Consider the following 129,298-nt stretch of genomic DNA (forward strand, 5'->3'; position numbering starts at 1 on the left):
TATATAGTCTTTCAAATCAGGGTTTCTCCTTGGTCACAAAGCAAACAATATTCACCGTTAGATGAAAATTTGATTTAGATTCAAGATAATATTTCTCAACCATTAGATGGAAAACTTAGCTTGTTATACACAAATGAAATGCATGCTTCTAGGTTTGTTAACCGTACCCAAACGTGTACATTGTTGGTTCAAAAATAGTTAACCAAAAGGTTAGCCATATGAGCATTTCATACCAACCATATTCTTCTTCACCATAACTAGTTCAAATGACTCAAATGAACTAGTTAGAGATTTGTTCAATTGCAAGTAAATATGTACTACACAAGACACAATTGAAGCAAAGATGATTTGATTCACTCGAATCGGTTCATGAACTTTATAGCCACGGTTTGCAAATTGCATTCCTTAGTCTTTATAAGTTTAAGTTCAGAAATCATCTTCAGATATATAACCTTCTTAAGTTCGCACACTAGGTTCGCGGACTTAAGCAACCGGGCAGAGTTTACAAACTCCAACCGAAAATCTCGGCAAAGACTTTCCGCCGGTTCGCGGACTGGTACTCACGTAACAAGATTGTCAACTCCAGCTGAATTTTTTGGGATGAGAAGTTCGGAAGTTCGCGGACTGAGTTCGCGGACTTGGAAACAAGCCATTCTTCCGGTTTCTCTTGATCAACAAAGTTCACAAACTTTGGTTCAAGGGATAAGACTTATGCACATATGTGTTTCCACAACAATACTTATTTCCATCATTGGTTATGTAATCTAAACTCTCATTCCAACCATTGAAACATTCTTCGAGGATGTTATATAGTTGTTACACCATTTCTCGTCAAAGCAATTTTCAAAGTGATTGAAACATATCATGACTTTCGTCACTAGGTAAAGATAAACATGGTCGAAGCAAAACGCTTACCAACACATATTTCGAGATATAGATAGGCGAGGTATACTCGGCTCGAAATACCAAATGTGTATAATCTAAGTTTATATATAGCATACGACTTTTTGTCTCAAGAAGTAGGAGATAGAGTAGATAGACTTTTGAGTGACAGATAAGTTCAAGTCTTCACATACCTTTTCGTCGAGAAGTTCCACCGGTTCCTTGAGTAGTCCTTCTTCTTGTAGGATGAATCTCCATGAAGTCCTTGAGCTCAACTACACTTTCTATCCTAGTCCGAGACTTAGCTACAGTAGACTAGAAATCAAGACTTATAGCTTTGATCACTAACATTGACAAACATACTTGAGATAGCAACACATGCGAGTTCGACCGAGCAATGCTCTAACACCACATACTACTTTTTAACTCATTGTTACTCGTGCTCGTGGTGCTGATCAGTAGCTTTAATTAGTAGTCCTCTTACTCTTGTTCTTAGTCTTGGCATTATCATTATGTTGATGATCATAAGCTAGTTTCAGTATCTGTAGCAAGCAAGGGATTTAGGATATAAATTATATACAAAATATAATATGTCTAACCATATAAATAAAAAAATACAACTTCAATTGATTTTTATTTCAACCAACTGTTCATTGAGGGGAAAAGGATTCAATAAATACACTAAAATTAACATATTGATTGCTTAATAGTTAATCCAACTCAATCTCACTTCAACCGATAAACTTTGCCATAAAAATTCATACTTGCTTGTGCAATTGTGTATTTTCTATCCAAGAACCGTATTTGTCAATACTAATAAAACCTAAACAAGCACAATATGAGTTTTTAAAGCAAAAGAATTAAGAAACCTAAAGATCTTTTAAAACATCAAAATAGATTATGAACCTTGATATGAACAAAAAATAAAAAATCAAATACATCAGGGAAAACCTATCAACCTTGTAGTCCTTGAATCAAAAGAGGGAAGCAGCATCAAAAGATTCAAAGTGCTGCTCTTGCGCCTTTAATGATAATAAGATTTTTTACCGGAGTAAACCTGCGATAAAATGCTTCAGGGTTATTGATATTGAGAGATAATGTATGTTGAGTATGATTCATTTGATAACATGTTAGAAGATGGAATATGAAACCTCTAACTAGTATTGTTTACCTATGATATTCGTATTAGTTTACTTCTAATAGTCACAAGCAAAAACCACATAAATTGACAATCCATATATCTTCCTGAGGAACGAACTTGTTCTTACTACTAAACTTTGATATTATGAAGTAAAGAACTTAAGAATAATTTTGCTTGACTGGCAATCGACAATATATGTATCGATTGAATTGTCTTTAATATTGTTGGTTACAACAATTACCATTGAGCAAGTATTTTCACCTATTTATATACAAGAATTTTTCGTATCGTATTGGTAATGAGTTAGTGAATATTGTTTACTAACATACATTGAACGAGAACTTTTTCGTAATATTAGCAATGACAAGATTAGTACACGATTTCAAGGTATGCCAACACGCCTCGGTCATTGTAGAATATTGTACGAGTTGTTTTTTTTTTTTGGGAAAGCATACATGACGTTTTTTTGGGTAAAATACTCCATATGCACGATCTCAAGGTATGCCAACACGCCTCGGTCCTTGTAGAATATTGTACGAGTTTTTTTTTTAGGAAAGCATACATGACGTTTTTTGGGTAAAATACTGCATATATGGAAATCTATACAGCTTTTTGTGGATATTTGAAATGTTTCCACACTATGCATATAACCATAAAATTGAATACCAAAAAAAAATTAACATAAAATTAAAGAACAATGCGTGATCAAAGAACTATTGGTTAACGATGTCTTGTGTTGTATATTTTGTTATTAATTAAATGCTATTGTGTTTGACAATTTGTTGTCGTTATTAATTAAGTACTATTAACTATTAAAACATCATTTTTCATGTGTTGTTATATATGTGTAATTATGTTAAGCATATATCTAGGGTAAAACTCATTTATTACTGGGATGTCCATGTGTCTATCCCTATAAATAGAGGATCTAATATTTATATATTGTACTAATGAATAAGATTCCTCCCTTCTTATTTCCCTCTACTTTGTGTCTCCCTTCTCTATTTTAAAGTTTCACAAGACGTTATCACGCACGTAGCTCTACCAGCTAAACAACAATTTATTTTTGTTTTTCACAAAACTCAATTAGATTGGATCTATTTTTCTTTCACATAATCGTTTGTGTTTTTACACCTGATGTACTCTATTGATTTGGTTCCATTATAATCAAATCATAAGTATACTAGTGAATATTTTTCTCATTTTTTTTCTTCTTCTGTATATTCGATCTAAATATGTTATCCTTCAAATATTAGTAGTATTATTTTATTTTATTTTATTTTTTGATAGGCTAAAGTCGGACTCAGGCTCCTACCCAAATCCATACAGTTGGACTAGCCTCACTGCTAGACCCAACCCCACCAAACTCCTATATACAACTAATTTAAATACAAATTTCTACGTTGGGGATTAAACCCCTAACTTCCTCCTTACTGGAGTTGATGGGATACCACTGAGTTATGCCTTTGGACCCAAATATTTGTAGTATAGTTGATGTATAGTGACTTAATGAGAGATAAATCAGTAAGACCGGGTCTTATGGAGATGCCCAAGCTCTTCCAAAATTCCTTTACACATCAGCATGGGAAAAACCTAGCTTCAGTGGTAATTCCCGGTAAACAAGGGACGGTTAATGGTTACCCGTTCTCTTCAAAAACCAGATACTCATCAACCGTTTAAAAAAAAAAAAGATAATCATTGCCCGTTTATTCATCTTGACTGGTCAACAAACAAGACCCATGGATGCAACCCACCTTGGCTTCCAAATCCTCTCGATCCATTGTATACCACCTCCGACCCTTGGCTAGTCTGATAAAATTAAGAGGGTGGTTCAAGAGTTTCATCAAGATTCTTGTGTGTGTGAAGCAGGTAACTCAGGCATACCCATTTTTGATGTTGCGTGAGCTCTATTTTTACCTGCAATTTTGAATTGGAGAGAAATCCATTCTGGATTGGCGAAAAAGACCAAACCATATAGTCCATCCTTACAAATCATATTTGTTGACAGTTTCTAGTTTTGATTCTTATCCGATTATAAGTGAGATTAAGCACGATCAATTTACTACTCCAAAGAATCAGATTGTCATTTAAATCTCTGTATAGTCCATCCTTACTTTCGGTATGGTTTCTTTATGAATGCAAGACCGACGGTCATTGTCGGCATTGTTTTGTGGATGAATCCAATGCCGACAGTCTTAACCGGTATGGTTTATTTAAATACAATGCCGACTCAAATTTCGTTATTTGGGAATACCAACACTAATAAATAAAATCAAAATCGAAAATTTAATCTTAACACACTTGGAGAATACTTAAGGGTAATTTATTCATTGTTAGAGCACTGCTCGGTCGAACTCGCAAATTTGTTTGTCAAGTTTAGTTGATCAAAATTATATACTTGATTTCTAGTATACTTATAGTTATGTCTCGGATTAGGAAAAAAGTGTGTAGTTGAGCATTAGACTTCACGCGTTCACCAATTGAAGAAGAAGATCCACTGAAGAACTTGGAGGAACTTCATCAACAAAAGTTATGTGGAGCCTAAAACTTATCTATCACTTAAAAGTCTATTCTATTCTATCTTCTAGTGATACTAAGTCGTATAGCTATATAGACTTTTACATTATACACATTTGATATTTTGAACGGAGCTTATCTAGCTTATCTATTTCTTAAAATATGTGTTGAAAGCTTTTAACTTTAGCTAAGTTCATCGTATTCTTGACGAGTTTAGTGATAAACAATTTATTTGTTGAAAACTAAATATTAAGTCAAATATGATCATGTGAAAATTACCTTGAACATCTTACATGATTTGTGTGAGACAATCATTTGATGTCAACTTGGGAAGTTTCGTATTGATCGATTAATCATTTGAAAATTACTTGAAGCTAGTGTATGTGTAAGATTACCATTGTTGTCTTCCAAGGATGTTTCAATCATTAAATGATAGTTTTAGAACGACTACCATGACTGGATATAATACATGTTATATACTTTATATGCTAACTGTGTAAGTCTAGTTCAGGTCCGGAACTATTGTTTGCGAACTAGTTTCCCTGAAAAGGTCTGGAGATTTTGTTCGCGTACCTTGTTTGCGAACGGCTGGACAAAGCCTAAGTCCGGAACTCTTGTTCACGTACTCAGTTTTCTAACATGGTGGTCAAGTTCTAATTAGCGCAATGTTGTTTTACCAACTCTTATTACCGTTGCAAAAAATTAAGCGCAAAGTTTATAAGCGCCAAAAAATGGTTGTTTTGGTGTAGTATAAAATCGACAAGTATGTATTTTCATACTCATGAACTCAGGTTTGTTTGCAAACTAATGCCCCTGAAACTTTAATGTAATAAGGTATGTGAACTAGTTTTACAAACCGTGGCATTATGTTCATGAATTGGTTCTTGTATAAGTACTTTGTACAAGTACAAACCAAACCGATTTTGTTTCAAATAGTTCATATATATAATTCTATGAGATTATGAATATTTGAACAACTCTCTTGAAACACATATAGATTCATTTGATTATCTATCATGATTGATTGATCATCATATTTGATTTAGAAGTGTTAGATGAATATTGTTATAAGTGTTAGTATAGTTAACTTCGGTTAACTATTATTGAGCCAACAAGGTAGACACGTTTGGGTACGGTTCATCCATATATAAATATAGATATATTTCATTTGTGTGTATCAAGCTAATATCATCTAAAGGTGGAGATTTATTGCTTAGTTTTTAAGCAGACTTAGCTTGAATCTTAAATCAGGAGTTCATCTAACGGTGAATATCAATTGCTTTGTTACTAAGTTATCTTAGCTTTGATTATAAGCAAACCTGATTTGAAAGAGAACTCTAGCATATGGGAAACCTAATCCTGACACTTTCATGTGTCCTAGGTTCAAACTAGAGTCGATTCTCCTTTAACCTAAGGTTTTCCAATACCATTATTAGGCTAACGACTTGAAGACTTCATTTGAGATTCATGAAGCCAGATCCAATTATTTTCTCTGTAGTTGCGTATTCTGATCTTACTTGTTATATCGTATTGAGTTTTATCTTCTCTAAGATTTACTCAAAATTTATCTCCGATAGGGAAGATGTAAAAATTAATCACAACAGTTCTTCGTCTCAGACTCTTGTCATTCCGCAATAACTTCTTCTGTTAATCAGTTAGGTTATAGTGAGGCGACTGGTATTTCTAGGATGCTCTTTGGGAATATAAGTCTGGGGTATAAGTTGAGTTTCCTATACACCTTGATCTTTATCTTAAGACGGAAACAGAACCGGAATAAACAATCTGTGAGAGACAAATTTGTTTATAAGTCTTCGACTTTGGGTCGTAACAACTTTTAGTTGTGGGTGAGATCAGCTAAGGAAATCATGTGCGCAGGGTCCTACTAGGATTTAAGAGGCGTAAGGAACGCGACTCTACATTAATTGGTGTGAGACTTGGTCAGGGCTCAACTACATTCTAGTCCGAAGTTAACTTGTAGTAGGCTAGAGTCTGTAGCGGCTTAATAAAGTGTGGTGTTCAAATATGGACTAGGTCCCGGGATTTTTCTGCATTTTCAGTTTCCTCGTTAACAAAATCTCTAGTGCATGTGTTATTTCTTTTTCGCATTATATTAGTTTATATAATTGAAATATCACAGGTTGTGCGTAGTTCAATCACAATTGATAAATCCGACCTTGTTTGTTGGATAAAATTTGATTGACACTTGGGCATTGGTATTTGGTACCGTCAAAATTATTCTTATATCAATCATGCTCACGGATTTCTATTTGTTCAATTTGCTGATTGTATTAAGGAAGAGATAAAGCTCTTTAATATGTTTCTTGATTGATATCTCTTTTAAGGTTTTGCTCTCGGAATTATATTGGAGTTCAGTCCATACAGATTGCCGAACGAAATATTGGGTGCGCTTGTTATACCCCCGCGTTTTCAATTGCTGTTAGAGTAGGAAAATACACTAAGACCTCATAAGTCTGTGTTTGTATCAATCTGACTTTATGGACAGAAGTACTATTTCTAACGTCACATCAACAGTCCAAAATCATTCAGATTTGTCTCATAGCTCGGATTCTCGTGAGAAAACTCTCACTTCTTTATCATTGTCGGAAACTGTGACTAACTGGGAATCACGCCTGGAAGAAAAGTTGGATGAACTTTCAGATGAAAGTGATTCAGATGTTGATAAATAGGTTGATGAGGAGGTCTCACTATATATCAAGATGTTTGACCATCTTATAAAGAAAAAGAAGTCAACATCATGTCTGACTGATTTTTTAACTCATATTTGTCAAGAAAACAAGAAGATGAGAAAAATCTTTAAGGGTTATGATTGTGGATATAATCTTTTACAGTCTCTTTTTAAAGATCGAGAAAAAGATGTGCGTTCAAAAAATTCTGAATGTGAAGATCTTTGTCGAAATCTCTTTGTGTTGAGAGAAAAACTTGCAGAATCTGATGCAAGTTGTAACTCTCAACAAAGTAGTTTCAAAGACAGAGAAAGCAGTTTTTTCGCTCGATAAAAACAACTAGAGGCTGACATAACAGATGCTCGTGATAAGGTTAAACTGTTAGAAGAAAACTTGAAAAAGTTTAGTACCAGCTCCACAAAATTATCCACTATGCTAGGAGCATGTAAAAATCATCGTGATATGCGAGAATTGGGCTATAAAGGAATAGGTGCTCTGAGCATTAGTAAGAGTAGTTTTGTTAAAGCTAATAGCAATTTCCAACAGAAGAATCTCACCAATGGCATTTCTGTAATTCTACCACCAGCAGTCGAAGTTCAAAAGAATAAGGTTCGTCAACCTTCAAAACCATCTCACATGAATACATGTAATTTTTTACATTCAATTGCTATTATTGAGGGAAAAAAGGTCACCTTGAAAGGAGATGTCTTTTTCGTTTGCATAATGAGAAACTTCATAACATCCTTGTTTGGGTGTCTAAAGAAGTGATCAAACATGTATCACACTCTACTGGTCTTGATTGTCCAACTTTTAGACAAAAGAAGTGCTGTGATGAGCCAATTCTTGTTTTTAAAAGTAATACAAAACCTTTTCACAATTGCAACAATTGTCTAAAGGATAATGTTGTAAGGACATGAAGTTGTTTAGAAGCTCCAGTGAGAAGAAAATATAATCTGCAAAAAGATAGTCATTCCAAATCTTCTTCTAAGTCTGGAGAAAACTTAGGAAAGAAAGGTTAAATTGTTCCTGATCACATTCACATCAACAAACGTGTGTCGGAACTCAAGGCCAGTATCAGCAAACTCAAACACGGTATTTGGAAGGAAAAGCAGATGACAACATCAAGTAATTCTTGTTTGTTTCTCATTAATTCTTTTGAGACTAATCTTACTAATGTGTCTCTTGTTTCCAAAGAATGTAAGGGAAAGAAAGTCAACACTAGCGATGAGAAACTTGCTCATCTACATACAACCTCACCACATTTGTTTTTGCCTCCTTCTTTTTGAGACCATGTGAGGATGCACAATACTTTCAATAATTTTTTTTTCTTGACAAAGTGGTCTATGGTGTACATATGTTATTTAAAATGAATATGATCACCTTTCTGTTGAGCATTGCTCCAGTTAATATTTACACGTGTTATGTGAATAATAATTAACTTTTTAAAAAATATATTCTTTGATGCGATAAGAAGCTTCAATAGGTCTTTTCTTCGAGCTATTTTTTCTAAGGACAGTGACCTGTTGTGTCAATCAATAAAACTCTTGTGCTCTAAAATTATTTGTTGAGCTAAGATGTTATGTTTAAGGATAAAAATATGTTTTTGATAATCTTTTCAAAAACATGTTTCTGGTCTAGGCACCATTGGTTCGTTGATACTAAATATTTTTTATTCACGTCTACAAACAGCCCATGTACTTGGTCCATGATCGGACGTATGGTTCCAACACCGTCTAGGTTGGAAAAGGAACTATAAAACATGTTTCCAGTCTAGGCACCATTGGTTCGTTGATACTAAATATTTTTATTCACGTCTGCAAACGGCCCATGTATGTAAAGACCCGCAAGCTTCTCAACGCTATTAGACCGGTCAAGTGCCGAATTAGCCGATAATAACTGGATTAGTTTAACACGAACGATAATTAATAGGAATTAATCTAACAACGATCTAGATACCAAACTATTACCATCGGTTAGATCTCGAAAAGTTATGCGAAATGGACTACTCACAGGCGTCATTCAGACACTGGGTGAATAAGATTTATCAATTTGGTTTCGGAGGGTAAATTGATAATTTTGGGATATTACCATTGTGGCTCCACGTGTCAATGAGAGTGGGTGTCTCAGCAAATTCTGGCCGGCCTTATCCCCAACCCATTCGAAGAGAAAATTCATTCTCTTATCTTTCTTCTTCTTTTCTTCTGCTTTTGTTCATCGCCTCCGGCGATTTTGTGTGATGATTCTGAGGTCGAAATCAAAGAGAACTTAGGGGAAACTTTAGGAATTGATAACTGGTGCTGATGTTGTTGTTAATTGAGTTCGGGAGAAGAAAGAGGGGATGCTGCTGTAAGATTGAATTAGGGTTTGAGATTATTTGAGAATTGATAAGTTAAACGAGGTGTTAACAGATGAAGAAAGCTTGGGTTGCTGTTTAATTGAAGTTGCAGAGTTGTTCTAGTGATTGAATCCAAAGTTGGGTTCATGTGTTCTTCCCCGAATTAGAATTAGGGTTTGTAAGAAGTTCAAAGAAGAATTTAAAGATGAAATTGAGAGTTTAAAGAGAATATTTGATATGGGTATTGATTGATTGGACGAATTGGGGTTAGAGAAGAAGAGTATTTCAAGTTTGATGAAGTTAAGGTTTTGAACTGATTGTGAAGCTAGGCTTTGCTTCTGTTGATAAAGAAATGATGGAGATATCTTTGGTGATGAACAAATTGATGTTTGAGCAAATCTGAGTTGAGGTAAGTCTCTTCTTAATAACTTACTAAAGCTATTGATTTCAGTTAATGAGTTTATGAGTTCATTGATGATGATGAATATACTATGAAACTGTATGTTGAGATGGTATAGTGTGGAATGGTTTTGTGGCTGTAACTTGGGGTTGGATGTGAATTGCATGAAGAGAAAAGATGGTGTTGCCACTGTTTTAGAAGGATTAAGGTTTATATGAATGAATTATGTCAAGGTATGGAACTGTTGCAGATGATGAATAAGAGCTAAAGGGTGGTTCTGTATAAGTTGAGAATTGAAAGTGAAATGATGAGTATGCAGTGGTGTTGTGTACATGGTTTAGGTTGTGTTTGATTTACAGGAAGAGGGTATGTTTTGCGATGAATGCAGGGAAGAAATGAAATAGGGTATTGATATTGTTGTGTATGAATGGATAGTGAAGAGATTTTTTTTGAGGCAAGACTGATTGTTATTTGAAACTGGGATTGAAGGTGATATGGTAACACAATTAAGAGTTGGAGTGTATGAAGTGGGTTTATGGGATTTTGGTTATGATTGAGTTACAAAAGACATGGATAAATCTAGAGGTTCAGTTGAACTGGTAGTGTTGGTTGTGTTGAGATAGAGATGAGTTGGTGCAGGTGGAATGGGAAAGACAAGATGTGGTTGGTTAATTGGTGGGTATATGTTGAGTTGCAGATATAGCTAATGTGAGTTTAGGTATGTAAACTGAATCTAGTGGATGATAATGTTGATGTTGAAGTTCAGATTGAGTTACAGGAAGGTAAGTTGTAGCTAAGGTTAGTGGTAGTGTTGTATGGGATTCTCTGATGAAGTCTGGTGATGGTTTGTTAGTTAGAGAAGTGTTTTTGGATGTAATAATATGGCTTGAGGACAGTCTCTACAAAGGCTTGTCACTGCAATTGCAGGTAAGCTGATTTGTGATTAAGAATGTACTTGTGAATTTATTTGTATTCAATGTATTGTTATTTGAAATTATAGTTGAGAGTTTTGGGGTTGCACAATGTTTGTGCATTAGTGTTCTTTGGCCTGAAAAATGGCTCTGGCCTGTGTAAGAAATTTTGGCTTGTCTTATGGCCTAGCTTTACCATTAGGCATCCTAGTCAGCTGACTCAGTTAATCTGACTGAGTCACATGTGTACCTGAATCAGTCTTATTGACCCGGACCGATTCTTGTTTGACTCATTGACTGAGTTAGACTTTAACCTTGAACTCTGACCATTGACTTAGACTTAGACCTTGACTGTCTGTTGACCTGCGACCGTTAATTTGACTGTTAGTTGACCCTGATGGACTGGGCCTTAGATTAATGGGTTGGGTTCGTGGACTTGGGCTTAGAGTTAGTTTTCTTAGTTGATGAATTGGACCACTTATGGTCCGAATTAGAATTTGTTTCCTTCTACAAAGTTGTAGATGTTCATAAGACTTAGACAATGGACTATAGAACCAATCCAATTGAATTAGTAAACCTTGGCTATGCTAAAGACAATGAATGAAAAGGTGTAAAGTCATAGATGGACCTAGAACCATTAGATAGATTTGTGTAATTCTTATGTGAGCCTTTTTGGCTAGATTCTTAGACTTCTTGTGTGATTAACAGTTAGTCTATATTAACATCGATCGATTCAAAGGATGAACCAGTGGATCGTGGATCTAGAGGTAGGCGTGGCTTTTCATCAAAAGAGGTGGGAATACATTTGACTCTTTGGTAACCATTATTATTTTCCTTTACAACAGTTTATGTTTAACAAACTCATGTATTTCTGTTGGTGCGTTCTATGCATGGTTTAACTTGTTTACGATGATTTTATTGATTCTGTTAATCTTTCCATGGTTTGGAAAGGACCTGTAATGTGTTGTGGTCAATATGAATTATTATGGGAAATAAGAATTTCCACGTGTGGTATATAAGATATGCCCCTTCACATTTATATCTACATGAATACAACTTTTATGCTTATATCGGTCGATAGTTTGCGAGTTCGGAATTGTCGACATCCATATTTACGATTAGGTGTGGATTTGCGAGTTCGGAATTGCACAACCATAGTATACATTGTTTGAAGAAGGAGTTTGTCCATATACATGTTTGTCTACTCTGTGAGGATATGCTCTTTCACATTTATATCTACATGAATTCAGCTTTTATGCTTATATCGGTCGATAGTTTGCGAGTTCGGAATTTTCGACATCCATATTAACGATTAGGTGTGGATTTGCGAGTTCGAAATTGCACAACCATAGTATACATTGTTTGAAGAAAGAGCTTGTCCATATTCGTGTTTGTGTATCTCAGTGACTTGGTCACTATTTAATGTCTGAGAAAACATTATTGTTTTTCTTAATCTTGTTTATGATTAATTAGAAGTTAAATGTTAATTATTCCCACTTTCAGTTTTCAGAGACATATCAGAGTTGCGCAGCGAAAGCCACAAGTGTTGACTCCGTTAATTAGTTAACTTCCGCTATGTTTATTATGTTGTTTATTGTATCTGTAAACCAATTGACTATTATATATGTATCATTTGAGAGAAGTTCATGTACATATGTTCTGAGCGGGGTTAGTTTTGGGATAAATTTTGTAGCAGATTTCTTAATTGAATGTTTAAGTATTTGAATTAGATTCGTAGTGCCTCTTTATTTAGTTAATCACTTGGATCAGTCAGCTGCTAGCTTAGGGGGCGCTACAGTGTTGGTATCAGAGCTCACTATTAGATCTTACATGGGTGAGAATAAGAATAGCCAGTGCCAGTTAGTGAACTAGATTAGTTTAGAACTGGGTTGGGTTATGAGATAAATCTTAATCACTAAAAGCTACCAATAATTAAAGGAATTATTTGATTGATTGATTTGTTTGTTTGTAATGAAGTAAAAAATTGTAGGGTACATCAATAGATTTAGTTGATATGGATTTGAGAATAATTGATCTAAATAGTATGAACACGTAGACAATTTAATACGATAAAAACAGTGAGATGAGTATTATTGTAAATTACATAGAAACTTACTGAACACATTGACTTATATTAAAAGTAAACAAATTATAATTACATAAATGTTAATATTTTGGGATTTGATAATATTGTAACAGTAATTAGAATAATAGTTAAACCGTCGATGTCATAATAAAAATATTATAATAGTAATTATAGATGATAATAATAATAATAATAACTCTTTTTAATAGTAATTATAGGTGTGGGAGCACAACTTGTTGCTCGACTCCCTGCCAAATCTTTGTAATTAACTCTTTTTTCTTCAATATAGCCTTAGTGACATCTTTTATAATAATAATAATAATAATAATTTTAATAAAGTAAGGTTAACATATGTCAATTAGTATCATATTGCACTTGACTAAAATTCCAATAAAGATATATAGTGACAAAAGATAAAATAAATTATGATTAAATAATTATGGAAAATGAATAATGCTTGTGTACGATGAAGTTTTGTAAATTACACTAATTACAAATTAGAGATATATGTTTTTTCGTCTAAAGTAGATAATTAATATAATGCTTATTAGGCGTTAGACTTGAGAAATGGAGGAGATAATATATAAAATAAAAATAAAATGACTCAACTTGTTTATAATCTTATACCTAAAATTATCTTTAGGCTAACAAATGATCCAGTAAATCTTTAAAATGAAATAAATATATAAAATAGTAACAATAACATTCGGATATTTAGTGTACTATTAGAATTGAAAAAAATAGATTCATATATAGTTAGGATCCTTCTTCGTAAATAGATTCGATCATTTTGAAATGGAAAATTAGTATGATGAAGTTAAACTGTTAGAATTTAAATTAGTATTAAATGGAGCATAACTTAAATTAAGATATCATTAACAAATATATTTCAATAAAACAATGATTAGGATTAAATAGTTACTGAAAATTATTATGCTTATCCACGATTAAGTTTTGCAAAGTTAATTAAAAAAAAGACTAATTAAAATTAGAATTATATGTTTTGCGTTTAAACCATATAGTTAATACAAGATTTATTCGTTGGGATTAAAAGATGAGGTTATATAATGCATAAAATAGACTAAACTTGTTAACGATCTTATACCCAGATTATCTTTAGTCCAGTAAACGATTCACTAAAACACTAAATTATACACATAAAGTGATATTTATAGTATTTGAATGCTTAGAACAATATTAGACTTAAAAGGACAATAAATTTGCCTATGAATAAGATACTTATTAATAATATCAAAATCTAAGACAAGTTAAAATTTATATCGACCCAAATATAAATCATATTAAATTACCAACGCCAATATTTAACAAGATATACAAATTCAATCTGAATAAATAAAATCAATTATATCAATCTTTACGTGGAAATAAAATTATATGTACAAGATTAGGGCTTAATAAAATTAAACAAACTATCATTACTATATAGTTATTCTGGACATATTTTAATTATGCTAGTAACCAAATAGGAAAAATTGATAAAAGAATAATGAAAATGGTAATATAATTAAGACAATAACTTTTGATAAAATAAAAAATGATAATACTATATAATACTAATTATTATAGAATTTAGAGTTATTGCAAATATCATTTGGATAATAATTATAGGATAGTAATAGCAAACCGAATCTAGTATATCTTGGACAAGTAAATGATAATACTATGTAATTTTTATTAAGAGTACAACTTATGGATTATTTAGCAATAAATAAAATTTTAGGAAATGAAGTTAGATCAAACCGAATCTAATATTAATAATAAAATTAAACATGACATGACATTATGATTAATTACGATTAACTTTTATCGGCCTAAGAAATAAGAAATAAATGTAATAACAATGATAAAATATTAATACCAGACGACTATGAAAATTATTAGCGGCTATTTACTTATATCAAGTCACATAATGAAATAAACAAATAGATACGTTGAAAATAACATGAAGTAAAATTTTTAAGTCAAATCAGTTACAATAAAATTTGGAAATTATTTAGTCATAATAAGTTAGTACTTAGTTAATCCCCAGTGTTGAATGATGAAGGTTGTGTTTTCTCCATTCGTGGGAAGGCATTGTTGGGATTGGCCAACCTTGACAGGGCAACTGCATTCAGAGAGGACCGATTATAGAAGTTTAGTATAATTATTTTAGAAACCAATAGATGATTGATCATAGAAGCTTGGTACAATTCCTTAGGAAACCGATAGATATAAATTCACTTAGAAATAAATTCGTAGGAATCTCCTTTGTAATTAGAGACAAGTATTTTATAAGATAGAAATTGGTGTAAGAAACTTAGACTTCCGTATTTGATAGTACTTAAAATCAACATAGTGAACCTAGAGCTACAAATTTTAGATTTTAATTGGAGTCATATAGGTTTGTTCTTTGTTTTATGTTGTTTGCGCTTGGACAAGAAAGGATTATTCTATAAGGTGGGGAGTTTTTGAAGACCAGAAGAATGGTTTGATTTTCGAGGACGAAAATAAACAAGGTGGGGAGAATGTAAAGACCCGCAAGCTTGTCAACGCTATTAGGCGGTCAAATGCCGAATTAGCCGATAATAACTGGATAAGTTTAACACGAACGATAATTAATAGGAATTAGTCTAACAACAATCTAGATACGAAACTATTACCATCGGTTAGATCTCAAAAAGTTATGCGAAATGGACTACTCCCACGCGTCATTCGGACACTGGGTGAAGAAGATTTATCAATTTGTTTTCGAAGGGTAAAATGGTAATTTTGGGATATTACCCTTGTGGCTGCACGTGTCAATGAGAGTGGGTGCCTCAGCAAATTCTGGCCGGCCTTATCCCCAACCCATTCGAAGAGAAAATTCATTCTCTTATCTTTCTTCTTCTTTTCTTCTGCTTCTGTTCATCGCCTCCGGCGATTTTGTGTGATGATTCTGAGGTCGAAATCAAAGAGAACTTAGGGGAAACTTTAGGAATTGATAACTGGTGCTGATGTTGTTGTTAATTGAGTTCGGGAGAAGAAAGAGGGGATGCTGCTGTAAGATTTGAATTAGGGTTTGAGATTATTTGAGAATTGATAAGTTAAACGAGGTGTTAACAGATGAAGAAAGCTTGGGTTGATGTTTAATTGAAGTTGCAGAGTTTTTCTAGTGATTGAATCCAAAGTTGGGTTCATGTGTTCTTCCCCGAATTAGAATTAGGGTTTGTAAGAAGTTCAAAGAATAATTTAAAGATGAAATTGAGAGTTTAAAGAGAAGATTTGATATGGGTATTGATTGATTGGACGAATTGGGGTTAGAGAAGAAGAGTATTTCAATTTTGATGAAGTTAAGGTTTTGAACTGATTGTGAAGCTAGGCTTTGCTTCTGTTGATAAAGAAATGATGGAGGTATCTTTGGTGATGAACAAATTGATGTTTGAGCAAATCTGAGTTGAGGTAATTCTCTTCTTAATAACTTACTAAAGCGATTGATTTCAGTTAATGAGTTTATGAGTTCATTGATGATGATGAATATACTATGAAACTGTATGTTGAGATGGTATAGTGTGGAATGGTTCTGTGGCTGTAACTTGGGGTTGGATGTGAATTGCATGAAGAGAAAAGATGGTGTTGCCACTGTTTTAGAAGGACTAAGGTTTAGATGAATGAATTATGTCAAGGTATGGAACTGTTGCAGATGATGAAAAAGAGCTAAAGGGTGGTTCTGTATAAGTTGAGAATTGAAAGTGAAATGATGAGTATGCAGTGGTGTTGTGTACATGGTTTAGGTTGTGTTTGATTTACAGGAAGAGGGTATGTTTTGCGATGAATGCAGGGAAGAAATGAAATAGGGTATTAATATTGTTGTGTATGAATGGATAGTGAAGAGAGTTTTTTTGAGGCAAGACTGATTGTTATTTGAAACTGGGATTGAAGGTGATATGGTAACACAATTAAGAGTTGGAGTGTATGAAGTGGGTTTATGGGATTTTGGTTATGATTGAGTTACAGAAGACATGGATAAATCTAGAGGTTCAGTTGAACTGGTAGTGTTGGTTGTGTTGAGATAGAGATGAGTTGGTGCAGGTGGAATGGGAAAGACAAGATGTGGTTGGTTAATTGGTGGGTATATGTTGAGTTGCAGATATAGCTAATGTGAGTTTAGGTATGTAAACTGAATCTAGTGGATGATAATGTTGATGTTGAAGTTCAGATTGAGTTACATGAAGGTAAGTTGTAGCTAAGGTTAGTGGTAGTGTTGTATGGGATTCTCTGATGAAATCTGGTGATGGTTTGTTAGTTAGAGAAGTGTTTTTGGATGTAATAATATGGCTTGAGGACAGTCTCTACAAAGGCTTGTCACTGCAATTGCAGGTAAGCTGATTTGTGATTAAGAATGTACTTGTGAATTTATTTGTATTCAATGTATTGTTATTTGAAATTATAGTTAAGAGTTTTGGGGTTGCACAATGTTTGTGCATTAGTGTTCTTTGGCCTGAACAATGGCTCTGGCGTGTGTAAGAACTTTTGGCCTGTATTATGGCCTAGCTTTACCATTAGGCATCCTAGTCAGCTGACTCAGTTAATCTGATTGAGTCACATGTGTACCTGAATCAGTCTTATTAACCCGGACCGATTCTTGTTTGACTCATTGACCGAGTTAGACTTTAACCTTGAACTCTGACCATTGACTTAGACTTAGACGTTGAGTGTCTGTTGACCTGCGCGTTAGTTTGACTGTTAGTTGACCCTGATGGACTGGGCCTTAGATTAATGGGTTGGGTTCGTGGACTTGGGCTTAGATTTAGTTTTCTTAGTTGATGAATTGGACCACTTATGGTCCAAATTAGCATTTGTTTCCTTCTACAAAGTTGTAGATGTTCATAAGACTTAGACAATGGACTATAGAACCAACCCAATTGAATTAGTAAACCTTGACTATGCTAAAGACAATGAATGAAAAGGTGTAAAGTCATAGATGGACCTAGAACCATTAGATAGATTTGTGTAATTCTTGTGTGAGCCTTTTTGGCTAGATTCTTAGACTTCTTGTGTGATTAACAGTTAGTCTATATTAACATCGATCGATTCAAAGGATGAACCAGTGGATCGTGGATCTCGAGGTAGGCGTGGCTTTTCATCAAAATAGGTGGGAATGCATTTGACTCTTTGGTAACCATTATTGTTTTCCTTTACAACAGTTTATGTTTAACAAACTCATGTATTTCTGTTTGTGCGTTATATGCATGGTTTAACTTGTTTTACGATGATTTTGTTGATTCTGTTATTCTTTCCATGGTTTGGAAAGGACCTGTAATGTGTTGTGGTCAATATGAATTGTTATGGGAAACAAGAATTTCCACGTGTAGTATATAGGATATGCCCCTTCACATTTATATCTACAAGAATTCAGCTTTTATGCTTATATTGGTCGATAGTTTGCGAGTTCGGAATTTTTGACATCCATATTTACGATTAGGTGTGGATTTGCGAGTTTGGAATTGCACAACCATAGTATACATTGTTTGAAGAAGGAGTTTGTCCATATACATGTTTGTCTACTATGTGAGGATATGCTCTTTCGCATTTATATCTACATGAATTCAGCCTTTTATGCTTATATCGGTCGATAGTTTGCGAGTTCGGAATTGTCAACATCCATATTTACGATTAGGTGTGGATTTGCGAGTTCGGAATTGCACAACCATAGTATACATTGTTTGAAGAAAGAGCTTGTCCATATTCGTGTTTGTGTATCTCAGTGACTTGGTCACTATTTAATGTCTGAGAAAACATTATTGTTTTTTTCTTAATCTTGTTTATGATTACTTAGAAGTTAAATGTTAATTATTCCCACTTTCAGTTTTCAGAGACATATCAGAGTTGCGCAGCGAAAGCCACAAGTGTTGACTCTGTTAATTAGTTAACTTCCGCTATGTTTATTATGTTGTTTATTGTATCTGTAAACCAATTGACTATTATATATGTATCATTTGAGAGAAGTTCATGTATATATGTTCTGAGCGGGGTTAGTTTTGGGATAAATTTTGTAGCAGATTTCTTAATTGAATGTTTAAGTATTTGAATTAGATTCGTAGTGCCTCTTTATTTAGTTAATCTCTTGGATTAGTCAGCTGCTAGCTTAGGGGGCGCTACAATGTACTTGGTCCATGGCCGGACGTATGGTTCCAACACCGTCCAGGTTGGAAAAGGAACTATATGTGACCCTAGGGTTTTTACTCCTAAGAATACATATATATATATAAGACTGAATTCCTGATCTCTTAGACATATGTATGTTTCGTAACCTCAAGAAACCTTCTTGTGATACCATGAACTGCCTATGAATTGAAGCAAAAAGGAAGACGAAATTGAAGATGGTAAGGTTATTGGGTTTCATGAGAACCCTCTCATCATAACCTGTTACTATGCATATGCGATCATGAAGACGATAGACTCGTTCAGATGTCATCTGATTTGGTTGGAAATCTTCTCCGAAACTTTACCGTTGTACGTGATCAACTTGCAATCGCAACAAAGAACCTTGATTTTCTAAAGACTGAACTGAGTAAAGCAACTTATGATTTTGCTCTTGTTCGATCCCTAATTGCTGACTATGGCTGAGTCTATCAGTATGTTTTTAGTTTGTTTTTTTTTTCGAGGAAACTTCTTATGAGAATTTATTATTATTTTTAAGAAGGATAACTAGGGTTTGGTATATCAATTATTGTGATTACAAATAGCTATTTCCAACGATTTTCATCTTGCAATGTTTTTAGATTTATTTATTTAAATTCTAAGTTATTGGAAGATGGTTTTGCAGTATTTAATCTTATTGGTTTAATATATTGCAAAATTTTTATGAGATTTTTATAAGTTTACGGTCGTGAACTATGTTATTATCTCATATATGCTCAAAAGTTAAGTCTATTATGTCTTTAGGAAAATATTGATAAAAGGTAGAATGAACTTGTTGAGAAAATTCCGCAGTATTGATCTTTTCCTAATCCACTATTATGTGAAAGTATTGTATTTACTCTGTAAGTTTTCTTATGTTGAGTGATTTCCGGGTAAAAATCAATAAGATCCTCTTGTGATTAATGTATTCGATTTTACTGCATGCAAATCCATGTGATTTGTTAACGTCCAAAGAAATCCTTCTTTTCTCGTAAAAGTACGGTCGCTCATATTGTTATCTTGGGAATGACATCTGACAGGGGAGAGTTCTTAAATGAACTTGTGCTTGATTTCCATATCTTTGTGGGGAGAGAGGTTGTGGAATTTTATAGGAGTTATGTTGTATCTTTATAAACTCCTTGATGAATACGCTAAGTTTCGACCATGTGAAATCATCGAAACAAATTTGATATGTTCTCTTTTAGTCATGAATTATATTTTGAGAATTTATTATGATCCCGTAGTTTTCGTACCTTTGCCAATTTATATTGACAAAAAGGGGGAGAATTATTTAGTAGTTCACACTACATACATATGGTTTACGGATCATTATGTAAAGGGGTGGTTTTAATTATAAGATGGAAGTATTGACTAAGGAGGAGTGATATATATCACCATAGTATTATTTCAAAGTTGTGATGCAATTGGAATTTGATTCTATAAAATAATACTATGTCACTTAATAACAATGATTGAGAACTTTCATTTTCATATTGTTATGGCTATGAATCTTCAACAACACTGATGCTGAGCTGAACACATTCAGAATCGATGGGGAACTTGAAGTAACGAAGAATTCAAGGAATTTGAAGAGCCAAGGAAATCAAGCATGATGGATCACAAGCGACGAAGTTTATTTATTTTGTAATCCATATGTATTGATAGTTTTGTCACTAAAATGGACAAAGGGAGAGATTGTTAAAGCACTACTCGGTTGAACTCGCAAGCGCTGCTATCTCAAGATTTTTTGTCAAGTTTAGTTGATCAAAACTATATACTTGATTTCTAGTCTACTTATAGATATGTCTCGGATTGTGATAGAAGTTTGTAGTTGAGCATTAGATTTCACAACGTTCACCAATTGAAGAAGAAGATCTACTGAAGAGCTTGGAGGAACTTCATCAACAAAAGGTATATGGAGACTAAAACTTATTTATCACTCAGAAATATATTATATCCTATCTTATTATGAGACTAAGTCTTATAGCTATATATACTTTTACATTATACACATTTGATATTTCGAGCCGAATTTATCTCGTTTGTCTATTTCTCGAAATATGTGTTGGAATCTTTTATATTTAGCTAAGTTCATCGTATTCTTGACGAGTTTAGTGATAAATAATTTATTTGTTGGAAACTAAATATTAAGTCAAAGATGATCATGTGAAAATTAACTTGAACATCTTACATGATTTGTGTGAGACAATCATTTGATGTCAACTTGGGAAGCTTCGTGTTGATCGATTAATCACTTGAAAATTACTTGAAGCTAGTGGTATGTGTAAGATTACCATTGTTGTCTTCCAAGGATGTTTCAATGATTAAATGAGATTTTTAGAACGACTACCATAACTGGATATAATACAGGTTGTATACTTTGTATCCTAACCGTGTAAGTCTAGTTCGGGTCCGGAACTATTGTTTGTGAACACTGTTTGCGAACTGGTTTTCCTGAAAAAGGTCAGGAGTTGTTGTTCACGTACCTTACTTGATAACGGTTGGACAAAGCCTAAGTCCGGAACTCTTGTTCACGTACTCGGTCATTGAACATGGTGGTCAAGTTCTAAAATCAGCAAGTATGGATTTTCATACTCATGAACTCAGGTTCGTTTGCGAACTAAAGTCCCTGAAAATTTAATGTAATAAGGTATGTGAACTAGTTTTACAGACCGTGGCGTTATGTTCATGTATTAGTTCTTATATAAGTACTTTGTACAATTACAAACCAAACCGATTTTGTTTCAAATGGTTCATATATATATTTCTATGAGATGATGAACATTTGAACATCTCTCTTGAAACACATTTAGATTCATTTGATTATCTATCATGATTGATTGATCATCATATTTGATCTAGAAGTGTTATATGAATATGGCTAAGTTATAAGTGTTAACATGGCTAACTTCGGTTAACTATTATTGAGCCAACAAGGTATACACGTTTGGGTACGGTTCATCCATATCTAAATATAGGTATGTTTCATTTGTGTGTATCAAGATAATACCATCTAGCGGTAGAGATTGATTGCTTAGTTTCTAAGCAGACTTAGCTTGAATCTTAAATCAAGAGTTCATCTAACGGTGAATCAATTGCTTTGTTACTAAGCTATCTTAGCTTTGATTGTAAGCAACCCTGATTTGAAAGACTATATAAGGTATAACTCTAGCATCTGGGAAAGCTAATCCCGACACTTCCGTCTGTCCTAATTGCAAATTAGAATCGATTCTCCTTTAACCTAGGGTTTTCCAAAAGCATTATTAGGTTAACAACATGAAGACTTCATTTGGGATTCGTGAAGCCAAATCTAACTATTTTATCTGTAGTTATGTATTCTGATCTTACTCGTTCCAGCGTATTGAGTTTTATCTTCTCTAATATTTACTCGAGATTCATCTCCGATAGGTAAGATATAAAAAGTAATCACAACATTTTTTCGTCTCATACTCTTGTGATTTCGCAATAAATTTTTATGTTAATCAGTTAGGTTACTGTGAGGTGACTGATATTTCTAGGCTGCTATTCCGGAGTATAAGTATGGTGTATTAGTTGAGTTTCCTGTACACCTTGATCTTTATCTTAAGACGTAAACAAAACCAGAATATACCTATCTGCGAGAGACAAATTTGTTTATAAGTCTTCGACTTTGGGTTTTAGCAACTCTCTTAGTTGTGGGTGAGATCAGCTAAGGGAATCACGTGAGCAGAGTCCTATTGGGATTCAAGAGGCGTAAGGAACGTGATTGTACCTTAATCAGTGTGAGACTTGGTTAGGACTCAACTACATTCTAGTCCGAAGTTAACTTGTAGTAGGCTAGAGTCTGTAGCGGCTTAAAACAGTGTGATGTTCAAAACAGTGTGATGTTCAAAACTTGGTTAGGTCTCGAGGTTTTTCTCCATTTCCGGTTTCCTCGTTAACAAAATCCCTAGTGTCTGTACTATTTCTTTTTCGCATTATATTTATTTATATAATTGAAATATCACAGGTTGTGCGTAGTTCAATCACAGTTGATAAATCCGGCCTTGTTTGTTGGAAAGAATTTGATTGACACTTGGGCATTGGTCTTTGGTATGGTCCAAGTTATTCTCACATCAATCAGGCTCGCGGATTTCTATCTGTTTGATTTGATGATTGTATTGAGAAAGAGATAAAGTTCTTTAATATCTTTCTTAATTGAGTTCGCTTTTAAGTTGGTGCTCTCGAAATTATATTGGAGTTCAGTCCGTACAGATTGCTGAACAAATATTGAGTGTGGTTGTTATACCCTCGCGTTTTTAGTCGTTACCAAAAAAAAATTGGATAAGAAGTCCTTCAAATTACTTCATAATATTTTAAATGTTTTTTTCTTGAATATTCCCCAATTTGTGGTGGTATCCCCAATTATGGGTTCAAAAAAAATTCTATACATTTTTGTCGATATTTTTTAATGTTTTTTTTTTTTTTTTTGCATCCTCTCTTTCAATAAAGTATCAAGGATTCAAGGGATGAATTTTGAAAGAATAATATATTATCAAGTAACTCCCTTCTTCAATTCTAATCATCAAGTCAACTCCTTTTATGTCTACTTAACGAGTAATTTATGTGTATTGTGTTTAGATACATGTTTTAGATCTTTTAAATGAGTAGTTCTCTCCCAAACAAGTAAACGGCAACTCTTCGTGTGAGGCTATTGGCAATGGGGACCAATTCTATCCGTACCATCCAATTCGAAGTATATTGGAGTCTTAATGCTTGACATCTAGCTATCAATGTATAAATAGCGAATGCTTCGAATGTTGGACGTGTTTTAAGAATCGCATCTTGAGCTTGTCTTCTAGTCCAGTTTGGACCATGTTAAGTTAAAGCCGAAGCAACAAAAGAAATCTGGTCACTAATGTGGAGTTCACCCAGAAATAGTCAGATATTAGAGACATATCTTACTATCTCTATCTTGAAGAGCGTTGGTTATAATCTTTATCGCATCAACATGATCTTTTAGATTAAATATCGATACATGGTAAATTTGCTCGGTTGTTCTCCTAACTTGCATTTATGTAACGTCATTCAATCGTCCCTCCAGAACCAAAGGTGTCCGTTGCAAGCCTAATTCGCTTGAAGATAGCCTAGGTATTCTAGGATTGAAACTGGCACAAGCAATATATTTCTTTTTTGGATGTACGACTATTATAGTATATATATCACATATATACAAGGTAGCCGAGGTTATCATGTAGAAGGACCGAGGCAACCGTATAATCAAGGTATAGTCAAGGAAGCGTACACAAGAAGCCGAGGAGTAGTAAAGGTCCGAGGTAGCCGTAGCGCGAAGTGAGGACCAAGTCAAGTGACCGTGCAACCAAGGAACGTGAAGTGAAGGACAAGTTAAATAAATTACCTAAAATAACAACCTTCCTAGTTTAGTTTAATCTAACTCTATAAATTAGAGTTCTCCATGTAATTGTAAATCATCCCAGTATCATCTAATACTGGAGATCAATAATATTCACCTAAGGGATTTCGTCGGTGGACGTAGGTCTAGATGACTGAACCACGTTAAACATCGTCTTCCTTTATAGTTTGGTATGTAGATTTATTTTTTCTTTATCGTTCTTTTATCATTGATTTATCTTATTGTTTTCAATCATGATCAATGATATCCATCTTAGTTTTGATGTACATATCAAAATTTAAGAACGAGTAATCAAAGCAAGAAAGATCACAAGAGCAGACTTTGCAATAGAAGGTGCAACTGCACTCCAGTGGTCGTTTACAAACAATTCTCTCAGCAAACAAGTTGAAGAGTTCATGAGGCATCTTTGTCTATCTGCTCCAACCATCACGAGTGCAGGAAGAAGCTTCGTCATGCAATTTTCTTGGTGGAGGAATTTGAAAGCAGAGACTACTATCCTTCTCCCTTAAAGAGTATACACATTATTGAGGTGATGGATACTCTCGTGCCTAAAGTAGTTGAATCCATCAAAAATTCTGTAATTAGATTGATCCATGCTTGTGCCACAAACGTCATGGTTCATGGAACTTTACCTTTTGGATGCCAGCAAAATTACTTGCAGAAGTTACATAGCTAAGATTCAATGAGCGAGGATCACTCGTGCATGTGTTTGAATAAATTCAACTTGCTTTCTGAGCGTCATAATAGCCATCTAATCCAGGCACTAGTGGAGCTGAGAAGCCAGCACCCTCACGTTCAGATAGTATTTGGTGATTACTTTAAGGCGTATATAGCCCTCCTCAAGAGTCTCAGAAAACATTATGGTGGAAATAAAGGTGGTGATGTTACTGTTAAAGCATTGCTCGGTCGAACTCGCATGCGTTTCTATCTCAAGCATGTTTGTCAATGTTAGTTATCAAAACTAAAAGTCTTGGTTTCTAGCATATTTATAAATGTCTCGGACTAGAACATAGATAGTGTAGTTGAGCTTAGATCTCTCAGCGTTCATCATTTGAAGACGAAGAACCACTAAGGGGAGCTTGTGTAACTTCATCAACAAAATGTATGTGTAGACTTAAACTCATCTATCACTTGGAAAGTCTATTTCTTCTCTATCTCCTATATTGAGACATAAGTCGTGTTACGATATAGTTTTCTATCATGCACATTTGAGATTTCAAGTTGAGTTTATCTCGCTTATATATTTCTCGAAATATGTGTTGGCAAGCTTTCGCTTTAGCCATGTTCATCTTACATTCGTGACGAAAGCCCGAATAAGATCATATGAAAATTGCCGAGTTACATCTAACATGGTTTGTGTGATACAATCATTTGGTGTTGCCTTGGAATGTTTCATTATGCTAATTTCAATAACTTGAAAATCACTTTGATGAAAAATAGTTTGTGAAAAACAACTATATAACGTCCTCTAAGAAAGTTTCAATGATTGAAATTAAGAGTTGATGATATGACCATCTTTGGATATAAGCATGTATAGTATGTTCGCACATTAGTGTATAAATCCATAATCTGGGAACCAAGTGTATGCATATATGTGTATACAAAAAATTGGTGAAGGAGACAGCATAAGTATGCGTACCCTACGCATACTCGTAGAAGTTTCGAACCGAAAATATCTGTTGTGTTTAGAAATTACAAACTCCTAAACTAGTCACCTTAAGTATGCGTACCCGTATGCATATTAGAGGAAGTTTTCGAACCGAAAATATCTGCTGAGTTTGAGAATTACAAACTCCTAAACTAGTTACCTTAAGTATGCGTACCCGTACGCATACTGGCGGAAGTCTTCGAACCGAGAATTTCTGATTTTTGGAAACTTAACAAACTCAAATCCGGTTGCTTAAGTATGCATACCCGTACGCATACTTAAGCTAGTTATTTTGTCAAATCGGTCTGTTCATGAACTTAAACATTTAAATCTTAAGGAATGCAATCTTTGCAAACCGCGGCTATAATGTTCATGATTGATTCGAGTGAATCAAACCGATTTGGTTTCAATTGTGTCTTCTATGCAATTGAACAACTCTTTAACTAGTTTCTTTTGAATCATTTGAACTAGTTATGGATAAGATGAATAAGGTTAATATGAGAAACATATGTTTAACCTCGGTTAAATATTTGATCCAACATGAGTGTACACGTTTGGGTACGGTTACATAAACCTAAATGAGGGTACATTTCATTTGTGTGTAACAAGCTAAGTTCGAACTAACGGTTAAAAGATATTAGCTTGGTTGAATCAGGTTTTTCATCTAACGTTGATTATTGAATGCTTTGTTACCAAGGTAACTTGGATTGCACCCTGATTTGAAAACTATATAAAGGAAAACTCTAACAACTGGGAAACCTAATCTCCACACCTCCTGTGTGATACTAGTTGTATTTCTATAGTCGATTCTCCTTTAACCATAAGTTTCTTCTCGAGACCCTGTAGGTTAACGACTTGAAGACTTCATTGGGATTGTGAATCCAGACTGATACTACTTCTCTTGTAGTTGTGTGATCTGATCTTGTTTTTTCCATCGTACGAGTATAATTGTAAAATTGGCTTGAGATTTATTTCTCCGATAGGCAAGATAGAAAAGTAGTCACAAACAATCTTCGTCTCATCGTTTGTGATTCCACAATATCTAGTTTCACCATCATACGATTTAGATTATTGTGAGGTGATTGATAATACTAGGTTGTTCTTCGGAAATATAACTCCACTTTATCAATTGGTTCCTGTTCACCTTGATTTGTCAAAAGACGGAACAAAAACTCTTGGGTATTTCTGTGGGAGACAGATTTATTCATTCTTATAGACTTTTTTGTGTGAGACATATTTGTTTATCAAGTCTTCGACTTTGGGTCATAGCAACTCTTGGTTGTGGATGAGATCAGCTAAGGGAATCAAGTGTGTAGTATCCTGCTGGGATCATAAACGTAAGGAGCGCAACTGTACCTTGAATCAGTCTAAGATTGATTAGGGTTCAACTATAGTCCAGTCCTAAATTAATTGGTAGTAGGCTAGTGTCTGTAGCGACTTAGTATAATGTGGTGTTCAAACTGGACTAGGTCCCGAGGTTTTTCTGCATTTGCAGTTTCCTCATTAACAAAATTCTGGTGTCTGTGTTATTTATTTTTCGCATTATATTTTGTTATATAATTGAAATATCACAGGTTATGCGTTGTATCCATCAATTAGGAAATCCAACCTTTGGTTGTTGATTGAGATTGGTTGATCCTTGAACATCGGTCTTTGGTACCGTTCAAGTTTACTTCTCTTATATTCAATCGGGCTCGCAGATTTCTATTTGCTGACTGTGGATTGAATTAAGAGTTAGAGATATTAAACTATGATATACTTTATTCTAGATTGAGTCTGACTGTCTAGTTGATTCTCTAGAAAATGTATTGGAGTAAGTCCTCTCAGATTTCCAAATGAATTGTTGGGTGTGGTTTTTAGACCCCCGTATTTTCAATTGGTATCATAGCAAGCAAACACATTAAATACCTTATAAGTCTGTGTTTGTAGCGATCTGATATGGACAAGGGTGATATCTCTATCAACGTACCACCAGTCTTCGATGGATCTAATTACTTATGGTGGAAAATTGCTATGCGAGCTTTTCTTCAATCGCGTGATTTTCAATCATGGGTTTATGTAGTTAATGGCTATGATGCTCCCGTTGTGGCAATTGGAAATGCAACTGTTCCAAAGAATATTGGTGCGTATGATGCTGCCGAGATACTTGTTGCAAAGCAAAACTCCGACGGGTTGAATTCCATCATTCATGCCGTTACCCCAGATCTTCAGCATCATGTGTCTACATGCACTCGATCTAAATATGCTTGGGATATCTTAGAAACAGTATTTGAAGGTAATACCAGTAAGAAGAAAGCTAGGCTTCAAAAACTTAATTCCGATTGGAAAAACCTTCGTATGGCATATGAAGATTCATTTGATGAGTTTGATCACAAAGTGTCTGAAATTGTTAATGCATCTTTTTCATTGGGTATGACTATTCCTAAAAAGGACACTGTGATGAAAATTCTTAGATCGCTGCCATCTAGATATGATTCTAAGATCCATGCCATCGTTGAAGGAAATAACCTTGATACGCTCTCCAGAAATACGTTGGTTGGAAAGCTAAAAATCTTTGATCATGAGCATACATCCAAAACCGGAAAGGATGTTGCCTTCAAAGCACAAAAAAATACTAAATTACTTGACAAAAGTAAAAGTGTTTGCGTCTCTGAGGATGATCTTTCTGAGACTGATTCATCAGTTGAAGATCTTGACAAATCAGTCTCGATGATCACAAGACAGTTTAGAGATCTCTTATTAAAGAGAAGTAAACGGTTTTCCAGAGACAAACCGAGGTCACCAGTTAAACCTCATAATCGCATTCCTCCTAAAAACAGGGATGCTGACGAGGCTGATGACGAGGATATGCCACAGTGCTTTAAGTGTAAGGGGTTTGGTCATTTTTCCAATGAGTGTCCAAACCGTAGAAAATACACTGGGAACAAAGGTCTTGCTGCAACCCTTGATGAAATATCTGATCACTATGATTCTGATAAAGACGGAAAATCAAGTGTTGCACTTCTCTGTGAAGATATTGATTTTGATAATTGTAGCAATACATACATCAATCTTGATATCCTTCCAGAAGATTCAACCAATCTGGAAGAAAAAATTAACCCTTCTTTTGGAAACTCTTTGTCTGATTTTTCAGGTACCAATCTGTGTTTAGCCGCTTGCACATCTCGGGGATCTGAATCATCTTATCCATTGACATTCTCTTATTGTTAACTCAAAGGCCATGAACTTTCTAAGTGTTTCAAGTACAAACACAAGATGAGATATGTCAATAAACTTCAACGAAGAGCAAATCGCCTGGCAGACAAGCTTAAACTTGTACAAAAAACCGCTAGGTATGTGAAATTTTATCGTCTTCAAAGAAGTTGATTTCCAAAGATAGGTCAAGACCACTAGAGAAAAGAGTATGGTCTAAACATGTTGATAGACAGGGGTCTATAAATTCCTCTCAAAAAGGGTATGGTGGAAAAATTGTTATTCACCACATCACAACTTGATTGTGTTGTTTTTTTGCATCTTGTCTCATGCGCCTGATTAAAAGAGACAAGATTGTGCACACCTCAGGCTTAAAGAGAAATACATGTTTTTGTTTTTCTTATTTTTTTTTGAGATTGGGATTCTTTCATGTTGGAAGGGACTTCCCTGTTGAATCAATAAAAGATGGTTATTCTCGACAATTCTACTCTTTTTAGGGTTGTGATTGGGTGTGGGTGAACCTGTGTGGATAAAGTTTTCGTAACCCTACATTCCTTTTCCTTCTCTGAAACTCCTTTCATCTTAAGATTGCTTGTTGAGTTTAAATTGTGATTTCCTCTCACAAACCCATACACGTATGGATACTCCAAGCATCATGTCTTCTGATGGAAAAAAATGTTAATATGATTGTTAAGCCATCATCATGAAGTAAAAAATAAAAATCTCCATTGCCTCCAACTTTGAAAAGAAAAAGAAGGAATGTGAGGAAGCCAAGAGTTGTTCCTTCAAATTTTCAGAAGTTTTCCGGTGTTCTTGAAGAGTTGAAGGAAACAAGGAAGGAGATTCAGAAAATAAAGGCTCTTGTTATGAGAGCTCTTGAAATTCAGAAGGCCCTGGTTCGACATCATCAGTCTGGAAGGTTTGTTGGAATTGACTCCTTTCACCACGAACCTTATGTTCCCATGGTTGTTGACGACAAGGAGTTCGGGGATGATAAATAATTCTTCAGAGGTATCAATGTCTAGTAAATCTTCTTATGAGAATTTTTATTCTTGTTTTTGTTTAGAAGAATAACTAGGGTTTGGAATAGCCATTATTTTGATTACACATTGGTAGTTCCAAACATTTTTCATCTTCATTTTTTTAGATTTATTAATTTAATTGGAAGATGATGTTTGCAATTTTAATCCTTATGGTTTCATATATTGAAAATTGTTATGGGATATGGTATTTGCGTCCGTGAACTATGATTGTCCCATACTTGTTCAAAAGCTATTTGTATTATGTTGATATGAATGTATTGATAAAGGATAGAATGAACTTTTGACAAACAAAAGTTAAATCCTTTTATGTCACTAGTTTGATAAGAGAAAGGATAGAACTTTTGTTCAGAAGGATTAAGTCTGTTATATGTCATTATGCAAATAGTGATGAAAGATATAATGAATCCTTGTATATTCCGAAGTATTGGTCGATCTCCAATCCACATTTTTGTGTATATACTGTGTTGCTTCATAAGTTTTCTTATGTTTGAGCATAATAAATTGAATTGATCATCTTCATAATTTGTTTAGTTGTGTTGTTCCGTAAGTTCTCTTATGTCAAGCATGACCAATTGAATTGATCACACTCTTGTAGTAATTTAGTTGTGTATTCCGACTGAATTAATCATAGGTTCTCTTGTGATTAATTTAAATGTGTATTTTGGATACAAATTCATGTTTTCATGTGATTTGGTTATATCCAAAGAAATCCTTCTTTTCTTGTAAAAGCAAGGTCGCTCTTGTTGTTCTTTCGGGAATGACATTTTATGGGGGAGAGTTATTTTGAACTTGTGCTTAATCGCCATATATTTGTGGGGAGTGCGGTTGTGGAACATTTTAGGGGTTAACTTGTATCTTTATAAACTCCTTGATAAATGCATTTAGCTTCGGCTTTATGATTGCATCTAAATTTGTTGGTATGTTAATACACCTTTGTTCTTGACGTATCTCAGTGGAAATTTCATTAGGATCCCACTAATTTTCGTACCTTTGCCAATTTTATTGACAAAAAAGGGTAGAATTAATGTGTAGTTCATACTACTAATACATATGGTTTGCGGATCATTATGTAAGAGGGGGTGGTTTTCATGTTGAGATAAAGTATTGACTAAGGGGGAGTGATATATATCACCATAGTATTGTTGTCAAAGTTGTGATACAATTGAACTTTGATGTTGTGTAATAATACTATGGCACTATATAACAATGATTGAGAGCATTTGTTTTCTCATTGTTATAGCTACGGATCTTCAAAACCTATGAGACTAAACTTACAACCTTTGGAATCATGGAGTACTTGGAAGTGATGAAGATTTCGAGTCATGTTGAAGATGCCAAGGAGATCAAGCATGTGGATGAAGCTTCAATTTTTTATTTATTTTGTAATCCATATGTATTGATAGTTTTGTCACTAAAATTGACAAAGGGGGAGATTGTTAGAGCATTTCTCGGTCGAACTCGCATGCGTTGCTATCTCAAGCATGTTTGTCAATGTTAGTGATCAACTATAAGTCTTGATTTCTAGCCTATTTATAGATGTCTCGGACTAGGGCATAGATAGTGTAGTTGAGCTTAGATCTCTCAGCGTTCATCATTTGAAGACGAATAACTATTAAGGGTAGCTTGTGGAACTTCATCAACAAAAGGTATGTGGAGACTTAAACTCATCTATCACTTGGAAAGTCTATTTCTTCTCTATATCCTATATTGAGACATAAGTCGTGTTACTATATAGTTTTCTATTATGCACATTTGAGATTTCGAGCTGAGTTTATCTCGCTTATATATTTCTCGAAATATGTGTTGGCAAGCTTTCGCTTTAGCCATGTTCATCTTACATTCATGAAGAAAGTCCGAATAAGATTATATAAAAATTTTCGAGTTACATCTAACATAGTTTGTGTGATACAATCATTTGGTGTTGCCTTGGAATGTTTCATTATGATAATTTCAATAACTTGAAAATCGCTTTGTCGAAAAATAGTTTGTGAACAACAACTATATAACATCCTCTAAGAGAGTTTCAATGATTGAAATTAAGAGTTGATGATATAACCATCTTTGGATATACGCATATATAGTGTGTTCGCACATTATTGTATAAATCCATAAACCCAGAACCAAGTGTATGCATATGTGTGTATACAAAATTGGTGAAGGAGACAACATTTTCGAACCGAAAATATCTGTTATGTTTAGGAATTACAAACTCCTAAACTAGTCACCTTAAGTATTCGTACACGTGCGCATATTAGAGGAAGTTTTTGAACCGGAAATATCTGCTGAGTTTGGGAATTACAAACTCCTAAACTAGTCACCTTAAGTATGCGTACCCGTACGCATACTGGCGGAAGTTTTCGAACCGAGAATTTCTGCTGAGTTTGGAAACTTAACAAACTCAAATCTGGTTGCTTAAATACGCATACCCGTGCGCATACTTAAGATGGTTATTTTGTCAAATCGGTCTATTCATGAACTTAAACATTTAAATCTTAAGGAATGCAATCTCTGCAAACCGTGGCTATAATGTTCATGATTGATTCGAGTGAATCAAACCGATATGGTTTCAATTATGTCTATGCAATTGAACAACTCTTTAACTAGTTTCATTTGAGTCGTTTGAACTAGTTATGGATAAGATGAATAAGGTTAATCTGAGAGTAAACATATGGCTAACCTCGGTCAAATATTTGAGCCAACATGAGTGTATACGTTTGGGTACGGTTACATAAACCTAAGTGAGGGTACATTTCATTTGTGTGTAACAATCTAAGTTCGATCTAACGGTTGAAAGATATTAGCTTGGTTGAATCATGTTTTTCATCTAACGGTGATTATTGAATGCTTTTTACCAAGGTAACTTGGATTGCAAACCCTGATTTGATAACTATATAAAGGAGAACTCTAACAACTGGGAAACCTAATCCCCACACCTCCTGTGTGATATTAGTTGTATTGCTAGAGTTGATTCTCCTTTAACCTTAGGTTTCTTCTCGAGACCTTGTAGGTTAACGACTTGAAGACTTCATTGGGATTGTGAAGCCAGACCGATATGACTTCTCTTGTATTTGTGTGATATGATCTTGTTGTTTATATCGTACGAGTACAATTATAAAATTGGCTTGAGATTTATTTGTCCGATAGGCAAGATAGAAAAGTACTCACAAACAATCTTCATCTCATCATTTGTGATTCCACGATATCTAGTTTCGCCATCATACGATTTAGATTATTGTGAGGTGCTTGATAATACTAGGTTGTTCTTCGAAATACAAGTCCGGTTTATCAATTGGTTCATGTTCACCTTGATTTATCAAAAGACAGAAGAAAAAATCTTGGGTATTTCTATGGGAGACAGATTTATTCAATCCTATAGACTTTTCTGTGTGAGACAGATTTGTTTATCAAGTCTTCGACTTTGGGTCGTAGCAACTCTTGGTTGTGGGTGAGATCAGCTAACAGAATCAAGTGTGTAGTATCCTGCTGGGATCAGAGACGTAAGGAGCGCAACTGTACCTTGAATCAATGTGAGATTGATTAGGGTTCAACTACAGTCCAGTCCGAAGTTAATTGGTAGTAGGATAGTGTCTGTAGCGGCTTAATACAGTGTGGTGTTCAAACTGGACTAGGTCCCGGGGTTTTTCTGCATTTGCGGTTTTCTCGTTAACAAAATTCTGGTGTCTGTGTTATTTCCTTTCCGCATTATATTTTGTTATATAATTGAAATATCACAGGTTGTGCGTTGTATCGATCAATTAGGAAATCCAACCTTTGGTTGTTGATTGAGATTGATTGATCCTTGAACATTGGTCTTTGGTACCGTTCAAGTTTACTCCTCTTATATTCAATCGGGCTCGCAGATTTCTATTTGCTGATTGCGGATTGAATTAAGAGTTAGAGATACTAAACTCTTTGATATACTTTATTCTAGATTGAGTCTGACTGTCTAGTTGATTCTATAGAAAGTGTATTGGAGTAAGTCCTCTCAGATTGCCAAACGATTTTTTGGGTGTGGTTGTTAGACCCCCGCATTTTCAGCTACTGCAGTTCGTTCTGATTCTAAAATATACATTCACTTGGATGAGAATCATCTGTCGCAAGAGGCTAACAAATTTATGGTAGAACTGATCATCAATGAAGATTTTGTCTATCTGAAACTCAATCTACCTGGCAGATTACATTGTTTGATGTAGTCAAGTCTCAATACATGTTGTGCAATAACAGACAACAAGTGAAATATGACTGAAGGGTGTTTGGAGTCCAAGTGGTATTGATGTTCCTTGTAATTCTTATGTCAGTAAATGATACTCGGTTAATGAATACTTAAACATCATTCTTTGTGATGTGATTTTCTCTTACTCATTAATACAGTGGTATTTATTCATTACGATCATGGGATAGTATTGAATTCTTATTGTAACGGTGTTTTTATTCATTACGCTTATATATGGGATAATATTGAATTCTTATTCCCAAATGTTAACAATTGTCAGGCACGGATCTATTAAGAGTCTAGTGGGGACAGTTGTGCCCACTGAATTTTGTGATTTTAGCTATATAGGTTTAGTAGTTAGCTAATTTTAGTACACATGGGAACAAATTTATGGGGAAATAACGGAAAATTGGTAAAAAGAAAAATAGAAATCTATTATAGGGGCTCCAAACATTGGGTTTTGAGGGCTCACAAAATCGGGTTATGAAATAGTAATCAACAAAACCCCATATCCAGCTATTTTTTGTAATGGCTAAAATACCCTCCATGAATTATAAAATTAAATTTATCATTTTCTCCTTCTCTTTTTATTCATAAATCATGATGAAGATGATGATCATAATTTCATCATGATGAAACTATGATCATATAAAAATAATCAAATCTATTATCTTCTCCTTTCATTCATAAATCATGATGAAGATGATGATCATAAAAAAAAAACCTATCATTCTTCTTTCTCTCTTCTTCTTCTCCCTCGCAATGAAGATGACGATCATAAAAAGAAAAAATTAAGAAAACCCATCACTTATTTTTGCTTTTAAAAACCCCCAAATTCGAACCGTAAGCTAACCTACGGTGAGGAAACTCCAATCGAACCAACCGTAGGTAGAAGTTACGGTATGGAAGTATGATTTTTTCAAACTGTATTTTGTGATTTTAGCTATATAGGTTTAGTAGTTAACTAATTTTAGTACACATGGGAACAAATTTATGGGGAAATAACGGAAAATTGGTAAAAAGAAAAATAGAAATCTATTATAGGGGCTCCAAACATTGGGTTTTGAGGGCTCACAAAATCGGGTTATGAAATAGTAATCAACAAAACCCCATATCCAGCTATTTTTTGTAATGGCTAAAATACCCTCCATGAATTATAAAATTAAATTTATCATTTTCTCCTTCTCTATTTATTCATAAATCATGATGAAGATGATGATCATAATTTCATCATGATGAAACTATGATCATATAAAAATAACCAAATCTATTATCTTCTCCTTTCATTCATAAATCATGATGAAGATGATGATCATAAAAAAAAAACTATCATTCTTCTTTCTCTCTTCTTCTTCTCCCTCGCGATGAAGATCACGATCATAAAAAGAAAAAATTAAGAAAACCCATCACTTATTTTTGCTTTTGAAAACCCCCAAATTCGAACCGTAAGCTAACCTACGGTGAGGAAACTCCAATCGAACCAACCGTAGGTAGAAGTTACGGTATGGAAGTATGATTTTTTCAAACTGTAGGATTTTTGAACCCAGAATATACGCTTTGGAAGTTAAGAACTCTAAACCGTAGATGACCTACGGTGGGGAAATCAAACCGTAGGCACTGTCTACGGTTGGTAAACCAAACCATAGGTATTGTCTATGGTTGGAAAAATTCATACTTCCAAACCGTATAAAGTCCTGAAACTATTTTTTCAAAAATTAATTCGATCAATTCCGCCTATCCATGCATTAAAACCAATGAAAAGATATGGGTTTTTTTGATTTTTACCTTATTAAAGTCACTGCGGGTGGGTTAAGTGGTGTTAATCCATAATGAATTATTTAAGAATTGACAATTAATCAAAGAAATAGGCGATGGAGGTGATGGGGAAGAAGAAAATTGAAGAGTTAAAAGGAGAGAAATGAAAAAAAAAAAGTTTTAGGTTTCAATATTTAATAGGTTAAGGGTATTTTAGTATTTTTATCTTATGAATTGGGTCTCCTTATCTTATTGTAGGATATTTGAATCCTTATGAGCCCTCAAAACTCTTTTCTTGGAGCCCCTACAATAAGTTTCAAAAAATATATGATTTAGTATTTTTCTCTTAATTATGGGTAGGTTTTCTGTATAATAAAGAATGAAGAAGATTAAACGGGTAAAAAGCTCCATGTATTACTAGAAAATTCAAGTATATGATCTAATTCAAAAAATATAAAAAAAGAAGAGAAAGTGACCCTCCGATAGCATGTTTGTTATACAATGCAGTAATGAAGTTTTCGCAAATTCATATATTTATGGTTTTAAATGCAAAACATGTTAAAATTGAACAAGTATTTCAACGTGTTCACAACTTAAAATATACTTAAGGAAAGGTAAAAAAAAATTGAGACCTTCGGCCACCTAGCCAAATTTAGATCATGACAGTCAACATATAAATTTGTCCCCCTAACCAAAACTTCTGACCCTGTCCCTGACGACTGTTACGAATCTTCAAAACGTTTTTTACACTAATCTGGCATAGGGGACCGACTCTGTATGTACTCAGTTGATTATGACATGAATATCGTCGACCAAATGTAAGCATAGTGTTTCCATTTTTCTGTTATTCGGATGCGGAAATAACTGTTGCAGGATTAAGTCCTATTTAAAAGGGATGGGGTATCTTCTTTTGCTTTTACATCTAGTACTCCGATGATTGCATGATTATTAGGCTCACTTGTGCCGAAAAAGAGCTTGTTGTTACAGGGATCAGCTTAGATGGGGTATTTAAGATGTTTTTGTGGAGTTTGTTGCTTGATTTCGCCTGCAGAAATTCTGATACTTGAGATGTTGTAGCAGTGTTTCATCATTTTCTCTAATGCTTGCAAATTTTGTGGGATTTAGCCGGTGGTTGAGAATTGGAGTTTTGGTTAAACTCTACCTTGCATAAACTTGTTCCTAAAGTTTAGGTATTTGGGGGTCAAGTTAGGAAAACTTGTTTCCAAAGTAAAGTTTTCCTTAACGGGCAAGTTTGTGTCTCTATATATAGGACTAGAATTCTAGGTTTGTTAAAATCCAACCTAGAAGAGTGGTAGATCCTTGTGCTTAGGATTTTCGTCTCTTTGGTAGGGAGGGTCGTGTGCTACCGTGAAGGTCAATATCGGTGTGAGAGAAAAACTTGTAGAGAGAGGATTTTGGTGTTCTAGGGTTTGGGGTTTGGGGCTTTGTCCGAAACCAGGTTTCTAGTGTTTCCATGTTTCTCCTCTGTTACTAGCGTCTGTGAAGACGGTGTAGAAGAGAAGACACTAGGACTGTTTGGCGAATGTTAGAGAGTTGGTTTCTATGGTTTCTTCAATGGTGTTCTCGGGTATGTCTTGTTAAGTCTTTGGTTCTTGTCTTGGGGTTGCGGAAAGAGCATATAATGGTCTTTGATGTTAATGGAAGTTTTTCTGGTGGTGTTGGCCGTGGATGTAGCCTGTAAAGGTGAACCATGTATATCTTGTGTATGTGTTTCTTTATCTTCTGTCTCTCTCTTATTATCTCTTCCATATTTGGTTCAAATCACCAACTGTCCTTTGTGATTTTGTGATTCCGCTGCGGCCGGGATACCAATTTTCCCAACAAATTTTGCAGGCGGGTTATGAGTCGAGGAGGAGATTCTGGTTAACTGAATCGTGGAGGTACAAGGTACAGTGTTGATACAGGCTCCTTTCAAGTCAGACCCTACATAGAAGCACCAATGAAAGATGAATAGTCCCACATGGAGGAAGAAGCAATACTCTACTCGAAATGCTTTTTAAACAATACTTCTGCGTCAACTTCAGATTCACGGAGCCGTTCGGTAAGCACGGAGCGAACTATTCTTTCGCCTTTTACTAAAGAATACCGTGTGCTTGCCGCTCATAAGCGGCATACGCCTATTTTTGAAGGGATTTCTCTTTTCTAAGAGAAACCTAACGTAACTTAAAACCAAATGTTTTCTGTTCTGAGTAATCTTTTTCTCAGCCTAAAGATGATGCTGCTGGAGCGTCTCTAATAGTGGAAACTATACTTAGTCCTATGCAATTTCGATAGTCTGATGTTTATTTATTTGGGATTTCATTGTTTATGAGGTATCCTCCTTGAGTTTGCTTTATGGTTTAATTTAGAAAAAGGACTCTTAACAAAAACTGCAGTTGCTAATCGTAGATGCAGATCAAGTGCCACCGCTTTTTTTTGCCTTTATAGAGTATTTGGACTTGCATACATAATTGTATAGTAAGGAAAATAACAACACGAATTGTGAACTGTAGATGTAGATCAAATGCAGCTGTTTTTTTAACCTACCGACTTAGATAAAAGTGTATGGAAAGGAATAAACGGATGATTCATATGTAATACACAACTGTATATATGTCTACCAGTTAGCATGATTTTGGACGTGTTTAAAGAATTAGCATTATATATAATAAAGAAGTTCTCTTTATGCAGAAACTGGGTTTAGACCCTACAAAAGAAACCATTATTCACACTGCAACAGCAAAATACGGAGAGTTCTTGTTAGCGACTGCATCTGGTGATATACAAGTTCATGAAATTCCAATACATCAGTCAAAAATTCCTGCTTATACTCTTGGTGCTATGATGCCAAGCCTGAGACTCTATGCCGTTCATAGTAAGGCGGTGCGAGAACTTGGTACTCCTCATGGTAGTTCTCACGCACGTAGCAAGTGGATCAAAGAATATACTTATGAAAATTTCAAGGTGTGTTGATCATTAGTCACTGATCTTTTTCCTTGATTCACCTTTCAAACACTTCTCAAGATTTTAAGAATCATTGAATAAGGAGCTTATGACCTTTTTTTACATTTCACTACAGATATCATTTCTGCATGCTGAGGTATTGCTTGATAAGCTATGCAACTCTTTGGCCCAGGAAGAGATTGAAGTCGTAAAAAGGCTTTATCGTCCTGCTATGAGACTTAAAATGGACTTCTTTAATTCTCGACAGTCTGCCCTGATCATCCCAGTATATACAAAGCTTGATCCTAAGGAACATCTGATGCTATTTGCTGATTTTGACTTTACATGTACTGATCTGGGTTCTTTGGGAATTTTAAAAAACATTGCAATAGTGACTGCTCAAAAAGCCGATCAGCTACTGCAGGGTCAGGATAGAGACAAACCTTCTCATATTACATCAACAGATTTGAAGAATACTTGGGAGCTTCTTTCCCAGCAGTCTACTCTCGAGTATGATAAGTGTATAAAGAAAATTATGCTCGGTGAAAAAGGTATGATCAGACATTTTAATCTTGGATTTACATGTTAAAGTTATCTAGGACATTTTAAGTTGTTTGTAAACCGAGAGAAAGCAAGTGTTACTGCTTAGATTTCTAAAGCACTCAAATCTCAACCTTGTGTCTTCTTTTATTTTTCGTTGCAGCTCTTAGTTTTAATTATGACGTACTCCAGTCACTCCACAGTGCCCTTGTAGAGCTCTCATCTTCTGAGGGACAAGCGGTTTCAAGAATATTTGATTATGGTGTACTGAAAGCCATAAACTTGGAGGACATAAAGCAAGCTGGCAAGTATATGATACTTAAAAATGGTTGTATGAATTTTTTCAAGAAGGTGAACAAGCTCGATGTATCAACCCTATTGTCTGGATTCAGAAATGCTTAAAAATGGATAGATATAGCTTCAGTACAACAACAAACTGTATTTCAGTTTGTTCCACAAGGAGGAAGAACCAAGACTCTACTCAGAAATGCTTTGAACATAAGCAACACTCGGACATCAGTTTAAGATTCACGGAGTCGTGCGGTAATCACAAAGCGAACGATTCTTTCGCCTTTTACTAAAGAATACCATGTGCTTGCCGCAGTAAAGCGGCATACGCCTATTTTTGAAGGGATTTCTCTTTTCTAAGAGAAACCCAACATGACTTAAAAACCAAATATTTTCTGTTCTTAGTAACCTTTTGCTCAATCTCAGCCTTAAGGTAGCGCTTGGGTCCTATTCTGGTGTAATTTTAGTTTATACAGAATCTCTCATTGACTTGAGAGTCACAAAATAGAACTTGATGGGGTGTCACATTTTGCTGTAACCTGAGACAAATGCCTGACAAAGAGAAGCAACAAGAATTCAACTAATGATGAGCAACCTCGATAAAGAAAAAAAGAAACATATCTGAATCTGCAATGAAAACCAAAACTTACGGTTTGCACTATTAAATCCATCGAGTCTTTTCCAGTAAACATGATTCAGTTTAGGGAATATAGTTTGCAGTATTAAATCCATGATCTCGTCATGGGTAATGGTGTCCCATCCTGACGTCCTATGCAATTTTGATGGTCTGATGTCTATTTGGGATTCATTGTTTACGAGGAATCCTCCTTGAGTTCGCTTGCTTTATGGTCCAACTGTAGCTTTGAAAGTACTTGTGCAGTTTATTTCCTACTTTTCTGCTCAACATTGTCCCAAATTGACAAGGATTGTTAAACTCTGCGAGCAAAAAACCAGTGCCATAATAATGAGCTTATTATTTGGTTGTTATGGGTTTAATCCATTTTGACTGCAAAATTGGTAATAGTATTTGAACTAACCTGATCCACCAAGGATTTGTGGATACAGCGATTGCTGTACTTGGTCTTTGTTGGTTTAACTTGATCAAAATGCAGTATTCAAGGTGCTAACATGTAATAACCAAAACCACCAATGTTTGGTTTGTGACTAAATCGGACATACAAAACTCAGAAGTCAGAACCCATAATGTTTGACAAAACTCTGTTGTACCAATGGAACATATGATTCAACTGACATTTAAATTCTTTGTATAAAATTGGCAGGGGCCGCGCGGACGCGTTCCCCCTCAGGAACAAATTATGACGTAGACTCTCCCTCAGTGGGGAGATCTTAAGCGAGCGCCCTTCCAAAGTGCAATGGAAGTCGCTAACCTAGGCTATGACCTTCATGATCATCATAGACCCCGTCCAGGTAAGTATGATTTCCAGTTGCAAGTCAGGTTCTTCTTATAGGACGTCTTCTTTCTTTTTCTTTGCTATCTCCCTGATGTGGGATTATTATTGCCTTTCCACTACTCCAGTATGTTTCCCTCTACCTTGCAAATAATCTGGGATTGCTGCCTCTTTCCCTCTATAGCCTTCTAGGTCTTGCTGTTGTACAGGTGTTTCAAATGATCAATGGTATATGTAGTCTAGTGCACCTTCTCATGAAGTAGAATGCAGATTCACAATGGAGACATGAATTTCAAAGCAGATAAGTTCCAGAGGTTAACTAACAATGATTAAGATTTGAAGTGATTTTATGAATAAAACTATCCGCCTCTCTCCATGTATAATCCAAGTTTTGTACTGCTAGAATCAACTACCTTCACATACACAGCTGAAAATTCAGATTTAACAATAAAAATTAAGATTCCAAACTTTGAGCATGATCGTGAGCTTTACTACACACACTGAAGTCCAGTAGCTCACCTATAGGTTAATTTGATGATTAGCACCCTTTTAAATTGCAATGCTAATCACTAACTAGCGACGCTTCTTTCTTTTTCAGGTATACACAGTCGATTTTATTCTCTACGAGGTCATCCAGCAAGTTCATTGACACGAATACTAGCGACGCTTCGTGCCATTCGTAGCGAATGTCTTGCAGAAGTCAAGTAAGGCTTCGGATGATAAGGATGGGGATGGAAGTTATATTAGGTGGTATTACTTTGTTGAGTGACGAACTCACATGGTTCAAGAATGAAGCTTCAAAATGGGATGTTATGCTCCATGGTATTGCTCTTCAAGAGATAAACCAGAACCACTGCAGGTTTCTTGAGAGTTAGATGAGCACGGAAGTGGACTACACAGTTGCTATCACAGTCTTTTGGGCAATTGAAACAGTTTATCAAAAGAGTTGTTTCGCCTTTTTGCCTTGAAGATGGTTCAAAGACCCCAGCAGAGTTGATAGATACTTGTCAGCGAACAATGTGCTTTGTAAATTCTGCGGTCATAACTGTGCTTTGAATTGAAAGTTAAAATTCATTCTGCTGGTAGTGGTTGTTCTGCAGAGTATCCGCAGTGGCCTAAATTGGTAGGGGTACCTTTAAGATTAGAATTGGTGGGGGTGCGCCAGGCCTTTGCAGCAGTGCAACGCAGAGGCGACGCTAGAGAACCGCAGCAAGCTGCAAAAAAAATAATTTAATATCGGATGGCATATCAGATATTAAACTGATAAGAACAGATACTACACTTGATTTTAGCCAAAAGGCCGAGAAAGGCATGCTAAACCTCTTCTACAACTTCGCTTTTTATACTTCCCCATTTCCTTCTACCTCCTTAAAATTTGAAGATGTGGGACTAAATAGTAAGCTCGTCAGCTTGGATAAAGATGAGCCCGTCAACTACATTTAGAGAACTCATACCTCAGATAGTAAAATCTCGCATCTAATATATATCTTGAATGCCAGAAAAATTACCGCCCGAATATACCATGGCCATATCAAACAAATAACTCATCTGATATTCTCTAAGATTTTTGGAATATTCCAACAAACCCTGTGCATTGAAATCTACTATATCCATATTTAATACCCTTATCTAGCAACTACCTTTCATTGTTTGCGGCAACTTGGCAAGTAGGCAGATAAGAGAGATGATCATACAAAGAGCTAACATCTGTCTATTTATAGCCACACCCAAACACATAACATTCACATTGTCAATGCAAAAAAAAGAAATATTCATACATTAAATGGATCTACTGAAGCAACAATGTTTTTATCTGGTGATGATGATGAGTTTGGGAGCGTTAGCGTGTGAATGTTCTTCCCATCTCCAGGAAAAAAACGGAATTTACAGGACAAATCATGTGAATGTGTCTAATGAGATATCACAAAGCGTGATCCTGAATATTAACTGCAGATCAATTCAGGATGATCTTGGGAGACATGCATTGTCTTATCAGCAGAATATTCATTGGCATTTCAAGATGGATTTGTTGGGCACAACATTGTTTTGGTGTGATATGTGGTGGAATGACGCAAGTGGAAAACTAGTGTCAGGTGAGTATGACCTGTACGACTTCGGAAGAGATTATAAGAGATGCCAAAACTATTGCCATTATCCTATCCGTCGAGACGGTGTTTATGCATGGTTTAGCAAAACTCAGGAATATCAATTGGTATATGAATGGCCTAAACCGGAAACAGAAGAGAAGGGAGGTGCTGTTGCTGCTTCTGCTCTACCTGCCTCGAGGAAGAACTTAGTTAGTAAGAGATCAGCTGATTCGAAATCAAAATGATAGTTCGTTATTCTACAAAAATGCTCAGTATGGCTTTTCTTTTCAACGTTTTCTACTAAGGTCAAGGTGCTTTTACTTTGTAGTCAATTAGGTGAATAATTAGTGTGGTTTCTGGGTATGCAAGATCTCCTTGTATTTGCTCCAATAAAAATGTTCAATTTAATGGACTACAATAGTCATTATGTGCCTCTATTAATTAGCTTCTCCCTGCCATAAGATCATTATTTTTTGGTTTAGCAATTGTTCATAATTCTGGCTCCTATTATGAGTGGCAATTTCCTTTGGACTGTATTGCAACCTGAGACCGCACAAGGCATATTTGAGAACTTCAACGACTTCCCTTCTGCTGCAGCTCAGTTTGGACACGAATCATATAACATCAGGTTACAGAAACTTCATTCTTTTGCAGTTTACACTGACAACAATTTTTTCAACACGCCTGATGCACTGGTGGTTTGAACACACTTCCAGGATTAGAATTATTTGCTGTATGATGTTTGTCTTGGTCCATTCTGGGTTTGTAGACTTACAAAAGGTTTGCTTAATTACTTTATAGTGCAACTTTCAAACAAGAAACTTAAGATAGCCCGAAGGAAAAAAAAAATCACTAGCATAGCAAAATGATTCAAAACCCTTTAAAAAATCAAAATAAGGATCAAGCATTGTGTGTTTGAATTACACTATAATATTACATCCGATGCACAAAGCAAAAGTGGAAGCAAGAAAAGAAAATCAGAATGCCATCAGCAGATTGGGCTTGTGGACCTGCAGATATTTACTTTTCCGGACCCCTAGATGTTTACTTCTCCACTCTATTCGAGCCCTGACGGTGTCTCCATGGCTCTTTTTAGCATACTTGCTCACCTGCTTCGGTTTAGCAGTAATCTTGTTTCCTGCTGCCTTTTCTTGTCTTTCCTCACAATGTAATTTCCTTTTAGCAGCTTCAACTTTGGGCTCCTGAACTACATCAGCTTGTTTTTCCTGAACTTGATAAGAAAGGTTCTTATACATATTGGTGCCTGGTATCTTTCTCACCTTAAGCCTGAGAATACATCTTTCTTTAGGTTCTTTTTGTTGTTTCAAATCAACAACAACAGCTGGTTCAACATCTCTCATCAGTGAATCATCTTCAAAATCACTCCCAAATAAACTATTATACAAATAACGTTTTCGATCAAGCAACTGCAACTCACCCCCCTCTGCCATGATTTTACTAAAAGAAGAAGCAAAAAGAATAGAGAGAATTCCTAGACTTATGAAATCTTTTGCTGCACCAGGCGTTCTCTGAAAATATTTTTTGTTATGTTTCTGGTTGAGAGCTTGGTATTTGTAGTGTTACTGAGGACGATATTTGGAAAGGCTTCTCGATCTTAGCTTGCGAGCATATGGTCTGGTTTCCTAATATAAGACGCTGAGTTTGACACCGGTATACCAGCCAGAGGTTTCAGAGTTCAGTCACAAACATAACCGTGTGAACTCACGCGGTTCGAGTTAGGATTAAATCGGGGTAAACCTGGTTCAAATCGTATGGTAATGGAGGTTAATTTTGTGGGTCTCACATTGATATGTAGGGCCTTCCCGCTTTCCTTTCTCAATTTCCTCTCTCTCCTTCTACTTCTTCTGCTCAAATTTCCTCTTTCTCTCTCGTGAGAATCTCCTTTGAAGAATCAGGTCTCAAATCTCTCTTACACATGATAATCTTTTGATTCTCTTATTTATTACAGTTTATTTTGATTTTTTTGTGTCGATTTCTGGTGAGAATTTGATGTAATTGTGTCAGGTGGAACTGCATTTAATGTTGTCGTTCCGGTTTCTGATGACGGAGGAAGTTAGATTGTTTCGTCTACTTGGTAATTTTAATTAACAGGTTAGATTTCTTCCAAATGATGTTCTGATGTTTGATTGAATTGAATCGATTGTTTTTGTTTAAAGATGATAGAAAGTGATTTTGTTTAGGTAGTCCAGCTGTTGGAGACATTGATTAGATCGAGTGTCAGATGAAAGCACTTCTGAAGCTCTTGCTGTGCCAGAATTGCTTGGACACCACTCTTACATCTTGATGGAGCACACGCTAAATCAGAATGGTAGTACAATCTAATTATAATTACGCTGTGTGTTTGTTTGGTTTGAAACTTGAATAATAATGTATGATGAGTAAAGACTTTATCCACCACTTGATGTCTATTCAATTTGATGATTAATGGTGTACGTTTTTCGCGACAGTTTTCTGTACGGGTTGAATTTCACTAAAGATATTTAAAGCTTGTGTACGGGTTGCTAGTGACCCATGTCACCCATACCTTGCTTTTCGGTTTTCTGTAAGGACCCTATAATTCAAGAGTAGTACATGCTTAATACTACCAAAAGATTTGCATGTTGAACTGCGCTCTTCTTCTTGGGTCATTGCCGGGAACTGACTTTTGTTATGCTTACAACATTGAAAGTTTTCTCTTTGCAGGTGCTCCAGTCTTTTAGATGCTGCAATATTCTTGTTTTCACGTGTTACAAATATTCCGCCGAAAGTCTCGTGCTCCCTGTGATATCCACAAATGACAGGTTTAAGTTGGGATATGATTTATGGGTATGGTTGTCGGCTAATGCTTTTCATCTCTTTTCATAAATGCTGGTGCAACATACTATAATTTTTCTGTTCCAAATAAGCAGTGAACATGTTTGTCGATTATGGTGATCATAGTTTTTTGTAACTGATCTCAAGTTTGTTTCCGGTATTGTAACATTTGTGTTTAGGATGGAACCAAAATACATGGGCAAAATCAAATATCGCACCTATTGGATCTATTCGACCTGTTGACAAGGTATTTCACAATTTTGTCAATAAGTTATCTTTCTTTCTTTCTTGCACTGTTGGCCTCAGCCTCAAGTTTATCGTTTTATCTGCCAGTATGCTTGATAGTACCATATGAAGCAGTACAATCATCTTTTGACTCGTAAAAAAACCCACTTTACGAACTTCGATTCATTGTTTCTTTCATGGTCATGGTTTTTATCTACTAAAACTTCTGTTTTTATGATTTCTTACCTAAAGAGACGGCTTGCAATATCCATCAATCAATATTGGGATAAATGCTGAAACATTGGAGTCTTAATTTGATACTAATGTTGCATATCCTGCATGACTTTTTGCATTAAGATATCAAAAGACATGATAAAAAGTAATGCAAAAAGTTGCTGAATTATGGTTTCAGTATAGTGGTGTTTTTTAGGTTGGCGACTGCATACTACATTTGGTTGATAGGCGATTTATCTTTGTTTATATTTATAATTCTGGAAGGGATTCCGTTTGGTATGCACATAAGCTATACTGTGTATATACTGTTAACATGGTATTTTTTGTATGTGTTGACACCTATTGCTGCTTATTTCTGTTGTTTTATTCTTATGGATAGAAAGGCTCTTCTGTTCCAGCATTGCCTTCAAGAATAAAGAGAATATTCTACATGTCAAGCCAGGGAAGAAACAAGGTTAGTGATTTTTATGGTTTTTGGTTGTTTGATATATTCATTTAGAGCTCTTATATTTTACGCAGATTAGTTGAGACTCACCAACTTCCTGTTAAATGTGCTAATCTAAATTTAAAATCTGTAGATAGAAATTTCACAAGAAAATAGAAAGGATTTCTGTCTTTTAGTATAACTGATAGGTAGTTACACTAAAAGACAGACATTATGACACAGAAAACCTTTTTCAATTGTAGAAAACATCCAACAATTCTTGTTAGGAATTTTCTTCTGAAAGCTGAGTATCATAGCTTCAAAGAATTCCTTCTTCCACGTTGTTTGCTTTAGAATGAGCTTCAGCTTGATAAGAGTCCTCTTCTTTACGAAGATGGTGTTGTAAACCTTCAAAATCATAGTTGTCTTCATCGTGCTTAAGTTTCTTCTTGTATTCATTCCAGATAGGAGAAGTCATGAGCTGAAAGATTTAAACGGATTTAGTATGAGCATATTGGGCATTTAGTATTGTTCTGATACAAAATGGTTTTCATTTTATTAAACGGTAAAGACAGTTATTTCAATAAAATCATAAATATAATTTAGCTGCCAGTTATTGTGCTATACTATGTCTTGCTTGATGATAAAGTGCTCTTTGTCAAGTTGTTCTTCAATTATTGATTTGGGTAGTAGAGTGCAGGTTTTTTTCTGACTATAATATTAATCCAAGGGCTGTTTTTTTATAAAGATTTTTTGAATTAAGCTGTTTTCTTGTTATATTCGGTTTGTTCTGAAGAAAACAACAATGTGGTCGTGCCGGAGTGGTTATCGGGCATGACTAGAAATCATGTGGGCTTTGCCCGCACAGGTTCAAATCCTGCCGACCACGTTTTCATTTTTCTTAAAACTCGTGAATTTTTGGTTTTTGCATACCGTGAAGGACATGAGCTATGAAAAAACAAGCTTGTTATAGGAGCGGCATTGTAATAGAACAAAAAGGGTCGTTACATGATAATTCAAGTGCCCCTTATCCATAAAAAACTGAAAATGACAAATTAACTCGTACATAGTTTAGTGTTGATAATCTAGCATAGTGTTAATGATTAAGTTTCACTTCAATTAACTTTAAATCAAAACAAAATCAGATTTTATAGTTTAAAAAAAAAAATCCATTTTTTTTACATTTTCAGAGTTAATTACGGTTGGAATTTTGCTCGTAACCAACCGTAAATCTTAGTTACGGTTCGTAAAAGATGAACTACCAACGGTAACTAGTTAAATTTGAAGAAAACCCAATCGTAAAACTAGTTACGGTCGGTAACTAAATGCTCGATACGAATCGTAACTCAGTTACGGTTGGTAACCAAATGCTCGATACCAACCGTAACTTGAAGAAAATTCTCAGATATAAGAACATACGGTTGGTAGTTGAACTATTACCAACCGTAACAACATCAAAATCTCCAGTTACGGTTCGTAATAGAGTTAAAATCAACCGTAACTCACATAAACCCAGAACTTCAATTTCAATTTCCATCTAAAACCCTAATTTTTGATAGAAATTAAACTTAAATCGAACAAAATAAACTAAACCCTAATTGGATTTTTCAAAACATACTTCATATAAGTCATTACACTACACTTGATTAATTTTCGAATCGTCGATTAATCGAAGACAATGAAATTTTGAGTTCTAATGGAGGTTACGGTTGATGGGAGAAGGAGAAGAAGACAGAAAACAATTTTCAATTTAGTTTAAAAAATAAGGAGGATAATTTAGTCAATTTACATCCCCTTCACTAAAGTGACGCTGCCGCCCCAATAACAAGCTTGTAAAAAACTAAAGTGACACTGCCGCCCCAATAACAAGCTTGTAAAAAAAAGAGCTCATAGCAGCACGTTCTCTTCATCTTCAGAGTGATCTGAAAGTTATGGGAACCCTATCCACATCGTGCTTATTATGTCATTGCCTGATGGACACATTGCTCCTAGTGATATTTAAACAAAGAAATTTATCCTAACCGATGAATGTGGGACTATAGAATTTAAGACTGAATCTTTTGAAGTTCTATATATGTAATGACTCAAGTCTTTCTGATTGTTTTATTGTTGATCTACTTTAAGATATATAGTATCCTTTGAAACTCTTTAAGATTTCATGAAGCAAGAAAAGGAGGATTAAAGAAGAAATTTGATTAAACCTAAATGGAATTTATTGGGAAGTTGCGGGTTCAAGATTTGCAATCAAAACCTGTTAGTGGCCGAACATGGACTGATATTGGATTGTTAAACTAAAAGTTTCAAGGATAAACCAGTTTTCGGCCGTGTCTGAATCTGAACGCCCCCGTCCTGTTGGTAAAAGTATTGGGATTCTTAGTTTTCACTATTCAGTGTGTTCTTAGTGTTGCACGGAGTGAAGCTATATCGAGAAAGCTCTGCAGGCTGGAGAACAACTTGTTCGCGTTACCCAGGAAACAAGTTTAAGCTTTATGGCTTTAGATGTGTGCACACCTGCTAACCAAGCAATTTTACGCATTCAATGTCAAATTGAACATAGATTTAGGCAGTTTTTGTTTTCTGAAAGATTTCTTTGGAATCCATACACCAAAATCTTGGAATCCAAAATTGCAGTTGGATTGGAGCGAGTATGTGGTTTATACAACATGCATAAAACTTGGCTTTTCCCTCGCGAGCATCAAAGGTTCACTCCCTAGTTTGTTTTCTTCTTTTTCCATATTTCCACTCCCATTTGAACTACTGTCTTTCTTTATTAATACGTAATGTAATGACCATAGCCTAGTTGAGAATTTTTCAATGATCCGCATGAGACTCTCATATTGTTATGGACAAAATTTGGTTTGGAAATTTCTATAAAAAGAAGTTATCTTTTAAGTAAAATTTATGGACAAAATCTGGTCTGAAAATTTCTTTCAACTGAAGTTATCTTTTATTAGCCAAAATAACTAATAATCTAAGATAAAATCATGCATTTGAACTCTTATAAATAACAATCAGATACATTAATTGCCGACAATAGAGAGAGATAACTTAGTGCCTGGGATAGACAGACAGAACAGAGAGTGGGAGAAAGAGAGATGGCACGGAGCGTGAATAAATTCGGTGTCGTACTCTCTGTTTTTTATCAAACCGCTGCGCATTGCTGAAAAATTAGTTTCAACAATAAAATCTAAGATTCTGAACTTTTAACTTGATTGCGAGCAAAGAATGAGTCCATCAGCTACCGGCAAAGAATGAGGCAGTATGATAAAGGACGTGTCATGGATATCCAGCGGTTAAGCCAATCATTAGCCAAGAATTCTAGGAAGGCACTTCTTTTGAAGTGCTGCACACAGTACATGCTCGGATTGTAAGCTGTGGTTCATCTAGCAAGTTCATTGACAGAAATAATTCTCCTGAGCTTATCTAGCAAGTTAAGCTATGATTTATCTAGCAAGTTCATTTAGAGAAATAATTCCACTATCTAGCAAGTTAAGCGACGCACAATTCATTCACACATGAGAAATTGCAGTGTAGTCCGTGAAGTTTAAAGAAGATTTGTCGGGGGTTGCGCCAGCCAATTGCAGTAGTCAAAATATTTAAAGATGCAGTAGTGCACAACACACTGCACCAGTCACTAGCAGTAGTCAAAATTTTAAAGATTAGAATTGGTGGGGGTGCGCCAGGCCTTTGCAGCAGTGCAACGCAGAGGCGACGCGTGAGAACCCCAGCAGCAAGCTGCTGTGATGGGAACTCCCCCATGAAAAAAATTAATTTAATATCATGTGAGCCGATGGCTCACATATCAGATATTAAACTGATAAGAACAGATACTACACTTGATCTTAGCCAAAAGGCCGAGAAAGGTATGAGTATTCCCTTCTACAACTTGGCTTTCTATACTACCTCGATTCCTGTCACCTTCTGAATACTGGAAGATGTGGGACTATAGGCTACTTTAGGTTTAGGCAAGGTACAGCTCTTAAAGCTAGTGAACAGACAGAAAGAACGCTTATTCTACAAACTTAACATCCATATTCACCCCTAAAATACACAGATTGAGGAAATGCTATGCAAACGTGAAGCCTGAACAACAACAAACATTCATCTCCCTGGAGTAGCAAAAGGACTTGATGAGGATGACTTCTTTGCCATGCGAGTAAATGCCAACATAGTTATTAAATCTCTTTGAGATCCATGCTCGCAAGGACAGATCGAACTACGGTTTGATAGGTTTGTGCACTCAAGACATCTCCAAACTACATATTCATAAGGTAATATCTTGCCAGATTAGAATTTTCTTACCATTTCCCAAGAGCAGCAGATAAATTTCCTAACACTTTTCAAGTTCCATGTAATGTTCTTCTTACCTGCAGCATATAGAGGAGAAGAATTCTTATAGTACTTAGCTTTTAAAGAAGAGAATCGGGACCAAAGATTGTTGCTGGCAGTACATATCTTCCAAGCTGATTTTGCAAGTAATGCATGATTAAAACAACTAATATCCCTGAAGTTGAGACCACCATCAGAAGTATCCTTGCGTAGACTAGACCAAGAAGTCATGAACAAATGATAAGAATTTCAACAGGAACAGCACAAAATATGAAAAATACGACAAGGGTGGTGTGCTCACAAGCAATCGCATGAACCACCCAAATAATCTCAAATCAAACATTCTCAATATTATTTCCTATGTCTATGCCGGCCCTTTGTCTGGGTATTCTGAGTCTTAAATCCCAGTTTAAGAGGCGCCTTACCCCTTTTATTGGGTAATCCCCGCCTTCGCAACTTCTCCCACCAATGCCGTTCCTTAGCAGTAACTTTTTCCTTACCTGTTACTGCTCTTTCTGTCTGACGCCAGATGACGACGGCTTAGATTTCAAAAACATGACCAGCTAATCTTTTTGCAAGTGTTAGGAAATGTCCTTGTTGGTGACTTGCCTTGTCCTCAACCTTTGCTGTTCTTCTCGTTTGAATCGGCATGTGCTTCCCTTTGATTTTTTTGGTGGAGTTCACCATTACCCACAGGTTTCGGAACAGATGGATGATGATTCTGTGCACTCTTGTCGTCCTTGGATGATGGAGCATCTGTATCCCCGTGGTGAGCACGTTTCGTTTGGCAGATTATATGCTGATCATTTGATTTTTGATTTTTTTTGTTAAGTGACCAAAGGAGCAAGGAATTTCTAACCAGGGAAGAAATTGAATGCTGTTCTTATGATCGGAAAACTGAATAGGAAAACTATTCTTCAACCGGAGAAAGACACGCTGAAGAATTAGATGATGAGGCAACAGAAGAAACATCTAACAGCTGTCTAAGTAATCTGGAGAATGTTGGATGGCATAACCCCTTAGTGAATAAGTCTGCAATTTGATTTTCAGAAGCAATATGCTGCAACACCAAGAAGCCTTCATCCACCAACTCTCTTACTGTATGATATTGAATCTCTATATGTTTTTTCGTGGCATGAAAAACAGGATTAGTAGCCAAAGCCAAAGCACTGTTCTTATGATCGGAAAATCGTGAAGCAATTTCATGATACTAGCCCGGGCATTACACAGACAGAACAGACCTGATTTTTGAATGCTGGTACTGTAGCAATAAACTATTGGAACTTGTTGAATTAGCTGTAGCAAATATTCTGTGCGTGGAGTTGCGAAGGCATTTTATGTCCTTGGAGGCACCGTAAGTATCTGATTTGCAGTTTAAGAACGAATTATTCATATATGTAATACCAAAGAAAGGGGTGCCGGAAAGATTCCACTGGTTTAGAAAACGCCTAACAAGACAATTATCTGCATCGTGAAGTTGTATCTCGTTATTAATACCATCGTAGTTGATCGATATATTTGACGAAGAATTGTCCAGAAAAAGGCAGCCCTAGAACTTGTTGGAATATTTTCAACGCCGCAACCAAAGGGGGGTCCCGGGGGCATCGCCCCCCAGGCTGTGGTCGACTTGACGGTTTTATTTGGCCGATAAAAGCCTGTTCGAAAATTTCGAATCCAAAAGACACCATTGATGTCTGTTGATGAAGGAACCTGACGTTTCGTGAATAGAAACCTGTTGGCGAATAAAAACCTATTCCCAACAGGTGCAAAACCCTTTATAAATAGCTTCTCCCAGTTTCGTTTAACATATAAGAAAAATCAATCTGTTTTCTCTGTTTCAAAAAGCATCATCAGAAATCAGAAATCTCTTTGTGTGTTCTTGATTGAATCAAGGGGTACAAACCTTGAATTCAGTTTTCGTTGCAGGGCTTTCATTGTATCCTGAAGGCAATATTTCGCATACCTGTTGTAATCGCCAATTGTTATTGGGAGGGTAGAAATATTTGTCTAAAAGAAATTTATACAAGCCTTGAAAGTTTTGGAGTGCAACACTTTCTTCTCTGATTCATTCATCCTTTGTGAAACCCAATTTTTTCCAACAGAACTGTTTTGTTCATATTATTGCAGGTAAGATCAAAACCTGGATAACCACATCCCTCGTGCTGACGGCCTTTAATTCTGAAAGGATATGAGATAACAGGCTCATCCTTGCTACACCGATTATTCAGACAATTTTCGGCACTTGAATTATAATGTGGAAAACAAATGAAACATATCAAGAAGAATGGAAGTATGATTATTGAAGTTCCCGTTTAGTAAATTGCAGATACATTTTCTTGCTCTTACCTAAATTATATAACAACTTCAAGAATATATCCAGATAAATCTAGTTCAGGAAGGTTTCAAGATATTTAGAGTCCAATCTTAGTCTTTGATTTCTTCATAGTTCGAATTGTAATTTAAATAATTTGATATCTTCAAAATGGAATTTTTCTTTTTCCCTATCTGACTTCTTCTGTAAATTATAAAAATAAATTCTAGCTACTTAAGAACATGAGAGAACTTTAGTTTCCTTTATTGATTTTAGAGTTAACCTTCACAGGATTATTACAAAGCCTTTAATACTAATCATACAGTTGACCTCACACACTCTTTACACACAAGCACAAATACTTGTGACACACAAACAACTCACACAAGTATAATATCTAATACACCCCCTTCAATCTGATACTAGCAGCCAAAGTAACAGATTCAAAAACACAAAGTAACATCTACTGAATAGGAAAACTATTCTTCAACTGGAGAAAGACACGCTGAAGAATTTGATGATGAGGCAACAGAAGAAACATCTAACAGCTGTCTAAGTAATCTGGAGAATGTTGGATGGCAGAAACCCTTAGTGAATAAGTCTGCAATTTGATTTTCAGAAGCAATATGCTGCAACACCAAGAAGCCTTCATCCACCAACTCTCTTACTGTATGATATTGAATCTCTATATGTTTTTTCCTGGCATGAAAAACAGGATTAGTAGCCAAAGCCAAAGCACTAGTATTGTCACAGAGAAGTAAAGCTGGAGAATCAAGTTTAATATGTAGATCAGCAAGAATATATGAAATCCATTTTAATTCAGCAGAAGCAACAGAAAAACACTTATATTAAGCTTTTGCAGATGACTTTGATATTGTGGGCTGCTTCTTAGAAGGCCATGACACAAGATTAGGACCCAAAAACACAGCAAAACCTGAGGTGGATCTTCTAGTATCTGGACAACTAGCCCAGTCAGAGTCTGTAAAAGCCTTCAAAGTACACAGACTACCTTTAGTTAAAGTAATTCCCAGACCTATAGTGCCTTTTAAATACCTCAGAATTATTTTGACTAGCTGAAGATGTAAATCTGATGGAGAATGCATAAATTGTGACACATAATTAACAGCAAAACATATGTCAGGCCTTGTTACAGTAAGATATTGTAATCCACCCATTATTGCTCTATAGTCAGTTACATTATCAAGTTTAACTCCATCATGAATAGATAACCTTGCTCCCTTAACAACTGGAGTATCACAAGGCTTAGAATCCAACAACTTTGCCTTGTCTAATAACTCTAAAGTATACTTCTTTTGAGTGAAAGTTATTGAAGTAGGAGTTCTAACAGCTTCTAACCCAAGAAAAAATCCTAACTCTCCCAATTCTTTCATAGCAAACTCTTTCTTTAAAGAGACAATCCGATCATTCATCAAAATGGAAGAGCTTCCTGTGAGTAAAATATCATCCACATATAAAAGTAACACCAACATACCATCTTTAGAAGTACACACAAACATAGAATTATCTGAGACTGATTTCTTGAAACCATAAGAAATTAAGAATGTGCTAAACCTATGAAACCAAGCTCTTGGTGCTTGCTTTAACCCATACAAACTCCTTTTCAATTTACACACATAATTTGAAGGATAATCTGGATTTATAAACCCTTGAGGTTGTGACATGTAAACATCTTCATCTAAGAATCCATGAAGGAAAGCATTACTAACATCTAATTGTCTAATCTGCCAATTGTATGTAATTGCCATGCATAACACAACTCTAACAGTGGTACACTTAATAACAGGGCTAAAGGTTTCATTAAAATCTATTCCGTCTTGTTGATCATAACCCTTTGCAACTAATCTAGACTTCAGTCTGTCAACAGTACCATCAGCTTTCTGTTTGACCTTATAGATCCATTTAGAACCTAAAATGTTCATGTGTGGCTCAGGTGCCACATAATCCCACGTGTCATTATCTCTCAAAGCAGTATACTCATCTTTCATGGATACTTTCCAGTCAGGAATCTTAAAAGTTGTCTTAAAAGTCTTTGGTTCAACAGTGGTTAATAAAGATGTATAAGAGGAAGACATTGGATGTTTAACGGACATATGAGAAACAAAATCAGGAAATTTCTTAGATTTATCAATGCCCTTATGAGACCTAGTAACAATACTACTAATAGGAGCAGGAAAATCTGATGAAGGAAGAATAGATGGTAATCCAGAATTATGCAAAACAGAGTCTGGCACTGAAGTTTGAAAATAAAATTGATGTTCATCAAAAACCACATGTTTAGATATATAAGATTTCTTTGAAAGAGGATTATAACATTTGTATCCTTTATGAAGAATACTATAACCAAGAAAAACACACTTCACAGACTTTGGAGATAGCTTATCTGCTCTTTAATGAGCAAGATGAGGATAGCACACAGTGCCAAAAATTTTAAGAAAAGAATAGTCTGGACTTTCACCAAAAAGAACCTCAAAGGGAGACTTGAAATCTAGAACCTTGGTTGGTGTTCTGTTTATCAAATAAGTAGCAGTAAGAAAAGCATCATACCACATTTCTTTTGGACAAGAAGAGTTAAACAAAAGAGAATTACCCATCTCAGTAATGTGCCTATGCTTTCTTTCAGCAAGGCCATTTTGTTCAGGGGTTTGAGGACAAGAAATCCTTATAAGAATACCACTTGACTCTAGCAAACCTTTAAAAGGACCTTTAACAAGCTCAGCTGCACCATCAACTTGAAAACTAATAATTTTAGAAGAAAATTGATGTTCTGTATGGGTTTTAAAATGAGAAAAACACTTAATTGCATCAGATTTCAATTCCATTGGATAAATCCAATGAAATCGACTAAAATCATCCACAAACATAATATAGTACCTATAACCATGTAAAGAAGGTACTGTTGGACCCCATACATCACAGTGAACTAAAGAATGTGGCTTATCAGCATGAGAAGAGGAAAGTTGAAAAGGCAATTTTTTACTTTTTGCCAACTGACATGGATGACACAAAGTTACAGAATGCGGTGAAGTTAAAACAATCTGTTTATTGGAGTGTAACTTTTGAACAATAAAATTTGAAGGATGTCCTAACCTGTCATGCCAGACTTTAGATGATGCAGACAAGATAGAAGAAAAAGCACATGGAGCAGTAGAAAAGGACGATTTATAATGAATGGGATAAAAGTTATTAACCACTGAACCATGAGACAACAAAACATCTGAAGACAAATCTCTAATTTCATAACCAGTAGGATATAGCTTGAAATAACATGAATTATTCTTAGTAAATTTAGCAACAGAAATCAAAGTATGTTAAATATCAGGTACTAGAAGAACTGTGTTCAACCTAAAACTAGTTTCAGGTGTTTGTATAAGAGAAGTGCCGGTGGAAGTAATGTTTAAGGACTTAACATTACCCACTTTTACTCTATCTTTCCCTTTGAAAGTAGAAGTATTTTGTGATAGAGTCTCATCTCCAGTCATATGAGCTGTTGCACCTGAGTCAGCTAACCACTGAGGAGTTTCAGAGGTTGAAGGTTCTGAAAAAATATGTTCTTCACTGATAGAGTTGAAAGCATGTTTTTGTTGTGTTGTATTTGTTGAAGATGAAGAAGCATTTTCAAAAGTAGGAGGATAGTATCTAAAGTGACATCTACTAGCATAGTGTCCCTTCTTCCTGCATATCTGACAATCTATCTGAGAAAAATCCCTTCTACCACCATTTGCTTGACCATAAGAACTATAACTACTGCCTTGTCCAGCATTAAAACCAGAACTTTAAGCAATTTTATAACCAGAACCATTACCAGGATCATTCTTATATCCAGAAGTATTCTTAAACTTTCCTCTTCCATTACTAGAATTACCATTCCTACGATACAGAGCAGTAGGATGTTGAGTATCAAACACATAACTAGAATCTTGATGTTGTTCTAGAAGCCACTGTTCATGATTGAGAAGTCTTGGTTTTAACTCAGCAAAAGTATATGAAACTTCTCTATTGTGAGCAGCTACAACAAAGTTATCATAATCTCTACCCAATCCATTCAATATATACATAGTCAAGTCAGAATTGCTAACCCTTTCTCCAATAGAAGCTAAAGAATCTGCTATGGTCTTGATATTTTGAAAATACACAAGTATTGTCATATTTCCTTTCTTGACATTATGTAACTGATTTCTTAGCATATTCTTTCTAGCCATGAACTGACTCTTAAAAGTTACTTCAAGAAATTCCCAAATTTCTCTTGCAGTGGAAAGCCCCAATACATCACCAGACACATAATAAGTAAACGTGGCCTTCATACAACTAGTTACAAAACAATCAATTTTCCTCCACAAAACCCAATGTGAATTCAATGTTAAAACTCCATCAATTTCAATCTGTTTCACTGGTTGTTCAATCTCACCATTAACATAGCCATATAAATCAGTAGAAGCAAGAATTGATTCCATCTGATCTTGCCACAACAAAAAATTATTTGGCCCTAATTTTGTAGAAACAAAATTGGAAATATTGGTAAAGCGAAACGTAAAACCAGAAGAATCATTACCCATTTGAGCAGCGGAATTTGCTTGAGAACCCATCTTTTTTCTTCTCCTGTAAACGATTGTTGTAGATGACATGAACTCAAAGCACCAAGAAATTGTTGTAAAAGAATCAGATCTTGAATTTAATCTGAAGAAAGATTAATAAAGAATCTTATAAAGGATGTTAAATCCTGAAAAAGTATTGTGAAAAATGTGTGATTCTAATGTCTCTGCTTAAAAATGTTGTATGTGAAAAATTATTGCAGAATTGATAAGAATGGCTCAGGATCGAAGGAGTGATACCATGAGAGAACTTTAGTTTTCTTTATTGATTTTAGAGTTAACTTTCACAGGATTATTACAAAGTCTTTAATACTAATCATACAGTTGAACTCACACACTCTTTACACACAAGCACAAATACTTGTGACACACAAACAACTCACACAAGTATAATATCTAATAGAACCCATTCAATCATTTGAAAGAATTACAACTATTTAAAATAACGCACGAATGGAGTAACACACAAGCAATTTGAAGGAATACGGCATATATATTTTTCAGTTTTGATGGTTAAATTTATTTATTTTTGGAAGTAGCTGACATAAATATGATTATAGTATATGTGCAAACAGACACATATTCCCAGTTCAGACATACAGCGACAGTTACTAAGTAGCTTGCGAACTAAATAAATGATTATTTGCTTAATCATGCAATGCAAAGAGAAGGGAGAAACTTCGAATTGGGAGAGAAAACGTATTACGCGGTGTTGGCTTCAAACGTGGTGGTTTGGCAACTGGCACTTCTTGGAAGATTCAGAATTATCTTATGCACTTCATCTCTCTTTGCTGGAATCATGGGCGCGACGACCATTCCTGTCATGCAAATTGCAGGGGTGATAGCCTTCCATGAGAAATTTGCAGGAGAAAAAGGGATGTCATTGGCTTTAGGACTTTGGGGATCCATATCTTACTTCTACGGATCATACAAGTTAAACAAGAAGCAAGGTCGTCACCCTATTAGACCAAATAATAGCTTGTGAATAGTTCTTTTTTCTAGCTTCTACTACCACTAGTAATTATACATACATAAAAATACATGTATTTGTGCCCTTCGGATATAAAGAGTGTTTGGCAACAGAAATCCAAGTTCATTTGATGATTAGACGACCACACTATTAAAGTGCAATGGTAGTCACTACTAACCTAGCAATGGCTAGTCTTTCTATTTTTTTTATACAGGTACCCTCTTTGATTAAGAAATCCATTCACTAAATCGCTCCTTTCAACTGGTCTATATACTCGATTTTATTCTGAGGTTTGTAAGCTACAATTTATCCTGCGAGTTCATTGACACAAAAATGCTTCATTCACTTAAATGATGAGAAGCTGCAGTTTTTAGGATACAACATCGTAGTGATCAATTAAGACTATCCAAAAATCATAAGAAACAATTCACCCTAAGTTTAGGGTATCGGTTTAAGTCGAGGAGGGGTCTGAGCAGGCCATAATAAGCCATTGTAAAGCAGTTTTACAGATGAGAGTTTGGTAATGGATGCACTTGCTTGCAGATCCCCTTCAAAAGAACTAGAAGGTCAGAAAATGACAACAACAATTCAACAAAATCGCCCATAACATCTACTTTGATGCTCAAAAGTTCAAAAGATAAGGATTGGTGGGGGTGCGCCAGGCCTTTGCAGTAGTGCAACGCAGAGGCGACGCTTGAGAACCCCAGCAGCAAGCTGCTGTGATGGGAATTCCCCCATGAAAAAAATTAATTTGATATCGTGTGAGCCGATGGCTCACATATCAAATATTAAATTGATAAGAACAGATACTACACTTGATCTTAGCCAAAAGGCCGAGAAAGGTATGCTTAATCCCCTCCAGAACTTCGCTGTTTATACTGGCCAGTTTCCTTCAGCCCTCTGAAGTTAACCACTGTGAGACTAAATTTTAAGCTCCCTTTACCTAGGATTAGTCATGGCCTTCCACGTTATCTTTGTGACTTCATACAGAAACAACGAGGTTCACATAGCTTAAAATTCAACCAACTTCTCATGGATATAATTTGTAGGATGGTGGGACTGGTAAGAATACTCCTAGTACAGATAACTTAGGTGTTCCGTTGTTAAAAAGATATTTGCAAAATAAGAGTAAAAACATAGCGATAACTTTGGCCATATACCGCTGCATATCAGAAGACCAATGACCTTAAAACAGCTTGATCAATAGAGTGAGTTCAAGCTCTGGTAGATTGAAGAGAATAGATTCCAGAGAAACTTTTAAAACAACTCCCTATCAGATTGATAAAGAATGCATCTGCAGAGACCTTCCATTGGCGAAATTACGAAAACCAGAACATCATTAACTCTACAGTTTACAAAGAATTAAGCCTCTCCATCAGTTCACAAAGGTGGAATTAAAAAAGAACATCATTAACTCTACATGGTTTTAGAGAGTTACAAACTTCTAGTGACAAACTCCAAGGGTGGTAAGTTTCTTTTACAAGTCTTATTCAAGGAGAAACATGAAATTACATTAGTCACTACTATACAGTAATCAACTGATTATATTCTCTTCATACCTATAATGGAAAAGTCTAGAATTTTGAGAATGGTCAAAGACCACAGTGACGTTCTTGAATCAGCGGCCTCCAGAACCAAAGGTATTCGTTGAAGCTTGATTAACTGCTGGGTATTCTGGGATTGAAAATGGCACGAAGCAATATATGGAGTATGTTTCTTTTATGAATGTAGGAGTAACCAATGAAGATATCAAGGCATGCCGTGATTACAGCTCTTTATCTTTCTTAGCTTATCCTCTGGAAGTGGCCTAACACCTGTTGTTTTCATTCCCATTCAGGAGATATATATTTTCTGAGATGGGAACTCTGAACTGAAGAGGTACTCGGGCTGCGGTGCACTATTATCCCTTTGTCCATCAGGTCTGTATGACGTTTTTCTCAAAATAATATACTGACTCGCTTTTCAGAACTCTATCATATTAAGTAAAGTAAGATTTCCTAATCATAAACTAATTAAGTTCTTTTTCAAGTAATAAAATGAATCCAAACTGCACTAGGAATTCAAAGTCGGTTCAGTATTAGGGAATCCGTCCTAAAAGAAGCCAACTTCTGTAAGCCTATAAATACTCAACCACACCTCTCTTTAAGTCTCATACCAAATATTCGCAGTCTCGATCTTTTTCTCTCTCCCAAAAGTTCTCAGATTTTTTTTTTCTTTCTCAAGCTCAAGAATGGCAGCCAGGATGTTCCGCTTTTGTCGGACTGTATTTTTCATGTTGCTTTTGGGTACATCTTTAAGTATTAACGCTGATGATAGCGAGGACACTACCATGGTGATAGGGTGTCCCTACACCTCCATATATAACTTTGGTACGCTGTCAAAGGTTACTGGAAATTATGAAGTGGTAGATTATATATCCTCAGCTTTTCGTCTTCCATCTCCGAAACCATATGCAGCAAACAAGAAAGATGTGAAGTTTGTTTATGGAGCAGACTTTGCAGTAGAAGGTTCAACTGCGCTCGACACGTATTTTACAACCAACAATTATGTCAGCAAACAAGTTGATCAGTTCGTGACACATCTATCGTCTATCTGCTCCAACCGTCAGGAGTGTTGGAAGAAGCTACGTCATGCAGTTTTCTTGGTGGAGGAATTCAGAAGCAGGGACTACTTTCATGCCCTCTCGGAGGGTATAAAGGTGAGGGGGTGGAAGAGGCTCTCGTACCTAAAGTTGTTGAATCGATCATAAATTCCATAACCAGACTGATTCAAGCCGGTGCTAGGAACGTTATGGTTCATCGAAATTTACCCTTTGGATGCCAACCAACTTACTTGCAGAAGTTCCAAGACAAAAGTCCATCGAGCAAGGTTCACTCATAAAAGTGTCTAAGAAGTTTCAACCGTCTCTCTGACCTTCACAACAACTGTCTAAACCAGGCACTTATGGAGCTAAGCAGCCAGCACCCTCAGGTTCAGATTGTATTTGCTGATTACTATAAGACGTTTATAGCCCTACTCAAGAGTCTAAGAAAAACTTGTGGTGGAAGTAAAGGTGGTGATGCTACTGCAGTATGTTCTGATCCTAAAAAATACATTCACTCAAACGAGAATCATCTGACCCAAGAGGCTAACAAATTTATGGCAGAAGCGATCGTCACTGCTGGAAGTGAAAGTTTCGTGTATCCAAAACTCAATCTACCTTATAGATCGCATTGTGTGATGTAGGCAGACTCAAGATATGTTGTGCAAGAACAGACTGATCAAGTAAAAATATAACTAAAGAGTGTATTAATATTTCTAGAGTCCAAGCGGTGTTGTTCTAAATTGATGTTCCTTATAGTTCTTATGTCAGTAAATGATACTCAGTTAAAAGCATTCTTTGTGTATTTTCTCTTACTCTTTAATGTAATGGTGTTTTTACTCATAACGATTATGGGGTAGTGTAGAATTCTTATTCTTAAACGTTATCGATTGAGTAAAAACTATGAATTTCGAATCTTGGTAATGGTTTTTATGCTAAATTTGCAGTATTTTATCTGCATAGGGATATTACAGTATCAAATATGTCATTTAGCAAAGCTGCAGTATATCGGCTGAGTTATCAATATCAAACATGTCACTTAGTTGGTTTTCTCAACTAAATTCAAACAACAAAAGCAAGTGGACGCTGCAGTATAATACTAGTACTTTGATTCACATGAAAATCAAGATGCAACATTGGAATTTTTTCAGGAAAAAAATAACAAAAAACAAGATCCATACATTCTCACTAACAGTAGCATAAATACACAGATAAGTTCTGCAGAAGCTTTAACTCTCATCTCTGCTGCAAAATAACCACTTGACATGAAATGCTGGTGCCCGGTGGCAGCCTTGCTTGGATTTTTTGGTAATGTTTTTTTTTCTCCCCTGTGAAGAATGATTAACATTCGTATCCAGGTGCCAAGAGGCACAACAAATCATGACTGTTTATTTCGCATTACCAACCTAAACTAGATACGACAAAAACTTGCACCACAAGTGTAAGTTTCAAGTTATTTGGCACTGAAAGCAGACTCTTCAATTATATCTGAACCAAAAATGCTTACAAATAGCACTATTTGAATGTTGGCCAGTTGTTGGTACCATATTAGGCTTTTGATAATCCTTGCAAGAAGCATTCTTCGAATCTTCGCGTATTTGTTTAGTCTTTGTTTAACACTCCACTCTAATACAAGATTTGAGTTTTGAGGGGAAAAGGGGGTTTGGGAGCTCGCAGGGGCAACCGCCCCACTTGCTCACGCCTAGCTTCCCCTTGGTCCCGTCCCAAACACCAAAATTCATTTGCAGGTACTCATAGAAAACAAAAATGCTCAACTAATTGAAATTAAGATAAACATTTTTAAACAAAAGTCACTACAACACTCTAATTCTGTTCTGTTCATTGAAGAAAACAATCAAGCACAAAACAGTTTAATCGGACTTTCACAGTGTTTAGATCTTTCTTAAATACCATCACACCCAAAATGAAACAAAACCAAAACGATAACTCTGTAGAGAAGAGAGAGTTCCTCGATCAATTTTCATTTTTTCTCCATAATTTTCTCCGGAACTCAAATTTCAAACTGTTCATAGAAATTATTCTTCAATCTTCACGGAATTCATGAATATATAAGGTTTGATCTTTGATTCTACTGTGAACCCATGTCCCGAATCATCTAAAAAAGACTTGTATTTGGATTGAAATTTTTGAAAAATCAATCATCAGGAAAAGCGTGTTCATGCCAACATATGAGCATAGTGATGCATCGACGAAGGATATAAAATCGAGTTTTTTGTTGTTTCAAAACCCATAATAATCTCTTTCTGAAATCGGAAGTCTTATAACTTCGACGAATTGATTGGTTTGACGTTGATGATGATGAAGAAGGATTAATTATTGATTTTTCCATCGCATGAAACGAAAAAAGAGGAGGAGATTAGGATTTTTTTGTGGGAGTTGTTGTTGGAAAAAAAAACTAAACAACGATGAAGGTTTTATATCCGGTTTCGGATGTGGTCATAGTGGGTCCCACTTTGATACCGATGGATAAACCACTCGTTTTCCAGATCGATTCAAACATTGTTGTTTCCGTAAGATTTTTGTTAAAGGGAGAGCGAAAATCGCAGTCGACTCATTAATTCGGACCTAGCTAATATATTATTTTGAGTGAGATCAAACTATTCATACTAAATTCACCCATTACTCATGCAACATTCGCACCCATTTTTAAAGCTACTCCACCACAACCATCTCCCCCACGAACGACCCAAAAAAAAACAACTTATGTAATGACTTCTAACTGTTCATGAATGATTTTTTATTTTTATTTTTTTGAAGGGGAAAAGGGCTCAAAAAGAGCCCAGATTTATTCAACTACCTCAAAATTGAGGTTTGCAGAGATACAACTAGGTGAAGAATTAACATTCCACCAATTATTTACATTATCATGAAAATCATGTTGGCATAAATCATGTGCCAGATGATTTGCAGATTTGCGAACATGCTAAAATTTAACATCATTAAACAAACCAATCATATCTTTTATCTTCAGAACTTCTGAACGGATGGACCATGGAATATCTCTTGAGTCTCCAAGAATGGCAGCAGTCACATTTGCTGCATCTCGTTCAATAATAACGTTCGGGAAATTATTATTCAAACCAAACTCCATACCAAGCCTGCAAGCTATTGTTTCAGCCAGGAGAGGAGAAGTACAATCAAAAGTGCTAGAAGCACAACCTTGAAATCTGACATTGTAATCCTGAGCCACGGCGCCTGCTGCTCCATTGTTGGGGACAAAAGTCGCGTCTACATTTATCTTGATAAAAGGATGCTTCAGAGGAGACCAATACTGTATTATTGAAACTTGATTAAAGTTATTTACTGAGACGTTGTCCATACAAACACCAAAATCCAGATTGATTTTCTTCAAGATGTTGTTAACACAATAGTTTCCTTGAGAGAAAACTATATCATTCCTAGTTTTCCATATATTCCACAGAATGCACATTCTTTTGACAAAATCTTGAGAAGAATTATCTTCCATCCATATTCTAATGATATGCATTACATCGATTTCTTGAACCCCCATTTCAGAAGATAATCTGGCAGCATCAAATATTTGCTTGCTTTTGCACACATAAAAAGTAGGTGAAGTATTGATTTGTTTTCATCTCCACAAAGTGAACAGGCTGTACGAATGTTAGGCACAAATCTGGATAAATTCATGTTAACTGCTAGACCATTGTTCAATATCTTCTAGATGAAGATTAATATTTTTGGCTGAATATATGAGAATGACCATAGTTTTTTCCACGGAAAGGAACTAAACTCAGAAGAAGTTGGATGCTGAAACCATAACTGTTTAGTTTAATTAGCAACACATATTTTTAAAATCAAGAAAATATAAAAAAGAACATATATGCAACGGATCAAAATCATCAAGATCCAAGGACGTGAAACACATGTTCGTACGTCAAAATCATCAAGATCCATGTCTTAATTTTCTTGAATGTTAATTGGTTTCTTTATTTTTCTTCTACTTTTTTAGGGTTTGTAGATTTTGATTGACTCTTCGTATTGAAACAAATACAAAACTAAGCACTTAATTATTAAAAGTTATTCTGAAGAGGAGAATTTTCATAAAGTAGGGGAAGGACACCTATGTCACATATGTTCATAATGGTATTCATGGTGGTGCTATACATTGACATACAGATACAGCGGATCCTTCCTAATTACAGAAACTCATGTGTTTCTTTTTTGTCTATAATTGGTGCCGGTGGAGTGCTGGTGGTGGGATCCTGTGATGGAATTGTGAAATTTGCTTGGTGGCCGGTGGGTGTACGTTGTAAGGGTAATCTGGTTCGATCTAGAAAAATATATCGACTAGGTCCGAGTCATCGAGTTGACTACGATATTTGTTCTCCTCGGATCCATTTTTATTCTTCCTTTAACAAAAATCTTCTGTAATGAGCAGGACGAGATACCGGAGCATCTGCTGCTTCATTGTCACGGAACAAGAACAATTCTATTTGCCTTGGGGATAAAAGTATCAAGACCGAAGGGTTAATCAATATTCGCAACTTGATAGCAAGTTGGATACTAGTGAAGGATAAACTTGAGACTAGGGCCAATCTATTATGGGAATTTGGAAGTCTGAGAAATTTGAAATATTATAAGAACCACAATGGTAAAGTGGGTGATAATACTGGTGACCTGAGTTCGAAACTGGTTACCACCAAATTAAAAGAAAATGAGTCAACCTCAGTCTATTCAGACCGTACTTTTTTTTTGATAAGATGGACTTAAAACAAACCTAAGCAACATTACTCAAAACTAGTGGAGGTATAATAACACCCATACCATCAAAATTAAATAAAACAGATAAAAATCTGGTAGTATTCCAATCCAACTGCCTTCATGCTTTCTAGAGTCAGCAATGTTATTTGATTCTCTGTATTGAGTAAACTTCACTTGATTGAAATAAGACTTGAGTTCAGAGATTTCTTTGACAAGCCCGTAAGTGTCCCATTGAGGTTGAACTTCTTCATTGCATAGTTGAACAACATAGCAGGAGTTACTTTCCACTTCCAAATCATGTATGCCTATATGCACAGTCAGACGTAAACCATCTCTGATTACTCATACCTCAGCCACATTGTTGTTGTTCTTAAAAATTTGTTTCCCATAACAAGCAACAAAGGCTCCAGAGTCGTCCAGAATAATTCCACCAATCCCTGCAAAACCATTACCATCAGAAGATCCATTATCATTCAACTTAAAAGAATTATGATGTAGAGCCTGCCAAGTAATAAAAATCTCCTCCTTATGCACTCTTCCATTATCTACTGTATTATTGATATGGTGATATTCCCTTGCTATTCTCAAAGCCTTATCCAGCACCCACAAAGCATTGAAGTTCTTATTCTCAAAAACACACATGTTCCTGTGAAACCAAATACCCCATAGAATAAAATGACATAAATACTTCCATTTCAGGTTGTCAACAACACCATCATAAGAACACAGACTTTTGAGAAACTTTTGTGACAACATGTATAAGTTGACCTGCATACCAATCCAGTCTCTTAAATTCCTCCACATTGGGGAAACAGTACGACATCCAAAAACCAAATGAAGACAAGTTTTTATATCACTATTGCACAATTTACAACCAGGATGGTCAGTAATGCCTTTCCTGTATAGTGACTCATTTACATGAAGTTTATTGTGGCAAAGTTGCCAAAGGAAAAACTTATATTTAAAAGGGGTATGCCCAAAGAAACTTCCAGTCATTGTCTTGATGTTGACTACCATGTTTTTCAATCTGCAAATACTTGTAAGCTTCACTTACGGTAACGTTTCCAGATTTGCTAGCCGACCATATGGTTCTATCACTAACCTCAGGACTATTGCAAATAGGAATAGATTTAATGGACTAAGTTATGTCAGAACTAACACAACTATCAATCTTATTAGAATCCCAATTTCTGGACATAAGATCCAAGTAGGAACTTACAGTCTCATGAGGCAAGTTAAAAGTGTCAAGGTTGTATAATGAAGCAATTAACTCATTGATGAACCACTTATCTCTCCAAAAATAAACCTCAGTACCATCTCCTATTGCCCACCTAAAAAAATTCCTAATGGCATCTCGACCGCCTATAATACTTCTCTAACATTTTGAGGATCTGTTCTTAACTTCAGTATTCCAAAAATCATGCTCTTTGTAGTACTTTTCTTTTAAAAGCCTAGTCACGATACTATCTGGCTCAGAAAAAAATTTCCACGCCATTTTCACTAGCACAAATAAATTGCTAATTTCAAGGTCTCTAACATTCACACCTCCTAGGTCTTTAGTCATAGAAACAGTAGACCAATTCACATTATGCATAGTCTTCCTATCCTTATCACCTCCCCAAAAGAAATTCCTCATACATTTATCAAGTTTACTTAACAGAATTTTGGGAAGCTTAACTACATACATGACATGGTAAGACACATGATCAATACAGGCACTTAACAAGGTAAATCTACCAGCTGTGCTAAGATTCTTATGCTTCCATCCCTGCATTCTATTACACATTTTATCAACAATATCAGCATATGTTTTTTCACTAATCCTTCTAAATTGAAGTGGAATACCTAAGTACTTACCAGGACTATTGGCCACTCGAGCCTGAATAGTATTAGCCATACCTTTGGTAAAACTTCTACCCAGTTTGGCAGAAGTTAGCAAAGTGGACTTGTTGACATTGATTATTTAACCTGTCCAAGACCAAAATTTATCCAACAAAGCTCTAAGATTAAGAGCATTCTTATAATTTTCCTGAAGAAAATTAATACCGTCATCATCAAATAAGGCATAGGGCCACCTGTAGCAATTCTGAATCCCGAAATTGACATACTATCAATGCCTGCATTAAGGAGTCTGGTCAATGTTTCCAAACAAAGGATAAATAAAAGGGGGATAAAGGATCCCCATGTCTAAGACCATTTGCAGGTGTGAAACTCGTACTTGGAGATCCATTAATGAGCACTTGAAAAGATACAGAAGAAATGCAATTCATAATCCAACAAAGTTACGATCAAACCCATTGCATATTAAGATTCTTTCAACAAGGCCCCATCTTATCCTATCGTAAGCCTTATCAAAATCGAGTTTTAAGGCCATCCATCCTTTCTCACCCGTCTTATATTTGAGAGAATGAATGATCTCATTACAGATAACAGCAGAATCAAATAATGACCTACGTGGAATAAAAGCATGTTGATTATGAGACACAATTTTACCAATCAAAGGCCTGATTCTATTGATAACGATCTTAGTAATTATCTTCATGCTAAAATTACATAAGCTAATAGGCCTATATTCTTATATGCAATTAGGATTACTAACTTTTGGAATTAAAGCAATGTAGGTTTTATTGAGTCTAGCATCCAAAGTACCAGTAGAAAAAATAATTATGACTAGAGCAATGACACTGGAACCTAAATACTTCTAATACTTACTATATAAAACACCTTGGAGGCCATCTGGTCCTGGGGCTTTAAGAAATCCCATTTAACGAATAGGCAGCTTGATCTCATCGACGCCAACATCTCTAGTAAGCTGAGCATTTTCATCAGTGGTAATAACAGGAGGAAACAAAGCATTTATCTCATTGTCAAGAACTTCAGTACTGAAGGAATTAAACAAGTCACTAAAGTGACCTTCAATATGAGACTCAATATCATGTGCAAAATTAATCCATTCCCCTCTTTTATTTTTAAGCATCACTATATAGTTTCTTTTTCTTCTAATCATAGTCGAAGTATGAAAAAAATCTCCTATTATGGTCTCCCTCTTTTAGCCAAGAAACTCTGGATTTTTGCTTCCAAAAAGTCTCTTCAAGTCTATGAAGTCTTAGATACTCAATAAGACAATTAGTCATATTATTCCTATCATCATCTGAGGGGCAATTATCAAACTCATAAGATTTTCATGGGCCTTCGTCAATTTTCCTAAACAGATTTCCAAACACATGCTTATTTCAATTCTTAGACTCCACCTGAACCCTAGTAACATTACCTAAGAACTGACTACTAGAAAAACTAGAGTTATTTTGAGACCAACATTTTTCAACAACAAACTCATATCTAGGGTCTTCTGTCCAAATGGCTTCAAGTCTAAAAGGTCTAGTTTTATATCTACTCTTAGTTTCTAGATCAACAACCAGAACACGATGGTCAGAATTGTATTAAGGAAGATGATATACCTGAGCTTTGTGAAACCTGTTTTTCCATCCAGTATTTTCCACAACTCTGTCAATACTTTCCTTGATGTTAGCAGCACCAACTCTCTTGTTTTTCCAAGTGAATCTTGGACCATTCGCACCAAGATCAATAATCCCACACTTATTCAAAATCTCATTCAGTTCAGAGACTTGACTATAAGTTGGGATTTTACCCCTACCTTCTCATGGCTGCTACTAATGGTATTCAAATCTCCATCCAATCAGCATTAAGAATGTCAGAAATGGTACTAATCTCATCCCACATCCTTCCCCTACTAACTTATTAGTAATACCATAAACAGGGGATAAAATCCATGGCTGCTGGAATTTAGCAATTACCACAGCATGAACTGCCCATCTAGATTTCCTGATAGCCTAAATATCAATCTCATTATTATTCCAAAGAATACAAAGACCCCCTGAAAACCCTTGAGGATCCACAATGATATATGAGAAAACCCCAGCTTGCTCACAATCTCAGAGATACTGTCCTTTAGAACTCTGGTTTCCATTAAGGCAACAATAAAAGGATTGTGCCTCTTAATCAACTTCTTCATGACCCTGACAAAGGAAGGTCTATCAATACCTCTACAATTCCATGACATAATATTCATATTAAATTCAGATGGGAGACACAAACTAGTATCGAGCATATAGGGCTTCACGGGCCTTTAAAACTCCCTCAAACTCTCTGCATCCTGTTGATCCATCATCATCAATGGGATGAGCCTCGCTTTGAACATCCTCTGATTGTTGACATCCAAATCCAACTGGGTAGTAATATGCATCTCGAACTGCCAGAGACCTTTTGGGATTTTTATTAGGTTCGGAGTTTCCACAAGTGGTGCCACGACTACCTCCGTAACTGTTGCTTCTGACCATTTCTTTGAGTCGCATTCTGCCTCTTCCCTCCCTTATCTTATGAACTCTATTGGATATTTATGTTCCAATTGGACTTTGAAAGTATGACTGGCCTCAAGATTCTGTTGGCCTGCTCCAAAAATCCATTCAGGTTCACCTGTGCTGGGTTGTGAACTAGATCCGGCGTTAAGGCTCTGAGTTGGTTTCTTAGATCCGCCACTTCCTCTCTCAACTGAAGTATTTGTTCCTCCTCCAAAAGTTGCTTCATTATTATCTCAATTATGTCCTCCTCCATTGCATTTATCTCCACTTGAGCTCTGTGCACTAACAAATCCCTCACTCCCATTCCTCCACTAAGGGTTGAATTGACTCTTATGAAAGATGTTCAGAACTTCCAATTGGTGCTCCATTGATAGATTTCTTAGAAGGTAAATTGATACCACTTTCTCTGTTACCATTACTATTTATCTTCATGAAATCATTATTTCCATTCCTCTTTACATGCTCAATATTAATTCCCTTCTTTCCTTTATCTATAACTCCCACTAAATTAGTGGACGTTTCCTTTTCATGCAAAAAATTGTGCCTTCTATTAATATTGGAACACTATAACTGAAAGCTCTTACCACTCATTTGACTTGCACTTAGTGAATAATTATTTCTCTCCTTAATTATTCAGACCGTACTTCATGAACTTAAACTTTGATGGAGCTGTGAGGAACTACAAGTTCACTGCCGCAATTGTTGTCAAAAATTCGGAAGTTTCAAGTTGCGACATCTAAAACCATCAACCAAAGTGACCCTCTTGTGGTCGAGACTCATGGGGCTTTCCCATCCCTCAATCTAGCAAAACGAGAATGCAGTATGATAATGTCATTATAGAGGGAGTCCATCTTCAATTGATTCACATACTAACCAAGAAAGTTATATGGTTTCTTGGAGGATACGAAGATTGGTTGAATAAATTAATGCATACGCTCAGTTGTTCAATTCAACAAAGTTTTCTCATATCGAACGAGATGTTAATTCTCTAGTATATAATCTTACAAAATACCCGACGTATCCATGATATGAATCTATAATGGACTTCTCCAATAACCCCTTTTTTCTTTTCTTAATTAGTAATCTAGTTCTGTCTGTTTTGTTTTAGTTTCTTTTGTTGTTTGTTTATTCTCTTCTGAATATTAAAAAACAAAAGTGATTGGTTATTCGACCTAATCTATTTCCTTTGGTTGTTATTTAAAAAAAAAAATCTCAGAATTAATCATCGATTTCTTGTATGTGCTTAGTGCAATTGGTAATAAAAAAGAGAATTACAACATATGAGTTGGCAAACGGGTAATAAACTATATGGTCAGTGTTTTCTTGATTTCCGACTTTCAAAGATAAACACATCGATCTTAATTTATTTTTTTGGATAGCCACAACAAAACAACAAGAGAGGAAACCAAGGAAGAAGCAAACCTAGTTATACGATCTTGTATTGAGAGCATCTCCAATGCAAAGGGTCAAGGTCATCTTAGGTGGAGGTCTTATTAACACTTTTTTTGTGGGTCATTGCTAAATGACAAAAAAATAAAGATAAAAATTATCAGCTAAAGTTCATCTCCAATCCCAAAGGTCTTTACCCCTATTTAGCAACATCATCTTTTTATAAGACCTTAACCCTTGCATCGGAGATAAAAATCGAAAATGATATGTTGATCGAATGAAAATATCGATGTTTGTCCTGCGTGTAAAAACAAATGGGACCCATATATGCCCATTACCAATTCAAATGTTGATAAGCTTGGATCTCTTCCGTTGACTTTCCTGTCGGGACTTTCTGCGGGAAATAATATCGATAAGTCTAGCACTTCCCGATAAAAATTTGGTGGAAAAAGTTTTAAATCATAGGTGCCATGCAATTTAAAGATCTTAACCACTGCAAATATTTTGGGTGACGCACAAGGGATTTAGAGGATTCAGCACCATGTGGGTGTAATTTGACCTAGCATCAGCGATATGACCGGGAATTTTTATTTGGGGGGTGAAACATTATATGTCATGGATATCAACTTAACTTTTGCTTTAAGAAAAGAAAAGAAAAAAAACTAATCCCATTTTACGAAAATGAAATAATGAGAAGTACATGGTCAACGTGTATGAAGTTTGACATTGTCACATTGTTCTTGCAATAAAAAGAAAAGAAAAACGGTGTAACTCATCCCATTTACGAAAATGAAAAATGATAAGTATAGGATTAAAGGCGCATGAAGTCGGACATTGTTACATTATTCTTGCAGAAAATAACAATAACTTGATTTATTTTTTTCTCTTTTTTCTTTTTGAGTATATATGATTTTGTGTTAAACCATTAATAAGTTATTAACTGTAATGAAAGCCCAAACATTGCATTATTTTGTTGCTTTATTTTTTACGTATCGTCTTCTTAGTTCTTATGTTATTAATGGTGACAAATCTTAAAATACATTATAGTTAGGGAATAAATATAACAGATGTCATCACTTATTACTCTAACATGCACAAATTTAATATATTTTGTAATCCAACAAAAATCATATGTAATATTTTTAGAAACAAAAAATAACTAAGAAAACCTGGGGGGGATTGGGCGACCTTCGATCGCTTAGTGAAATCAATATTATGACTTCGACATACAAATTTGTGCCCCTAATTTAAAATTTCTAGCCCTGATCATGCTTTTCGTATTATATAGTATAACGTAATTGTGTGTTGTTCAGTTAGATATACTATTAACTATAAGATGAATAGATTTAATCCAATGCTTTGTGATTTAAGAGAAAACCACGTGTTGTGCACCTTTCTCACTCTAAGTATTTTATTGCATTTATTTTCATCGTAGTTGAGACAAATAAAATTGAGAATTCATGGAGAAATTTATCCCCCAAAATGTAAATTCCCGGTCCAGTCGCCTTCGATGAATGCCCGAAATATTATATCTCTAATTATAAAAATATGAAGGACAAAAAATGAATGTTGTTTATTAAAAAAGGGGAATAAAAAACGTGGGCTATTTTTATTTACTGGACTAACGTGAGTATAAACATGTGTTTGTGTTTATTTATTTTGAAATATTAATAGACCAAATGTAAGTCGCCCATTCATGACGTGAATGCATGATCGAAACCTAAATTTTAATTTCAAGAAAGCCAAAAAAAGAGGAGGGGGGGGGGATTATGCAGTTGCTCCTGCTCTATCCAATACTTTCGATTTTTCATGCATAAAATTGTTAACCAAGCAATTCACGCTAGTTGACTAACGTTATTTTTTTTTTAAAAGACGATTTTACTACTCATGGACAAAAAAAGTTTTGCAACTTAAGTTTTTCAAAATCTTTATTAGCGCTATATGTCATAAACTTGATTGTTGTAACATTATTTCTCTAATTTTATAAACTCTCTTAACAACACTCCTAACATAAATCAACCAAGTAAATTAAAAATCCAGTGTAACAAAGTCATTAAGTCACTCATGACCTGTGAGTTTTTAAGAAAGGGAAAATAAAGGTTAATCATTGTCCAACTACGATTAGGATGCTTTAAAACAAAAACAAAAAAACTACGATTAGGTTAGGTCATACTTCGTACCAAATTCTATTTTCATGACCTTAACCTTTCCATGGTTGGATAAATCATAATTTTATTTTAGTATCAATCAAAAAATACTTATCGTATTAGATTTTCATTTCACTCAATCGATTTACAGATAAAGTCTTGTTACTGAAGTTTATAAATTTAGAAAAGAATATTGCAACAATCAATTTATGGCAACCATTCAGATGATGGTGTCGATCAAGATTTTAAAAAACTTAAGTTAAAAAACGTGTTTTCTTTGTGGAAGGAAAGAAAACATCGGCTTAAAAAAGTTTTCAAAGTTAACCAATCTGCGCATTAATCAGATTTTAGATGGAAAAGTGAAAGTAGAGGAAAATTTAAATTTATTGGATATAGCATGGGAAACTGCAAGTTCAATTAGTTAAGTAGGGGGAACTGCATATACATACTCTTTCATATAAATATTAATTTTAAAAGATAAAAACAATAAGTAATATTTGGTAGCAAAAGAATGTGGGTGAATGAGCTTTTCTCTTGTAACTGATGGGATAATCTTAATGTACACATAGGTTATAATTTACTTTCTCCGAAAACTACAATAACTCAAATCACTTTTTACACATAGGCTATATTTCAAGATGTTCTATATATGAGCCTCCTCAAATAAGACTTATTTCAGCACCAATAAGCTACCCTGCTTTCGTCGCTACATAGCATGTTGTGCGAGATCATGCGTCGTTGCATTAGCATTATAAATCCAATTATTATAAGTTGGGAGAATGTAGATTATGATGAAAACCCAGGAAACAAACATTATAAATCAAAAATCTTTTGATTCTAAAAATACCTATGTTACCATTACAACAACAATACCAAGGTTTATTTTTAACGAATTTTAGGATATTTTCCTGAGGTTTTCAAGCTTCCAAAACACTAACGAAGACAAGGTATTGCACATTATCAAGAAATTGAAGTAAATAATACATTAATCAACACAAATGATCAATTTAGGGCAGAAAAGATTGGTACCGACAATTGAATTCAAGAGAAGAAACCCCTTCCCTTGTGTGTAATACAAATTTCTAGTCAAAATAGGAGAAATTTTTTGATGGGGGCAAAATCAGAAGGGTCCATGGGGGACCAATAAGAAGCTAGCATTTTTCTTTCCTTTTTTTTTCGATAGATTCCAACGAATTTGAGTTTTGATTTTATCCTCCCATATTACCCTTCTCCTAACCAAAAACAAATCTGTCTAAAAAATAACAACTAGCCTGAATTAACGTAAATAATGCGTTGAGCCATTTTCTCAACCGTAGATTAGAATTACAGTCCATATTGAACAGAGGAAATCTCTCTCATATCAAAGAAAAAATATAAGCCAGCGACCAATTCTCATTCATTTGACATCTAATTCACAATCGCTTATCTGCTTGATTCATCTCCGTCGCTAGAAAATTTTGTTCTTTTTGTATGGTGGTTAAAAACTCCAAGAATCTTATGATACACACAAACTTTTTGCGTAGTAAACTACCATAGTAGTAATTGCTACAAAAATTTCAAATGGCAGTATGGCACTGCGAGCTTATTCCCATTGTCATCCATGATACCTAGTGGTAACTGACTAATAGCTTGTTACTCCTGTCTCTCTAATTTAAAAAGAACACTAACAATACAATGTTGATACAGTGCTAATAGTGGAATCAACTAGTATGGGGTATTAGAAGAAACCATGGACTTGGCGCATCTGATGTATTCAGAATATGGGTCACAACAGCCACATAAGCTTAAAGTGACTACTAATTAGTGCATTACTCCCGTAGCTTTATCCCCTTCTCTTTTCTTGTGTGCATCATAACATGCATGAATGTATGGACGCTTATTAGTTGCAGTGAAGAATACTTAATAGTTCAAGCTACCTATATCATCAGCCTATGCCGAATTCAATTGTTCCTTTCAGAGTTTTTGGTCCGTTATGAATTTCTGTTCAAAGATGGAGATATCAATAAGTACAAAGAGTGCAGAGATAGTCCAACATACTTAAGCGACGACGGAAGATCCTCGGGTCTTTGAGATCCTTTTGGAGGGTTGCCAATGAATATCACCAGCATCAACTCCACAGAGATTGGCAGGAAAAATTCATCGTTTATCAGCGAGTGAATCCTATGTCCCTTAATTCACTGCCCGTGGTTTCCCTTGTCTACTCTTAACAATAGCCTATTATCTTTTCAACCATATTTGATTCTGCTCGGACCTTATGGACCAGAACGTCCCCTCAACTCTTCTGCAATATTGCTTCAGTGAAGCATCCATCATTATTCACGAGTGGTAAAGCAGCAAAATTGAATAGTTAACAGTTTCACTTATTACAAAATCGAGTAAGATGATTTGTTAGATTACTCATCAAAGATTAATTAACCTTATCGTAAATTATAGGAAAAAGGAATTTCGGTTTTAAAAGTTTAAAATATTTGATAAGAGAAAAGGATTTTTGATTATCATTACGATCGGATCATATTTTTTCCTCCCTTTAATAGTCAGTTTTGGTTGACGTTAATTTAGGTTAACTGTTATTTTGTAGATAATATAAGAAGATTTGTCTTTGGTTTGGAGAAGGGTAATATGGGTGGATAAAATCAAAACTTAAACTCGTTGGAATCTATCAAAAAAAAAGGAAAGAAAAATGCTAGCTCTTGTTGGTCTCCCATGACCCCTTCGGATTTTGCCCCCATCAAAAAATATCTCGTCAAAATAGAGGGTGGGTTTTCGCAGGGATTTATGTTTGAAAAAAAATTTCTTCCTTGCTCACGGTGGTGGTGAAGCAGTAATAGAAATGGAGAAAGAAGAAAACAGTGGTGGTCAAGCAGAGATAGAAAAGGTGGAAATAAGGAGGTCGTGGTGTTAAAATTGGATGGATACGGAGTCATGTATAAACATAGTTTAGGTTATTGTGTAACGTTCAAAGAATATTTTTTTAAAGCGATAATAATCGACAACGGCTCGTAAATACGCAGAAAATAGAGTCAATCAAGCTCAGTATTCAATGATGGGTCTCAAAGCATAGCAAGCTTTTCGTTTCGAACCAGAGAGGCAGTGGTTTATAAACTCTGAATAGTTGTTTGGTAGAGGATATAATAGTAAGAAAAAAATCATATTGAAGAATTAATTACAGTTTGTATTGGTAAAAAATCATCTCTTTGAAATATCTAATGTGTATCTACATGGAAATCTCTAAACAAATGTTGATAGGTCCTATGTATAAGCATGTATTGTTAGTGTATGCATAGAATAGGTGTTTCATATATTAGTTAAAGTTTAAATGATATGGAATTGGAATATGTTATGGCATATATGTATTCCTCATGTGGAGTATATGGTGTTGATATACACATATTAGCATTAATAATGGATGTTGTGGTTGTACATGGAGTATTACTTCCCCATATTCCTCATTATCATCCTCCTAAACACATTAACTGCTAACTTTATATTATTGCAACGGGACCTGGAATATTAGATATGATGTATTTTCTTTTATGCGTGTGGTTTATGTTATGATATATATATATATATATTGGTAGCGATGATGGGTGTTGCGGTTATACATGGCATGTTCCTCCTTCGACCTCTTTTTTCTCCAACAATAACTGCAAAGTTTATTCCATTAGAAAAAAAAAGATTAAGATTCCATCAAATCAAGACTCAAAGTTTAGTAAATCAATGTGATGCATTATCTTTATGCGTTTTTTAATAAACTTTACCGGCACTTAGTAAATGAAGAGTAATTTTTTTATTGTTATTTACTCATGACACTCTTTACTCTCGGAATTAATGTATATTTCATATGTATATTATCTCAATTTTGTCTCGTTAATCATCAAGGTCGTAAAAGCGTTTTTTAATAATCTAAATTATAGTATCAATCACTATGAAGTTCGTAAATGATATTCTCTCGTATTACTGCGTAATAATTATTATTATAAACTAATTCGTGATCACTGAATGGGTTGTTCCCTGACTCGTTATGCTCAAAAACAGATCCCAAATCAAACCATCTTCCCATGTTCCTCTCAGCTACAATCTCTTATGTTGCCTTATTTTGTTCCTTGTCTTCATTATTTCAGAAATCCTTGATCTCAACACACAAAATCCCTTCTTTTCATATTCTGTGACAACAAAATTTCAATTTAATCATCGTTGTTTGACATAGGTAATCTAAGATATAAACATAAGTAAGTATAATATGGTCACAAGTTAAATTTGTTGAGGAATTAATTATATACAGACGTTAGGTAGATAAATGGAACGACTAAAGTGGTTCATTGATAAATTTTAACATAAAGAGGTTTCAGTTGGAAATCTATAATGGAGTAATTTTGAGATTTTGTATTGGTTGAACTATGTGAGGCATGCAGTAGCATAAGTAAGCTAATGGATGCATTCGGAGGTGAACACACTAGGGGGCATGTGGGGTCGCATGCCCCCATAATATTTTCAAATTCTATTGTTACGTATGTAATGTCAAATATTATTCTTTTAAAACTAATCCACTTTCCCGCACAAGTCTTTATGATATCCGCATAAACAAAAAATCACCCTAACATTAAGGATTACAAATGCATTTGAATTCTTACTTACCGAAAAAAAATGATTCCTTAATTGTTTCCTAAATTTGTTTTGAGTTATATATTGATTTTTGTACAATCTTATTAATAACATTTTTTTTCTTCTCAATTAGCAATTGCATTTAACTGAAATTAGGGTTGTTATAAAATTAGGATTTTATGATATACCAAGTGATTTCGTTGTATTTCACATTGTATTAAAATTGGTGTATTGATTAAATTCATTGTTTTTCACATATACTTTCACATTCAAATAGTAATGCAGTTATCTAGATTCCACCTATTTTCCACCAATACTTTCCCTATTTGCCACCATATTAATAACCACCCCTAGTTATCATATTTACCACCCATTATGTATTTTCGTATATCCCAAATGCCAGTTTTTGACTTTTTATTTACACCTAACAATACCACCACAATAACTAAACCAAAAAATAACCCTAAATTCTAAAATAATCTTCTTCACCGTCGCTATCCCCGACCACCTTCTTCAACACCATCTCTGTACACTTTTCACCACCATCACTAACATGTTGTTTAGCTTTTGGTGCTCTTTTTTGACTTTGTATTAAAAATATACCTCCAAAGAACGCTGGAAATGTTTAAGTGTATACACGTCTGATGGTTTAAGTTCTAGTCGAATTTTTCACTAATCCATAGTTAACGTATGTAGTCATCCAAATCTGGACGATTCATGGATTTGTTTTTCCTTTTTGTTTTTGTTTTGATTTTTGTTCTAATCTCACATGATCATTACTACTTCCATCATTTACCATCATCATTAATATATTTTCATTGGATTTATTTTGCAGTGGCCGAATTAAGTAAGCTTTAGGTGTTACTAAAAGAGGAAAAAAAGGAATTTACGGCCAATAAACAATTCTCTTAGTTAAAATTTGTGGTTAGTATAACAATGAAATCCAAGTAAATATCTTATTTGTTTTGTCTTTTGGTTGGGATGTAGAAGAAGTACCACCTGCCGATTTCAATTCTGGAATTTTATGCAATATTGGTTTGTGGTTCTTGACAAATTTAGTGATAAAGCTAAAGAAACGATAAATTTAAAATGATGGTGTACTAATTAGAAAAACAATTCTAATTTAAAGTTAATATTTTATTAATGGGTTTTTGTAATGAAAAAGAAGACGACTAAGAGCGACGATAATTATAGTCAAATTTAATTTAACTTTTGTAGGTGGTAATTAGAAAAAAATATAATTAAACAGTATCTTTACTTCAGAAATTCTGATAAGGGTGGAAAATAGGAAAAGCATGGGTGACAAATAGGTGGAATCATTATCTATCAAATAATCAAAGTTAATATGTCTATGTGAATGTTTTCATGATGACTTAACTTTAATGACCGTTTAAGACATTGCATCATGAGTTGCACTTCCATATCCATGCATATTCACAAAACATATAATAGATGATGCAAGTAGTGTATGGATAAGAGTTAATTTGAAATTTTGTCCGCAGGAAGTAGCTACTATCTAATGCAACTAAATAATTTGTTCAAGTTAAATGTTGTTTTTAGATTTTGAGTTCACCTCTAGCGATGTATATGATTTATCGTTAGTACATTCTTGTTGTTGATTTTCAAGAATAAAGTATGCCCCATTAAAATTTTGTTTTATACCATGAAAAGTTATCGACGAAGGACAAGCTTTGTTGAAGGGTTACGAATGTGGATAAGGTGTGCCGCTTTTATGAAGGAGAAGATGAAATAAGTGCCTATTTATTTTTATGATTTTTGGCGAAGAAAGAGAATTTGAGATTATTTTGTTAAAGGATACAAGTTCAATTGGAATAACGATAGTAATATTGTCATAACGATAAAAGCTTGGAGTCACGATTCGGGTGATGAAAGACTTAACCGCATATGGAACAACTCACCTGCTGTAATATGGTTGTGCATATGGAAAGAAAGAAACCCTAGAATTTTCAATCACAAAAAGAAAAATTTGGAAAGTACAATAGTGCGTTTGGATACCAGAAGCAAAAGCATTTTGCTTCGCACAAAATTAACATTTTTGCTTATAGAAGTTATTCTGAAACTGTGTACCCAAACTAATTTTTGACCTTTTTACTTCCAGAAACCAAAAAGAAACTTCTGGGTGTGTATCCAAACAACCTATTAGAGATATTGAGATTCAAACTTATTTTTGGACAAGTCAAACCGCCTATTAGTGATAGCTTATGGGACTCGAATTTCTATCGGCTGCTTTGAGTTGGATATGAGACGATTGGTGTACGTTTTTTGATTAATTTTATTATTACTCCATTCTTTGTTGTTGTTTTTATTCTTTTGGGTGGCGGATTCCAAACTCGGTTATAATTTTTTGTATACTTTTTGTAAGTTGGTTGTATTTATCAGGTAGGTTGAGGTACCAGTTAAGTACCTCGTTCTGTATGAATCCATTTCTATTTACCGATCCAAAAGAAAAAAATGGATGCATTGCGCTAGTGTGTAGATACATCTAACTAGATCGTCTTATTGACGAATACGAACTGATACAAGGATAGAGACAAATAAACGGTCACAGATATGATGTGGTCGGGCCACATATTTCAAGTATGTGGCCCCTCTTAGTTTTGTGACACCTATTACAACAAAAAACCTGCCTTTCCAAATCCCCTTCAACCTTTCACTTTTTGAGAAAAAGTAGGTAGTTAAGAAAAAAAGTTAGTTACACTTTTAGGTAGTTAACTGCTTTTGGAATTTATTTTCTTTTTAATAAGAGGTGTCACAAAACTAAGAGGGGCCACACATTTCAAGCATGTGGCCCGACCACATCGTAGCAGCACCCCAGATAAACCACGATGTACCAAGTCTTCGGTGCCATTTGAGGCTCTCTAGCAACTGCCGTCCCCTGCCATTCTTCGAAATGCCCCATCATTCCATTTTTCTCTTCATTAGACTCTAGGGGTTTTAACTTTAAACCTTGTATCCTGCCCTGATTCCTTCTTTGTGATACGAATCTGAAGTGAAGTGCTTCTTTCTCTACACCAAGGTTTGTCATCTCTCGATCTCCCCTCTTTCTCTGTCAGTTTCATTCTATGTATGCCCCTTTCAATATCGATTTCCCTGAAAATGAGTTTCTGGTTGTACTTGAATCTGAAGAAAAAGTAGTATTTGTTATTGTAGGGTTTTCTAATTTCTGATTGTTAAGAACCCTAATTAAGATACGGTCGAATATTCGTATGAACTTATTTTGATTAGAGAGCATGATTTAGGGTTTTGTAAAACATTGTTATGATATAGTTAGGGTTTATAAAAGGTAGTATTTTTAACAGCAATTTGAAACAAATTTGAGTGGTTTTCTCTGATGTGGGTATTTAGTATCTGGGTATAGAGTGATATATAACAGTGTTGTGTACTTACTTTTTCTAAGTTTGTGTAAGTTGCATTGAGAGACTATTGAGTGATACCGGCAAGGGTTGGAATTTGGCAAAATAGTATACAACCCACATGATAGGTGTCTAGAATTAGCTATGAAGCGATATACATCTGCGAAGCATTCATTTACAATAGCATTTCTTGTTAGACTTGTATGTTTTGGTCATGATAACGAATTTCAAGTACATTTGTACTTATAATGTGATACAGTGAATCAATGGACTCAAGTCATACTGCTTAGGATCATTACTTGAGTGGTCAAAAATCTTAAACAGTGTCATGTTTACTTCACCAGATGCCACTTCTACATTTCCTCTGGTCAAAGATCTAATCGTTTGGACAAACAGGAAAATAGAGCCAATAGAATGCTTTGTCAGACCTAATTAATACATACACATGCCTGTTATACTACCTTTTATCTAGTTGAGTATTTTCCTCGTGTCACTCAGTCTGTCCTTTGAGCGAGCTTTCACAAATCTCCCCCTTCTTTTAATGCCAACAAGCAAACTGAAAATTGCTAAGCTTTTTTCGTCTCTCACACGTATTTTTGGTGTACCTCCGTACTTTTCGTACCAAACGTATCTTTCACCAAACAGGGGCTTTTACGTCTTCCGTTGGGTTGTCTTCACCTCGAACCACAGCCGTTCAATACGACTACTCTATAAACAGAAAGCACCTCTTAAGTCTTTACATACACAGACCAACCGTTTGTTTTCTTTCTCTTCCATCCTCTTTTTTTTTCTCGTCGATCTTCTCCCGGCAGTATCGAATGATTAATTCGACTCGATTTTGATCCCATCTTCTCCCCCAAATCGAGTTTCGACTGATTTCATTTTCTCCCCCAAACTTTTTCTGGGGAAGCAACAAATCAGTTGATAATTATAATCACCACCCAAATCGAGTTCCAATTTCAGTTCACTAATTCATCACCATTATCATCAGGTTAGTGTTCACTGTGGAAAAATTACATTGCTTCATTTTTTTAGTTAATGAAACAAGAAACTTTGTTAATTATGTATACGAAATCGAGGTCATTGAGATTGATACTTTGCTTCCCATTTGTAACGACGAAACTTAGCTATAATTGCTGATGTTGTTGAACGATCAAAATAGAGTTTTTGTTGTTTCAAAAAATTGTTTTCATTATTTGGGGAAATCAAAATATGTTTTTTTAGGTCACTCAAAATACGTTTTTTTAGGTCACTCATAGATTCATTATTAGGTTTAAAATTTGTGGTTCCTGATGATAGGGGAACTTTTAGGGGGATTGTGGAATTGTGTTGGTTATTTTGAAATTTTAATCACTGAAGTAGTAGCTCAGAGATTAACAGTTTCAATTATTTTAATTAATCTGAATTTTTATGAATTATTTCAAGAAATTAACAGAAGCTGAGTAGTATTCTAGGTGGCTGCTATCAAAATTATAAAAAGTTATGGGTTCGAAGTAATAAAGATTATGTTTATTCCTTGGAGTGTCTCGCCAATGTGATTTTTCTCTGCCTTTTCCATTCTATTTTATGTTCTTATTCTTATTGGAATTTATTGTTCGTTTGTTGTAACATGTTTATGAAGTTGGGAATTCAGGGAGAACAATTTGATGTTTAGATGGAAATTACTAAATTGGTTTTCTTTTTTAGAAATTGGATGTACAAGGATTGACATGGTTTCTACCAGAACATTCTTTTTTATAAGAAGCAGTTGTAACAATGAGGAAACAAAACATTCCCAGAGCAGTTCTTATTGATTATTATCAAGGTCAAAATTCAGCTGTAGTTCGTACTCTCGCTTTGTGTTGTGACGTCATTATGTACACCGATCAAGAACTATATTATTCACTAATAACAACTTGACATTACACACTGTATTAATATAGTGATATTAATGTCTCATATCTATAAAGACATTATCACACTGTATAAACCACTACTCGAATCCTCATTAGGAGGAGGTGGAGAAGGCAAGAGTAGTTGCAATCTTTTGATTCCGGGTACTCATCAGTGGGACACACCAAGGTCGTACTGCTCAGTACGGTTTGGTGCTTTTGGATGTCTGACATACTATACGAGCAAAACCTACTAGCATCACACGTCTGTGTAGGGCCTTAGCATTTTTCTTTGGATGATTTTGGGTTCTTAAACCAAGGTTGTTTGAAATGGGATCTCTAATTGCTCATTTATATGTGATGGATCTGGGTCATTTCTACTTAGATTCATTTAGAATTTTTTGGTTTTTAAATTCCATTTTCATGATTAATTCCTATAAAACAATAGGAAGCGCTGGAGAAGCTTACAATATTTTTGTTTGTTTATTAGTTAATCCTCAACAGAACAATTGTTATTCAAGGTATCGAAACTTCTTCGTATATCTGTTATTTGTATTGTGCAGAGGATTTGTTAGCATTTGCTTTTTTGTTTTAAATACGCTGCTCATTTAGGGATGAGTTTTGCCATATGGCATTGCTGAAATTCAGTGCATATGAAGATACACCCTGCTAATTTTTTTGCACCTGCATATTATATATATCTTTTAGGCCTAGCTTGGTAAATCATAACTGAATTGGTGGAATTGGTTTTGCGAAAATCGCAAATTCGAGTGGACACTAAGGTTTGCCGACGTGCAACACACGTGCTCACTACTTGTTCCTTTTAATTATGCAGAACTCCTGTGCTGCTTAACCATTAGGTAGGAAACAATGTGGTTTCCTGTCCATACTGTGTTGTTAGGGATACTTGCATTTTGGGTCTTACAGAAGTTGCTTAATTACAGATAGTTGACCTAACATTCTTTTTCGTGCTTTTATTTTGTTTACATTGTCCCATTGTCCAAATCTGTGTTGCTTAAGTCAGTATGTAATACAGATTAAACATTGTGATATGTATTCAGATCATTGTATACAGGTATAGGCTTATTTCTTTTGAGTGAGCTGTCCCAAATTCTTAATATGCTGTTTAATTGGATTCAGGTACCAGTTTTGTGGCTGTTGCTTCTGAAGGCTTGAGGCTACTAGAGTTGTTCTATAAATCTGAACAACATAAAAAATGACCATGGCTCTCTCCAGGAAGATTATAAAGTCACTTGGATCTTCTTCGTCATCTTTTTTTTCTCGCTTCGAGTCCTCCTCTAAATCTTCATTCCAATCTTCTTGCGGCATGGGTTATTCTTTTTGTCTCTACCTTTATTCAATGTTCAAAATTCTTATGTTTAATATCCTCACAGTTCTTTTTTTCTGTCCCTTTTAAACAGCACTCAGAGAATCTGCTTTTGATTCTTCACAAATTTGCAAGGTTTGGTATTCCTTACATTTCTGTCTTTCATTTATCCTTTCTAAAATCTAAAAAATTCATGACTTTTTAGGGTTTAAAGATTATCACCTTTTGTTCTGTATATTTATGTAGGGAATGATTTCTTCTTTTCTCGCGAATAGAAGGTTTTCTACTACCATTTCGACTCCTCAATCATGTGAGGGTCCTATTCCAGCTGAGTTGTTGACCAGTAAATCTGTGTTAACCTCAGATCACAAACAAGGTAAGAATAAAAATAAATTAAACCCGAAAGGTGCTTTTTATGAGTCAGTAACTTTGCAAAGAAAACTGGCGGTGTGCAAGTTCCTTGCAACCCTGAAGTTTTTCAGAAAAATGCAAAACTGTAGCATATTTCATGCCTGAAAGTTACAGAATTGACAATCTGATCTGTTTTTTCACTAGTACATTCGGGTCATTTTCCCATCAGAAACTGTAGCATATTTCTTGTTCAAGTTAGCGACAATATACAAACTAAAGAATAAATCTTTTCTATCTCATCAAAAATACATTTATGTTTTAGGGTTGTACCAGGATTGTTTATTTCCGGTGACAAATTTCCATAACGAAGAAAAGGGCTTCATGCGTCTGGCTGGTGATGTTTTCGATGTCCCAATCAGGAAAGATATTGTTCACCGTGTTGTGAAATGGCAGCTAGCAAATAGAAGACAGGTATTACTTTGTATTTGCACAATGTTAGGTCCAAAACCATATGACATAATCAGGTGTATTTTACAGTCATGTTTATGTAGCGTTGCTCTTTTCATCAACTTTTGCTCAGAGCTGGTTCCTATTTTGTTAATCTTTTTCATGTAAATATCTCCTCTCCTTTTGCTTGCATACTGGCACATGATAGACGTTTCTCCGTGATTACTCTCTAAGTCTGTTAGATAATTGTATTTTGCTATGATTCTTGTCTTGCAATGCCATGAATCTTTCCTATAGATTTGAACTGCTGATAGCTAAAAATGGAGATGTGGTGCCAATTCATGGGAATAACAGTGGAGTCACAGATTTTCCTCGGTGTATGCCAGTGTATTTTGGACTTACAGTCTGTAATCTTGTGCAGGGTACACATTCAACAAAAACTATTAGTGAAGTTAGTGGCACAGGGAGAAAACCATGGCCACAAAAGGGAACTGGGCGAGCAAGACATGGGTCATTACGTGGTCCACAGGTGATTAGAGTTCTGAAGTTATTTTTCACTGCCTGATGCTTATTTATCTCGTGTTATTAATGAAAGGGATACTTCAACAGTTTAGACATGGTGCTACTATGCATGGCCCCAAGCCACGAAGTTATGCAATGAAACTCCAAAAGAAAGTTAGGCGTCTTGGGCTGAAATGTGCCTTGTCAGCTCGTATGGCCGAAGGCAAGGCAAGTTATCTGTCTATTATGATTATTATTTTTATAATGTGTATGGATATGGATTCACACACCATTTTAAATTTAATCGTTGTGTTAGTCATATTAAAAATTAAATATGTGTTGAATTTAAATAAGCGCCGATTTGGTGTAACATACTCAATATCTACTTTTTGAGTAGGACGCACTTTTACCAGATTTCTTACAGAGCAAGTTGATCAGGGCCATATGGTAAAGATTTACTTACTTCAGGATATTATTACCAAATTAGATTAGCTGGCGTACAATATAGTCTCATCAAGCCTTGGAGTAGTTTTTGTTTAGTGCAAGATCCCGATGGTAATGAGCCAAGTATTGACTGAAATATGCATTTGTATCACACTCCCGAGATGATTCAACGGGAGGAAGGGTAGATAAGGACCTTACACTTTGTTTATTGGAAACTATCAAGTGTCAACTCCTACAAGTCTAATCAAAGTGCAGGCTTTTAGTCAACAAGATTTAGATTTTGAACATAAAATGAGTTAATGAGGTCAAAATCTTTCTGTGCTGAATCAGGAAGAGAAATGCTAGAGTTCCCAATTGATTGTTTATCTAGGTGCACCACTCTATAAATCTTAGTAAGAACTTGTTAAAATCTAGTTCCTTGTTGGTTGATATCATGTAGGAAACAGATTATGTTGCATATTACCATTATGAAGGGCAAAGAAACTGCCGTTAATGTCATTGTGCAAGTATGTACGATGTTTGTGCTCCTTGTATCCTGTAAATCCTCAGTTATCATATTCTCGGGTCCCTTTTTGTTTACGTAGTTTAACACAGATTTATCTTTGATGAACAGTTACTGGTATTTGATGATCTGGAAATTCCCACCCACAAAACTAAGCACATTGTTAACTGCGTCCAGCAAATGGAGAACAGCAAAAAAGTTCTAATTGTGGATGGAGGTCCCATAGATGAGAAGCTCAAGTTGGCTACTCAGAATCTTCACTATGTCAATGTACTCCCGTCCATTGTAAGTATTTACTACTGTTTCTAGTTTCTTGTGTTCATATTTTTTTTGGCTTCAGTTGCTAGATTTTCTTAAGTCGGCCAAACGAAGAAAATTCGTATTTCATATGAATCTAGAGGGTGCACGCCCATTCCACGCTAGTTGCTCACATCTATGATGGCGTGCATACAGACATCCTAGATTCCTGAAATGGTTAAACCCGTTTAGGTTAATGCCATGATCCAAGGGTGGAGGTCATGCCACGTATGTAGGTGGATTGGGTGTTTCTCCTATCGTTTCTCATGAATCTAGTCGCCCAAGCAAGCGGAACTATTATGTTTGAAATGAATCTTTGGTTTTTGAATATTTGGAGCCACTATTTTGTTCATTTGGTAATCAGTTGGTTATATTTGCAGGGTCTTAATGTGTACAGCATTTTGCAACATGATACTCTAGTGATGTCGCGTGATGCTGTTGATAGAATTGTAGAGAGAATGCACACACCAATCAACCGATAATGATGCATTCTGCTTTATGCCAATTGCGGTTCCTAAGTACTACATTTTGGAAATTGTTTTCACGTCCATCTGTAATAGCAAAAGGGGCGCAAAATTTTTTTCTCCAAATTGGTGGATTTGCTTCTTGTTGAGGGGCCCAATCCATAATAGTTGAACCGATGTTGTTTAATTTTTCAGTGTATGTAGGTGTAGGCATAGATGGAGAACAGCCTAGTGTAGATGGAGATCACAACACTTTAAAAACCTTTACTGTTTAAACAGTCCTTCTATTATAAAGTAGGTCAGCCTTTTTGTAATTCAGGGTATTCAACAAATAAAATTCACTGTTCTATATTGAAATCTTGGATTTGCCATAGCTAGGCTTTTGTAGAGCTAGTGCAAAGGTCCGCATGGAGGGGAACAACAAAAGAACTACAGTTAGCATAGTTATCTATGAAAAGTCAGCTGAAGCAACTTTTTAAACATTATCTTGTGTGATTGGAATATTTATTTATTTGAAGGAATTGGAAAAAATTATGAAATAGGCATATATTGTAGACCATAGTCAAAGACAAATGGTGGACTCTAATTCAGCAAAGAGATGGGTGCAATGGACTGTAATTAAGCAAAGCAGGCCATTGGGCAGGTAAACATATATTCTTGTAATCAATCTCTTAAGATTTGGTTATAAAATGACCATCACGCACTGAATCTTCTGAGAAGTAAAATTGCCTAGAGCAATTACTATTCAGAATCTCATAGTCTTTAAGGCAATGCGCACTTTAAATACTGAAAGAATTCCACACGAAAGAGAGCCAAGGTAGGCACTTATTTTTCTTCTAAGCTCAAGTTTAAGACTTAAGATCAAAGCAATCCTTTTCTTTACTGATCCATATATACAAAAAAAATCTTAAGCCACCAAACTGCAACCTAGGTGGTAAAGGTTGCAGCTCTGGCATGTGTGGTTGTACATCTTTGATAAGAGAGTGCTGTATGGCAGGGCTAAATTATCATTGCCTTTGTATCAAAAAAAGAAGAAGAAAAAAAATGATCACGAAAGAGTTTTGCGGAAACTATATAGTCTCGAATTCGATCCCAACTTATGAATCAATTAGCATTCCAACTAAAGGTTAGTACTATGCACGAGTGGTTGTGGGATTCTTTTATGCTAGTTTTGCTAGATATAATGTAGCTCGTAATGAGGTTGATATTGTTGGCTGTAAATTTAATAAATATCGATTATTTTTTTATACTAATCTTTGGTGTTGTTCTGTTTTACTCTTGCAGACGGTTTGCCGAGGCAGGTAGATTCTTGTATTCTCTTGTTGATGGATTCTGAAGGCAAATGGAATTGTCATTACCAGGTTCAGTAGTGTATAGACATGGGAAACCATAACAAGAACTCACAAGTTGGAGACAATCTAGATGACTGAAGGACCAAGGTCATGTAGTCTTAGGAGTGTCACCAACTTCTCAAGGAATGGAGATGTAGGTTCCCCAAGAAGATCACTGGTACCAGTTGAAGCGAATTCTACAAGAGTTGACGATAATGTTGAAGAAGGTGCAGGTGAATCAAGTATAACGATCCAGAAGGTAATGATGAAGTTCGTTTGCCAAGGGTTTTATTCAAGGTAAATTATGTGCATCTATACCTGGAAGTGGCGCGGAGGTTGATTTATGGAGTCTGGTTTTTCATTCCAATCTTGCTAAAAAATCGACCAAAAAATTCAAAAAGATTAAGAATGATGAAAGGATGGTGTTCTTACATCAACAATGAAAATTTGGAAATTGCCACAACTTTACTGTTGCTATCATTTGCTACCCATCCAACATTGGAGGGTAATCCTGGTCTGCTGGTGGATACCACAGTGAATGAGAACTCAGATCAAGTTCTATTGCTCGATATGAATGCTCAGTTTTTGAGGAGTTCCTGACTTACCAAGCATTGGGTACTGCTGAACATCAATCTTCAGGAAGAAATGGTGATATCATCTGTGGCAATGACGTAATAGAGGGTAGGATTACGGCGAGGAACGGAAACCATTCATGGGTGTCAATTTTGGTCGAGGATTTTCACTACTAGGCAAGCACTCGGTGGCCACATGAGGCGACATACAGAGAGAGTCAAAGAAACCACGTCCACGTAGGACTTAAATTGCACTACAGTCTTGCAAAAAATATTAGTGCATTTCGTGATGTATAAGTTCACGATCTGCCAGGGTGAATATAACTATGCGGGGTGGTGTGAGCACCCAGATTTTAGCGCGGTCCTTCTCAGAAGGGAGGCAAGAATCTCTAAGTAGGTACACAGTGCAATTCTCCATGCCTGCTAATTGGGGTTTATCCATTTACTTCATAGTGTACCAAGTCCCATATAAGATGTGGTAAAAAAAAAGTTGTCTTGTATAAAATTTAGTACACTCCCAAATAAATCGGTACCCCTTATTAGCAATTTGTTAGTATCTGGGTCCAAGAGCATAGCTCAATGGTATCCCATCAACTCCAGTAAGGAGGAAGTCAGGAATTTGATCCCCACCTTAATACAGGTTTGTATTTAATTAGTTGTATAGAGGGGTTTGGCGGGGTTGGGTTTAGCAGTGGGCTAGTCCAGCTTGCTGGATTTGGGTAGGGGCCTGGGTCCGGCTTTAAGCTTATCAAAAAAAAGAAAAATTTGTTAGTATCTGATGCAGCACCAAGTCAGGAACAGAATAGCGACACTGATTTGTAACGCACCACTTTTAAGCTAAGAAAATGAAGAACACGGTGATGTTAAAAACTGATTTGGTTGATTTAAAGAACTAATTTCCTTGATATCATGTTTAATAATGGTATATTAAACTAAGCAGAGTTAGTTGCTCAATTATGATATAAATTTTGTCCTAATCAAAAGATAATGTTAGCACCTATCTGAATAACACTTAAATGTATATGAAGCCACATATCTTTCTTAAGTCTTCAATTGCCAACATGAATACAGAATTTTAGTTTAAATAAAATTTGTCATTTCACCTGTTTATGGGCTTAAATGCTAAATGAGCCCACCATCTCGAAGGCAACTGGGGTTTGTTTATTTTTTTGGTGCAGCTGATTGTAATGACTACTAACTGAATTTATTTGACATTTACACGTAACAGAATCAAATATGAGACTTAGCATAGTGTTTCTAGCATGTACAAGAACTATCACTGTCATTTTTCTTGTTCATGAGACTGCTTGCTTATGATTTTTGGTGATAATATTTGTCGAGGAGCTTCTCAGAATACTCTCCAAACGTTAACGTTCCATTCGGTGGAATTAACTGCGGAGAAAAAACAAGGTTCAGTAAAACCATAATAACCACAATGTTAAACACTTCGCGGATTTGTCTGTCACTAAGGGACACAATCTAGTCATCATCTAGATCTCGAATAATACTAGAAGTCTAGAACATAAAAAGCCAGTTTATTGAGAGTTTATATGGCAATTGCTGGGGCTGAAGAAGTATAATTAGGTTAAAGAGCTTACCTCTTTGTGAAGATGCACCTCTTCAGGAAATTTTAGATTCTCGTCCCTGCAAAATAACAGCATGAAATTAATATCCGCTGTAATTACGCAAATACATTTTATAGACGTCCAACAATAATTTAGAAAAATTGAAGGACACTGGTAGACGACACTTATATATTGCACAACACTTACATATTGCAAATCCTCCGACAAACTGCATGTTTCGAGTAGACAGCTTATGCTAATATATTGCGGCAATCTAGTTAATCATACTTATCAGAGCAGCGCAGGTAAAGATTATGGACTTACCAATCCGGTTGCATGAACATTGCAAAAGTAGAACGATCCACACCCAGGGTGTTATCTCCTTTAGGTGCCTAACAAATACATCAGTGATGTAAGGATATTTAAAAGACAACTCTTTATACTTGTATAGAGAACACTGAATTAAGTTTTAGAATGTGATATAATACTTCATATCCTGATAACTAGCAACTACATTGTCTAACTGATTCCGCAGTTGTAGGCATCGGTTAAGCAGAACCAAACATTGGAAATGCATGAGAAATATCAACCCAAGTCTATGCTACTGCTTTACAGCTTCACCAGTTGAAGGTGTAACCTAGTTTTCTCTTTCAGAAACTCAATCGTATTTAAAGGTTGTAAAGTCGAATGTTTATGACTAATGAGCAACGGCAAATAATCAGCAACTATCAATGATGTTCAAAATTTTCTGAGAGGGTATTTGTATGGTTTTTATATGAAACTTAGACGAATCAATGGTGTTCTAATGAAGATTACTAGACCTGCTAGCCGACAGATGTTGAACTTCGGGTTGGCAACATAGAGCTGACAGACAAGAAAAATAAGTTGAACTTGAACAGTTGAAAAAACCTAGAATGATAATCAATATATTACACTGAGGTGCTAACATGATTCATGGAACACCATAGATGCCCTGATGCTGTCAAACTTACAACTAAACCGATGTCCATAACTTGGTACATAGTAAGATCACTCACCCGTACACAATGAGGTGTTGCACATAGACTACCTCTGGAAAGTATTTCAGTTGTTTCACCAATTTGGTAAGCTATCTCATCTTCCCCAAAGACAACCTAATGCATCAAAATGAATCAGTAACTATCAATGACAAATCTCTAATGTAATAATATGGCTATCATGGATTTAGAATGAATTTACACTCGAATAGCCTTTCCAGAAGGAAAAAAAAAGTAAACCTTCACAATCTGACCGGCTCGTGTTTTGATATATAGACCAGCAGTTTTATCAGGGCAAGGTATTTCAACGGCATTTTTCGTAAACATTCCACAGGTGAGACCTACACGGCAAATTCACCACAAAATCAAAAAGTGAGAGATAATAGAACCACAGAGTATTTATGAACATATAATAATAATAATAATAATAATAATAATAATAATAGAAAGCGAAAAAGCTTGGGATCTACGAGCCTTCTATGTTTACTAGGATAAAAGTACCACAATTCTTTGAAAGCTCCCTTTTTACCATATTCATCCAGTGAAGTTGGAAATTGTCGTGTAACATGTTTTCAGAGAGGAAATGACAGATTTATCATAAAAGATAGTTAATGCTTGTTTTATAAAGTAGAGAACGAGTTACGTTCAAGGACAATTTTGGGGAAATGATTGCAAGGAAGTAGTAAAGCACATACTTCCAAAAGTAACAGAAGTTGAATAGAGAAAAATGATTGTCTTGCACATTTATCGAAGTACAGTGAAACCTCTCAATTTCCTAGGTTCGACAATAAGTAATAAGTCAACGTGATTGAAAATATGCAAGGTTATCTATCTGCCGTGCTTTAATGGAAGTGGTGAATCAAATTGAAGATTACTAGAATTTCAGCACAAACCCTAACGGCCTTTTTTCAGGTAACTTTATGGAACATAGCCAGGAAGAATATCATCCGCTAATTGAAATACAGGGAATGGTGATGTGTATTGCATTACTAATGCCTGCTGATTGCTAACGGAGTAACAGGTTTTTCTTAGACCTTCAGGTCACAAATATTGAGCAAACTTATCACCTATAAAAAACTCTATATGGATCGGAATAATAGATAAGTCACCTGTGAGAGAACCATGGTCTGTATGCCATCCACACCATGAAGAAATGTTGTCGGCTTCTTGTAGGCATTCACTGCTGAAACAGAATTAAATCATGAAGAACGGTTAGAAGTTACAAAAAATTATTTAATACGCACAGCTAATAGAATCAAAAAAGCGATATGAGCATGGGATTACTGAAGTAAAAGAAATACTATAAGATGATGTCACCTAGAAAAAATCTTTTATTTGTTTTAATTTCTCAGACTTTTCAACTATGGAATAGATTCCAACAGAATCTCATTTGGTCAAGTAACTGAGAACAAAGACCGAAAATCGATCATTATGACGAAAAGAGAAAGCGGTGAAAAACAAAAATTACAGTGACTCGAACATCACTTAATGATATTCTAACATAATGCCTACAATCACCTTTTCTGCTCTGGAAAATAATATAGAAGACGACCTTTGTGACACCGAGAACGCAAAAGTATCTGTTCAAGGCCTTCATCATCCTTCACCGTCATGCACCTGGATACTAATCATAAACAAAAAAATTCGATGAACCTTACAAATGCAGCTTGAATAGAAGGAAAAATGTAATGAGCATAATAACTGAAGCATAAGAATCGGGTCAGCACATTTTCATACAGTTCCTTATTCGACATAAATTATGTAACAAGCATATACCATATCGATCGCAATGATACGCCAAAATCAAGCCAACATCCACCATCAGCTTCCCAAGGGCTTTAAAAGCTACAAAGGTACAAATACGACCAATTTGATTAGACAACCCCGCATAACATCGCGATTCCTGGTAAGAAATCACTAACTGCATGAGGTCAACATACCAGGTTCAACTTCTGGCAATGCATCACCAGGCCATATATTTTCCTGACAATAGGATGGATACCTAGTAAGGAAGAGAAAACTGTATGCTTAGACAATTATTCAACAAAACATAACTACTAAATGCAATACGCCATTTTTATTTGTACATGAAATGCAGAACATTGAGCTTCTAGCATACTATTTTACTTTTACCGCTGGATAAGGGAATCATCTTCTGTGGGTCTGTCTAACACTGGATTTGCATAATAAGAGCCTTTCATCATATCTGCAGAGGTAATATCAAGAATAGTGTTAGAAACGCATCAAATGTACTTGGTTGTACAACATTACCAAGTTTATTGTGCGTGAATTGTGAAACACAATTTGCTGATGAAACTATATTCAAAGTAACTTTTGGCACTAACCAGGTTTGCCAGATTCTAGCTTCTCTTTCCCATGACTCCACCCAAAGTTATACCTAAAGCAGAGAAATAGTCGGTTCAACACTTCGCTGATAGTAATCTTGATGCGTAAACTATCAGCATTTTAAGAAGATTTACACTAGAAACCATATAAACCATCAGAAACAAAAGATTACTGCTTCAACCAAACATATAATGCTTACAAGGAATTAACAAAAAAAAAAACAACGAGAAATATATGTACTATTATAGTTCAACTTCTCGAGGCAAAATTAATCCCATTCTTATTTAATAGTCGCTAAAGTCCAGGCACACATTCTTCCTAATATCTCAAAGTTTCATGCTGCCTCCAACATATTCAAGAGATCCTAATTTCAAGAGTATATTGACATAGGAAAAATCTGCATCCTATTCAGAGCTCTTTTCCTCACTAAACTAAACGACATTAAATGAAAGTTAATAATGTTCCTTCCATTCGACAAATATATCATAAACAAATGAAACTACCATAGGTTTATGATTAACCACCTGCAGGTCACTCCACAACTTTTTGTTGATGCCTAAAGTGTACTTAACAAAGCTGGTTACTTGCCAGATAATCATGCATAAGCACTCAACTAATTCCCCCTAGACAAGTAACCAACTAGAAATAAATTTGTTATGTCCCATAGATATGACTAGGATTAAGGCCATCATTTATCAAATTAACCACCACCTGGCGACTCCGCAACTTCTAGTTGATGCACGTGTACTTAACAAAACTGGTTTGTTATTGGATAATCATGCATAGATACCCACTAACCTAATCCCACTTTGTCTAGTAACCAATCTAACTAGAGAGTAGAAACAAATTCGCTCCTACTTCCTAAATCTATAACTAGAAACACAGCCAGTCATTTATCTCCACACCTAATTAACCATACTGGCAAGAATTACCATGTATCTACAAATATATGCAAACACGGTATTGTTTTCTGATCAGAAATTGCTGAGAAAATCAAATAATTAAAATTGCTAAAGCTGAATGAACATCACTGTTGTTTTGGTTTAAACCAGTAGGCGTCATATTTGTTTAAGATACACAGCAATATATGAAACATGTATCTTTTTTTCCTGACAGGTAGTAATAGTAAATCAAACAACTTAAGTATAGTAATTACCGGCTGTGAGGATCTTCAAGTTCCTTCTTCACCTCTTCAGGTAGGCTTGCTAACCTAATAAAATAGAAGATCACATAAAATGAAAAAAAGAAAAATACCGATTTTCCTCATGCAACGACATATAAGCATGCCAGACAAGGAAAATACACCATATACACGTCTAAAGGCCGATACCTAGGAGCAAGACGCAGGAGATTTTGACGCAGTGAGGGAAGTTCAGGTACCTATTGCAAGAGAAACATAAGAAAATAACACCGAAATCATGACAAATTTGCATACATTTTACAACAAAATGTAAAGGCTTGCCAAGCAAATTATTGGGACAGGCATGAAATTAGTATGAGCAAGTTCGGAATGAGATCCAAACATCGAGCACCCGACAGATGAAGTTAAGTTGAACCTTAGAACGGTAAGGCTCTTGAACAATTACAACAAAAGTAAAATCTCATAAAAAAACAAAACACACAGCCTTAAAACATGAACCTCACAAGAAGTAAAAATGTAAGAACATTTGAAGGACTAGAAATATGTCCAAAAAAGTACACATGCACTTAAGGGAATCGGTGATTTAGGCAGTGAAGCTTATCTCATAGCATTTGTCAACAACATGTCTTTCTTTATTGAGGGTTGCATCAATTCAATCAACCAAAAAATAAACCTAACCCTTCAATTTATTCAGAAAATCAAAACCCTAGAATCAAAGCTAAACAAAATAAACAGTTATTGGTAGACTCAATCCAATATCACCAATCATCATACTATTGTTTGAATAGTAATTAACAAAACAAATTCTAAGAAATAAATTAAAAACTTACATTTGAAATCGATAGAATTCCCAATCCATTAGGTCCAAAACCTTGTTCAATCTTCATCGATAAATCCGCATTTTTATCCTATTGTAATCAAAATCAAACAGAACTCTCAGAGCTCAAATCAAAAGGAAAATAATACAAAAGCAAAAAAATACTTGCACAAGTGGATAAGGATGATGCTTACTATGAGTTCAGGATAAGAGATGGTGACAGTTCTGATGGTCGGAGAAGAAGAAGAGTTTCCGACGGTACAAGTCATTTTCCGGTATAAAATCCGGCGGGAAAAACTATGAGTGAATGAATAAGAAGTAGGGAAAAGAGGATTGGGAAGGGAAGAGGAGAGTCTAGGTAGAGTTAGGGTTTCGGAAGAGATCGGAAGTTTTTTAAGCGGGAAACTCATTTATAATCTTTCTTCCTTTGTTTCACTATTATTTGGATTCAACGATGAACTTAACAACACGCCAGACTGGACTTTTATGATTGAAATTTCAACATTTATACCTTTGACGGGTCAATAGGATAATAATAATATACCGGAAATGTTCAGCCGTTTTGGATAAAAATATCCCAAGAAAATAGCTATCGACTATAAATGCTTTATCCCCTGAGGCAACTTCTTGTGCGACAGCAGTGCTTGTGGCGTTTAGGTGGTGATTGGAACAGTGCGTGCTGGCAGTTGGATCGGTGCCTTGGTGGTAGTCGTGGTGTCAATTCGACGGGATCTACCGGAAGTTACTCTAGTGAACGAGTTTTTGCCAATCTTTGCAAACCCGACAAAGAAGAATACCAAGGGAAACTCTAGTTAAGATCTCAAGTATTATAACTTCATATAACAAACTTTGCATAGACTGCACAATGTGATATAAGTGTTCTTCACCAAAAGTCTGAACGGGAACTATTAGAACATATCAGTCTCTTCATTAACCCCATATTGCTGGAACAGAACTGCAGGTTTGTATTGCTGGAGCTGAACTCCAGGTTTTTTGTGCTTCATCCGTGTTATTGAGGCTCACCTGCGAACAATGTGTATATCAATAGTTTAAGAAACTCATATTCATCGATATTTGAAATTTTACATGCATAACTATTAATAATTTGGCTCGAATGCGGTTCAACGAATATTATTTGGTCTTTTAGAACAAGTTTTTGGTACCCCGAATATTTTGGTCCAACGGGGAAAACTGCTTGGAATTCCTTAAGACAACCCAGTTTAGATTCTGTAATTCTAAGACGCTTATGCTGCGTACAAGTGAAGTGGGGAGCACATGATAGCTCAAACCAGTGGTGGAATGAACCACCAAACCAGTTGAAATTACATTTAGAGATTTGTTTACTAATGAATTCACAAAACTGTTTATGGAACCAATTTCGTATAGATTTGACTGTATTCTGGATTTTCCCAATTCATGAATTTTAAGAAATTCAGCAAAAGATTGAATGGCTTGAATCAAAATTCTATGTGCTGCAAATTAGAAAAAGATTAAGAAGAAGATAAAAGAGCAAAAATGAAGCAGAAGCACTAACCTACCGTGGGAAGTCGGCAGACTTGCAGAGATTAACAGCAGATATAGCCAGACCCCTCTATGCTGCCTTTGGGACCCAGATGTCGCTACCAAGTAAATATATCTCGTCAAGTCCAAACCGATATTAATGGGGATATATTACTGATCTTGAATTATACTGTTCTCATCAAAAGCAGGTAATTCTATTGTTCAGAATCCATCATTTGTGAATCACAACAAAAACCAATCATTAATTTGATTCCAGATGGGTATTACAGCCCCACGAAGGTATTTACCAACTCGTGATGTGTACGCCATCTGCAGTGTCTTAGTAAGAAGTCCACTTTGAGTCATCAATTCAGACATGTTTAGCAGCTGCCTACCCAAATTCTTCGCCACGAGGAAGGCACTTGATTCTCAGGGTAATAATGAACTTTGTGTTGTATGTTCAATATTTTGCAGGGAAACAGCAATCACTGAATAACTTCAGAAAATTGAATGCACAGCCAAGCATTAGGTTACACGTACAACTGCGGCCTTTGTAGAAGTTTTCATTTGTAGCCAATCTACTTTCTTCTTAAACTTGTGCTCATACGTTTCTGACTTGCGGCGAAACGCCTCGCCATAGAAGGATTATAGAAGCCCCTCATATACTCTGAAAGTCTATGGATGCCTTGGAGATCACCCGTTTCTGAGAGCTTCATCAGCAAAGAATCGAATTTCCTATATGGCAGCTGCATCCCTTTGTTCACAACATTTTCCAAAAGAAAACAAGCATCTTCTGTCTTGCCACAACCAAATAAACCTTCAATCATCACGCAGTAAGTATCTATATCCGGTTTGCAGCCCCTTATTTCCATCTCATCCCATGCCTCAAATGCCCCATCTGGTTGACCCATCTCAAAGAACATTGCGATCATCATATTAAAAGTATGGACACTAGGAATACATCCCACCTCAGTCATTCTTCCATATAGTTTAAGAGTTTCTTCTGCATTCTTAAGGTCACAAAGAACCTTAAGAAAACAATTGTAGGTAACAATATCCGCTGGGTAACCTTTATTACCCATTTCTTCCAGAAAATTATATGCTTCCTCAAACTTCCCAGCTAGACAAAGTCCCTCAATGACTTCCTTATACGTTGAAACATTGGGTAAGCAACCACAAGCTATCATATCCATTATAAGCTTAAGGCACTCATCCATTCTATCACAATTAGCAAATGCTACAATCATAATAGCATAAGTTTTTGCAGTAGGAGAAGACATTGTAGAACCTTTTGTTCTCATGAAATCAAAAAGTGCAGCCGCTTCTGACAATAACCCCGCTCTGCAATATGCATCGATGGCAGTAGTATAAGTAAAATTCTCAGGTTTATGACCCATATCAATCATTTCCTCCAATACCTTCATTCCTCTACTCGGGTTTCTCACTCTACACCACCCAAAAAACAAAATGTTATATGTAGTTCCATTTGGAGTAACCTTCTTTTTTAACCTCGTAAACAAGGTTTCAGCTTCCTCAACTAGGCAACACTTGCATAAAGAATCCAATAACAAGTTAAACGCATTGATCTCAGGTTGTGTTCTCACTCTCACTTTCTTCTTCTTTCTACACTTCTGAACTCAGACTTAAGTATTTTTCAGTATATTTTCTCAAAATATCAATTAGAATCTCATCGGGCACCGAATTTCTACCCTTTCTCTTCATATATTCAAGTAAATCACAAACAATTCTAAACTGTTTAACTTTATATTTAGTGCTAGATAGTATATCAATCATTTCATCATAAGTCTTACTGTCATGCATATAACCTTCTTGTTTACCTGCCCATGTGAAGAATCTGAATGCTATTTTCTCCTCATACCAAAGCTTCGACAGAACGTCGCCGACCAATTCAGTAGTCAATCTAACATCGAGCACCTCAAGAGCACTTTCCATACATTTATCTGCATTACAATTCTCCACAATAACATTATATATTTGTTCTGAATCAACATTTTGGATCAATTCTTGGGTTTCTGAAGAAGATGGGCAGGTAAAGCAGTACCGAATCGAGGATGGGAAATGCAATACACATAGACTAGAAACTGGAACTGGATTGGTTACTTTATCTGAACCTATAGCATATTGATGTGGTGGAGATGAATATAAGATTGAACTTCTAAAAAAAGTAGAGAAATGAATCACTAATGGAGCTTTTATAGTGAGAATAAGACTTGATGATTTCCTAACTGCAGAAATAAATGAAATTTGAGGCATCGAAAACTTTCTACAGAAATCACAAAGAATACATGAGAACAAAAATTACTGACGAGACTCTAACAAAGATTTGTTTGGCTAATCGGAATTTCCCTCCAATTTTTCTTTCTTTAGATGTATCTGATTATTTTTTTTTGTAGTGGCTGTTACTGAATCGAAAAAGAAAACCCTAAAATACATAATAATTGTTGGAGCAGTTGATTTTACCAGGTAACATAACATCAGGCGTTTTGTCGGGTTATGAGTTCAGTTTTACAGCGGTTTTTCACCTTGATTTACACCCGTTTTTCAATAATCCCACATTCATATCGAGATCCGAGATCCGCATTCAGGCGTTTTGGCTCCCTATTCTCCACCTCCCTATAATCTAAGCCCCACATTCATATCGAGATCCGCATTCAGGTTCAGATGGGATTCACCATTCTCCTAATGTGGGGTTTAGATTGTAGGGAGGAGAATAGGGAGGTGGAGATTAGAGAGCCAAATAGCATTGCCGATCCCACACTGTTGCAAATTTTTTGTTTCTTGTTTTTCTGGGTTACTGACTGCGAAAGGAATTTAGGAAACATCCAACTACAAACAAAATCGTCCTTGTATATCCAAAATCGTGGCTTTCCCAGCCGTAGTATAAGGGATATCCCCTGCAGTAGCTAAATTTTTTAACTACTAGCGGATAACCAACCCTTAGGCCAACACTATGGTAAGGTAATTTTGTGCTGGGAAAGATATCGTTTGGTTCTTTTTAGGTGGGTCCATGTCTGTTTAGTCCTTTGGTCAAACGCCTTTACTGTTTGGTCCATAATTATTTAAAAACATTTAAATGGACAAAACTACCCTTCCATGTTATTATTTTTTTTTGTAACAGTTCATTCTTCAAAATGAACTCCTGTTAATTTCTACTTATTCTTTCAGAAATCACCTAAAAAAACAGAGTTCATTCCAGAAAATGAACTCCATATAAAACCTAAACAAAAAAAAGTTCATTCCAGAAATGAACTCCATATAAAAACCTAAAAAAACAAAGTTCATTCCAGAAATGAACTCCATGTAAAAACCTAAAAAAAACAGAGTTCATTCCAGAAATGAACTCCATATAAAAACCTATACAAACCAGAGTTCATTCCAGAAATGAAGTCCATATAAAACCTAAAAAAAACAGACTTCATTCCAGAAATGAAGTCCATATAAAACCTATACAAACCAGAGTTCATTCCAGAAATGAAGTCCATATAAAAACCTAAAAAACGGACTTCATTCCAGAAATGAAGTCCGTATAAAAGCCTATACAAACCAGAGTTCATTCCAGGAATGAAGTTCATATAAAAACCTAAAAAAACAGACTTTATTCCAGAAATGAAACCAAAATATAAAACCTATACAAAACAGACTTCATTTCTGGAATGAATTCCATATAAAAACATCAGCAGCATCATCTTCATCTTCAAGAAGAACAACAACAGCAAAGAACTTCATCAAAATTCATCGTCGTCATTCATCTTCAACAGCAGTAGCAACAAAAAACGACGAAAAACACCCAAATCTTCATCTTCTTCATCGATTTCAACAACATCACATTCATCGACGTCTTCAATATCATCTTCATCGTCGGCTTCAACAGAAACAACAACATCATCGTCTTCATCTTCTTCTTTATCAAGACAACAACAGAAAAAACCCTAAAAAACAGAGTTCATCTTCATTTTCAACACAAGCAGCAACAGCAACATGAGATCGTCGTCGTCTTCATCAAGTAGATCGGGTTCGTCATCGTCTTCAACATCAAATCTGATCAAATCATCAAGAAAAAAAAAGAGAGAGAAGAAAAGAAGATGAGAGAGAAAGTAAATCTGAGAATGAGATATTTTCTAGTAATTTTGGTATATATGTGGTCATCCTAGGACCAAACCATTATTTTCTAGGACCAAACAATAATATAAGGGTATTTCTGCCACCACACAATGAAAACTACATCATCCATGACATCACCCTAGGACCAAACCATAATTTTTAGGACCAAACTATAATATATTTTCCCAAATAGGACCAAACAGACACATGACTGAGTCAACTGGACTAGACTCTCTCTAATATATTATTCCTAGGACCATATGGTATTTCCTACTTTTGTGCTTAGCTATAGCGTAATTAAATCCCAGAAATAGCCAAGCGATTTTTTTTTATAGGCTAAAGCCGGACCCAGGCCCCTACCCAAATCCAGCCAGCTGGACTAGCCCCACTGCTAGACCCAACCCCGCCAAACCCCTCTATACAACTAATTAAATACAAATCTCTACGATGGGATGGAACCCCTGACTTCCTCCATACTGGAGTTGATGAGATACCACTGAGCTATGCTCTTGGACCCAACCAAGCAAAAAACATTAGCCTCTTTTTTCTCTTATAAGGTTTCTGGGTCCACAAAATATAAAGAAAAAACTGAAAATTTTAATTGTGGGTCCCAAAAACTTACTTCACGAAAATGGAATTTCCGTGACAACATCGCTTAGCTTAACGTGATCAAATGTGATCCACTCTTTAGCTAAGTGAAGAGAATTCGTCACATTAAAACCAAGTATTTGGCTTTCGCTATAAATAAGTCATAGCTGAGCAATTAATGCTACCATAGTGCTTGGCCTTAACATGACATGAACATCAAACACAAACAAATGGCAACTGATAACGAGTAACAACCAATAATAATTTACGTGGTTCGATATAATTATCTAATCCACAATGTGGAGTGCTTGTTCTTATTGAATGGACGATGATTACAAAGAGCTAAGTTATTACTCTCAAGAATACTCTTAGTCTTACTCTTTACTTGTCTACTTTGTTCTCATCGAGGCATGTAGCCCGAGTTCTCGATACATTGTTCCCGATCTAGTCTTCATTATTCCCTGATATGTTCTTTTCTCCGATCCCATGTAGAAGTTATCTCGCGAGTCTTCGCGTGCACCCCATTCTGGTCTTTTGTTCACTTCTTATGTACTTCGTCAGTGGCATTAAATGCCTTGTGGCTCGTATCAAACTTGGTGATTAATCATCCCTCTAGATTTTCACGTGTTGTCCTCCAAACCAGACTCTAGATTTTCACGTGTTCTCCTCCAAACCAGATGTCGTTTCGTAGACATCTTGGTTACATCGTTGGAGTGGTGGGTCAGATTTTACTACTTCTCATTATCTTACTTCCGTAGCTTAGTTTCTAGCATGTCTCCATCGTGTAGAGATATTTTACCATTATACCCCGAAAGGTTTGGTATCCCTTTGTATTAATCATGTATTGTATATTTTGGTAGTTGATTGTAGGAATCTATTCTTTTGTTGGTTGATCCAGATCCGATGAGTCCGCCCACGAAATTGTGGGCATTGACATTAAAAATGACGGGATACCTATCTAGCAACGGTGGTTCTCACTTATATTGGTATACTCATTTGATTACCAACTGTATATTATATTTGACCAAAAAATCACCTTTTAATCAAGAGGCATAATAGGTTCTTCAACTTCTTTGATATTATTTTTTTCTTTATACCTCTTTTCAGTCTTTCGATTTCAGCAGCTCGATAAATTGGTGTTTTTTTACAGAGAGGTGTTTGCTTGCCTTTCTTTGAAACATTTTGATTGATTTCTGCAACTTGTACAATATAGAAAGCTAGAATATATATATATATATTTTAAATCAATCCGCTGTGCAATAGGTTTTTGATTTTGAAGGAAATATGCTCTCTCTATCTCGTCTTCTTTGATAAAATAAAAAAAATAAAACATAGTTTTAAAAAGTATGGATTTCGAACTAATTTTTTCTTAAAAAATAGGTGCGAGTCCACAACGAACCACTATCTGGAACCAATTCCGGAGCTGCCTAAGAGACAAAACGAAACTGGGGGCAGAACCAACTCAGGGACAAACGATCAAAGTATTGAGATTGCAAAGGCAAAGGAAAGGGACGGGAGGACTTTGCAGATAAAGTCTACACAAAGCTAAACACAACCTTTTCTCACATCTTGAGCAAAGAAGGAAAAAATCCGGGCTTTCCCTACCCTAACACCAGTGGAAAGCATCCAGATAAGACGAAGGAATCTAAGGAGTATTGTGAGTATCGTCGATACTACGGGCATACATCTGACACATGCTACTACTTGAGAAACATAATCTAGAGATTCATAGACGATGGAAAATTCATGAAGTATGTGCAGATATAGCCTGCTGACGCTGAGGCAGCCCCCAAGAAAAGAGTGGAGCTACCACAAGATAGCAAGTACATTAGCATGATCACGTTCTCGAGCGGAGGCCAAGAGAAGATACTCGAAGATATCCTCGAGTTAGCTCGAAACCGAAGGAAGCTAGAAGTCCACGAAGTATTCAAGCTAAGTGGACCACCAACTGGCACTTGGGAAAAGTGGATGGCAACGCCATTGACTTTTTCAATAAAGGATGTCAACTAGGAAGTTGAGATGCGCAATGATCCACTTGTGATCACTCTTCCAATCCACTGATGGAATGTTACTAAGGTCCTCATTGACGGGGGCAGCTCATTAAATGTGTTTTTCTACGAACCCTACCTACATATAGGCTTAACGGTTGAGAAAATGGATTCATCCACTTGCACAATATATGGTTTCAATGGAGAAGTCTCTAGACCAAAAGGAGAGATTGTCTTGTAGGTACGCGCAGGACCCTTAGTAACCAATACAAGGTTCTGCGTTGTGGAAGCACCTTCGCCGTATAATATCATTTTGGGAAGACTTTGGGTCCATCATTTAAGAGGGACGACTTCGACCTATCACCAGTACCTTCGGTTCCCATCACCCGTGGGTGAAATGGAGATCAAAGGATACCAACAGGATACAAGACTATGCAACCTAGCGGAGGTCAGACTGATCGAAGAAAGAGCTGTCGCACAGCAGAATGAAAGGAAAAGACGAAGGGAGAACGCGAACGAAGTAAAGAACGAAGACTTCAAGGTTCCCGAAGTCCCCTTGGGTAAGGAAGCAAGCACTAACACTGCTCCGGCGGCGAACAACTCTACCAAATGACAATTACAGAAAAACACTCCTCTACAACCTCAAAGACCTACCTTCTCACCGATAGAACCAACGAAGAAAATCAACATCAGAACCGAGCAGGAGCCAAAGATGATCACCATCAGAACTTTACTAGACGAGGATGAGGGAGTGCAGTTGCAGAAGTTACTAAAAGAATACGAAGACATCTTCGCCTGGTCTATGGAAGATATGCAAGGAATTGACCTGAACTTGGTCTCCCACCACCTCCAGATTAAACCGGAAGTGACACCGTTCAAACAACATATTCGCAAGGTAGCCGATATCTACCAAGAGGCGGTAGAAAAGGAGTTGCAGAAGCTCCTAGCAGCAGGATTCATACGAGAAGTCAAATATCCTACTTGGATATCCAACATAGTAATTGTACCTAAGAAGAACGGAGGTGTGCGTATTTGCATCGACTTTAGCAACCTCAACAAAGCATGCCCAAAGTATAACTACCCGCTACCCAATATTGACCAGTTGGTCAATGCAATCGAAGGTCACCAGAGGTTATCCTTCATGGATGGCTATTCAGGTTACAACCAAATTGCACTCATAGAAGAAGATCAGGAGCGTACTGCATTCTTCACTCCACGCGACTTGTATTGCTATATGAGGATGCCTTTTGGACTAAAGAACGCAGGGGCAACATACCAGCGATTGGTACACAAGATATTTAAACAATGGATAGGTAATATATTTGAAGTCTACGTGGACGACATGCTTGTTAAAAGCAAGGAAGCAAAAGATCACCTATCAGACCTAAGGGAGATATTCGAAGCTATAAGAAACTTTCACATGATGGTAAAGTCAGAGAAATGCACATTTGGAGTAACCTCAGGAAAATTCCTAGAGTACTTGGTAACAAAAAGAGGAATAAAAGTGGACAACGAAAGGGTCGGAGCAATAGTGGAGATGCCATCACCAAAGACGATGAAAGGAGTACAAAAACTAAATGAAATCTTAGCCTCCATAGGAAGATTCATAGCGATATCATCAGATAAATGCAAATAATTCTTCGATACGCTGAGGAAAGGAAGCCGATTCATGTGGACTACAGAATGCTAACATGCCTTCCAGAAGATACGGTGAGGTGCTCACTCTTTACTTAGCAGCAACCAACTACGATGTAAGCGCAGTATTGGTACAAGTCCAAGGACGAGAAGAAAAACCAATATATTACATCAGCAAGACACTCAGTTCAGTGGAGCGTAACTATACCAAAGTGGAGCAACTCATATATTCCTTAGTAGTGGCAACACATAAACTAAGGATATATTTCAACGCACATACCATCTGAGTCTTCACAAAAGCTCAGATAGGTCAATTCCTCGAAAGTACGGAGAATATAGGAAGGGTGGAAAAATGGAATTCCATGATCAATCAATTCCAAATAATCTTCGAAACGAGGAAGGCTGAAAAATCACAGATTTTGGCAGACTTTCTGGCGGACTTACCTCTCAGCGACGAAGTGAAGGTAGATGATATCCCAGGAATGAAAGAAGATATGGAATACCTAGAGGACTTGCTCGAACCTCAGAACCTACCAAGGTGGGAAATATTCGTAGATGGCTCGTCCAACGGAGAAGGTGCATGCATAGGGATTGTGATTACAATACTTTGTGAATAGTTCTACCAAGAATACAACATGTTGTGAGCGGTTATACTCTATCACACATATTGGTTGTTCATAAGATATGCAATGAAATAACTCCCGGTAATTTCCTTTTCGGTCCACAAACAAGTTCATGAACTTACTTCCTTAGAACACAAGTAAACATTTTTCCCTAGGATGAAATCCTAGCTTGGCCATGCCTAAACCATGCCAAAGCCATGCAGGCCATGCCTCCATGCCGCTGGCTGCCAAACGAAGGGTTGCAACAATCAACGGCCGCCCTTCCTTCTGAGATGCAAATCTTAGCCGCATAAGTTCGCCACCAAACGCGTGGCAACTTCCGGCCCAATGCCTACCCTAATTTTGGCTGCGCCTGAACTATGCCAAAATCCTAACCTGGCCGCGCCTAAAACATGCCAAAGCCATGCCGACCATGCCTCCATGTCGCTGGCTGCCAAAACGAAAGGTTGCAACAATCAACGGCTACCCTTCTTCTCAAGATGCAAAATCTCGACCGTCGAAGGTCACCACCGAGCCGGAAAGCCTCCCAAGCTCAACTTGCCAAAAAATATCAACATGCTACACGAAACACTCGAGACATCAAAACATGTCACAAACTGGGGGATGCTCATCAGGGTATTGGGCTGGCGGTTTACAGCGTGTGGCGTACACTACGCCCGTTACAAGAAAGTGTCATAAGAGTGAGGTGGTTAGTAAATACAAGAAGTAATGGCGAAATGTTTCCTTCATTATGGAAACATCAATTCCAGGAGTTACCCATTACCGCTTTCTTCCATTTACTCAACCGTTTCCAATTCTTACGAGACTAGGGTACGTTTCGTTGCGACTTGTATAAATAGGTCTCACATATTTCCAACAAGGACAAGTTTTGGTCAAGAAAATACAACACTCAGAAATCACTTGTTAGCTTTCCCATCTGTTAGCTTTCAACTTTCTGATACAAGTCGTCAAACAACTACTCTTCCGGAATCAACTATTCTGGTCTCAACGCTCTCTTCGCTTCCCTCCCTAGACCAACCCTTCTCCTTCACTTTGTCACCGAAGCAAGTCTGGAACGGACATTTCTTGGTTTAGGCCGGATTTATACAGATTGATTTCTCAAATCAAAGTACTCCCTTGCAGTACATTTTTTAGGGTTTAGACTCGTTTCTCACCCACACACTCGAAATTACCAAAATCAGCAGAAACTTTGTTCACCTTCAAACAATTGGCGACCACAGTGGGAGATTAATCTCACGGTTACAATATCAATTTCCAATTCCCGATTTCATTCTTCAACCCAGATTTTAAGATGGTGAAAGAAAACGATCCGCTCGGGGATCAATGGCTCAGTCACTAAACGGCTCAGTTACCAGTTATCACACGGCAAGGAGTGACTAGGGACTTCTCGCGGTCAGGAAGGCGTCGCCCATAAAACTATGGAGGACATGCCTATGGATAGGGATTGCACCAACAACATAAGAGCAAACATAAAGAAGAAACACGGAGATACGTACCTGGAATATGTTTGCCTTCTTTATTGCTACCACTCTGCCGCTAACACCAAGACATAGAAAATAAGCCAATAATACGATCGCTAATAGCTTATGTTCTTCCAGCGCTGGCAGCTTGCATCTTTTCCAGTGCTAATAGCTTGCGTCCTTCCAACGCCGACAGCTTGCATCTTTTCCAACGCTAACAGCTTGCGTCCTTCCATAGCCGGCAGCTTGCATCTTTTCCAGCGCTAACAGCTTGCGTCTTTCCAGCACCGACAACTTGCATCTTTTCCAGCGCTAACAACTTGCGTCCTTCCAGCGCCGGCAGCTTGCATCTTTTCCAGCGCTAACAGCTTGCGTCCTTCCAGCGCCGGCAGCTTGCATCTTTTCCAGCACTAACAGCTTGTGTCCTTCCAGCGCTGGCAGCTTGCATCTTTTCCAGCGCTAACAGCTTGCGTCCTTCCAGCGCCAGCAGCTTGCACCCTTCCAGCGCCAGCAGCTTGCACCCTTCCAGCGCAACTTCTTCGCCCATATCCGATTGCACCAACAGCTCCGCGTCCCAAGCCGAGCCAACGACGTTGACGGCTCACCAAGCCAAGATGGCGCACACTGAGCCAATGCTAGCGGCTCCACTTCAAAACCAACACCGGCGGCTCCATGTCAAGTCGACGCCAACAGCTCGCGTCCTATCCAGCAGCGCCATGGGCCATTCCTTATCCGGCCGGGGCAGCGCCATCCCCCTTTCCATAGCCATCCAGAGCACCGTCTCACGGAACAAGTTGCAGTGCCACCGCTACCGATCAGTAGCCAAAGTTGCAGTGCTGACGCCAACACTCAATGGCCAAACCAAATTTATGCAAAGCCGCGAATGCAAGGATCACAGATTCTTCATGCCTCGTAACAAAGTGACATTAATACGCCACCTGTCAACACCAGCGATGCAGAAAATGTCCCTTCAGGCGTTACACCTCCCATCACCAGAGCCAGCGCCGCTTCCGCCACCCCCAACGTTTCTTCAAGTGTGACAGCTCCAACCGTCACCAGAACCGCTGCTACTCCACCATCAGAATGAGAGATTGGAGGAGCTAGAAGAATCCGACCTCCTTTTACCGCTGTTGATTTGATTGAAAGATGAAAGGATCTCGTAAGGCTCAGACAGACATGTCTACAACTCAGAAAGAGATACCTATTTTCCTCAAGACACTAACGGAGCGTCCACCACAAGAGTCACGTTAACTCCAAATGGAGATGGCAAGGAATACTATTAACATCCGGTGCAGGAACTTCAGCAGGACATGCATTTATAGACGAAGAGGCTCGCGTTTCTCTTGAACGCCAAGTATAAGGGAATGAGCAATCCAATTTTATCACACGTGAAGATCAGGAACGACTTCTCCAAAATCGAGGCAAAGAAACCCTCCTGAGTTCACAAAGACTCTCTTCTTGTGAGGAGCTGCATGATTTCCGGGGACTTCGCCCACAAAATCATGTTGTCTATGATGAAACACTTATATTATATTATATATTTCCCCAAGGCGCAGCGTCAAGACATATTTACAGCCCTCAACCGCATTGCATCAAGAAAGCTGCTATTTCCATCCAGAGAAGCCATTCCCAAACCCCAACCTCTTATGGAAAGCACGATTAATAGATGGAACTGGGGACTCCTAAATACTGTTCGCTTGAAGGGTGTCCAATTTGACAGCACGGTGATTGACGCAGCCACTCCGCTTCAACGTCCTCCAGCAGCGTCTCCGCTTCAACGTTCGCTCCGGCAACCGCTCCGCTTCAACGTTCGCTCCAGCAGCCGCTCCGCTTCAGCGTTCTCTCCATAAGCTGCTCCGGGATCCAAAGCCGAAGCTTCAATGTTTTTCTCCTTAAGTTTCAACGTCCTCTCCAAGAGCCGAAGCCGCTTCAACGCCGCTCCCTCCTGCCAAGAATCGTATTGTGGCCGCCACTCCTTCCTGCAAAGGGTCGTGCCACCATACTCCCCATGTCAATGATCATGATCGCAGCCAGCCAATCTTCGTAGTCATGGCCACCTTTTGATCCATCCCGCCAAAACTTGTGATCATGGACAGTTTGCCTGCTTACACATCCAACCAATCCTTTTACTTCCATGGATGCCCATACAATTCCATCCAACCTACTTTGTTCCCACGACAATGTAGTCTTTTCTGATTACATCTGCTACCAAGAATTGTTGCCGCTCATTTTTTGATACCATCCAGAGCTTCACCGTGGAAGCAATCACTACAAAGGTAACCCGTACTCCTCCATATTTTACTTTCATGTGGAAGAAGTAACAAAATCACCAGTACGAACGCACGATGGTGATGTCTTTATCATGGTCAACCCACTGACCATACAAGATGGAAACATGTAAACCATACTTGGGGACTGAGGATCTACACGGAATCCCTTTACTGTCAAAGCTCAGAAGACACGGTCAACAAAAGGCCATAGCCACAACAAGGTCATCTATTCTTCAAGGGTGTAGCGCAAGAATATCATCAGCTCTCTGTCTAGAAGACGCCTTCAACTCTTTACGAGGCCGCGGTGGATCCTAAGCCTGCTCAGAGGAAAACAACTTCAGAAACTAAAGAAAAATGCGACGGGGGATTGCTCATCACAGTCCATCCCGACGACCATCAAAGACTCATGAGATAAATCCAGACACGCGGCTGAAACATTTTCTTGAAGAAACGGAGGGAGCCACGATAAACAACATAACTCTCTCATTCCTACCACTTCGCTATCCATAATATTTCATCCATGTGATATCCTGAGCATCCCAGCGTCACATCCAGAAGAGTACAATAAGCTTGTATCAAATACCGTGGACATGGATTCAAGGCGATACAATCAAAGTAGGCTACACATGGGGACTACCAGCATGGGACGATTTCACTCCCCTCAACCTGGTTATTTCTGATTTCAACATCATCATTGCCGAAGTTTTACGAGCCACAGAAATTTCTCAACATGAAGCCGTACATGTGCATCGAAGACTCCAAAAGCACGCCACAAAGATACATTCACATATTCGGCCATGCCATCGGATCTAACAGAAATATAACTGGGGACTGCTCACCGCATCCCATTCCATGTGATAGTCCAAGATTCAGAAGCTGGTTCGAAGGATGTGTCTTGGAACAAAGTCTTTGAAGACTTAATAGCAGCACATCGGCAACATAATGTCTCCCAACTCATCTATTTCATCCTATGGCTTCGGAAGATTTATACCATACAATCATCCACAGCTTATCATCATCGCGATCAGAAGGTCCAGACACTGAACAACCTAAAGTCAAGGATGGACTGACAACGCAACCACAATCCCCAAGATTATCCCTGACATGATCGTTGCCGAGCATGTATTTCATCCATCCATCCCGAGAATGCAATGGAGTTCGCCAAATTTTGGAATTCACTGGAGAGACACTGCAGGCGAAAGCACTGATCCGGACGAGCAATAGAAAACATAAGAGGGTCGATACCTCTTTTCATGCGGACGGAGTTTCTAGAGTTTGAACAGAATAAAGATTCCTTCTTGCTCCATGAACGGGAATAGACGACTGGGCGCGACTATGCCACCTCGGGCCCGCAACATCCCTCTTGAATTCTTCCCGAGTTTTGCTGTCGGACTGTTTTCACCTCCTAAACGAGTTCAAAACCTAAATATTCCCGCGTTGGGAGATAGGAAATTCTTTTCCAGACAGAATGGAGGGTCGGACCGTCAAAATCCGAGTTCGTACGAGAATTCTACAACGATTTTAGTAAGGGGCGCTAATTAGGGTTTCGACATGCCAAACCCTAATTTAGACAAAGTTGCCAGGCGCCATCACCACCGTTTGGTAGCCGAAGTTCCGAAATCAGTTCCCATCCTTCCACGGATCTGAAGCCAGTCGTCATCCTTCCACGGAACTGAATCCAGTCGTCATCCTTCCACGGGACTGAAGCCAGTTTCCACCATTCCGTGGACTGAAGCCAGTTTCCACCTGGACCGGAAACAATTTCCACCATTCCACAACCGGTCCAGAAGAACCACGGCCAAGCCAAGCCAACACTAGCGGCTCATTCCAAGCTAGGCAATGATAACGACTCCCTGCCAAGCCAAGCCAACGCTAGTGGCTCACTCCAATCCAAGCCAACGCTGACGGCTCCATTCCAAGCCGACCAATGCTGACGGCTCCATTTCACGCCAAGTCTATGCTAGCAGCTCCCATTCCAAGTCGAACAATGCCAGCGGCTCTATTTCAAGCCACACCATGCACACGGCCTTCCAAGCCAAGCCAGCAACGCCAACAGCTCGCTAAGCCAACAACTCCACATTTCCTAGCCTAGCCAAGATGACGCACGGCCAAGCCAAGCTGAAGCCAACTGTTTGCATCCCGTCCAGCAACCACCTCTACCATTTCGCGGCCTAGATAGCAACACCACGAGCAGAATCTACGCAAGGCCACCAACACAAAAATCACGAATTCTCCTTACCTCTCGAAAAAGGTTAGCCTGATCTTCCTGACCATTTTTTCATGACTTTCCATTTCGATTTTATCCTTGTCTGTCACCATCTTATGCTTACCACGCAACAATGCTCCTATTCCGAGCTAAGCAGGGGACTTAATGTTGATGGTGGTTTTTATCTTAGAGTTAAAATCGTAAAACCTTAGTCAAACAGTGACGTCACACTTGAGTAATAATGTCACCACTAGCACATTTATTGAACCATTCAACATGTCTGCGTAAAATTACCGGGGCACCTTTTTTATGTATATGCCATGCTCCACTGCAGAGCCCTCGGTACTGACTGGCATCATCTCTACACATGCCAGCCGTGCATGCTAGCCAAACATGCCAATCACGTGTGCCACATATTTTAAACTAGGGTTTCGACACGCTAAACCCTAATAGCCATATCTCCGCGCCAAAGGCATTCCAACCATGCCAGCCGCACCACTGTGCCAATCGCATGCCATGCCAGCCACATCTCCGCGCCAAAGGCATGCCAACCATCACTACACCATTTTTAGGGATTAACAACAGCTTCTGGACGTTGCTGACTGGGGTTGCAATGGAAAACCGCTGTTGCAAAACACGTTGTTACATTTTTCGCAACGGCATAAGCTCTGTTGCGACTCTCGGTCAACAACGAAGATCCGCAATGGCCATTGCCATTGCGACATTGTTTATTCGCAACCGAGGTCTGCTGTTTCTAAGCTGTTTCTAATTTCAGGAATACCCCTACCCGGAACTAAATGTTATTGGTTCTGGTTCTAATTTATTGGTTCTGGTTCTAATTTAGCAACAGATTAAAGACGTTGCTGATATTTTGCAACTTAAAAAAAAAGGTCAAGTCTTCATTGACCTGGTCAAAATCCATTTCACCCCACATTTCCCCCATGCAATTACCTATTTCCCCAAATTCATCATTTCCACAGATATACAAACTACAATGTCATTCATCCATTCAAAGGAAATACAGAAAAGATTCTTCAATTGAAGTTAACAAAAAGTATGAGTATTTGATACAAATGTATACTAAGTATCACAACAAAAACTTAGTTCCTAAGTTCAGTTCATAGAAACTTCAAAATTCCTAAGTTCTTCCAACTTAAATCACTACAAGGAAATACTACATAGAAACTTACAAATGTTGCAACTGCTAAGGGACCTAATGGCTGCGGCTTTGTTCTCCAACCTTTCTGATCTCATAAAAGAGAATCATTCAAAATTTCAATAAACCTGCGAACAAAGCATCACAAATTCTTCCAATTAGATATCACAGCGACCGTTTATAGAGCCAATTTAGTGTAATAACTGGATTAACATATTGGATAAGTATATAATAAGACAAATAAGAGAATTAAAAAGAAGATTACAGCAACTGCGAGGCCCATTTTTACAGAGAAGAAGAGCACCAAACAATGCAACTAAACATGTCATGAAGTCGTACTTGCTAACCCTCTAGAACTTGACGGTTCATTGCCATCAATTTGATAATTTCCTAGTGAATTAAAAGTCCTTCCAACTACAATACCTTCCTGTAAATTGAGGTACACATCTTAGAAATTAGCAAACGAAGTCGTATAAACTGCACCGATTTGTAGACTTACGTACAAATTTTGATCCATAAATGTTTATTGAAAAAAAAAAACAGAATTGGAGAAGACTTCATACCACATACTTAGTCAAGAGCTTATATTTAAGAGCTTTGAGAGCTGGTTCCAGGTCTGAGAAAAGTGTGAATTGCACAAACAGTACAAAGAAGATTAAAAAAATGATATTAAACTAACAATTTATATGTTTTGGCAGGTTGAGTAACAGAAAATAGAGATAGGCCATGCGAAAATGCTATCAAGTAGGACCAACTCACCATCAATGTCCAATTAAAAGTGAAATCAATTACAGTGCATGTTTCCCCACCAATTACATAAGCTCTTCCCTCTACATGTAAGTGGCTGGTGTACATTCGACGACGATTTTGCTATCTGTCAAAGGATTTGTAAGAATATAAGTGTTAAAAAGTGTCTTTGACCATCTTATATTTAGAAAAAAAATAAACAATCTTTATGCAAACTTATGAGCTATTCAATTTGCTCAAACTCTCTTGCATGATGATATGAGTTTTCATAATCAACCCCTCGAAATATCGGAAGTATTTGTATCATGCTTGCATTCATATAAAATGGATCGTCGGTCCGGGGTAATACAATACATGAGGTATGACTTGTTCTTGTGGGATACATGTACTCATGGAGAGTATGGGCCCAACTCCAATCATTCACCCATTGTCTATACTCAGACAGGTATGTCAACAACTGAAAATGGGATTTCTAGTAGACAGTCTTGATGAATACTAACTAGACAATTAACACGGTCATAGATAAATACAACCATGGTCAAGTGATACATCAACCCAACATTCACTACAATTTCCTAAATCCACACATGTACACACATACACGGAGTATTTAAGGATACTTACCCGAGAGAACGACTGAGAGTATAAAAAGAAAAAATTATCTTTCTTCTTTCTCTTTGGCTAATGCAGTGGTCTAATCCCGAGCACCCTACAACACTAAACACTCATAGTTTTAGCACCAAATGAATGAGATAATTTACAACCAAAATATTTATAAACAACAAAAGATCCCACTGGTGCTAAATGCTATAGTAGTAGTCTTATATAGGATAAAGATAACGAAACATTTTCAAAACCTACAAACTCAACGCAGAAAGATGATAAGATGCAAATCTATGCGACTATTGAGGTGAAAATGACCAAAGAGGCTTTCAATGGACAGTGAACCCAAAAGATCACCAAGGAATTTGCAGACGGCACGGGTAGTTAAAAATCTACTTTGGTCAAGGTCCTTGTGGGATATTCCTTCGTCTAACAAAATTTCCACCAAGGTTCCCAGTCAAGATACCCATTAGATTCACAATAACAACAACTGAAGATAACTACATAAACAAATAGACATTTTGTTTGATAAACGCTATAATCTTGAGCAAATAAAGTTCATTTGCTTACCTCGACCATTCTTTCATGTATAGCAGGCTTGTCGAGATACTCTCTAGCTTTCACTGCTGCATAAGGCTGAGAATATAAACATCAGAAAAATAATGAATGACAAGAAATTTAAGAAAAAAAATAGAAGAAAAATTCTCCCGCCTTGTCAATCAATTGAAGAATCGCACCATAGAAGTATTAGAGACCAAAATACTGAACACAAATCTTAAGGGTGAAATATAGGCGCAGAACGAAAAATATACACGCACTGTATAAGCAGCAATGTGGGATATGCTGATGCAAACAATCTCTATCATTATCCACCCTAACCGACATGGATCAAGAGAAAATTTCTCTGCAACAATAGCAGCCTTAAATTTCTAAAGGCTCACACATTGCGAAGTCAGCAAAGCTGAGGTACTCAAACACATCACAACTACCAACATAGGAAAGCTTTCGTCTTCCTTAACCTGGTGTCTAAAGAGCTCATATAGATGCCTTGGGTTCCTTCACAAACTCTTGTAACACATGAAGTCCAAAAATAAACAATTTTCAAAAGCCATAGATTTACTAGGATAGACCCAACTTAATGCTTAGTTACAGATCTTATTGAAACGGGTTGAGATATTTCAACACAAAACAAATTAACAAAAGACCTGGTATTATCCTTTTCTACATTATCCAACTTCAGATATAAAATATTAAAGGACAACCAAAACAATCAAAAAAATTTCATAGAAACATATATCTTCTTAGTTCTTTCTAAACCAACTCTGACCAGTTCTTCTTCAAACTCAGATGAACTGAATATAAACAAAAAACCATAAAATCGGTTTATAATTTACAACCCAAAAATATAAATTAAACCCTAAATTGAAGACAGATTAAAATCCCAAAAATAGCTTAACAGAAAATAATATACCTTACAACTCAAGCAAACCCATCATTTATAACTCTATAACTTCAATTATTTCAAATCTCAGTCACAACAAATCATCACCGCCAGCACTTCATTTGCACTGCCTTGAGCCAAGTTATGGTCCCTGATACCAACTATAGTTCTCCATCTCATTCTATAGCTCTTTCCCACCTCATTCTTCTCAGCTCACAGCCATTCTGCAGCTTTAAAACTCAACTAATGTTGCACAGTACCAGCTCTTGCAATACCAACCACCTTTGGTTCCCTGTAATACAACAGTCCCAGTGCACTATTCTTCTTCCATCAACAACCACCTCACCTAGCAAGCAATTAACTTCTTCAGCTCATCCTCAGGCCAGGCCAACAACCAAAACCCATCACCACTGCACCTGAAACATCAGCTTACAATTCATTACACCTGAATAGCAATAATCTCTATTTTTCACAGTGCACAAACCCATTATAACCACCAGTGCTTCAGATCTGAACCAATATAAAACTAATTCCATTTCCAACTCGAATTCAATACATAACCCATCTCATGTATCAAATACCAACTCATCAGTAAATCTTCATAGTTATTTCTGCTCAAATCTCTTCTCTTGACTGAATTTTAGCATAAAACCCATGATAATCACCGGCACAACAAATTCTTCTTCCTTGTTGCTTCTAATCTTCAAACTCAGAAAACCCAATGTTCTTCAGATCTCCAAAGTACTTCAGTTATTCAACCTTGACAAACCCTAAAATGGAAAAACTAAAATCGTATTAGCTTCACATATCAAACCCTAAACCGAAAGAGAGAAGAAATTTAAATACTAAAATCGAAAAAACAGATTCACAAATGAAATTGAAAAACTGAAACCAAAGATTAATCGTTGAATTCGATGAACTTAAATGAAACCCTAGGATTTGATAAACTTAAATAAAAATATCTAAATCCTAGAAACAAAGTCTCTAAGCCCTAAAAATCACAACTGAAACCCTAGATATCAAAATCTCTAAACCCTAAAAATTACGTCAAAGATTATACCTGGCTGTTGGTTTTAGAGCTGAAAGAGAGATGAAGTTATTCACGATGATAGATTTCAGAGATTGAGAAGAGAAGAAAGAGTTCAGAGATGGAGATCGAGAGGAGAGGAAAGAGTGAGTCTGCGCCTCCGTGGTTTGTCGGAGAAGAAAATGATGAATGAAATCGATAAGGCAGGGGATATATTTTGGGATGAAGGGTGGAAAAAAAAGAACGAAGGCTTGACCGAAGTCTGACTGGGGCATGTTTATAAATCCTAGTGTTCCCGACCATGCACGTGGTTCACACGCTTGAACTCAGTGCAGTTTCGATTCGCAACCGCCCTAGTGTCGTTGCGAAACTGGGTTACGAATCCCTTAAAATGGTGTAGTGCATGCTAGCCGCGCCACTGTGCCAATGACATGCCATGCCAGCCACATATCCGAGCCAAAGGCATTCCAACCATGCCAGCCGCACCACTGTGCCAATGGCATGCCATGCCAGCCACGTCTCCGTGCCAAAGGCATGCCAACCATGCCAGCCACACCACCGTGCCAATGGCATGCCATGCCATCCACATCTCCGCGCCAAAAGCATGCCAACCATGCCAGACGCACCATTGTGCCAATGGCATGCCATGACAGCCACATCTCCGCGCCAAAGGCATGCCAACCATGCCATCCGTACCACCGTGCCAATGGAATGCCATGCCAGCAAGGCATGCCAACCATGCCAGTCGCACCATTGTGCCAATGGCATGCCATGCTAGCCACATCTCCGCACCAAAGGCATGCCAACCATGCCAGCCGCACCACTGTGCCAATGGCATGCCATGCCAGCCACATCTCCGCGCCAAAGGCACGCCAACCATGCCGACCGCACCATTGTGCCAATGGCATGCCATGCTAGCTACATCTCTGCGCCAAAGGCATGCCAACCATGCTAGCCACACCATTGTGCCAATTGCATGCCATGCCAACTACATCTCCGCGCCAAAGGCACGCCAATCATGCCAGCCGCACCATCGTGCCAATGGCATGCCATGCCAGCCACACCTCCGCACCAAAGCCATGCCGTCCATGCCTCCATGCCACTGGCTGCTATGCAAATCTCATCCGTCCAAGTTCGCCACCAAATGCATGGCAACTTTTGGCCCAATGCCAAGCTCTAATTTTGGCCGCGCCTAAACTATGCCAAAACCCTAATTTTTTCCGCGCCTAAAACTATGCCAAAATCCTAGCTTGGCCACGCCTAAACCATGCCAAAGCCATGCAGGCCATGCCTCCATGCCGCTGGCTGCCAAACGAAGGGTTGCAACAATCAACGTCCACGCTTCCTTCTGGGATGCAAATCTCAGCCGCACAAGTTCGCCACCAAACGCGTGGCAACTTCTGGCCCAATGCCAAACCCTAGTTTTGGTCGCGCCTGAACTATGCCAAAATCCTAACCTGGTCGCGCCTAAAACATGCCAAAGCCATGTCGGCCATGCTTCCATGCCGCTGGCTGCTAAAACGGAAGGTTGCAATAATCAATGACTACCTTTCCTCTCAAGATACAAAATCTCGACCGTCGAAGGTCACCATCGAGCCGGAAAGCCTCCCAAGCTCAACTTGCCAAACAATAGCAACATGCTACACGAAACAGTCGAGACATCAAAACATGTCACAAAACTGGGGGATGCTTATCAGGGTATTGGTCTGGCGGTTTACAGCGTGCGGCGTACACTACGCCCGTTACAAGAAAGTGTCATAAGAGTAAGGCGGTTAGTAATGACAAGAAATAATGGTGAAACGTATCCTTCATTATGGAAACATCAATTCCAGGCGTTACCCATTACCATTCTCTTCCATTACTCAACCGTTTCCACTTCTTACGAGGCCAGGGTACGTTTTGTTGCGACTTGTATAAATAGGTCTCACCTATTTCCACCAAGGAAAAGTTTTGGTCAGGAGAATACAACACTCAGAAATTACTTGTTAGCTTTCCCATATGTTAGTTTTCTACTTTATGATACTAGTCGTCAAACAACTACTCTTCCCGAATCAACTATTCTGGTCTCAACACTCTCTTCGCTTTCCTCCCTAGACCAACCTTTTTTCCTTCACTTTGTGATCGAAGCAAGTCTGGAACGACCATTTCTTGGTTTAGGCCAGATTTGTACAGATTGATTTCTCGAATCAAAGTACTCCCTTGCAGTATATTGTTTAGGGTTTAGACTCGTTTCTCACCCACACATTCGAAATTACCAAAATCAGCAGAAACTGTTTTCACCTTCAAACAACTGCATCACCCCACATACCAGAGCCTTGTTCGCAGGATCATCCCTGGTAGACAGAACATCGTAGTAGAAAGGATCCTTTCTACTATACAAAGGTAGGAGCATACCTGCGGCCAATTGGCCAACACTTAAAAATAGATTGTTCTCATCATAAGGAAAGCTCCGAAACAGAGACTCAGTGAGAACATAAGGACCATCAACAAAGGAGATCTCAAACTTGTGCAGGAGAAAAGACTTGGAGATCTCATCAAGAGACCAGCCGGAATCCTAGTTAGCAATTCGGTATTCGGTAAACATACGGAACGACATACGTACGTGTATTATTCGGATTCGTTAAAGCTAAATTCGGTCAAAAATCCTTCAATGGTTCGTGATACGGGAGTAATTCGGAACGGTATACGTACATGTATAATTCGTTTTACATATATGAGTCCGGCACCCAAAATTCAGCATATATAAAATATACTTGTAGACATCTATAATGGGAATACATCATTTTGGATTTGAGTATATATAGGGGTTGAAAGAATTTTCTAGTTCCATTGCTTATACATATGATATGTGTGTACTGTTGATCAAAAATCAAGGTCAGGCAGAGTGGTTAGAGGGATTCTCAAATAGTTGGAGGTTTTTGGTTCAAACCCTTTCGCTCACACTTTTGCAAAAATCTTCTTTAAGGAAGGGTATAATCGATGGGATGACTGAATACTGGCTGAATACTGGGCCCATATAGAAAAGTAACTTAATACTGTAGGCTTCGCTTGACTGTTTGGGCCGACTTTGTCGCACCTTTTCTGGTTCGGAACGGCAAATACGCGTATAAACCGGGAAGTTCAAAAAATACACGTACCTGGTTCGGAGATTCAATAGGACGCCCGACTTATTTGTTCCCGACCAGTTCGCAAAAATTCGCGAATTGCTAACTAGGGCCGGAATAGCTATCCTTGTCAAGCAGCTGTAACTCATAATGTGGCAGAGGTGGAGGAAGATTCTCAGCAGCAACCACCTCAACCTCATGTACCACAGTATCCTCAGCTACCTCAGGCACCTTAGTGTCCTCAGTAGCCTCAGGAGAAGGAGAAGGTGTAGCGTCAGGATGATCTACACGCGGAGGAGGCTCAGTACAAGATCTATACCTCGAACCCTTACGTGCATGCTTCTTCAGAAGCCTCATAATTCCTGACACTAGCAGGAAGAACAGTCTATCATCAATGGCGGAGAAAAGTTGCAGTCAACTCAAGAACTCGACTGGGGCCAACATGAATGTACTTTGGGCATGGGTTTAACTAAACCAACCAGAGGAAGTGATAAGGAAACTATCTAATCGATTTGTAACAAGCAACGGAGAATGATTGATCTTCATGATCAAATTTGCAGGCGAAGAACAATCATGGCACAATCATGATAAAAACATGAAATAGAGAATAACCCATGTTCTCAAACAACATGAAATAGCATGAGAGGATTAAAATCACTTCATGCAAGCGCCACATCAACATCAAAAAATCAAAAGAAGAAAAATTGAACATGCACGAGGAATGCGCAAAATCAACAATAAGCCAAGAGCAATATTCACTAACCCAGTGATGAAGAACGAACGGGAGCTTTTGGGAGTCGAAAAGAATACCAGCAACTGGAAGCAGAAAGGGAGAAAAAATCTCTGTGAAAGAGATAGAGAGCGACAGTGCAGGAGGAAAAAGGAAAGATAGTGAATATCCTTACTTGGTTTTTTTCTTATAGGCGGCTGAAGAATCCAAAATTTGGTTGTCTCGAAATTTGAGGGGAAGTTATTGTATGAAAGGACATGTGGGGCCACCCAACCCGTACGTGCAAAAATGGCAGTGTTATGGAAGTTTTTTCTTCCAATCCTACCAAACGGTAGAATATGAAAGAAAAGAGGCAAACAATGAATACCAATATTTTGTGGAGCACGTGTCACGGTTTTAATGGCCGCATACAAGATATCTGCATAGCTTCCGCGATACACATGACTCTGAGGAGCAGCAAATACCTTTCGGATCCACTTTATCCCATCTCGAGGAAGCATACCTCGACGGCTTAGATGGCAAAGTAACCCTAGTCTCAGAAGATGGCAGTTGGCGATGGGACAGAGGTAGCTGACATATCCAATCAACATTCAATGCGTCGAGACTTATCTACACGCTTCACCAAGGCACATAGAGAGAGCTGAGATGGCACAGTCTGAATGGCGAAGGCTCGCGGTGAATGAAAGGGCAATCTGTACTGGGGCTGGGTAGTTCCCGAAGGAACGTGGGTCAGTTGAGGTGGAAGAGTCCGGCTGGAGAAATCTTGGGTGAACGAAGGTACCATTTGTACAGAAGATATATATATATGTATAAAGATACGATGGACCCAAAGATAGCAAAGACATATCTGGAGCAGAATGGACTATGAATACCAAGCTTCACCAACAAAGAAGGGCATCTAATACCATTATACCTCTTTAATGTTTAGAACTTAAGTATTTAATACAACTTGAGTTTTCTTTATTACTTTGGGAAGCATTTAAGATCTTTGTAACAACCTAAACTTAATACAAACAATCACTCATTACCATGTGGACATAGACGAAAGTCGAACCACGTAATCTCTTGAGTCTCGTGATAACTTAGTTGCATTTACTTTACATTGTTCTTCGTTATAATTGTTATCTTGAGTACCTTATATTACTTAGCATTATCAGTTCAACTGAGACATGTTACTACTTAGTATCAGATTCTCTGAGCTGTATACATTACGTAGACTATGGAAAAATTAGTAGTCACAATATTCAAGTTTACTTTACAGTTATACCCCAGAAAAATTAGGATGCATAATGACTTATGCAGACATTTTTCATAATTTCAAATAATTACGGGTGTCACAGAAATAAACAAATATTTTGGGCCTGACAATAAGAAAAATAATATCTTTGGGACTTAGCCAAATTTTCCTAATAGTATAACTGTGTTTTTGCTTGTCCTTTTTTTTTCTGGAAAAGATATATTGAAATAAGAAAAAGGAAAACTGTACAACACATAGTCATACGACCCCAAAACAACGAGCCAAGGATTGACTAACCTAGGCTCTAGCCCTCCAAAAATTTTAAAATCGATATATATATTATACCATTCATTTGCTTTATTATTTATGTTTAATCCTTGTTAGTACCTAAAAATTACTTCTAGGTAAAACAAATGCACCGCTGTAGTAATTTGTGTTTAGGTTCAAAAATAAAAATCGAACAGGACAAGCCTAAACCAAGATAGCAGCCGTTAGGCCCTGCTTTGGTCACGATGAAGAGGAAGATGGGTTGATCTTAGGGGAGGGAAGCAGAAAAGTTTGAGAAATTGGAAATGGTATTGAATTGTTTGTGTTGGGTATTGAAAACTAGGAAGAATACAGATCTTTTGGGTATGAAAGCTTGTTTTCCTTTTAATAGGATAAGTAGCCTATTTATAATAGTTTAGAATACGCGATGCCAATCTCATGAGTTGTGGAAATCGTTAGTTATGGATAGATGGAGATGGTGGGATAGTGCGACATGATTTAGGGAAGTTTCTGGAAATCCCTTTTATATTGCACCCATTATTTCTCCTAACTGTTGTGACCGTGCCAACTCTAACTTTTCACTTGGGGTGTTGCCACGCTGCATGTTGTGGTAGACCACCATACCAAGATCCCATGAAAAATCCCCCCATGTGACGTATTTTGATGTTACTTAGGTGTTTTTGATGAATTATAAATCTCATCTTATTTAGGCTAAATTGTAGCAATTGATATGCCTTACGGGGGTGTTAAATTGGAGTTGTTGTGAAAACAACTTAGCCAAATCCATCCATGGGATTAGGATGCAATCGTTCCCTGTGGCATGCCGGAATATCGTGGCATATTGGCGACAAGTTTATGCGGTATGATTTAGTGCGGTATGCCAGTGGCATAAAAGTGACACGATGTCATAACTAAAATGGGAAGAAATATTCCAGGCCATGATCAGCACGTGAGATAATGAAGTACTAAATTAACGCGTAGCCTTTGATTGGCCTTTTTTATGGAGGTAAAATAGTAAAAGGCAGAGTGGCCAAAATTACATGCGGGACCATGCCATTCCCTTTTCCAAAGCTGTCATGGCCGAGAATGGCGCGTGGCATGGTGTCGTGGCCTTGGCTGAAGATGATAAGGTCGTGAATGGCGCGTGGATAGGTTCCACGGACTTGGACAATCAATGGTGGTCGAGAATTGCGCGCGGAATAGTGCCATAGCCTTGGCCTAAGCTGTGATGGTCGAGAATGGCGCATGGCATGGTACTATGGCTTTGTCCTAAGATGCCAAAGACGGTAGTGACGCGCGGCTAGGTGCTAAGGCCTTGGACTAAGCTTCCAAGGACGAGAATGTCACACGGATAGGTGCTACGGCCTTGGCCTAAGATGCCAAGGCCGATAATGACGGGCGGATAGGTGCTAAGGCCTTAACCTAATTCCCTATGACAGGGATGCAAGTGGCGCATAATGATTATGCGTTACAAAGTTGCGGGCCAAGTCAATGTGCAGCCAGGATGTCGCGACACTACGTAGACGGTCACACGCTAAGAATGGCATAACCCCGCCGGGAAAATGAAGTGCAAGAGTAACACTACATTGTAAATACATTTGCCTAAGTAATGAAGCTATTGGCCAACACAATGAAGCTTCATTAAGTAGGAGGCAAGACAAAGCCAAAGTTGCAAGATGCAACATGCAACATGCGAGGTGGCATGTTGGCATGTCCGTGGAATTGAGTCGGCCCAAACTCAGGGACGATGCAAGTATGTAGAATAGACTAAGGATTAGTCTATGCATTAGTTCAAGGCTGGCCAAATCTTGAACAATGCAAACAAGCTAGTAATGCAAGAGTGCGCATAGCTAATGGACCTAAATGAATCCAACATCCAAATGAAACTCACATTGTTCTCATGATCCATTAAACTCCATGAACCCTGAACGTGTTTTTGTCCGAAGTGTGACAAGCAATGTTCAACAACGGCATGTTATATTTGTTTGTCTTATAAGTAGCTAATGGTAATTTCAATGATGTTGTAGTAATATAGTTTGTTCAAGACTTGTGAAAGCATATTTTTAGACTTAATTTTAAAGCAAAAATATAAAAAACTCAAAATAAAAAGTGTCGTGAGGATTATGGAGAGGGGATTTTCTTGCCCTTTACTAGAAAATAAATCCGTGTTCAGTTCCTCAACATATATGCATACGAAGGAAGACAGTAAACCTGACAGGGGATTCACGAGTGTTCAGATAAACTTACCTCCCATTCCAGACGGGGGATGAACCGTTGTAGTCGACACGGGCCACGACTCCTATGTCATGTACGAACCCGAGGGGCCGAGGCAATATCGTAATTGTCGTCCTTCTCTGCAAACAGTTTATATTTAATTTTACCCTTCCTTAAGGTTTAAAAAAAAGAAAAATAATGTCATAATGTTCAATGTCCAATGTCCAAAAATAAGAAGTGCAAAATAAAAGAAAAAATACAAAAATAAAAGGTATCCTAATACAACTTCTAAAAATAAAATCTAAAGAAAATCTAAAAAATTAAAAGAAGAATAAAACTAAAATCTAAAATCTAAAAACGTAAAAAATAAAAAAAAATAATAATAAAAAATCTGTCTTTCTTTTCCTTTTCTTTTAGCTTTGACTCCAAGTCTTTTAGTCACCAAAGTCTTTGGCTCAATTTCTTTTCGGTCCAAATTTCAAACTTGTAGCACAAAGATAAATACCCAAGAAACGTAAAATAGAACAAAGTAAAAAGAATAAAAACCTAAAAAAAAAATCTAAAAAATTCTAGCGTAAAGACAAGTCCGCGTCGGCGGCGCCAAAAATTGATGGTAATTTCAATGATGTTGTAGTAATATAGTTCGTTCAAGAATTGTGAAAGCAGATTTTTAGACTTAATTTTAAAGAAAAAATATAACAAACTCAAAATAAAAAGTGTCGTGAGGATTATGGAGAGACTGGGGCTAAGATTCCGTTATTTACCAATTCCAAAGTGATACTAATTATAATCATGTAATTTCACACGTTCAATTTGATTCTCAACTATTGCAAAAGTAGATTGTTTTAGAAACAACAAATGTTAATCCAAAGAATGGGACATCAAAACCCTAGGCTAAGCATGTTCCATTAATAGAAAATACAATTGCTTAACAAAAATCATAAAATCTATTTTCAATCTAGACAAATAATCATAAATAAAAATTGCACAAATTAAGTAATTAAGAAGTACCACTTTTTCATTGGCAAGATAGCTTCCTCCGTCGCCCCAAGAATTGGGTTTAGTCCATCATTGTGTAAACTTTCTCAAAATATTGATTCATGCTCAAAAATGGTTTACAAATGATGAAAAGAGTGAAAATGGTGAAAATCGGATTTTGTAACAATTATATTTGTAACAAACCAACTATTAAAGATAACGATACAAAATAAGTGTCACTGTCACTGTAGAAGCAACGACGGTTCAGCAGCGTCTAATGTGCTTCAGTTCTTCACTGCACCAGCAGAAAACTGTTTTCCCGCGGGTGATTTTTCCAACTCTGTAATGCTCTAAAGCTTCCCCAAACTCTCCGTCCTACTTTCTGACTTCTGGAAACTCTATTTATATTCACAAAACCCCTAAATCTGGCAGTAAATGCGAATAATCCTTCCAAATCTTTTCACGACAAAATTATTAATTCGGGATATTTTCTTCCTTTCTAGCAGAGAGAAACAAGATTTTTTTTCCTTTGATTCCTCATTTGGTGTCAAACACACTCCAAGCACGTTATAGATTAAACGAAACATGTTGTAGCTCAGGCAATCCATGAAGAATCCCGTGAATATTTCTCACAACCACGTACTCCCATGATTTCTTAAAACCTTCATTGCAGCCCAATTTCCTCGATCCTGATGGACTTTCCAGTCCTGTTTGAGTGTAACAGGTCAAATCCAACTAATTGTAGTGATTGAGTCTCCCTAATTCTCCTCCAAAATCTTCACATCAACAATCGGGTTTTTTCCTAAAATATTTTCTCGCCAAAAAAATAATTCAAATAGAGAAGATGACCTCCCCTATCCTGTATAGGTGTGCGAATAACAGGTGGGTGTCTTAGGGTGCAAATAGCAGCTAGTGTGCCTCTTAGTAATTGGGTGACCCTTAGCCAAAACTGGGGTCCGTTTAGCAGTTATCCTTCCGGGGTGCCAATATCATTTTTTGGGGCGTCTCCAACATGATTCCGGGGTGCCTTTAGTAATTTATCCCATGAGCATAAATATCACTTTTCGAGCAACTTTTTCCAAAAGAGTTTATTTTTCCTAAAACACCTATACACACACAAAAACACCATAATTAACACAAAATTCGAGCACTAACGAAACAGACATTGAGAACAATTTAGATACATAAATGCGTCTATCAGTAGCATCTATCAACAAAATTCGATGATAACATTGAGCCAATTGGATCATTTCGGGATGTGTCAGAAAAAAAAACCCACTTTACCATTCTTTTTTCCTCTTCTCAACGTATAGTCACTCTGATTTTTGCATGACTGTTCTACCATCCCACTCCGTCCTTTTGATCGTATCTAGGGTCGACTTAATTGTAGACAAAGAAGACAAGTTGTTGGGGTCGAACGCCTTTATTTTACTTAAGATCGCACTCGCTTTTTGGATTCGCATAGACTTCACCATCTTCATTTCATTTGGTTTTAGCTTGGAAACCATTACATGTCCAATTAGAGTATCCGAATCATCGTGGTTGTGATAACCATTTTCCACTCTTTACCTTCCCTACCCTCAGGCTTATAGAAGACAACCTTAAATGGACATCCTATCTTCTTTGTATTGCTTCGATATTTCCTTTGCGTCT

The 129,298-nt window shown here is 36.6% G+C and overlaps 5 protein-coding genes, 2 long non-coding RNA genes, 6 other non-coding genes and 2 pseudogenes across 15 annotated transcripts; 9 read left to right on the top strand and 6 right to left on the bottom strand.

Moving 5' to 3' along the window:
* The first annotated feature begins 9,022 nt into the window (after nucleotides 1–9,022).
* LOC113303587 lies at nucleotides 9,023–17,387 on the top strand. Its single transcript, XR_003337616.1, has 2 exons — nucleotides 9,023–10,375; nucleotides 16,727–17,387. It is a non-coding gene; the product is annotated as an uncharacterized LOC113303587 (long non-coding RNA).
* Nucleotides 17,388–38,223: 20,836 nt separating this feature from the next.
* LOC113302615 (bifunctional TH2 protein, mitochondrial-like) lies at nucleotides 38,224–40,458 on the top strand. Its single transcript, XM_026551559.1, has 4 exons — nucleotides 38,224–38,420; nucleotides 39,050–39,322; nucleotides 39,438–39,852; nucleotides 40,005–40,458. Exons 1-4 carry the CDS (start codon nucleotides 38,340–38,342, stop codon nucleotides 40,241–40,243), a joined length of 1,008 nt encoding a protein of 335 aa, XP_026407344.1. The 5' UTR covers nucleotides 38,224–38,339; the 3' UTR covers nucleotides 40,244–40,458.
* Nucleotides 38,412–38,532, top strand: LOC113307013. The gene has a single exon (XR_003338983.1). It is a non-coding gene; the product is annotated as a U5 spliceosomal RNA (small nuclear RNA).
* Nucleotides 40,376–40,496, top strand: LOC113307020. The gene has a single exon (XR_003338989.1). It is a non-coding gene; the product is annotated as a U5 spliceosomal RNA (small nuclear RNA).
* A 909-nt stretch (nucleotides 40,497–41,405) lies between these two features.
* Nucleotides 41,406–41,565, bottom strand: LOC113307040. The gene has a single exon (XR_003339007.1). It is a non-coding gene; the product is annotated as a U1 spliceosomal RNA (small nuclear RNA).
* Nucleotides 41,566–42,263: 698 nt separating this feature from the next.
* On the top strand, nucleotides 42,264–43,870 carry LOC113306244 (S-protein homolog 24-like). The gene is made up of 2 exons (XM_026555203.1): nucleotides 42,264–42,397; nucleotides 43,492–43,870. The coding sequence occupies exons 1-2, from the start codon at nucleotides 42,264–42,266 to the stop codon at nucleotides 43,868–43,870; spliced, it is 513 nt and encodes a 170-aa protein (XP_026410988.1).
* Nucleotides 42,690–42,851, bottom strand: LOC113307356 (annotated as a pseudogene).
* A 1,495-nt stretch (nucleotides 43,871–45,365) lies between the features above and the next one.
* On the top strand, nucleotides 45,366–48,047 carry LOC113301397. 2 transcript variants are annotated; one of them, XR_003336264.1, is made up of 8 exons: nucleotides 45,366–45,541; nucleotides 45,651–45,737; nucleotides 45,827–45,954; nucleotides 46,094–46,188; nucleotides 46,329–46,451; nucleotides 46,619–46,686; nucleotides 47,278–47,352; nucleotides 47,787–48,047. It is a non-coding gene; the product is annotated as an uncharacterized LOC113301397 (long non-coding RNA). The 2 variants fall into 2 exon arrangements; XR_003336263.1 differs by lacking the exon at nucleotides 46,094–46,188.
* An 82-nt stretch (nucleotides 48,048–48,129) lies between these two features.
* TRNAS-AGA lies at nucleotides 48,130–48,211 on the top strand. Its single transcript has one exon. It is a non-coding gene; the product is annotated as a tRNA-Ser (tRNA).
* Nucleotides 48,212–50,991: 2,780 nt separating this feature from the next.
* LOC113307120 lies at nucleotides 50,992–51,189 on the bottom strand. Its single transcript, XR_003339042.1, has one exon. It is a non-coding gene; the product is annotated as a U2 spliceosomal RNA (small nuclear RNA).
* A 9,001-nt stretch (nucleotides 51,190–60,190) lies between these two features.
* LOC113307131 lies at nucleotides 60,191–60,388 on the bottom strand. Its single transcript, XR_003339045.1, has one exon. It is a non-coding gene; the product is annotated as a U2 spliceosomal RNA (small nuclear RNA).
* Nucleotides 60,389–61,772: 1,384 nt separating this feature from the next.
* On the top strand, nucleotides 61,773–62,767 carry LOC113306245 (acetylajmalan esterase-like). Its single transcript, XM_026555204.1, has 2 exons — nucleotides 61,773–62,240; nucleotides 62,480–62,767. Exons 1-2 carry the CDS (start codon nucleotides 61,773–61,775, stop codon nucleotides 62,765–62,767), a joined length of 756 nt encoding a protein of 251 aa, XP_026410989.1.
* A 19,495-nt stretch (nucleotides 62,768–82,262) lies between these two features.
* Nucleotides 82,263–89,312, top strand: LOC113303589 (50S ribosomal protein L4-like). Of its 2 annotated transcripts, none has more exons than XM_026552634.1 (9): nucleotides 82,263–82,420; nucleotides 85,769–85,959; nucleotides 86,050–86,090; nucleotides 86,202–86,331; nucleotides 86,629–86,777; nucleotides 87,175–87,282; nucleotides 87,363–87,482; nucleotides 88,312–88,485; nucleotides 88,878–89,312. In XM_026552634.1, the coding sequence occupies exons 2-9, from the start codon at nucleotides 85,845–85,847 to the stop codon at nucleotides 88,977–88,979; spliced, it is 939 nt and encodes a 312-aa protein (XP_026408419.1). In that variant the 5' UTR covers nucleotides 82,263–82,420; nucleotides 85,769–85,844; the 3' UTR covers nucleotides 88,980–89,312. The 2 variants fall into 2 exon arrangements, with proteins under 2 accessions (XP_026408419.1, XP_026408420.1); XM_026552635.1 differs by having other exon boundaries at nucleotides 85,769–85,953.
* Nucleotides 89,313–91,883: 2,571 nt separating this feature from the next.
* Nucleotides 91,884–98,392, bottom strand: LOC113303592. The gene is made up of 15 exons (XM_026552637.1): nucleotides 97,944–98,392; nucleotides 97,763–97,840; nucleotides 97,122–97,171; nucleotides 96,948–97,001; nucleotides 95,791–95,843; nucleotides 95,579–95,651; nucleotides 95,386–95,447; nucleotides 95,222–95,290; nucleotides 94,964–95,069; nucleotides 94,555–94,628; nucleotides 93,686–93,786; nucleotides 93,467–93,562; nucleotides 92,754–92,821; nucleotides 92,463–92,508; nucleotides 91,884–92,256 (listed from the first exon to the last, which is right to left on the bottom strand). The coding sequence occupies exons 1-15, from the start codon at nucleotides 98,157–98,159 to the stop codon at nucleotides 92,176–92,178; spliced, it is 1,227 nt and encodes a 408-aa protein (XP_026408422.1). The 5' UTR covers nucleotides 98,160–98,392; the 3' UTR covers nucleotides 91,884–92,175.
* A 151-nt stretch (nucleotides 98,393–98,543) lies between these two features.
* LOC113303591 lies at nucleotides 98,544–101,700 on the bottom strand (annotated as a pseudogene).
* Nucleotides 101,701–129,298: the final 27,598 nt, after the last annotated feature.

Source organism: Papaver somniferum, chromosome 8 (genome assembly GCF_003573695.1).
Source record: "Papaver somniferum cultivar HN1 chromosome 8, ASM357369v1, whole genome shotgun sequence".
Lineage (NCBI taxonomy): Eukaryota > Viridiplantae > Streptophyta > Magnoliopsida > Ranunculales > Papaveraceae > Papaver > Papaver somniferum.

What these genes read in the sequence shown, in the direction of transcription:
- LOC113302615 (XM_026551559.1), top strand. Translation starts at nt 38,340, where the DNA reads ATGGAGGAAGAAGCAATACTCTACTCGAAATGCTTTTTAAACAATACT. An exon ending in CAGATTCACGGAGCCGTTCG is followed by an intron (nt 38,421 to 39,049) that starts GTAAGCACGGAG and finishes CTCTTTATGCAG; the next exon opens with AAACTGGGTTTAGACCCTAC. An exon ending in ATACTTATGAAAATTTCAAG is followed by an intron (nt 39,323 to 39,437) that starts GTGTGTTGATCA and finishes ATTTCACTACAG; the next exon opens with ATATCATTTCTGCATGCTGA.
- LOC113306244 (XM_026555203.1), top strand. Translation starts at nt 42,264, where the DNA reads ATGGGGATGGAAGTTATATTAGGTGGTATTACTTTGTTGAGTGACGAA. An exon ending in ATAAACCAGAACCACTGCAG is followed by an intron (nt 42,398 to 43,491) that starts GTTTCTTGAGAG and finishes TATTAACTGCAG; the next exon opens with ATCAATTCAGGATGATCTTG.
- LOC113306245 (XM_026555204.1), top strand. Translation starts at nt 61,773, where the DNA reads ATGGCAGCCAGGATGTTCCGCTTTTGTCGGACTGTATTTTTCATGTTG. An exon ending in CCCTCTCGGAGGGTATAAAG is followed by an intron (nt 62,241 to 62,479) that starts GTGAGGGGGTGG and finishes TGTCTAAACCAG; the next exon opens with GCACTTATGGAGCTAAGCAG.
- LOC113303589 (XM_026552634.1), top strand. Translation starts at nt 85,845, where the DNA reads ATGACCATGGCTCTCTCCAGGAAGATTATAAAGTCACTTGGATCTTCT. An exon ending in AGCTAGCAAATAGAAGACAG is followed by an intron (nt 86,778 to 87,174) that starts GTATTACTTTGT and finishes AATCTTGTGCAG; the next exon opens with GGTACACATTCAACAAAAAC. An exon ending in TCAATGTACTCCCGTCCATT is followed by an intron (nt 88,486 to 88,877) that starts GTAAGTATTTAC and finishes TTATATTTGCAG; the next exon opens with GGTCTTAATGTGTACAGCAT.
- LOC113303592 (XM_026552637.1), bottom strand. Translation starts at nt 98,159, where the DNA reads ATGAGTTTCCCGCTTAAAAAACTTCCGATCTCTTCCGAAACCCTAACT. An exon ending in GAATTCTATCGATTTCAAAT is followed by an intron (nt 97,172 to 97,762) that starts GTAAGTTTTTAA and finishes CTCTTGCAATAG; the next exon opens with GTACCTGAACTTCCCTCACT. An exon ending in GTATCATTGCGATCGATATG is followed by an intron (nt 95,070 to 95,221) that starts GTATATGCTTGT and finishes GTTTATGATTAG; the next exon opens with TATCCAGGTGCATGACGGTG.